The 144,179-nt window shown below is 40.1% G+C and overlaps 1 protein-coding gene and 1 long non-coding RNA gene across 3 annotated transcripts; one reads left to right on the plus strand and one right to left on the minus strand.

The window, feature by feature from the left end:
- Nucleotides 1-1,539: 1,539 nt before the first annotated feature.
- On the minus strand, nucleotides 1,540-34,727 carry LOC132657211 (uncharacterized). The gene is made up of 2 exons (XR_009595046.1): nucleotides 34,263-34,727; nucleotides 1,540-28,314 (listed from the first exon to the last, which is right to left on the minus strand). It is a non-coding gene; the product is annotated as an uncharacterized LOC132657211 (long non-coding RNA).
- A 388-nt stretch (nucleotides 34,728-35,115) lies between these two features.
- TMEM65 (transmembrane protein 65) lies at nucleotides 35,116-83,743 on the plus strand. Of its 2 annotated transcripts, XM_027972914.3 has the most exons (8): nucleotides 35,116-35,693; nucleotides 53,429-53,509; nucleotides 68,339-68,383; nucleotides 71,381-71,448; nucleotides 76,163-76,217; nucleotides 77,097-77,139; nucleotides 79,454-79,559; nucleotides 81,077-83,743. In XM_027972914.3, exons 1-8 carry the CDS (start codon nucleotides 35,393-35,395, stop codon nucleotides 81,176-81,178), a joined length of 801 nt encoding a protein of 266 aa, XP_027828715.1. In that variant the 5' UTR covers nucleotides 35,116-35,392; the 3' UTR covers nucleotides 81,179-83,743. The 2 variants fall into 2 exon arrangements, with proteins under 2 accessions (XP_027828715.1, XP_014953228.2); XM_015097742.4 differs by lacking the exon at nucleotides 53,429-53,509.
- Nucleotides 83,744-144,179: the final 60,436 nt, after the last annotated feature.

Genomic DNA, 144,179 nt, shown 5'->3' on the forward strand with positions numbered 1-144,179 from the left:
TCCACGGAAACCTTGGTGGAAAATGTACCTCTCTCCATACTGGTTCAATCAAATGGGCTTTTATTTTTCTCATAGCAAGAAGTCCCGAAGTAGGTATGGATTTTTTTGGTGGTCCAGTGGTTAAGAATTTGTCTACCAATGAAGGGGACACGGGTTCCATCTCTGGTCCAGGAAGATTCCACACGCTGCGGAGCAACTAAGCCCATATGCCACAACTACTGAGACTGCTCTAGAGCGCATGCTCCAGGACAAGAGAAGCCACCGCAACGAGAAGCCTGCGCACTGCAACAAAGAGCAGCCCCCACTCGCTACAACTAGAGAAAAGCCCAAGCAAATCAATGAAGACCCAGCGTAGCCAAAAATAAATAAATAATCTTTTTTTTTTTTAAAGAGAGATGGCTTGAAAATAAGACACACAGTTTCTATATAAAACTATGCTAAGAAAAAAAGAAACTTTTGTAAAGTAATTTGTTTGCAATTTGGGGTTTTCTTATCCTGCTTTAAAATTTTTGAAGACATCACTGAATGTAATACATACTAAATAATTTGTCCAAATTATCCAAAAATGTGAGGAAAGAAAACTACAAAATCCCTGTCCTCAAGGAACTAATAGAAAAGCAGGGATTTGATAAGTACTTATTGATTTCTAATGCACTGAACTTTGAAACTTGGATAATCTGGCTACTTATTCTGCCACGCCTTCCTGATATCAAATAGACAACCAAAGTCAAAGGATTTCAAAGGTGCCTATTTAACAAGGGACTGCTTCAAACACTGGCAGAATATGGAGTTCACTAAGTACAATTTAATCATTAAGACAGTAATGCTTCTTGCACATACTTTCTGGGAAAAATACCCAGTCACGTCCTTCTGTCTTAATTGCCATCTCAGTTATAAATTATATTTGAATTTACGTACCAAAAGTTACTGCAAAGGAAGGAAGCAACGGTATAATTAGAAACAATAAATTTTTTTGCCCAGAGCTATTCAGAAAATGCTAGTCAAAAGTGGAACTAGGCTTCTAAACACACTGTGAGTATTTGAATATTTCAAGGTCAAAGTCAAAGTAAGCAACTTGGTCCTAGATATTTTTAGCAGTAGCTACAATGAAGACTTAACAACACTGTTCGGGTCTGGAAAATGTCATAATGCCCTACACTGATTATTATCTTGAAATTTATTAAGAAATTCATAATCATTAGGGTTTGGGGGAACAAACAATGTAAAGAATGTTTTGCTGGGTTTCTACTACGAGCCTGGTGCTCTATGATTTTTACATAAATTGTCACATTTAATTCTCACAACAACCATGGCATGCAGATTTTTTTTTATTCCTTTGTTACAGGTGAGAAAACAGAGGGGAAATAATTTGCTCTGCATCACGACAGCTGGTAACTGGCAGAACTAAAACGTTTTAAATCCAAAAAATAAACTGCAGAGAAAATTACAAAGGAAGATAGCTGCAATGAATGATCACATTAATAAAATGTTGCATTGATTTCCTTTTGCTGTAAAAAAAATTATGACAAACCCGATGGCTTAAAACAACACATATTTATTCTCTCACAGGTCTGGAGGTCAGAGATCTAGAGCAGGTCTTGTGACACCAAAATCAAGGTGTTGACAGGCTCTAGGTAGGGGAAAATCTGTTTCTTTGCCTTTTGAGCTTCTAGATATTGCCCACATTCTCTGGCTCAGGACATCCAGCGAGCAGTTGTATCCCTTTGATTCCATGGTCACAGCCCCATTGTTCTGACTCTCCTCTCTTTTTTTTTCGCTGTTAAGGACCTTTGTGACTAGAAGGGGCCCAGCTGCATAGCCCATGATAATCTAACCATGTTAGGATCCTTCAGCACATTGGTAAAGTTCCTTTTGTCCTGTAGGGTGATGTATTCACATTCTGAAGGTTAGGGTGGGAACTAGTTTTTAAATTATTTACTTATTACTATTATTATTTTTTGTTGTTGTTGCACTGGGTCTTCATTGCTGCGTGTGAGCGTTCTCTAGATGTGGCGAGCAGAAGCTGCTCTTGGTTGCAGTGCCAAGGGCTTCTCATTGCAGTGGTTTCTCTTGTTGCAGAGGATAGGCATCTGCTAATCCCAAACTCTCAATCCAACCCTCTCCTACTCCTCTTCCCCTTGACAGTTCAGTTCGGTTCAGTCACTCAGTTGCGTCCGACTCTTTGCAACCCCATGGACTGCAGCATCACCAACTCCTGGATCCTGCTCAAACTCATGTCCATCAAGTCGGTGATGCCATCCAACCATCTCATCCTCTGTCGTCCCCTTCTCCTCCTGTTTTCAATCTTTCCCAGCATCAGGGTCTTTTCCAACAAGTCAGTTCTTCACATCAGGTGGCCAAAGTATTGACAAAGTATCCCCTTGACAACCACCAGTCTTTTCTCTATGTCCCTGACTCTGTTTGGGGAACCATTATTATGTCTATTGAAGAGTTATAAAAACAAATTTATGATACAGTAATACATGTGATTCTTTAAAAATATATTAAATAACATGATCCATGCTGGGCCCAATATCTACTGTAACATTTAAGTAATGTTTAGAATAAATAATACTTTGAGATAGTTGCAAAAATTATAATGAAAAATATAAAACATCTGTGATTACTACTGGGTGGTCAATGTGAATAATACTGTGGTTTGTTTTCTCTATCCATAATTGAAGATATTGCTGTATTTCAGTTGAAGGTTAGTGATAATGAAGATGTAATTTTTTCCCATTAAAGTTTATGGATTTCTTAAATTTTATCCATGGAGTCCAGGCAGTAGGGGGAAGGAAAATGGGAAGAAGGCCCTCTGCATTGAACCAATGAGCAAAATTCATGAAGGGTCAGTTTTGAGTCATGAAAATATGTGCCTAACTTATTTTATGGATAAATACCTTATTATATGGACTAAAACAAGGCTAGAACTTGAAGGTAAAAGTCTCATTTATTCAACAAATGTTTACTGCAAACCTTAAAGCAGTCCCTTGCCTGCAATGTGAGAGGACCATCAAAGTGGATTCTTCTGTCCCCTATTGGAACTTTGACTCTACCACTGTGTGACCTTGGATAAGTTATTTCGTCTCCTCATATCAGTTTTCTCTTTTATGTGAGACATAAAAGATTCAGCTTATGTGATCTTCATCTTCACACCCAGCTCCAACAATCCATTCATGTACCTATTAAATATTTATTGGTGGCTCAGATGGTAAATAATCCACCTGCAAAGCAGGAGATCCAGGTTTGATCCCTGGGTTGGAAAGATTCCCTGAAGAAGGGAATGACTACCCACCTCAGTATTCTTGACTAGAGAATTCCATGCACAGAGGAACCTGGCTGGCTACAGTCTACGGGGTTGCGAAAACACAACCGAGCTACTAACACTTTCCCTTTTTTCACTTTCACTGTTCATTTTAATGTTTCGTGAAAGTTCTGATTGCAATTTGTGAAGTCAGTTCTTCTCTCTGGGCTGAGATTTAGACGACTGCAATGTTGATGGGGATCCATCAGAGTATTTGGCAAAAATGTCATGAACTCCTTCACTGAAGCTGAATACAGATGATAAACTGTGAAGCACCCCAACTGAGTCATCCTCTTACTTTCCGCTGAATTTACAGAAGCCCTCTCCAGTTTATACTGCCTAATGTGGCAAGGAAGAGAAGGCAAGAACTAAAAAATTTAAAAAAACCAAAGCATGGAAGCCTGAGAGCATAGGGTAAGGTAAGGTAAGGGATGCTGCCAGAAGTAATTTTCTGGGAGTCTATAATCGATTTTTTTTTTATAGAAGCAGTGTGAATCATGGGGACCTGATATATTAGTACAGCACTAAATTTGGTCTTAAATTTAGTACTTTTTTTTTTTTTTTGCCTTGCTTGACATGTCACCACTGAGAAGAATAATTTTCTTGGACAAACATATCCCAGGTTGCAAACAAACAATTTATCAAGCTAGTTTTTAGGGTTCCAGCCATTGACAAATTACAGATTGCAAAAAAAGTGAATATTTATTGGAGAAGAATTTCAGCAGTTCAATATGAATTGATAGTATTCATATAAGCCCCTTATTGCTTATTGATAAAGGTTGTTATTTTAGATTACCAGTGATACCATCACTTTTAAAATGTTTAATTGGAGGATAACTGCTTTACAGTATAATTGGTTTCCCTGATAGTTCAGTTGGTAAAGAATCTGCCTGCACTGCAGGAGACCCTGATTTGATTCCTGGGTTGGGAAGATCCCCTGGAGAAGGAATAGGCTGCCCACTCCAGTATTCTTGGGCTTTTCTTGTAGCTCAGGTGGTAAAGAATTTGCCTGCAATGCAGGAGACCTGGGTTCAATCCCTGGGTTGGGAAGATCCCTTGGAGAAAGGAAAGGCTACCCACTCCAATATTCTGGCCTGGAGAATTCCATGGACTGTTTAGTCCATGGGGTCACAAAGAGTCAGACACTACTGAGTGGCTTTCACTTCACTATTGTGTTAGTTTCTGCCATACATCAACATGAATCAACCATCAGCATTCATATGGGGGAGCTCCCTGCATCACAGAGCAAATTGCCACTGGCTCTCTATTTTACATATAGTAATGCACATGTTTTGATGTTACTCTTTCAGTTACTCTTCTCTCTCCTTCCCCTACTGTGTCCACAAGTCTGCTCTCTATGTCTGCGTCTCCATTGCTGCCCTGCAGAGAGGTTCGTGGGTGCCGTCTTTCTAGATTCATGTATATGTATTAATATACAATCTTTGTTTTTCTCTTTCTGACTTACTTTACTCTGTATAATAGGCTCTAGGTTCATCCACCCCATTAGAACTGACTCAAATGCATTCCTTTTAACAGCTGATTAATATTCCACTTTATATATATACCACAACCTCTTTATCCATTCATCTGTCCATGGACATCTAGGTTGCTTCCATGCCCTGGCTATTGTAAACAGTGCTGCAAAGAACACTGGGGTACATGTGTCTTTTTCAGTTATGGTTCCCTCAGGGTATATGCCCAGTAGTGGGATTGTTGAGTCTCACCATAACTTTTCAGTGATGTAATTGCAAACCCCAATCCATTCACTTTAGTGATGTGTTCTTTTTTTTGGCCATGCCAAATGGCATGTGGGAACTAAGGTTCCCCGACCAGGGATCAAACCTGTGTCCCCTGCAGTGGAAGTTCAAAGTCTTAACCACTGGACCACCAGTGATGTGTTGTTAAAGCTAAAGTAATGTCTTCTGATTTTTCTTCTTTCTGAGCACATTTTCACATTTGGGTACATAGCTTGATTGTACAAAAATTATATTGCATATCTTAATTATGCAAAAAAGTCAACAGGGCAAATAAATAATGCTGGTGCAGAGAGAACAACTGGACTTGACCATGAGCCTGAAAATTAGTAAATATTTATTGAGAATCTAATTTGGTTGCAGGCACTGGGCTGGGCAGGTACTGGGACTGCAACGGGGCATTAGACAGGGTACTACTTACTGCTTTTGGACAGCAGCAGGGGCTGCCCGGAGAATCCCAGGGACAGGGGAGCCTGGTGGACTGCCATCTACAGGGTCACACAGAGTCGGACACAGCTGAAGCGACTTAGCAGCAGCAGCAGCAGAAGCAGCAGCAGGGGCTTACCTTGTTTTATTGTGCTTTGGTTTCTTGCATCACAGATGCTGCATTTTTGATAAATTAAAAGTTGGCAAACCTACCTCAAGCAAGTCTATCAGTGCTGCTTTTCCAACACTGTGTCTCTATCACATGATGGTAATTCTCTCAATATTTCAAACTTTTTCATTATTATATTTGTTATGATGGTCTGTGGTTAGTGATCTTTGATGCTATAACTGCAAAAAGATGACTTACTGAAGGCTAAGATGATGGTTAGCACTTTTTAGCAAAAAAGTATTTGTTAATTAAGGAATGTACATTGTTTTTTGAGACATAATGCTACTGCACACTTAATGGGCCACTGCAGAGTACACATATAACTTTACATGAACTGGGAAACCAAAAAAATGTGTGTGGCTCAGTTTATTGTGGTGAACTGAAGCTGAACCTGCAGTATCTCCAGGTATGCCTGCACCTACTAGTAGGGTGAATCAATTAGCAAAGAAACAAATAACTACACAAGATAATTCCAGATCAGGGTAAGTACAATGGAAGAAATAAGGTAAGGATGAAGCGACAGAGAAGGGCTTGAGATGTGGGGATGTCTTCCATGTTGCATATTCAGGAAAGGCCTCTCTCACAAGGTAGCATTTGAGCTGACTCTGAATGAGATCAGGGGCCAGCAAAGTAGAGAGTTAGGGGCAGAATATTCTAGCCTATACATGCTAGAAAAGTACATGCTCCATCTTGATGTAGCGACATGCCTGGCACAGCCAATGAAGTAGCAAGTGGTAAGAACTGAGACCAGGTGGAGAAGTAGGTAGGAGCCAGATCATACAGAGATTTTAGACCAGGATAAGGAACCTGGATTTTTTAAGTACAGTGGAAAGCACCAGGAATTTTAAAGCATGGGAACAACATGTGCATGTTTATAAGCTTTTACACTTTCTTAGAATCATGAGTCTTTAGAACCTGAAGGTACTTTAGAGATTACTTGGTAAAGTTTTACTTACATATTAAGAAAAATTAAATCTCACAGGAGGTAGATGATGTATTTAAAGCCATACAGTCAGTGCAGGTAGAGAATTAGGATTTGCCCCAATTCTGGCTCCAGACCACTGTTCTTTCTGTTCTAGTACTTGGCCTTACCATTGTAAGCCAGAACTGATGAGGAAGAATTTAGAACCTTCTTCTGAGTCTCTGAAAAACTGTTCTTAAGTTACAAGATGATCTATTAACAGGAATGCTGTAGTCATCGAGTTTTAAAACTAATTAATGCAAAGTCCTTGTTAATGTCCTAGGAAAAGTCAATACTAAATTGGGGTGTCAGTTGCACCATTGTCCCATGAACCCAATTATGTCATAGTAAGCTTGTCTACCTGTTCTCAAATCACCTAACATATAATCCTGGAATCCGAATTTTATAACTAAAGGGAACTCTGTGTTCATTTAGTCTAATCTTTTAAACAAAGAAATGGATTAACCTGTGTTCCTCTCTGAGCACACTAAGTGATTTTTTTTCTTTTTAATAAAATATCATCTACCTATATACATATCACTTACATTGCAAATTTGAGTTTGGGATATGTTGGTGGTGGTAGGAATGCTTCATTTGAACTGTCATGCAACCTGGCTGATTCATTCATCAGCTGACAATTTAATGAGCATGTATTATGTGCTTATAGTCTATATCTAAGGGATAATTCATTAGCAAACAATTTAATAAGCATGTAATATGTGCTTACAGTATACATCTAAGGAAAAGCAATGAATGAGACAGAGAATGTCTCTGCCATTATGAAGCGTGTGCTATCTTCCATTAATTTTATCAGCTGAAGAAAGCTATAAAATAAAGATAAAGGAAATGTAAGTGTCAGAAGTTTTTATAGCTATTTAGATTAGTATCAAATAGCCAGGAACCCAAATATGCCATAGCTATGGGCAGCATGATGACTGCATAAGCTCAAAGCTAGATTCCTCATGTTCTAATTATGTGACTGCAATAAAAAAGTGAAATTTGCTATTTTTAGAGTCCATCCACTTATAGTTTAAAAAACACTTAAATGTATTTGTCATTAATTGTCATTAAGGACAAATTATTTGTCTTATTTGTCATTAATTTGACAAGCATTTTTTTGTGCACCTATTATACACTGTTGGCACCAGAGACTCAAAGCTAAGCAAAATAGGCACAGTCTTCAGGGAGCATAGATTATAGCTGAGAATAAGATACTAATCAACTGAAAGAGTGATGAGGAGTGTGTGTGTGTGTGTGTGTGTGAGTGTGTGATGGAGGCACTTGATGGAGGACATACTGCGGTTTGAGGGAAGTGAGAGTGAGAGAAATCTTTGAGGATGTGATAATGTTTCAATTGAGACCTGAGGAATGGGCAGAAATAAACTGGGTACCAGGAACAGAAAGGTGGAGAGAGAAGGAGGGGGCTCCAGGCAGACTGAAGAGTATATGATAGTGTCTCAGCCAGGATGGAGCTTGAAGGGTTCTAGAAGGGACAAAATGCCAGTATGTCTGGAGCTCAGCACAAGAGGGGTCAAGGTAAAGCTGGAGAGGGATCTGGGTCATGGCAACCTTTATGTACTTTGTCCTGATACCAAAGAGAAGCCTTTGATAAATCTCAAGGAAGTGAGATGCTGAAATTTACATTTAGTAAATAACTATGGTTGCTGTGAAGAATGGATCCAGTGTTGGAAGACTCTTTTAGAAGACTGTTGTTATGTTCCAGGTGGAAGATGATTGTCTAGGACAGTGAAATGGGGAAAAAAAAAAAAAGTGAACCTGAATGATAGCTGTCTTGGCTTTGGAACAGCCGGAGAAATCCTAAAGAAGGAGAAATTCTAAAGAAGGTGTCCCAGGTTTCTGACTTGAACAGCTGGGTGAAGTGAGTGTTAGTTGCTCAGTCGTGTCCAACTCTTTGCAACCCAATGGACTGTAGCCTGCCAGGCTCCTCAGTCCATGCAACTCTCCAGGCAAGAATACTGGAGTGGGTTACCATTCCCTTCTCCAGGAGATCTTCCCAACCCAGGGATCAGACCCAGGTCTCCTACACTGCAGGCAGATTCTTTACTGTCTGAGCCACCAGGTAAATGCTAATAATGCTCAGACAGAATACATTGTAAAAGGGAGTGATGGAGAAATAGCGGTTAAAAGAGGGCTTTTCCTTATTTTTCATCTCAACAACACTGTCATGTACACATTACTTTGGAGATTCAAAAAGGGTGAAAGGAAGACTCAAGATCACACAAATAGTAAGTGGTAGGGCTGTGATCCGAACTTTTCTTTTGATACCGAGTCTCATGCTTTTTTCTTCTATATCACATCTTGGTTTAAACCTTGATATCAGTTGCCTGAATTCCTCTGTGGTAGAGAGACACAATTTCGGGGGAAAAGAGGGGCATCTTGGAGACCAGAGTTGGGGAAGGGAATTTCTCACTCCAGGATTGAGGGGATAGTCCTGTAGAGGACTGGGTCAACAGAGGACATTTCAAAATGCCACAAACGCCAAGAATGTTGAGCCAGAAGCAAGCACTGAACTCACAGTGTAGAGACTGAAATCTAGAAGGTGAGAAGGATAAGAATGAGAAATACATGCTGTAAAGAAACAGGAACTGGTCCTGGAATTTGGTCCAAAGGGGCCACAGGTCTCCGAACTTACTTTTGCATCTTAGCAGAGGTCATCAAAAGTCATGAGCACCTGTACAGCTCATGGACCTCACCACCCGCTTCAGTCACCCCAGCTGCCCAGTCAGTGCAGGCTTGGGAAAGAATGTGTTTCTCAGAGCTTCTTACTGTGGGATGGCCATCAGATTTGTTCCAGGGGAAGATAATTCTATTTACCTATTGGCAGTTTTCAAGTCTACACTGCTGTTCAATCTTTATTTTAAAATGTATTTATTTGGCTGTGCCGGGTCTTAGTTGTGGCATGCAAGATTTTTAGTCACGGCATGAAAACTCTTAGTTGTGACATGTGGGAATCTAGTTCTGTGACCAGGATCAAACCTGGGGCTCTTGCACTGGGAGTACATAGCCTTAGCCCCTGGACAACCAGGGAAGTCCCATGCTGTTGAGTCTTTCATGAGAGTACAAGTATGTCTTAGCTCTCTGATAGACTGTGAGCATCTCCAGGGCAAAATGCTGTGCAATATGATTTGTATCCTTCATTTATTCACATCTGCAATATTTATCGAGCATGCTTTGTCAGGCCCTGTGGCAGGAGCAGGGATTTAGCAACAAGTGAGACAGATAAAGTCCTTATTTTCATAGAACTTATCTTTAAAATAGAAATAGACTATAAAAAGTATCTAACTATATGAACAAGGTTATTTCAGATAAAAACTGTTAAATAACAAAACAAAGTGACATGAGTGAGAGTCAGTTGGGGAAACAGTGGAAACACTGGCTGACTTTATTTTTCTGGGCTCCAAAATCACCGCAGATGGTGATTGCAGCCATGAAATTAAAAGATGCTTACTCCTTGGAAGGAAAGTTATGACCAACGTAGACAGCGTATTAAAAAACAGAGACATTACTTTGTCAACAGAGGTCCATCTAGTCAAAGCTATGGTTTTTCCAGTGGTCATGTATGGATGTGAGAGTTGGACTATAAAGAAAGCTGAGCACAAAAGAATTGATGCTTTTGAACTGTGGTTTTGGAGAACACTCTTGAGAATCCCTTGGACCGCAAGGAGATCCAACCAGTCCATCCTAAAGGAAATCAGTCCTGGGTGTTCACTGGAGGGACTGATGTTGAAGCTGAAACTCCAATACTTTGGCCACCTGATGCAAAGAGCTGACTCATTTGAAAAGACCCTGATGCTGGGAAAGATTGAGGGCAGGATGAGAAGGGGACGACAGAGGATGAGATAGTTGGATAGCATCACTGACTCAATGGACATGGCTTTGGGTGGACTCTGGGAATTGGTGATGGACAGGGAGGCCTGGAGTGCTGCGGTTCATGGGGTGGCAAAGAGTCAGACACGACTGAGTGACTGAACTGAACTTTATACAGGGTGGTCACAATGGTTTTGACAAAAAGACAGTGGTGGGGCAACTGGGAAGCCAAGTGCAACATGTGGGAGAAATGGCAAGGGCAGGAGCCTTGAGGCAAAAACAAGATTTATCTGTCCTAGGGTTATATGGGGCTTCCCTCATAGCTCAATTGGTAAAGAATCTGCCTGCAATGCAGGTGATGCGGGTTTGATTCCTGGGTTGGGAAATCCCCTGGAGAAGGAAATGGCAACCCAGTCCAGTATTCTTGCCTGGAAAATCCCATGGACAGAGGAGCCTGGCAGGCTACAGTCCAGGGTGTCGCAAGAGTTGGACACAACTTGGTGACTAAACCACCAGGATCTTAAAGGGACATCTGTGCAAATAAAGTGTGGAGCAAAGGCCATATGTAAGGAGAAAAGCTAACAGATGCGGACAGAGGCCAAGTAGGTCATAGAAGGCCCACTGGGACTCAGTGGAGAGGTGTTTTGGGGTTTTTTTCCTTAATATTTACTTATTCGGTGGCTTCTAGTCTTAGTTGTGGCATACAGGATCTTTCGTTGCAGTCCATGGACTTTCTAGTTGTGGTGCACAACAGTAGTTGCACTGTGTAGGCATGTGGGATCTTAGTTTCCTGACCAGGGATTGAACCCATGTCCCCTGCATTGCAAGGAGGATTCCTAAACACCTGACTACCGGGGAAGTCCCTAGTGAAGACTTTTGATTCCATTCCAAGTACAAAGGAAAGCCATGGGGGATGGGTAGAGAGGGGTTAAGCAAGAGAGTGACATGGTTGGATTTACACTGTAAGAGAATCATTTTATCCGCTTTAAGGACTAGGGATTAACTGAGTGGAAACAGGGAAACAGGTTCTTGTGGTTATATTGTCCAGAGATGACAAGGCCAGAACTAAAATGTTGGCCATGGATATAAAGGGAAGTGGTTATATTTGAGACACATTTTGGAAGACAGCCCAAAGGTTTGCTGGTGGATTTAGATTTGAGCATAAAGAAATCTTTAGTTTTTAAATTTCAGAGTGAAAAAATTACTCTGAGACATTTTTTAGTTTTTTTTTTTAAATTTTTTGAGATATACTCCATATACCAAAAAATTCATCCATTTGGTGCCTTAATTCAATGGTTTTTTTAGTATATTCAGAGTTGTACAACCATTATTATAATTTTAGAACATTTTCATTCACTCCAAAAAGAAACCTCCCACCTATTGGCATTCATTCATCAATGCCGTCCACCTGGCAGTCCTGTGTATTACCAGGACTCGACAGTTGAAAACAAGAGAAACTTACTTCCTCACAGTTCTGGAAAGCAGAAGTCAACAGTCAGCTGTCAGCAGGACTGTGCTCCCTCCCAAGGCTCAAGTGGGGACGCTTCCTTGCCTCTCTGGCTTCTGGAAGCTTCAGGCATTCCTTGGCTTGTGGCTGCGTCACTCTCGTCTGTCTCCATCTTCACGTGGCCTTCTCTCTTCCATGTCTTCTCTTCTTGTCTTATAAAGACACTTATCATTGGACTTAGGGCCCACCTGGGGAATCTTGGATGCCTGCATCCCAAGATTCTCAATTACATCTGCAAAGACTCTTTCCCAACAACATCATATTCATAAGCTCCTGGGACTAGGACACAGCCGTATCGTTTTAGGGGCCATCATTCAATGCAGGGCACCTAGGAAATCACTACTTTATTTTCTGTCTCAGTAGATTTGAATATTATAGACATTTCACTTCAGGGTTTTCGGAAATGTGGGACCTCTGATCTTCCCTGCAGCATGCAGGATCTCTAGTTGTGGCATGTGAAATCTTTTTTTACTGCAGTATGCAGGATCTTTTACCTGCCGCATGTGGAATCTTTAGTTATGGTACGCAAACTTTTAGTTGTACCATATGGGATCTAGATCCCAGACCAAGCATTGAGAAAGCAGAGTCTTAGCCACTGAACCATCAGGGAAGTTTCCAACTTCTAGGATTTTGACCCAAGAATTTGGGTGGATAGTAGTGCTGCTTACCCAAGGCTAGACCAGGAGTAACTGGTGTAGAATCAAAGAGTTCTCTACCTATGTCACATTTGAGATGCAGATTGGACATCCAACTGGAGATGTCTAGGAAACAGCTAGATACAGGAGTCTGGACATGTTAGTCTAGAGATAGAGATTTGGAAATCACTGGCATATAGATGGCATTTATAGCGGTGGGACTGAATGAGACCACCTAGGATCAAGTGTAGGTAGACAGAGAAATAAGCTGAGGAACAATCCCTGGAATATGCCAGAATACTGCAGAGAAGCCTTTAAAGGACACTTAGAGGAAGGCACAGCCAATGCGATGGTAGGAAAACCAGAAGAGTGTTTTCCCAGATGTCAAAAAACAAATAAATATAGGGAATTCCCTGGTGGTCCACTGGTTAGGACTTCATGCTTCCACTACAGAGCACGGGTTTCAACCTTGGTTTGGGCAATAAGATCCCACATGACTTCTAGCACCATCAAAAAAATAAGAGCATTTCTAACATAAGGGGGCTAGTTCATCATCTCGCAAACCTTTGCAATTTGGAGGAAAATCAAAACAGAAAAGTGAACACTGAATCTGGCAACACTGCCCTTATTGTCAGATAAAAGCGGTTTCAGGGCAGTGGTGGGGATGGGGGTATAACTGAGCAGGTTAAAGAGTAAGTGCGAAACGTGGAAGCGGAGATGCTGAGCACGAACACCTCTGGTCTGAAGTAAAACAGACAAATGGGCAGAAGCGATAAATAAGTGTGCTCAAGAGATTTATTTTAAAGATGAAAGATAATGGGAGATGCCTTTATGCTTTATCCAGTGGGGAGAACTTAAAGATGCAAGAAACTGGGGATTAACACTAGCAGTGGTCTGCCTGGGCAAGCAAGATCCATAGACCACACCTCTAATGAGAGAAGCAACCCCTCCTCTGTTGTAAAGGGAGAGGGACTCCCCTGGCAGTCCAATAGTTAAGAGTCTGTGCTTCCGTATCAGGGGACAAGGGTTTGATCCCTGGTTGCAGAACTAAGATTCCATGAGCCACGTGGTGCAGTCAAAAAATTTAAAAACTCGGGAGCTGGTGTGGATGCCTGGCAAATATTTGAGTTTAGCCAGTTGACAACTTGCCAAACAAGGAGTATGGAGAGAGAGAAAGGCAAGCAAGTTAACAGTGTTTCAAAGGGAGTCATGATAAGGCTGTGTAATATAAGATGGGCTCAAAGAGAAGGGAAGACACAAGATGATTGATGGATAATAAAAAAGTAGTAGAGTCAATGGATTGAAGTTCCCCGTGGAGTCAAAAACTAGAGTGAGGAAGGGTAAGAATACAAATGTCTGAAAGAATAGAACATGATGATCAGAGAGAGGAGTGCATTAATTGAACGTTGAGGTTTTGACATTTAAAAAACATTTATTTATTTAACATTTGGCTGCACTGGGTCTTTGTTGCTGTGTGAGCTTTCTCTAGTTGCGGTGAGTGAGGGCTACTCTTCGTTGTGGTGCACAGGCTTAACTGCTCTGCGGCAGGTGGAATCTTCCTGGACCAGGGATCGAACCTGTGTCCCCTGCATTGGCAAACGGATTCTTAACCACTGGACCATCAGGGAAGTTCAGAGTATTGACATTATTTGTGATGGCCAGGCCACGTATGACCATGGGGATTAGTGGCTAAAGAGAGAAGGAGTAAAGAATCATTGCAGGGGGGGAATGAGGTCATGGATCTGAGAGGTCAGAATGTCAAGTACAATGCTAAGCATAGAGGAAGTTGCCAATAAATACCTGTAAGTGGAAAAGTGGAAATATATTAATCCTGTTTAACGTATTGTGCTATGGTTAGTCTCAATGGAGGCTAATGGAGACTAAGATAATACCCTAAACATATTTTGTATATTATCTTACACAACTTTTTCTCAAATGATATATTTTCCAATGCCTCAAGGACAACATTACATGGAGAAATCATTTGAGGTAGTTAAAACAGGTAATGATAAGGGGAAATTCAAACTGGAGATTAACAAAGTCATTAAATGTGAAGCTAGTCAGGCAACAGATGATTTATTGAAGGAAATTGCTGCTGGAGCTATCAAGAGGGAAAACAGACTTTTTGATTTTGAGGAACCTTGAGACTTACACAGAGATATGTCTGTGCCTAAACTTGGGCCAGGCTTTTGAGGGGTCTCTAGAATCATAGAGACCAGAGGTCTGAATCTGTCTCATTTATTAGCTGTATGACCTTGGGCAAGTTACTTAACCTGCCTGAACTTCTAGTTTCTCATCTAAAAAATGGGGATTAAAAATAGTTCTTACCACATAGTGTTATTAATAAAAATAAAGAGAAGCAATCTATATCAAAGGTTTAACATAGTGCCTGGGCCATGCCCAGCAGTCAAAAATGTTTCCACTATAAGGATTGTTATTACTGTTATCTACAAACCAAAGATAACAAAAGCTACTTTTGCAAGGCTAACAGGATTAAATGAGATGAACTATGTACTTAGCACAGTGTCTTCCATGTTGTGAATACTAAATAATGATTAGCTATTACTATGAAACTGATCAGCAGAACTAATTCTTTAACTTTATAGCAGCCGGAAAGAGTGGAGGAAGAATTAACTTGAGTTTTGCTTACATACATCAAACAAGCTACATTTGAGTTTTGCTTATGTGGCTTAAATGGTTTTGTCTGCCTGAAGGATTTTCAAGCAGTCTTCATTTTATTTTATTTTAGCAATATGCCACTTTTTAAAAATCCATTCATCTGTTGAAGGCCACTTTAGTTGTTTCCACATCTTGGTTATTGTGAATGATGCTGCAATGGACACGGGAGAGCAGATCTCTCTTCAAGATCCTGATTTCATTTCCTTTTGATATACCCAGATTGAGGAATCTTCATACTGTTTCCATAATTGTTGGACCAGATTACATTACCATCAACAGTGCAAGAGGGGTTCTCTTTTATCCAACCATTGCCAACTCTTGTCTTTTGGAACTAATCATGCTAACAGGTGTGAGGTGATATCTCATTGTGGTTTTGATTTGCATTTCCTTGATGATTAATGATATTAAATGCCTTTTCATATACCTATTGGCCATTTGAATGTCTTCATTGGAAAAATGTCTTTTCAGGTCCTTTACCCATTTTTACCTCTTATTTTTTTCCTATCGAGTTATAAGAGTTATTTATATATTTTTACTAACTCCTTATCAGATACATAGTATGCAAATACTTTCTCACATTCTACAAATTGCCTTTCCATTTGTTGATTATTTCCTACGCTGTACAGAAGCTTTCTAGGTTGCGGCATGTGGACTCTTAGTTGTGATGTGTGGGATGAGTTCCCTGACCAGGTATCTAACCTGGGCCCCTACATTCAGAGTGAGGAGTCTTAGACACTGGACCACCAGCGAAGTCCCAGCAAAGTCCCCTCCCTCATCACTTTTAATAAGAACTACCCAGATCTGTTTGATTAAAAACTAGTAAGCGTTCTTGACAACTGCCTAACAGCTCTCAACACTGATAATAAAAAAAGAATCTATCATTTCCAAGGTGTACATGATGTATTCCAGGCATTCTGCAAAACTCTTCATGTGTATTACAGGCATACCTTGGCGACATTATGAGTTCAGTTCCAGACCATCAAAATAAAGCAAATATCTCAGTAAAGCAAGTCACATGAATTTTTGGTTTCCCAGTGCATATAAAAGTTATACTTTCATTATACTGTAGTCTATACTAAGTGTGCAATAGCATTATATCTAAAAAACAGTGTACAGCCTTAATTGAAAAATACTTTGCTGCTAAAAAATGCTAACCATCATATGAATCTTCAGTGAGTGCAGTAGTAATATCAAAGATCAGAGACCACAGAACATTATAGTATATATAATAATAATGTAAAGCTTTGCGATATTGACAGAAATACCAAAATACAGAGACATGAAATGAGCAAATGCTGTTGGAAAAATGGTGTCAGAAGACTTGCTTAATGCAGGGTTGCCACAAACCTTCAATTTGTAAAACACAGTAACTGTGAAGTGCAATAAAGCAAAGTGCAATAAAATGACCTATGCCTATATCTCACTTAAAAATATGAATGACTTTGGGAGGTAGGTAACATTATTGTATAAATTTTTTCCAAGAAGGAAACCAAGGAAAGAAGGTTCAAAGAAGCTAACTGGTCTGAGAAAATGCAGCCCTTGGGGGCAGAGGCAAGATTTTTAACTAAGGTTAATCTAACTCTGATACCTTTGTACTCATACTTTATTTACATGGTGGCCACAATATCGGGTTTTGGCTTCTCAGTTTTAATAGAACCTTTCAGTTCCCCTACTCTCTATCTTTTCCTTAAGAACCATATAATATTTTCCTGTCTTCCTGGGACCTGGGGTTTGAAGTTAGCTGCTCTTATTATGACAGCAGTTCTTAAGATCACTGCTCTTTTTTTGCCTTTCAAATGACAGTATATCATTGTCGGGAGCCGTGGTAGGCATTACTGACAAAATGGAGGCACGGCCCCAGCCCCCTCTCCTAATTCTGCAGGCACGGACCCAGGATGAAGGAGTTAGCTCTTGTGATTCTGACTTGTTTCTTCCTTTCTTCGGTTGAGTTGGCTGGAAAGAATGTTAAGGTGCTTATCGTTCTTGAGAGAGGCGTGAGAAAGCACAAAGCTTTCTGCAGTTGTGCCCAGAAAATAATCTATAAAGTAACCATTGGTATTTGTTCAAGGATTTTTACAAAGAATGTCCCAGGATGAGCATGTAGGCTGCAGCCTGAGGCAATGGGAAGGATTGTTATCTGAGACCTGTTTGTGAGGGAAATGTTTATGGCAAAGGAAGTGTGCTGAGCTTAGGGTTTAGGAATAATTAAGAATAGCTAGAAGTCTTTTTAGGAGATAGTGAGCTTAAGATACTAGGGGCAAGCAGGATTTAGAAAGACAAGAAATAAACCAAGGAATGTGGTATGCAGCCCAGACATCAGTATGAGTTACAATGTGATCACAAGTCAACAGGATTCTGAGAGAATCGCTGAAGCAGGAACTCTGAAGGGCAACAATGAGACAATAATCTGGGTGAGGGGGAACTGAAAATGTCAGACCTAATGCTTTTGAAAAAGCATAAAAGAGAACCTGATGCTTGAAATAAACATGTAGTCCCGTACCTCGAGTCAGAGGCTAAATCATTTCCCACCGACACCGCTCATCCCTTCAGGCTGATCCCCTGGCTGCTGGAGCTGGACTCCAACATATCATAAAGTCAAATACTGACTGGCTGAGTGGTGGTTACCAAGGGACAGGGGGGCAGGAATAGGGGAATTGTGCAATGCACATAAGGTTACATTTATATGAGATGGGTAAGTTTCAGGGATCTTCCATACAACACAAGAAAGCCTATAGCTAACAATAAAGATGTCATGTGCTTAAAATTTGTTAAGAACATAGATTTCATGTTAGGTCATCTTACCAAAAGCCAACACTAAAACAAAGAGATATAAAAATTTTGGAGGGGATGGATATGTTTATTACCTTGATTTTGGTGATGGTTCTATAAGTGTATAAATTTGTCAAACTGACCAAATGATATGGGCTTCCCAGGTGGCACTAGTTACTACTAGAATCCGCCTGCCAATGCTGAAGACATAAGGGATGCAGGTCCAATCCTTAGGTTGGGAAGATCCCTTGGAAGAGGGAATGGCAACCCACTCCAGTATTCTTGCCTGGAGAATTCCCATGGGCAGAGGAGCCTGGTGGGCTATGGTCAGTAGGGTTGCAAAGAGTCAGACATTATTGATGCAACTGAGCACACATCAAAAGATATACATTAATTATGTGAAACTTTTGGCATACCAGTTATATTATCAATAAAGTAGGAAAAATACTGATTGGCTATTTCATTTAAAATTCAACAAATGTATTGAGTGTGTCATGACCCAGATAGTCATGATGATGTGATCACTAATCTAGAACCAGACATCTTGGAATGTGAAGTCAAGTGGGCCTTAGAAAGCATCACTACGAACAAAGCTAGTGGAGGTGATGGAATTCCAGTGGAGCTGTTTCAAATCCTGAAAGATGATGCTGTGAAAGTGCTGCACTCAATATGCCAGCAAATTTGGAAAACTCAGCAGTGGCCACAGGACTGGAAAAGGTCAGTTTTCATTCCAATCCCAAAGAAAGGCAATGCAAAAGAATGCTCAAACTACCACACAATTGCACTCATCTCACACGCTAGTAAAGTAATGCTCAAAATTCTCCAAGCCAGGCTTCAGCAATATGTGAACCGTGAACTCCCTAACGTTCAAGCTAGTTTTAGAAAAGGCAGAGGAACCAGAGATCAAATTGCCAACATCCGCTGGATCATTGAAAAAGCAAGAGAGTTCCAGAAAAACATCTATTTCTGCTTTATTGACTATGACAAAGCCTTTGACTGTGTGGATCACAATAAACTGTGGAAAATTCTGAGAGAGATGGGAATGCCAGACCACCTGACCTGCCTCTTGAGAAATCTGTATGCAGGTCAGGAAGCAATAGTTAGAACTGGACATGGAACAACAGACTGGTTCCAAATAGGAAAAGGAGTACATCAGGCCTGTATATTGTCACCCTGCTTATTTAACTTCTATGCAGAGTACATCATGAGAAATGCTGGGCTGGAAGAAGCATAAGCTGGAATCAAGATTGCCGGGAGAAATATCAATAACCTCAGATATGCAGATGACACCACCCTTATGACAGAAAGTGAAGAAGAACTAAAGAGCCTCTTGATGAAAGTGAAAGAGGAGAGTGAAAAAGTTGGCCTAAAGCTCAACACTCAGAAAACGAAGATCATGGCATCCGGTTCCATCACTTCATGGGAAATAGATGGGGAAACAGTGGAAACAGTGTCAGACTTTATTTTTTGGGGCTCCAAAATCACTGCAGATGGTGACTGCTGCCATGAAATTAAAAGACACTTACTCCTTGGAAGAAAAGTTACAACCAACCTAGATAGCATATTCAAAAGCAGAGACATTACTTTGCTGACTAAGGTCCATCTAGTCAAGGCTATGGCTTTTCCTGTGGTCATGTATGGATGTGAGAGTTGGACTGTGAAGAAGGCTGAGCGCCAAAGAATTGATGCTTTTGAATTGTGGTGTTGGAGAAGACTCTTGAGAGTCCCTTGGACTGCAAGGAGATCCAACCAGTCCATTCTGAAGGAGATCAACCCGGGGATTTCTTTGGAAGGAATGATGCTAAAGCTGAAACTCCAGTACTTTGGCCACCTCATGTGAAGAGTTGACTCATTGGAAAAGACTCTGATGCTGGGAGGGATTGGGGGTAGGAGGAGAAGGGGACGACAGAGGATGAGATGGCTGGATGGCATCACATACTCAATGGACATGAGTCTGAGTGAACTCTGAGAGATGGTGATAAACAGGGAGGCCTGGAGTGCTGCGATTCATGGGGTTGCAAAGAGTCGGACACGACTGAGCGACTGAACGGAACTGACGTACAGGATGCCATGCTATCTGCTCAAGGTAAACAAAGATGAATTAGGGAAGTTTTCTTCAAGTTGCTTTTAAGTGAAACACCCCAAGGATTAGAATACAAGGATTTCTTTCAGAGAAACTGATGGTGGGGGGGTGGGGGGGGGGGGGGGTGGTGGTTGGAAACAGAGCTCATGCCTTCCTGGAAAGCATTTCCAGAAGCCAATTCAAGACCTTAGAACTGGGTCCTGAAGACTGGGAACGATTTGGTACACAGATGAAATGACAGTGAAGGTGTGCTGCAAGCAGAAGGGGCAGTGTGAACACAGTCCTGGGGAGTGGAACTCTTGGTAAGCACCAAAGGAGTGTTTGGCTCGAGAAAGGGGAAGTAATAAGACCTGTGGCTGAAAGAATAGTTTTTAATAAGACCAGGAAAATTTATTTAACAAGGGGACCTATTGGAGATGGAATTTAGAGGCTTACAGAAGGAGTTAGTCTCATACTGACATCAACAAATCCACTCTGTCAGGGTTGGCCGGGGTGGAAAGAAGGAGCTGAAAATGTTTAACAGGTAGAATGTATAGCATTTGGCAAGGACATGTTAGAATTGAGAGAAGAGGTCAAAGAAGGTTCAAATTTTGACTTTTGAGTTGAGAAGGTGTACAAAAGTGTACAAAGAAAATAGAGCAGGAGGGATGGATGTCAAAGGCAAGGTATTATTTCAGGGACAGGTTAAGAAATAACAGCCAGAAATCATTTTAATAATTAAAAGCACAAAACAAAATTTGAATCCTAAAACTTCACATGAATATACTAGACACATGAATTACATAATGTGGGCCCAATATGCAGAGCTCATTAAAACATAAATCCATGCACCACACCTTTGACCTAGCTAAATGAAAAGACTAGCTATTAAAGACATTATTTAAACATTTGATTAATAACATTTGGCTGCATTTTAGAATTCAACTCCCACTAGTCTTAGCCTCTCTTCTTAACCCACTATATCTGACCTCAGCTCCCAGCGCATAACTGAAATTTCATGGCAAAATGTTATCAATGATTTTTTCATCCCAAATCCAAAGAGCAGTTAAAAATTATTTCTGTCAAATTTACATTTAGTTTGTAAAAGTCAAATTGTTCTACAAAGTTTATAATCAGTACCCAGTCATTGTGTAACACATAATGATACTTATTGTACAACAAAGCATGAGTTTTTACCAGCTCTAAACCCCTGGAGTTAGGTGTCTCCCTCCTAATCCATTCATCTATGGCCTTTTCTCTTCACATTCAGCAGATTCATAAGGTTATTTGCCTTTAGTGATTTCACTTTCCTACAGTATGAAATGATGAAGGTTGATAAAATAATAATAGGTTTAAAAAATAATAATAAAGAACAGGAAAGCAAAGCTAAAAGAAACAGCAGCTCAAATTTATTCCTCTGTGAGAGTCTCAGGTCTCCTTAAGTGTTTTCCTGTTTTGGCTCTTCAAATCCAGCCTAAGCTAAAATGAAGAGGTATGGTAGATGCTGTTACACATATGCACAGTTCCCAAAGACCCCAGTAGGGTAAAGACCAAAAGGAAGCAAAACTAGAAGATAAAACAGGAGAGCTGGGTTTAATCCCTGATTTGGGAAGATCCTCTGGAGAAGGGAACGGCAACCCACTACAGTATTCTTGCCTGGAGAATGCCATGGACAGAGAAACCTGGTGGGCTACAGTCCATGGGGTTGCAGAGTCGGACATGACCGAGCAACTTTCACTTACTCACTCATATATAAAGCAGTTCCCAACCCTGATCTCCTAATTTCTGATTTTTATTTCACAAAGGCAACTATTTTCAACTCTTTGAGAATTCTCTGCTGGGTACATAAGAGGATCATGCCTTTGATTTCTTTCTTTTTGTTTTTGGCTTTCCTATTGTGTTGGCTATCTCCCTTGTGTCCTCTGGATCTATTCTCTACCCTTCTCCTTGCTCTCCGTTCGGAGAAACTCATCTGTATGAACCACATCAGTGGGCTGATGAATGGGCCTTTTGGCTTCCAGATGAGTTTGTGTTTCTCCTATTGGGAGAACCTGAAGAGGAGATCAAAGAGAGAGAGAGAAGACTGTGAGATCAGAACGTTTATTCCCCTGACTCCCTCCTTGACCATCTAATCCAGCAGGCTGTGTCCTCAACAGGAGGCTTTCTAAACTCTTTCAGTCTAGATTCTCATTCTAGATTGTGATCCCCATGCACTTTTCCACTCATCCCTGTGAGCCCAAGGCTGGTAACAGTGCAACGGCTTCTAAGCCCTGGGTTACTGCACTCTCTCTTGTGACTTCTCTACATCCATTCCTTTGCAAATAAACCCTCAAGTGATCCTATTTAGAGGGGACAACCACCTGTGTTCTATTGTGATGCTACCTGCTATGCTGACTAGGAGAAAAATTTAGCTTTTTCACTCCCTCTTCCTTGTCCCACAACACATGTCCAGTATAAACACTTAAACACACTTTTTATTAGGAACTGAATGTGTCTCCCACAAAGTTATATGTTGAGGCTCTAAGTTCCAATGTGATATTATCTGGTGGTGGGGTTTGGGGGAGGTAATTAGGATTAGATAAGGTCATGAGGGTGGGGCCCTCATGATAGGAAGAGCACCCTTATAAGAAGAGACACCAGACAGCTTTTTTCTCACACACTTGCATAAGGAAGAGGGTTATGTGAGCACAAAGCTGGATGGTGGCTGCCTGAAAGCAAAGACAAGAGGTCTTAAAAGGAAATTGACCTTGCTGACACATTCATCTTGGACTTCCAGCTACCAAAACTGAGGGAAATAAATTCCTGTTGTGTAAGCCATGCAGTCTATGGCATTTATTATGGCAGTCGATTAAGATCCTTCTCCTTGCCCATCTGCCTTGCTGTTTTTGTTGTTCAGTCGTTAAGTCATGTCTGACTCTTTGCCATCTGCCTAGTTTAGATTTATCATATTTTTTGGTTAGATCAGTATTTGCTGTTATTATAATCCTGTATATACTATTTACCTGTGACTTTTAAATTATAATTTCTCCCTAATGTAACTTATTACTATAGTTAATAATGTTTGTTTACTTAATTTTGTATTGTTCATCCACTCCCAAACTCTCACCCAGAAGTGTAACTCCCCTTTAATATTTCAAATACATCAGAAAAATGTATTAACTCCATCTCTTTGTTAGAGACCCACCTCCCAAAACCTTCCATTGCCTTGTTCCCAGGCAGACCTGATGCTTTCTAGACACCCTGTGACTGCTCATTTCCTGTATCTCTTGGTTTGCCCCTTCAGTTTGATGGAGTGCATCTTCCAGTGTCTTCTGATAAGATGGATGGGACATAGACATTTTGAGATTTCAGTGTCTGAAACAACCCTCACACTAGATTGCTGAATACAAAATACTAGATTGGAAATTACTTCCTTCAGGATTCTTAAGTTATTTCTCTGTTGACTTCCGGCTTTCAGCAATGCTGTTGAAAATCTGGATGCCATTCTAATGAGATTACTTTTTATTGAACTTCCCTTGACAACCTTTGAGTTTACTGCTGGGAACATTAGAATCTTTTCTTGGTTCCTAGTGATTAGAAATGTCATCATGACAGGATTTGGAGTGGGTCTTTTTCTCATCTAGTGTTCTGAGCCCTTAATGAACTCTTGATCTGGGAACAAATGACCTTAACTTTAGGAACTTTCCTTCAGATTTGACAATTTTCTCCCTTATGTTTTTAAAAAACTATTTTATCTTCTTTAGCTCCCATCTACCTCCTGACCTGATTCTGTAATGTTGTCACTTACCTTCTATTTTATCTGTTATATTCTCTATCATCTACTTTTAAAGTTTTTTCTGTTAATCTTCCAATTTTGCTACATTTTTCACTTTGTCATGTTTTAATTTTCAAGTCAGTTTTTTTTTGTTTTGTTTTTTGAATGTTCTTACTTTTAAAAATATTTATTTATTTGTATTTTATTTATTTGGCTGCGTTGAGTATTAGTTGCAGTACACAGGAACTTTAGTTGTGACAGGCGAATTCTTAGCTGCGGCATGTGAGATCTAGTTCCTGATTAAGGATCAAACTGGTGCCCCATACATTGGCAGCACAGAGTCTTAGCCACTGGGCCACCAGGGAATTTCCTGGATGTTCTTACTTTTACATACTCCTGTTTTCCCACAGATGAGGTATCTCTTTCCTTATTTTGCAAACATGTTAATGTTATGCATTTTCAAAAGTTTTATTTTGCTCCCCATGTGTTCAGAGGTCCTTTTTTTTAAAATTCAGTTCTGTTTTTCCATCTTGAAGGCTTTCTTCAGCTGACTAGTGAATTTAGGTTGTTAGCTCATATTTTGTATTTAAGAGTAAGACAATAAAAAGCTGGAAACTGGTTAACTGGTGGCCTGGTTAACTGAAGGTGGCCTGGTTGTACTCTCTTATTGGATTCTCAGAGTAGAATAATGAAACAGAACAGGACCTATGATACGTCCCTTCATGTCCTCTGCCTGCCCTTTGTCTATGGAAAACTTTAGTCAAAGAATAAGTATTATCAGAGAAATGAGAAAATGCAGAAACAAAGGAAAACAGTCAAAGGAGACCAAATAATAATAACGCAGTCATTAAGCAAAGTCAAGGACCTTTAATTCCTTCTCAAGGGCTATAGATAATATTCTGAGCCATATCCTACGAACTGTTTTATAGATACTGAACTCCACACTGCCCCCCGCCGCAAACAGGTGAAGTTAACTACATGATGACCAGACTGTAGCCATGACATAAGCTGCCACAATTCTGAAAACTGGCCTCAAGGAAATGGAAACAAACTGACCCTGGAACTGAAGATTAACTGTACCTAAAACAATCCAGATGACACTGGTTAGAACACTGCATGACCAGTTTCAAGATGATTGTCAGAGCTGACTGTGCTGTTTCTGCATGTAACACCCTTCCTCTGTCTATAGCTCTTACACCCCGCTTGTCAGTGCAGAAGTAGGCCTCTGGACAGACGTCTGTTACTCCCCTCTAGTTGCTGGTATCTGAAATAAAGCAAACTTTCCTTTCCACAAGCCTAGCCTATTTACTGGCTTTTAAGTGGCAAGCAGCCAGATCCCACACATTTTTGTAACAACAGTATGGCTAACGGTGTTGCTGAAGCAGAGCAGGAGAGAGATAAGTGATTCATAAGTCAATCTGTGGCATTCACTTAACCTCCTTGTTTGTGGGTGGCTTCCCTTACCCTCAGGTGTTCCTAGAGCCCCCAAGCTAGTGTTTCTCCACTAGCAAACATCTAGATTTCTCCTGGGGTGAAGGAATGGCAATCCCAGCTGCACGGAATCTAAGTTTATAACTGCTCCATTAAAAGTTTTCACCCAGATCTTCTAATTTTAGTTCAATTATATTTCTACCTTCAGAGATACCTGATGCCTCCAATTTCTATACTTTTTTGAGACTGCTACTAGAATGAACCAGTGCTGGAGAAGACTCTTGAGAGTCCCTTGGACTGCAAGATCAAATCAGTCAATCCTGAAGGAAATCAACCATAAATGTTCACTGGAAGGACTGCTTCACTGCTTCCCTGGTGGCTCAGAGGAGCATCTGCCTGGAATGCGGGAAACCCAGGTTCAATCCTGGGCTGGGAAGATCCCCTGGAAAAGGAAAATGGCAACCCACTCCAGTACTCTTGCCTGGAGAATCCCATGGAGCTAGGAGCCTGGTAAGCTACAGTCCATGGGGTCACAAAGAGTCAGACATGACTGAGCAACTATACTTTCACTGGTGGAGGAAGTGGCAATCTACGCTAGTATGTTTGCCTGGATAATCCCATAGAGGAACCGGGTGAGCAACAGTCCATAGGATTGCAGAGTCCAACACAACTGAGTGACTAAGCACTAAGCACGGAAGGACTGAAGCTGAAGCTGAAATTCCAATACTTTGGCCAGAAACTCTTCACATGGTCCAACTCTCACATCCATACATGACCACAGGAAAAACCATAGCTTTGACTAGACAGACCTTTGTTGGCAAAGTAATGCCTCTGCTTTTTAATATGCTGTCTAGGTTGGTCATAGCTTTTCTTCCAAGGAGCAAGCATCTTTTAATTTCATGGCTGCAGTCACCATCTGCAGTGATTTTGGAGCCCTCCAAAATAAAATCTTTCAAAGTTTCCATTGTTTCCCCATCTATTTGTCATGAAGTGATGGGACTGGATGCCATGATCTTAGTTTTCTGAATGTTGAGTTTTAAGTCAGCTTCTACACTCCCTTCTTTCACTTTCATCAAGAGGCTCTTTAGTTCTTCTTTGCTTTCTGCCATAAGTGTGGTATCATCTGCATCTCTGAAGTTATTGGTATTTTTCCTGCCAATCTTGATTCCAGCTTGTGCTTCATTCAGCCCAGCATTTTGCATGATGAACTCCGCATATAACTTAAATAAGCAGAGTGACAATGTACAGCCTTGATGTACTCATTTCCCTATTTGGAATCAGTTTCTCAGTCATGTCCTACATTTTCTTAATGCTGCTGCTGCTGCTACGTCACTTCAGTTGTGTCCGACTCTGTGCGATCCCATAGATGGCAGCTCACCAGGCTCCCCCGTCCTTGAGATTGTCCAGGCAAGAACACTGGAGTGGGTTGCCATTTCCTTCCCCAATGCATGAAAGCAAAAAGTGAAAGTGAAGTCACTGAGTCGTATCTGACTCTTAGTGACCCCATGGACTGAAGCCCACCAGGATCCTCTGTCCATGGGAGTTTCCAGGCAAGAGTACTGGCGTGGGGTGCCATTGCCCCTTAATGTTATAGACTCCCAAATATTTATCTGTGACCCCAGGCCCACATAAATCACAGAAACAAGACAAAGGGAAAGAGGGTCCTGTTTCCCTGTATCTTAAGCCTGAGGAAAATCAAACACCTGGGAGCCAAAATATCCTTTTAAAGAAAATAGAAGGAATGAAGGAAGGCATTCAAGGTAAGAAACAAAGGAGGAGCTGTACTAGTCATAACAATATGGAAGTTTTTGTCTAAATCACACTGACTCAACACAAAAAAAGTTCATTTATCTGTCATGTAAAATCTGCTGTGAACTGGGCAACTCTCTAGGGCAGCTGTCCTCCTATATTGTCTCACTACTCCTTCAGTTCAGTTCAGTTCAGTCGCTCAGTCGTGTCCAACTCTTTGCAACACCATGAATCGCAGCACGCCAGGCCTCCCTGTCCATCACCATCTCCCAGAGTTCACTCAGACTCGCATCCATTGAGTCTGTGATGCCATCCAGCCATCTCATCCTCTGTCGTCCCCTTCTCCTCCTACCCCCAATCCCTCCCAGCATCAGAGTCTTTTCCAATGAGTCAACTCTTCTCATGAGGTGGCCAAAGTACTGGAGCTTCAGCTTCAGCATCATTCCTTCCTAAGATTTCCCAGGGCTGATCTCCTTCAGAATGGACTGGTTGGATCTCCTTGCACTCCAAGGGACTCTCAAGAATCTTCTCCAACACCACAGTTCAAAAGCATCAATTCTTTGGCGCTCAGCCTTCTTCACAGTCCAACTCTCACATCCATACATGACCACTGGAAAAACCATAGCCTTGACTAGATGGACCTTATTCGGCAAAGTAATGTGTCTGCTTTTGAATATACTATCTAGGTTGGTTGTAACTTTTCTTCCAAGGAGTAAGTGTCTTTTAATTTCATGGCTGCAGTCACCATCTGCAGTGATTTTGAAGCCCCCAAAAATAAAGTCTGACACTGTTTCTACTGTTTCCCCATCTATTTCCCATGAAGTGATGGGACCAGATGCCATGATCTTCGTTTTCTGAATGTTGAGCTTTAAGCCAACTTTTTCACTCTCCTCTTTCACTTTCATCAAGAGGCTCTTTAGAATACTCCTCTCGTGCCCTGAGAATCAATTCTGTTGAGCAGTAGTGACTAATAACAGTGAAAATATTTGTTCTGAAATGGAAAATCTGGCCTTAAACAAAATATTTTTTATTTTTATACTTCCAGTCCTAGCTTGGTGGCTGGTACAGAGAAGGGAAGGGTCAATATTATTTGAATATCAGATAACACAGGTATATGTTAGAAGGGGCTTCCGTAGTGTCTCAGTGGTAAAGAACCTGCCAGCCAATGCAGGAGATGCAGGTTTGATCCCTTGGTTGGGAAGATTCCCTGGAGAAGGAAATGGCAATCCACTCCAGTATTCTTGCCTGGGAAATCCCATGTACAGAGGAGTCTGGTGGGCTACAGTCTGTTAGGTTGAAAAAGAGGCAGACATGACTTAGTCACTGAACAACAACAATGTGTTAGAAGATAATTTAATAAAATGTCTATTTAAAAGTTATTCAATAAAGTCTGAGTTGATGCCTTATTTTCCTTCAAAACCAAACAACAAAAGGGACTTCCTTTGAGGTCCAGTGGTTAAGACTCCATGCTTTCAATGCAGGGACCACAGATTTAATTCTTGGTCAAGGAACTAAGATCCCACATGCCTCACAGCCAAAAACAAAAACAAAAACAAAAACACAAACACAAAAACCATAAAACAGAACTAATATGTAACAGTCAAGACTTTTAAAATGGTCCACATTAAAAAAATTCTTAAAAACATAAAATAAAGTGGACAGCAATAGCTGGGTATATAACATATCATAAGATGTAGACAGAACATGGCCTTGTGCCATACCATGAACAGGGATGCCAGGAGTTCTGGAGAGCACCTGCATGATGTAACCTATTGTGGACTGCTGATTCAGCAACAATTTTTCATGAGGAGGAGACAGTGATTGTTAACTGAGGCACAATGTTTTCATCTTTGTCATCTTGAAAAGTGAAGAGCAGCTTCTGCTGAGCCCAGGCCAAGACTGCCTTCTGGGCCCTCCTTCTCTCCATCTTTCACTTCTGTAACCTTCTCCAATCTGCTGAAGCTACCTGCTCAGCACCCTCCCATTTCCTCACAGCCTTCCTCTTGCTGCCCGTAGCTAGACCTGCTTTATCCTACCCTTCTCCATAGCTCTATACATGAACCCTGCCCCATCTCCTTCATTTATTTATATTTAGGGTATTCAAGTGTTCAGAGAAACAGTGGATAGGGGATCCAGGTAGTACACATGATATATGTATCAAATTATGATAGCTAGGTAAGTATTTCCCAAATTAGGGTCCAAAGACCTAACCCTAGAGGTCTGAGGGGTCCACAGGAATTAAGGTAATAATCATGTATTGTGCACTTACATGTTTCAAGTGCTGTTTGAAATGTTTTACAGATATTTACTTTCACTGTAACTTTCTAAAGCAGATACTCTTACCTCCATTTAACACATAAGCAAACTTAGCAACATGTTCTTATTACCATCAAAGACATGAACAGTTATACAGCTAGGTTATACAAGGTTATACATTTACAGCTAGTAAGTAGTAGAGTGGGGACTCAAAACCTAGTCTGCCTCCAGAGAGAATGATCTCAACCACTTCGCAATGTTGTCATCTGGGGCTTGACAGGGACTGAATGGTCCAAGATGGCCTCATGCATGTGTCTGGTAGTTAGCTGGGGCTATTGGCTGTCACTGCAAAGAAATACAGGAAAACAACAGAATGGGAAAGACTAGAGATCTCTTCAAGAAAATTAGAGATAGCAAGGGAATATTTCATGCAAAGATGGGCTCGATAAAGGACAGAAATGGTATGGACCTAACAAGCAGAAGATATTAAGAAGAGGTGGCAAGAATACACAGAAGTGTACAAAAAAGAGCTTCACGACCCAGATAATCACAATGGTGTGATCATTCACCTAGAGCCAGATATCCTGGAATGTGAAGTCAAGTGGGCCTTAGAAAGCATCACTACGAACAAAGCTAGTGGAGGTGATGGAATTCCAGTTAAACTATTTAAAATCCTGAAAGATGATGCTGCGAAAGTCCTGCACTCAATATGCCAGCAAATTCGGAAAACTCAGCAGTGGCCACAAGACTGGAAAAGGTCAGTTTTCATTCCAATTCCAAAGAAAGGCAATGCCAAAGAATGTTCAAACTACCACACAATTGCACTCATCTCACATGCTAGTAAAGTAATGCTCAAAATTCTCCAAGCCAGGCTTCAGCAATACATGAACCGTGAACTTCCAGATGTTCAGGCTGGTTCTAGAAAAGGCAGAGGAACCAGAGATCAAATTACCAGCATCCGCTGGATCATGGAAAAAGCAAGAGAGTTCCAGAAAAACATCTATTTCTGCTTTATTGATTATGACAAAGCCTTTGACTGTGTGGATCACAATAAACTGTGGAAAATTCTGAGAGAGATGGGAATACAGACCACCTGACCTGCCTCTTGAGAAATCTGTATGCAGGTCAGGAAGCAATAGTTAGAACTGGACATGGAACAACAGACTGGTTCCAAATAGGAAAAGGAGTATGCCAAGGCTGTATATTGTCACCCTGCTTATTTAACTTCTATGCAGAGTACATCATGAGAAACGCTGGACTGGAAGAAACACAAGCTGGAATCAAGATTGCTGGGAGAAATATCAATAACCTCAGATATGCAGATGATATCACCCTATGGCAGAAAGTGAAGAGGAACTAAAGAGCCTCTTGATGAAAGTGAAAGAGGAGAGTGAAAAAGTTGGCTTAAAGCTCAACATTCAGAAAACGAAGATCATGGCATCTGGTCCCATCACTTCCCATGGGAAATAGATGAGGAAACAGTGGAAACAGTGTCAGACTTTATTTTGGGGGCTCCAAAATCACTGCAGATGGTGATTGCAGCCATGAAATTAAAAGACACTTACTCCTTGGAAGAAAAGTTATGACCAACCTAGATAGCATATTCAAAAGCAGAGACATTACTTTGCCAACAAAGCTCCATCCTAGTCAAGGCTATGGTTTTTCCTGTGGTCATGTATGGATGTGAGAGTTGGACTGTGAAGAAGGCTGAGCGCTGAAGAATTGATGCTTTTGAACAGTGGTGTTGGAGAAGACTCTTGAGAGTCCCTTGGAGTGCAAGGAGATCCAACCAATCCATTCTGAAGGAGATCAGCCCTGGGATTTCTTTGGAAGGAATGATGCTAAAGCTGAAACTCCAGTACTTTGGCCACCTCATGAGAAGAGTTGACTAATTGGAAAAGGGGATGACCTAGGATGAGATGGCTGGATGGCAGCACTAACTCGATGGAGGTGAGTCTGAGTGAACTCCAGGAGTTGGTGATGGACAGGGAGGTCTGTCATGCTGCGATTCATGGGGTTGCAAAGAGTCGGACACGACTGAGCGACTGAACTGAACTGATTGGCTGTCACTTCCTCCTCCCAGTGGCTTTTCCAGCAGGATACTCCATACCTCTTTACATTGCAGCTGAATTCTGAGATTGTACCATTGGTCATGGAACAGATAGGCTTATAGATCAAATTAAGATGGGTGAATCAGATTGTTAGGTGGCAGCTTTAAAACATTTCCCCAAATTCTTTGACATTTCTTCCATTGAGAGGCGGAGGTCCATTGTTATTCAGTCTCTTGGTGGTGTCTGACCCCATGGACTGTAGCATGCCAGCCTCTCCTGTTCTTTACCATCTCCCTGTTACATGGGCTGGCCCTAGTGGCTTGCTGGTGGCTGGTAGAATAAGTGGAAGTGATACTGTATGATTCCTTAGGATAAATCATTAAAGGTCATGAACCTGTTTGTTTTTTTTTTTTAGACACTTGCTCTCAGGGAAGCCAGCTGCCATGTGAGACGTCTGACCTGTGGGAGGGGTATGTGAAGGTACTCTGGTTCACAGTCTTAGCTGAGCTTCCAGCCAGACAACAGTCAGCATCAACTGTCAGCCACATAACTGTGCCATCTTGGATATCCAACCTTGATGAGCCTTTAAATGACTGCTGTTGCAGTGGCATCTGATAAGAGACTCCAACAAAGAACTGCCCAAGCAAGTCCTCCTTGAATTCCTGTTACAATATCAGGAGCAGGATAAACTGCCTAGGTAAGCCACTAAGTTTGGTTTAACATGTTCACTCAAATAGCAACAAGAGTAACCCAGTTTATCAACCAATTCAGAACAGAGTGAGAAGCAAGGAGAAAGAGATGGAGTCGATAAACAAGCTTAGGATGAGACATAAGCAGGGTGGAAGGACCATTGTAAAAACCATTTTGTTTTATGCAACGTTCATATGTGTTAACACTCTCTGCCAGTCTTCTCTACAGATGGCATAGTTTTAAGGACCAGAGTGGAGAGGAAGTGAGGGGTTTCAGCAGATTGAAGGGGCCTGGAATCAACACAAGGCAAGTGTGTCTTGTCAAAACTATAGCTGTCCATCAGCTGGCTGAGTAGCTAGGGATTCATCTGCTAGAATAATTTATCTGCTAGATTTATCTGTGCAGAGACTATATAAGGCCGTAACATGGGCATAATGGATAACATGAGTTGGTGATAACATAGCTGTCAGTCTAGAGGTAGTATGATCCATGCCTTATTAATATTTAAAGTTCACTTGGTCTATCTCTTTCTATATAAAGTAGAACTTTATTTGACTGCATTGGGTCTTAGCTGTGGCATGCGGGATCTACACAGCTTCTCTCTAGTTGCCGTGCATGGGCTTAGTGGCCCCTCAGCATGTGGAATCTTAGTTTTCCAACTAGGGATCCAACCCATGTACCTTGCATTAGAAGGCAGATTCTTGACCACTGGACCACCAGGTAAGTCCCTAAAGTAGCGCTTTCGTTTGTTCCAGCCTTTTTATGTTTAACACAAACCCATTCAGTCTATGTGTAACATGTCATAAGCAAATTGTATCTATGTTTTTGTTTCTCTTATTCTCTGTAGCAGAGATGATTACTCCTAAAGCATGCAGCAAACACATTTCAGCAAGCCTCAAGGAACAAACACTTATTGGAACATGGTTGTGATATCCCACTTACTGCTGAAAGTATCACATGGCCATGCCCACAATCATATGGTACAAGTCTACACAAGGGGGTGTATACCACAAAGCATGATTTGTTGGGACCATAATGGAACAATCGAACACTAACACATAGCTAGGAAGCGATTGATTCAATTATTGAACTTTCAGCACTCTATGCTTTTGGAGCCTACACACAAAACTGGTGTCCTGGAGACTGCTAGGAATTCTTACTGAAGAGCTTTTTCAAATCTCTCTTCCCAGGCCCCACCCCAAACCCAATGAATCAGAATCTCTTCGGGGTAAAAGGTATATATGGGAGGAGGTGGTAGAAATTCCAAGAATTTGAGACTTAAATAACTCTGTAGAAGATTCCAACACACCATGGGGCATGTAGGGGGTTTCAAAGACAAGAGAGTCTCTTCACTCTTAAGGGCTTGTGTTTTCCAAAGAGAACATTCTTAATTATCATTACAACAGGAACATTGCCCTGAAATTTAAAAAAAATTTTAATGCTTTCCCTGTTTAAGTTAGAGCAGTGGTTCTCAAACTTCTGTCTGTGCGTGTGTGTGATGTGTTAGTCACTCAGTCGTGTCTGACTTTTTGCAACCCTATGGACTGTAGCCCCATCCAGGCTCCTCTGTCCATGGAATTCTCCAGGCAATACAGAAGTGGGTTGTCATTCCCTTCTCCAGGGGAATCTTTCCAACCCAAGGATCAAACCTGGGTCTCCCGCATTGCAGGCAGATTCTTTACCATCTGAGCCACCAGGGAAGGAATCAGTATTAACAGGAGGGTCTGTTAAAACGCAGATGACTGGGTTCAAAACCCAGTTTCAGATTCAGGATGTCTCTGGTGGAGCACCCGAATTTGCATGTCTAACAAGTTCTGTTGTCTAGGGACCATACTCTGAGAACCACTGAGTCAGAGCAGTAGAAGGATTTGGTGATAAAGTTCCTCCAATGACTCACATTTTTTGTACTTACATTTTTACAGCACATCTACTGCATATATGGTCTTGGGCTGGGCGCAGCAGCGGATATAAGGATAGGATTTAGGTCTTGATTACACTTGAGCAGATTTATTCTCTAAGTGGATCTATTCTCTAAGAAGCCAGGAAGCCTAAGTGTCATCAGAGAGTTCAGACAGAGCAGAGATCTCCTCCCTTGGGAAAAGATAAATGAAAGCTTGTAAAAGGAGACCCTATGACTCCTCCGAAAATGCCTAGGACACGTGGAAATGGAAAATCGTAGAATTCTTTCCGTTTCAGCATAGGTGAAAAAAATCAACCCAACAGACCGGAACAAATACCTGGAAAAGGTCTGCGACTTTCTTGCCTCGGGCTCCAGCATTAACAATCTGCAAAGTGCTTGCATCAAAACGGGGAAAAGTGTTCTCAGTGTCAAGGTCTCAAAGACTTCTGGGGAAGGGGTAGACATGGCTTCGCCTTCCCTTTACAGTTTCCAGAGATTGGGCTCCGGCGGAAGCCGGGGTGTGCGGTGACTTGGCAAACCGCGCGGCGTGAGCGCTTCAATAACCCAAAGCAGGGCGCTGTGGTGAGGCCTGTGCCAAGCGAAGGGGGCCACACGCTGGACCATCATTCAGAACCAGCCTCAGATTCAGGTATGACGGTGGGACGGGTGGCAGTCGCACTACCCAGCCCAGCGAGGGGCTCAAGGATCTTCCATACCCCTCAGTCTGGACTCAAACGTGGCGGAGGTCAGGGCCGGCAGCCACGGCCCTCTTCCTACACCTTCAAGCAACGGAGGGCGGGAGGACCCGCGTGCACTCCCCTCACGCGGGAGCGCGCGCGCGCCCCGCGAGCCTGCGCACTGCGCCTGCGCAGCTCCGCCCTTTGCCCGCCCCTTTCCTTCGCCCCGCCCTGTTACCCTCTACCCTGCCGCTAGGGGTAGTGGCGGCGGCTGGGGCCCGAGAACGCGGCTCCTTTGAGGCAGACTTGAGGCGTGAGGACGAGCGCCGGCCAGAGGCTGGGAAAACCGGCGATAAGGGAGGGCGGTGCCGGAGAAGGGCGGCGCGTGGCTGACTCATCCCTCTGGAAGGTAAGACTGACAGACGCAAACCCTTGCCGAACCCGCCCGCCCGCCCGCGCTGCTCCGGGTCGGCTGGGAGGCGCCCGCCCGCGCCGCCAGCCCGCCCGCCAGCCAGTCTTCTCCTGGAGCGCTCTCCCGGCCCGGCCGCCTCAGAGAAAGTTTTCGTCGTCGGGAGGGACCGGAGGCGCCGCGGGCCTTCGGGGAAGGGAAGGAGGACGCAAGAGGAGGCTCCAGCCGCGCGGGCCGGGGAGTGCATGGTGCCCGGCGCCTCGGTCGCCTGTCAGGAGGACATTGGGGCGGGGTCGGGCTGAGGCCAGCTCCTTCTTTCCCGCGGCCTCGTCAGAAATCGCCCTCCCGGACTGCCGCGGGGTCCCCGCTCCTCAGCCCGCCATGTCCCGGCTGCTGCCGCTGCTGAGGAGCTGGACCGCGCGCAGCCTGAGGCCGGGCCCGGCCGCCGCCGCCGCCGCCGCCGCGCCCCGTCCGCCCTCCTGGTGCTGCTGCGGGCGGGGGCTGCTCGCGCTCGCGGCCCCGGGAGGCCCCCGGGCGCTGGGCACCCACCCCAAGAAGGAGCCCATGGAGGCGCTGAACACGGCTCAGGGCGCGCGCGACTTCATCTACAGCCTGCACTCCAGCGAGAGGAGCTGCCTGCTCAAGGAGCTGCACCGCTTCGAGTCGATCGCCATCGCCCAAGGTAAGGGGGACCCCAGGGGGGCGATCCGGGGGGGCCCGGCGCCCTCCTTTCCCCAGCCCGCCCCTCGGCCTGGGCCCCTGGCCGCCGCTCCCTTCGCCTTCCTGGCCTCGCGCCTGGGACGTCAGAGGAGGGGAACTTTCCGCCTCCTGAGTGTCCCCGGGGCAGGTAGGACAGGCGCGGATCGTGCCAGGCAGCCGGGGCCAACGCTTGGCTGGTTCCTCCCCAGCCTCAGAATCGGAGCTTCAGCCCCAGTTACCAACCGACGAGAATCTGATTTTGTTTAGATTTGCCGTGTTCACTCTCCCCCGCCCCCCACACCCCCCAGTCGTCCTGTCCCCTAGCTCGTGCTGCTTCTGGGAACGTGCAGCCGTGCAGGTGGCTAAGCCGACAGGCAGGAGGAAACTTTGTTGAATGGTTATCAAAAGATGTGTGGGTCCGAAAGAAGGGATGTTGCTTCTTAAGGCAGAGATACTCTCAGATGCCTGTTTGTACACGCCTCCAGTTGGATTCATTTGAACAGCCGAAGGAAACATTTTCCTGGGAAATGGAAAGAGTGGAGTAGACCAGCAATAGCACATACAGACTGGCAAGTCAGTCCATCATAGGTTTGGTGCTACCCAAGTTAAACTCCCCTTTCTGTTGTTTCCTCAGAGGATGAAAGAATGCAGTAGATAGGAAGGTATTTTTTTTTTTTCTGGAAATCTGTGACTCTACAATAAAAAGCAGACTTCTGCTCAAAAATAATCTGGAATGGTGAAAACCAAGCTATTTTTAAGCTAACATGTTAAAAAAGGATATTTTTAAAACTAGTGCAGAATGCTGGTAGGTCAGAATTTGAGTCCAAGTGAAAAGCTAAAAAGTCAGAAAACCAGAAGAGGTGAAAGGGACCAGTGATCAATCATTCATTCTTAAAATACCTTTGCCAATTAAATACCCTGATACAAACAAAATACATTGCTGCTGTTTTATATTACATTCTGGTGTGTTTGAAAGTTGTGTTTTTTTCCCCTTAGTTTACGCCTCTCCTTCTTCAGGGTTGGTAGGTAAATAAACATTTCATAGATTCCTTACATTAAGAGCCCATTTATTTGGAAAAAGACGTTTCATTTGCCAGAGGCACTTGGAAGTGCTTCATTGATCTGTGGATAGGAATGGAGGAAAGCATGATTTTTCTATACTACTTTTTCAGAAACTTTTTATTAGTTGGGCCTTTTAACTGCTTTCTTTTCCTCAGTTCAGGGAATTGTGGAACAATTTATGGTACTGGATCATTCCAGACATTGTCTACTCACAGTGCTTCCATAGGAAAAATGTAACATCCCAATCAATTTGATTACTCAATATTTAATCATGATATTATATGAAGTCATAATCAGATATTAGCATATTTGTAAGCTATATGTGCACTCAGTGTGTAGTTTTTAAAATAATAATTTCCAACAATGTGACCATTGGAAAAAACTATAAAGACATCCATGCCAGAGCATTAGTTTTGGGAATCTTTCTCCGTGGATAAGACTGTTTGAACTCACATTTGGCCTTTTCTAAGTAATTTCTTAGAAATTCTGCATTAACATTGTTTCAAGATTGGAGGGCCTTCTTAATATGATTTTATAACAGTTCATAAAAAGCATGTTCTGTGATACACATGGATAAATTTTACCTTGTATCTTATTGTTTTAGCACATGCCAATAGTATTGTGGTAGGAATGCTACATTTTCCAGTGAAGGTAATGCTTTAAAATTTAACATGGTTTTAAATACTGGAAGGGACCTATAAATTTCAGTCAATGGAGATCAGTTAGTGCCAAACTTAATAATATATAAGTTACATGAGAGAGAAGTTGGTAATTTAAATTGTGTTTGTTCAAGAAAAACAAGCAAGGATATAGGAAACAATGTAGTAGCCAATGCTTATTTGACTTATAAGCTAAACAATTGTAAAGTTTAAGTCAACGAATTTCACCAATGTTGATGACTAAATTAGTGCCCTTTGACTCATGTGACATTTATTGATGATGATGCTTTAATTTTTAGTATAGAATTAATTCTAATACAGTTTTTGATACCAGTCAGTGCATATAGTTTTGAGGGAGATAACTGGAATCAAAACTAGTAAATTACCCTATTCATTTACCATGTAAGGTAAAGAGATTTCTTATGTCAAGAATGCATACAGCTCAGTCTATTGCTGAAATAAAATGTTTCCCCAGACAAATGAAAAATTGTTGTTTTTCTTTTATTGTTGCTTTTTGAGTGTTTTTAAATACTCAGCCTGTGTATTAAATGTGTGTGTACTAAGTGCACTTTCTAATGAAATAAATCATTAAAAGAGCTGTTTCTTATAATAGGAAATCTTATATGTTTTTGGAAAGCGTGTGCTTGGATGATCTAATGTAATGTTTTGGATGTGGTGTGGAAACATTACAGGAAAACATCTATGCTTTGAAATGAAAGTGGGTCTACTGCTGAAATATGTCACATTGGCCCTTATCTTTCTAATGTGTTTATCAGTAGGCATCTGATATAGTCTGTGGCAAGATAAAGCCTTATAATCAATTTGTATAGATAAAGCAAACTTTGTGGGATGTCTTATTATTGTTAAGTAAGATATTGTGATTTTTAAATTACAAATTGATTTCCTCCCAAGTTTTTTTAAAGTAGATGTTCAACCCACTGTCTTTCTTCCAGAAAGAGTCCATATTCTCATGACAGTACATTGTTGTGCTGATATTATTATTATTGCCTTTTAATTTTAGCTGAGCTTTTTAAAACAAATTTGTTTTCAAATTTCTGCAATTACTATTTCTATTTGTAATTATTTTTAAAGACATTTAAAATATCAATTTGGTTTTTCAATGAGCAGATTCATTGTATTAGTTATACATTCAGTTCAGTTCAGTTCAGTTCAGTCGCTCGCTCAGTCGTGTCCGACTCTTTGTGACCCCATGAATTGCAGCACACCAGGCCTCCCTGTCCATCACCAACTCCCTGAGTTCACTCAAACTCATGTCCATCGAGTCAGTGATGCCATCCAGCCATCTCATCCTCTGTCGTCCCCTTCTCCTCCTGCCCCCAATCCCTCCCAGCATCAGAGTCTTTTCCAGTGAGTCAGCTCTTCGCATGAGGTGGCCAGAGTATTGGAGTTTACGCTTTAGCATCATTCCTTCCAAAGAACACCCAGGGTTGATCTCCTTCAGAATGGACTGGTTGGATCTCCTTGTAGTCCAAGGGACTCTCAAGAGTCTTCTCTAACACCACAGTTCAAAAGCATCAATTCTTTGGTGCTCAGGTTTCTTCACAGTCCAACTCTCATATCTGTACATGATTACTGGAAAAACCATAGCCTTGGCTAGACGGACCTTTGTTGGCAAAGTAATGTCTCTGCTTTTGAATATGCTGTCCAGGTTGGTCATAACTGTCCTTCCAAGGAATAAGCATCTTTTAATTTCATGGCTGCAGTCACCTCTGCAGTGATTTTGGAGCCCAGAAAAATAAAGTCTGACACTGTTTCCACTGTTTCCCCATCTATTTTCCATGAAGTGATGGGACCAGATGCCATGATCTTCGTTTTCTGAATGTTGACTTTAAGCCAACTTTTTCACTCTCCCCTTTCACTTTCTTCAAGAGGCTTTTTAGTTCCTCTTCACTTTCTGCCATAAGGGTGGTGTCATCTGCATATCTGAGGTTATTGATATTTCTCCCAGCAATCTTGATTCCAGCTTGTGCTTCTTCCAGCCCAGTGTTTTTCAGGATGTATTTTACATATAAGTTAACTAAGCAAGGTGACAGTATACAGCCTTGACATACTCCTTTTCCTATTTGGAACCAGTCTGTTGTTCCATGTCCTGGAATGCAAAAGTAGGAAGTCAAAAAACACCTGGAGTAACAGGTAAATTTGGTCTTGGAATACGAAAAGAAGCAAGGCAAAGGCTAATAGAGTTTTGCCAAGAGAACGCACTGGTCATAGCAAACACTCTCTTCCAACAGCACAAGAGAAGACTCTGCACATGGACATCACCAGATGGTAAATACCAAAATCAGATTGATTATATTCTTTGCAGCCAAAGATGGAGAAGTTCTATACAGTCAGCAAAAACAAGACCAGGAGCTGACTGTGGGTCAGATCATGAACTCCTTAGACTTAAATTGAAGAAAATAGGGAAAACCACTAGATCATTCAGGCATGACCTAAATCAAATCCCTTATGATTATACAGTGGAAGTGAGAAGTAGATTTAAGGGACTAGATCTGATCAATAGAGTGCCTGATGAACTATGGAATGAGGTTCGTGACATTGTACAGGAGACAGGGATCAAGACCATCCCCATGGAAAAGAAATTCAAAAAAGCAAAATGGCTGTCTGGGGAGGCCTTACAAATAGCTGTGAAAAGAAGAGAAGTGAAAAACAAAGGAGAAAAGGAAAGATATAAGCATCTGAATGCAGAGTTCCAAAGAATAGCAAGAAGAGATAAGAAAGCCTTCTTCAGCAATCAATGCAAAGAAATAGAGGAAAATAACAGAATGGGAAAGACTAGAGATCCCTTCAAGAAAATTAGAGATACCAAGGGAACATTTCATGCAAAGATGGGCTCGATAAAGGACAGAAATGGTATGGACCTAACAGAAGCAGAAGATATTAAGAAGAGGTGGCAAGAATACACAGAAGAACTGTGCAAAAAAGAGCTTCACGACCAAGATAATCACGATGGTGTGATCACTCACCTAGAGCCAGACATCCTGGAATGTGAAGTCAATTGGGCCTTAGAAAGCATCACTATGAACAAAGCTAGTGGAGGTGATGGAATTCCAGTGGAGCTGTTTCAAATCCTGAAAGATGATGCTGTGAAAGTGCTGCACTCAATATGCCAGCAAATTCGGAAAACTCAGCAGTGGCCACAGGACTAGAAAAGGTCAGTTTTCATTCCAATTCCAAAGAAAGACAATGCCAAAGAATGCTCAAACTACCACACAATTGCACTCATCTCACACGCTAGTAAAGTAATGCTCAAAATTCTCCAAGCCAGGCTTCAGCAATACGTGAACCGTGAACTTCCTGATGTTCGGGCTGGTTTTAGAAAAAGCAGAGGAACCAGAGATCAAATTGCCAACATCTGCTGGATCATGGAAAAAGCAAGAGAGTTCCAAAAAAACATCTATTTCTGCTTTATTGAGTATGCCAAAGCCTTTGACTGTGTGGATCACAATAAACTGTGGAAAATTCTGAAAGAGATGGGAATACCAGACCACCTGACTTGCCTCTTGAGAAACCTATATTCAAGGTCAGGAAGCAACAGTTAGACTGGACATGGAACAATAGACTGGTTCCAAATAGGAAAAGGAGTACGTCAAGTTATACATAGCTATACAACAAATTACCTCAAAGCATAGTGACTTAAAACAAATATGTATTTTCTCATGGTTTCTGAGGATTAGGAGTCCTGAGGCAGCTTAGGGGGTTATTTCTGGCTCAAGATCTCTCATCAAGTGTTAATCAAGCTTTCAGCTGGGGCTGTATCATCTGAAGTTTGGACTGGGGCTGGAAGAACTAGTTCCAAGAACACTCACTCACATAGCTGTTGGCTAGAAGTCTCAATTCCTTGCCGTGTGGATCTCTCCACAGTGCTGTCTGATTGTTTCAAGACATGGCAGCTGGCTTCTTCCAGAATGAATGATTAGAGACCTAAGCTGGAAGCCACAGTATTTCATAACCCAGTCTTAGAAGAGCTAGTCCATCCTTTTTTTGCCCTAGTTGTACACTATGGGAGATACTATATAGGATGTGAATACCAGGAGGTGGAAATAATTGGGGTCATCTTGGAGGCTACCTTGAATGCTTATTAACTTGTAATTAATGATCATTGGAGAATTACACAGAAAAGTAAGAGCTGGCTTTTGGGGAGGCATAAAGAAAGACGATTTGAAAAAAGGAGCTTCTTAGAAAAATTTTTTTTTAAATGTGTACTTATGTTATTTTAAAAATGAGATTCTTTATATATATATATATATATATATATATATATGCAAATAAATGGCAACCCACTCCAGTACTCTTGCCTGGAGAATCCCATGGAGGGAGGAGCCTGGTAGGCTACTAGTCCATGGGGTTGCAAAGAGTTGGACACGACTGAGTGACTTCACTTTCAAAGGATGTTTTGAGGGGAACAGGGCAGTTTTTTTTTTATTCAATCTTAGATCCTAATCAGCTTGCATTTTTTTGTTTCTCTGTATAAGTGGTAATTGTATATGTTTTAAAAATTTTTTTAACCATTTATCTGCATTCATATAGATATCCCATATAATTCTAAAGTTAATCTTGTAGTTCCCCACGTTTGTGATTGTTCACTTAAGGTATAATAAGGAGTTTTGTTTTGAGAACTTGCCATATAGCATACTTAGAATACATAAAAACAAAAATGACTTTTTCCTGGAGTTCAAATCCACTAGGGATCTTGGACTCTTAACAAGAGTATTCTCATTTTTGTCAACCCTTTGTATAGGATTATATAAGAAAGTAGCAAAGCTGTTAAGCTGTTAGCGCCTCTGGGATAAATTGAAGATAATCTTGGCTTTTGCTCAGAGAGAATAGGAAAGAGGGCAAGAAAACATTTCATACTCCAGTTTAACATTTGCAAGTAAAGATATTTCAGTGCCTTAGTGAAACAGTAAAAGAAAATAATAACTGGACCTCCAGGAGGAGAACAGATGAGGATATGAAATGTGGACTGAATCAGGAGGAGTGAGTCATCTCTAATAAGCTGGGAACTTTTATATATTGGCCCTGGATAAGTAAATGAAGCTTTGTTATGATCAGTTATTTTTCCAATATGGAAAGAGCCTGATTATGGCAGTATATCCCAACAGCCTTAATTATGAATAGTTTTAAGAGTTAATGAGCATATTGGAGTAGCCCTATAACTAGGGATTCTGTCTAGAAAACAGATAACATAAATAGAATTTTTTTCCCTTCCATTATAAAATGGATATATTCTATTAACAATCTTTAATCATCATTTAACATGTAACTTGAGCTCTAGAGTTATTTGTGACATAAAACAGTGGCCATTGTGTTATAGCTCATGGTTTTATGGATCAGGAATATAGGCAGGGCTTAGCTGGGTGGTTTGTCCCTTTCACGTAGTATCTGTGGGGGTCATGTAGTAAACAGCTGGCAGATGAGCTAGTTACAGGATCCAAGATGGCTTCATTCACTTGTCTGGTACTTTGTTGGACATGACTGGGAGTTTGGGCTCAAATGGAACTACTGACCAGTGTAGATGCATTTGATTTCACCAGCATGACAGTCTTAAAATGAATCAGGACTCCCAGAGAAAATGTTCCAAGAGAGCTGAGTAGAAGTGGTAAGACTTTGTATCAGTTTCCTATTGCTGCTGTAACAAATTACCACAAATATAGTGGCTTCAGTTCAGTTCAGTCACTCAGTCCTGTCTGACTCTTTGCGACCCCATGAATTGCAGCAGCCAGGCCTCCCTGTCCATCACCAGCTCCTGGAGTTCACTCAGACTTGCATCCATCCAGTCAGTGATGCCATCCAGCCATCTCATCCTTAGTCGTCCCCTTCTCCTCCTGCCCCTAATCCCTCCCAGCATCAGAGTCTTTTCCAATGAGTCAACTCTTTGCATGAGGTGGCCAAAGTACTGGAGTTTCAGCTTTAGCTTCATTCCCTCCAAAGAAACCCCAGGGCTGATCTCCTTTAGAATGGACTGGTTGGATCTCCTTGCAGTCCAAGGGACTCTCAAGAGTCTGCTCCAACACCACAGTTCAAAAGCATCAATTCTTCAGCACTCAGCCTTCTTCACAGTCCAACTCTCACATCCTTACATGACCACAGGAAAAACCATAGCCTTGACTAGATGGACCTTAGTCGGCAAAGTAATGTCTCTGCTTTTGAATATGCTATCTAGGTTGGTCATAACTTTTCTTCCAAGGAGTAAGCATCTTTTAATTTCATGGCTGCAGTCACCATCTGCTTAAAACAACACAAATTCATTCGTTAGAGTTCCGGAAGTCTGAAGGCCAAAATTAGACTTAAGGGGCTAAAATAAAAGTGTTACCAAGGTTCTGTCCTTCTCCAGGCCCTAGTGGAGAACCTGGTCCTTGTTTCTTCCAGGTTTTGGCATGTGCTCGTTCCTGCTCACGTTAATCTCTGCTTCAGCTGTCACATCACTGACCTTTTTACCTTTCTCTTATAAGGGCCCTTGGGATTACATTTAGAACTGACCTGGATTATTCAGGATAATCTTTCTCTCTCAAAATCCTTAATTTAGTCACATCTGCAAACTCTGCTGTGAACACAGGTAGAAGGATTAGAATGTGGACATATGGTGTGTGTGTGTGGGGGGGGGGTAGTAGTATTCAGCCTACCACAGATTTATGACCTTGCCTTGGAAGTCCCCAAATGTCATTTCTGCTGCGTGCTATTGATGAAGCAAATTGCTAAGGCCAGTGTAGATTGAAGGGAAGGAAAATTAGAAGGAGATATTCTGTGTAGTAACCATAACTGATAACTGTAGTTTGTTCCTTTTTCTCAGTATGTGTAAAAATTAATCATTTCTGTTAGAAATTTTATATCGTATCATTCTTCATTAATGTACACCAGTAACATATTGAATTTTTGTTTAAGACTTTTCAACATTCTGAGTGCCAGTGTAGTGACAGTGATTCCTTTGTTATATATTAATATATTGATTTATACACACACACACACACACACACATATAGGTGTACAGGACCTTTCCTCTATATCAGGATTTCTCAACTTTGGCAATATTGACATTTTGGATTGAATAATTCTTTGTTGTGGGGGTTGTCCTTCACATAGGATATTTAGCAGCATCCCTGTCTTCTAGGCACTAGATGCCAGTAGCCCCCTCCCACCCTCCTCACCCCAGGTTTTGTGAACCAAAAATGTCTCTAGATATTGCCAACTGTCCCTGGAGGAGACATTGAATGGGAGGAAGGGGAGGAATTTAGTAAAATAAAACCAGTCTGATCAACGGCCATTGCTTCATATGAAATGCTATATTTCATGTAGATATATAAATAGAAAAGACGATTTTTTCTTCACTCTTTGTCCCTGTCTCTCTCCTTTTCCTATCATCCATTGATACTTACTATTTTCAGTATATTCTCTGCTTCTAGCTCATTTCCTTCATTTTACATTTATTTTTCTCTGGATACGGACATAAGAGTAATTCCTCACCTCTCTATCAAACTCTTTGGGGCTTCCCAGGTGGATCAGTGGTAAAGAGTCTGCCTGCAAGGCAGGAGACTCAAGAGATGTGGGTTTGATCCCTAGGTTGGGAAGATCCCCTGGAATAGGGAAAGGCAACCCACTCCAGTGTTCTTGCCTGGAAATTCCTAGACAGAGGAGCCTGGTGGGCTACAGTACATGGAGTTACAAAGAGTCAGGCACAACTGAGTGACTGAGCACATGTTCACTATCAGACTCTTCACCTCATTATCATAAGTGAACTTTGCAATAACTGTTTTCCTTGATTGTGATGTCCTTTCACTTCTAAGTTCTTAACTAAATTCTAAAAGTTAGACACTTAGAAAATAGGACTTCAGATAAGTCAAACACTGCTATTGTTGAATTCACCAGTAATTTGGTGGTGGTCCTCTCAGTAGTGACTATTTGCTTCCTTTTTAATAGTAATTGTGACAAGTAAATTTTTATAAACAAATTTGTAGATAGGAAAATCGAAAGAATATAAAGTCCGCAGTGTTATAGGGTCATCCAAAGGGTCAGGCAGAACTAACGATAATGGATGACCTTGAAGGTTAGGGATGATCTGTTATTGAACCACTATTAACAATGACTGTTTTAGTTTTTCTAAAAATAATAATGAGTTTGCATAACTATACTCTTTTCTGGTTTTCTTTGGCATGTGAGAGTATAAAGCTAACTGGAACAAATAGGGGCTAAATTCCTGAGTGCAGAGTTTATTAGCATTTTGCTAGTCAGCTGAATTAATTTGTAAAACTCTAGCCTTGTCCTTGACTCATAGGTTTATGTCTGCTCTAAGTTAATGAAAAAAAACACATAAAAGCAAGTAGTTATTTGTTAAAATATAATAAAGTAGTTACCTGAAACTATCTGGTAAATGAGAGACTCTTCTACACAAAGGACTTTGCAGGTAGCAAAATGCCATTTCTCTTAACCTCTGAAATATTTACTTTGATTATTTTTGATGGCCACATATCTGAATATACTGCATTTTTCTCTGCCTTAGTAAAGTGTATTGAGCACAGTTTTGCTTCTACCAGATGTCATGGTTTTTGTTTACTGTATTTTAATACAGTGATTTTCTTTGGGGCTACTTACTTCTATTTGTAGATGTACTAGTCATCACATTCAGTGCCTCCAGAACACTGTGCTGTTTCAGTTGGCACGCTTTTCAGACTGTGTCATAGTGCTGGTGAAAGGTGTTGGATTTATTGTGCTGCTCCCCATCCTATCTCCAGTGCCCTCAGACTGTGCTACTCTATTCTCATTCATCCCTTGTGGTTGTGGTAAACTTTTCTGCTGTGTAAGGGGGACTGCTTCTTGGCATCTGTTACGGTTTCTAATGTCTGCTTTTTGTCTCTCTTCCATGGTGTTTTCTTCTTATTCTTATTTTTCTTTCATTTTCTCTCTCTCTCTTCACCCTTAGGTTTTTCAGTAGAGTTTAATCTTTATTATTTTTATTTTTTTTTAATTTTTTGCTTGAAGGAGAAATGCTTCACCAACCTGAATCAGCCACAGGTGTACCATATGTTCCCTCCCTCTTGAACCTCCCTCCAGCCTCCCTCCCCATCCCACCCCTCTAGCTCAGTTTGAGTTCCCTTAGTCATACAGCAAATTACCATTGGCTATTTACTTTACACATGGTAATGTAAGTTTCCATGTTACTCTCTCCATCCATCCTGCCCTCTCCTTCCCCACCCCTTATATCCACAGTCTGTTCTCTATGTCTGTGTTTCCATTGCTGCCCTGCAAATAATTTCATCAGTAGCATCTTTCTAAATTCCATATATATATGTTAATGTACATTATTTGTTTTTCTCCTTCTAACTTACCTCACTCTATAGAAATCTTGATAGACGTTTCAGTGACGCAGACCACTGCTTTCTCCTGTCTTTCCAGCTAGCCCATTGTGCCTATTACATTGATACTGATCTTTGACTCTTCAGATCTCACACTGAAGAGCTCATATTTGTGCTAACATTACGATTATGGCCGTTCAAAGGATCATTGTAAATATCTAAAAGGTACTTTAGTTGAAGTTAGAATGGTGTTCTTTACTTGGCTTAATTTAGATTTTCTGTCTTCTTTCTGAGTCTTAGTATAGAGTATTTAGGGCATTAGGTTATTAAAACATTTGTGGTTTTAAAAATAGCATGATATTTTTGTAACATAGCTTCGGAATTTCTGTTGTATAATGGTTATTATATTTTATAGTAGACATCCCACTGCTCCCCTATTGCTGCTGCTGACACTAGTTTCATTACATTACTTAGCAGTTACTGAATATTTGCTATAGATATACTGAGCTAATTAAGTAGGTGTTCATGTAATTATTCTGTTTACTTCTCTTGGAGAGAGAATGAATCATCTCCATTCTCTGGATTAAGATGCTGAGGCTAAGAGGAGCTTGCCCAAGATCCTTAAACCTGTGTGGCAGAGTAGAGTAAGTAGAGTAAGTTTTTAGCTTAGCTTTGTTTGACTCTGAAATCCCTGTTTTTATTATTGCATCGTTTTCGATATTCACAGGGCTTTCCTGGTGGGTAAAGAATCTTCCTGCAATGCAAGAGACCTGGTTTTGATCCCTTGGTTGGGAAGATCCCTTGGAGAAGGAAATGGCAACCCACTCCAGTATTTTTGCCTGGGAAATCCCACGGACAGAGGAACCTGGCAGACAACAGTCCATGGTGTCACAAAGGAGTTGGACATGACTTAAGGGCTAAATAACAATGACAACAGATATTCATATCTCGGATTTTTAACATGCTGGAAAAAAGGTAACAACTCAAATGCTCGATAAAAGTTACCTGTGCTGGTAACATAACTTAGTCTACCTTTTATATGTTCACATAATATATACATTCAATATGAAAGCGAATATGGCATTGTTAGTTTTAAAATAAGGGAAATCAAAGCAAAGTCAATGTGCAAAAAGTTTGTAAATTGTGGGAGAATTTTGAAAAAGTCTAAAAACTAGTATCTGGGACTTCCAACTGTCTTAATAGATCTCTTAACTTTCTAACTTTTACTGTAATTTTCCTTTAGATTTTTGAATGAGCTTTTAAAAAACATGCCTAGCATACTGTTCAAAGAAAACCTTCCTAAACTTTGAAAATTTATTTATGTAACAAATATTTGTTAATCTACCATATCATGAACATGGTACTGGATATTGTGGGTGCATCAGAGAATTAATTCAGGAAAATATTCTCATGAAACTTACATTTTTGAGAGCGGAAAGATATGAGAAATAAAGTAAATAATGAAATAATTACAGATAGTGTGTGGTATTAGAAGTATAAACAGAAGGGCCTTTACTTAAAGGTGATCTAGGAAGGCTTTTGTTTAAGTAATATTTAAGATGAAAATAAAGGATTGAGAAGAAGCCATTCATTCAGACATAAAGGAAGAGCATTCTCAGAAGGAAAAGCAAGTGTCAAGGAAGGGACTTGGCGTGTTATAGAAATTGAAAGAAGGCAAATATGAGTGGAACTTAATGAACAAAGGGTATGGGATAAGATGTTGGTAGGCAGAAGCCAGATTAGTCAGGACCTTTCTGGGTAAACCATATGAAGGCCATTTAAACAGGAATGGAGTAATGGTATTTAAAGAGCCCTCTGGCTGCTAGGGTAGCAGAGTCAGACACAACTGAGTGAGCACACTGGCTGCTACAAGTTGGAGAGTGCAGTACACAAGCTTGGAGACCACTTAGGAAGCTGTTACAGTGGTCTAGGCTAGCAATATTGGTGGCTGAGACTAGGAGGCCATGGAAATGAAGAGGAAGAGATAGGTTCCAAATAGACTTTTGAGAGTGATCTGATGGCACTTGCTGATGGGAAGGAAATTAAGGGAAAGGAAATAGTAAGTGATGACTTAGGTTTCTGACTATAGTGACTGAATAAAACATATTATTTACTGCAAGGGAGAAGACTGGGGAAAGAATAGATTTGAAGTTTTAGATACCTCTGTGAATATAAATGGAGATGTCAAGGGAGTAGGGGTGTGTGTGTGTGTGTATTTATATGCTTAAATCTAGAGCTCATTGAAGTTTAGGCTGAAGATGTAAGTGTAGGTGTCAACAGTTGTGTATAGATGGAGAAGATCCAGGATAGAACTCTGAAAAACAATGATGTTTATTGGAAGGGAAGACGAAGATCAAGAAACATACATACACCTGTGGCCAATTTATGTTGATATATGGCAGAAGCCAACACAATATTATAAAGCAGTTATCCTCTAATTAAAAATAAAGAAATTAAAAAGAATGAAAACTAGAGCAAGACTGAGAAATATCTACAAAGTTAGGAAAAATAACAAGAATAGTGTATTCCAGAAGCTAAGTGAAGAAGAGAGCATTTCAAGAAAGAGGGGATGATCTGATGCTTTAGATAGTTCAAGTAAGAGGAAGACTGGTGAGAGGGGTGGGTGCTGGGGGTATAGAAGGTTTATTGGATATAATAACTCGAAAGAGAGTGATGTATTTGTCAGTTTTGTAAGAATTATGTTAGGAGAAGCTGGATTTTAGTTGACTGCGGAGGCAGTACCAATAAAGAAGAATTCAGCTCTTTAAAGGGAACTTTGGACATGGAGGGCAGGGGGTGTTGGGCAGTATTATGAGTAGTACTGAGGTTATCTCTTTCGCCATCAGTCTGGAGTCTGAAAGTAATTTAAACATATGGTACTAGTTTGCTCATTTTTTACAGAGTCCTGTGTAAAATTCTAGTTTATCAGAGAAAAATGTAAGCATGCGTAAGCAAATTACACCTCTTTTTAGCAGCATGGTGTAGAAAATATGCAGACCATTTAGCAAGTAATGTCTTTTCATTTCCTTTGGTAGGAAGCTTAGAGAAATCAGGAAGATGATTTGAAACTCCACTTTCAAATTAAATTACCAAAGGACTAGGGGGAACATTTCTTTTCTTGAAATGTGGGACTTTGAGTGCCAGAACTGAATTAGTCTGAGGCAAAACCTACCCTAAGAGTGACAGTATTTTTGCCCTTTTCATAGATTAAGGCTTTGACGCATAGGAAAGATTGAAAAAGGGATTCAGGTAGTTTCCTGTCCCTTCTGCAGCTTTTCCTTTCCTCTAGATCTGAACCACTGGACACTTTCTTAGGGCTCCCTCTGTTATCATTTGTGTCTGGTGAGATTTCTAGTGAAAGAATCTGCAGGAAGGTGCAGACTCCCACAGAGTATTCGTACTGAATCCTTCACACTGACTCTGATCATCAGCTTGCCTTCACCTGTTCTCTTACTATTCTAGCCGTCTTTTTCTTATGGTGTCTGGTTGCATCTGTCTCAGATAAACATGTGCTGACATCTCCTTTGTCCTTGCAGGGGCCTCTTCTGTTTTGATTTAGGCCCAGCTATTTGTTTTTGTGACTTGAGTTCCCTTAAAGCTTAAAAATAAATCATAAATTTGAGTTTAGTTTGATGTTATTTCTCTGTAAGGGTGGGAGCAGTGCTCTTTGTAGCTCTCTGTATTCCACAGTGAAAACTAGAACCTGCTTCACGAAATTTAATGTACATATAAAATCACCTGGGAATCTTATTGAAATACAAATGCTGTTTCAATAGATATGGGTTTGAACCTGAGTTCTGTGTTTCTGACAATTCTGTGTTTCTATGTTTCCCAGTGGTTCAGTGCTACAGGTCCAGGGGGGCAATATTTTCTGTAACAGTATAGCAAGTGTTTGTTTTTAAGGTGAGAAAGAGTTGAGGTCATGTAGATAAACTCAGGCATACTTGCATTTTGAAAGGAAACAGGCAAACAGGTGTGAGAACAATAATGTAAGATGTGGCATATTTTGTGAGCTTGCAAAATTTTATGTTTGTGTGTGAGAAAGACCTTATGGTTTCAAAAACATTATAGCATTTTTAATACTCAAAAGGGTTTGTTAAGGACATTACAGAAAGTGTGCATTGTTAACACTGATTTATAGTCATGCAGTGATCACTGAGTGATAAATGATGTATAATAGATTTATTCCTTGTTGCTCATCTCTTTTTCTTTTGCATTATTACCTTGAATATGCTGTTCATTGGTTAGTCTCATTTCTTTGGTAAACCATGCCCTCTGTCATACGTTTTTCTTCTGCTTTTCATCAGCCTGTTCTTTCTATATTTTCCCCACTCAATTTTATATTGCTTTTTTTCTTTTCTTTTTCAATTTTATATTACTTTTATTAAAACAACCTCAAGTTTCTAGAAAAGTTTCACATATTGTACAGTATAAGCTTTTTTTTTTTTTTAATTCTTTCCCCCGAATCATTTGGGATAAATTGCTGACATGATACCCTGTCATCCCAGGCACAGGGTAGATTACTTGGGAAGCAGTCTCTGAGACAAAGCTTAACACGCAAGGAGTTTATTGGGAGTGCTGTCTAAAATCCTCACCAGGAGGATACTTCAGTACTTTAATATCATGAGCTATTTCATGGTATTAAAAATATGAAAGATAAAATGTAAGCTCTTTCAGACTTAGAAAAGAGTATGACAATTCCCCGAGGCATAGGAAAGATAACTTGTTCCATACTGTAAGTTACAGGATGAGACAGAGGGCTAGACTATTGAAGCAACTTTTGATCGTTTAACTTTTTTTTTTTTTTACAAAGAATAAAGCACTTTTTTTTTTAAAGGTCCTCGTTAGTTATTCATGAAGAAAGAGACAAAACCAAATTGAAGTACTGCTACAACATAACTGGTCGATAATCCTCAAAGTATAATCCTCACCAGAGCCTAGAGTGAGGCAACTTTCTTCAGCTGAGGCAGTCCCCTCACAAGACTGTCACTGAGGAGTGTCTCTCGGAAAGACTTCAGGCAGCTAGGGATTGACTGCATCACAGTGCCTACTACAGCTGGCTTATATTTCCTACAAACAAGAACATTGTCCTATATAAGCCATAATATAACATGGATAGATTCCTTCCCTCTTATACTCTGGTGTCATTCCAGTTTTCACCAGTTGCCCCATTGATATTCCCTTACATCAAAAAGATCCAGTCCAGAACCATGCATTGCACTTAGATTTCCCTCTATTTGAAACAGTTTCTCAGTCTTTCTCTTGGCTTTCATTACGTTGATACTTTTGGGGATTATAGTCTAGTTATGTTGTAGCAGTACTTCAATTTGGTTTTATGTCTTTCCTCATGAATACCTTCCAGTTAAGCATCTTAGGCAAGAATATCACAGAAGTAATTTTATGTTCTTTTTTCCATCCTGTCAGTTGCTCATGATTTTTATTTATTCCTGATGATATTAACCACTTCTTGGTTAACCATGTCCTTTGAACACTGGACTAAGTAGTATCAGTCTGATTTATCCAGTGTAGAGTTTCTATTTCCCTTTTGTGATTAGTATTTTGTGGGGAGGTACTTTGAGTCTATGAAATACCCCATTCCTCATCAACTATTAAAGTTATGAATTCATATCAATATATGTTCATAAATTCTTATTCTGTTTAATGGGTTACAGTTCATTACTTTCATTTTTGACCTTCCAACTGTCCCATGCTTCACATTAAAAAAAAAAGATAATCAAAAGAGAATTGACCAAAAAAAGGGTGAAAAGTGGTAATGCTGATGTGATATTTTAATCAAATGTAAATGAGGTTATAGAAGAAATAGCTGACATTGGGAATATTCATACTGCTGTTGAACTCCTGCCATTTGAGAGACTCCAGATACTCAGCCAGAAGAGTTAAGAGAAGGCAAACTTACGAACATAAATGAGGAAAGTGAGAAGGTTGTGGTGAAAGGATGAAGACTTAGGGAGGAAGTGATTCTGGTAAAATTTTCACATTCAAGAAACTCTCTGAGCTATTTCATAATGTTAAAAATATGAAAGGTAAATTGTAAGCAATTTCAGACTTAAAAAGGAATGTGGCAGTTCACCAAGGCATAGGAAAGTTGCTTGTTCCATATTGTAAGTTATACAATGAGAAAGTGCTAGCACTATTGAAGCAACTTTTGATAATTTAATTATTTTACAAAGAATAAAGCACTTTTTTATAAGGTCTTTGTTAGTTGTTCATTTTATATATAGCAGTGTGTACCTGTCACTTCCAAACCGTAACTGTCCCTTCCTACCACCCTTCCTTGCTGGTTCCCATAAGTTCTTTCTCTAATTCTGTGAGTACCAAGAATAAGACCCTGTACTGTAATTCCAGTGTGTCTGATATTTTCAGTTACAAATATTTTAGTCAATCATTTTACTGTTTAAAACCTTTCCCTTTATAACTACCAGTAAGAGAATTTTTTAATGTTTTGAAAAGAAATTTAAAAATCACAGAACAATGGTAATTTTCCTCATCAGTTACTAAGATTGCTCTGCCACTTACATTGTCATTTTTATGTCCCCACAATATTGTATGAAGTGAAGACTGCCCATATACTACTAGCATGTTTCACTTCAAAATTTCATATACATTTAAAGTTTTATACATATTTATGTTATTGCTTGAATACATTGATTTAAAAATATTTTTAGCATGCAGGTATCCCAAACCTGAGATTGCCATTGTGAAGCGAGCGAAGGAGTTATCATCAGCAGAGACCTCTGATAGTTTTGGTACAGTACAGTATTGCAGTATTGATTGTTTGTCAGACGTTTATTGCAAGTGGAAGAGCATCTATTTGACAGGACTTCTTGCTTGTTTGAAATAGAATGCTTTGATTATAGTGATGGTCCTTTTTTGTTTGTTTACATCAGTGTTTCAGTTTTCCATTGTCTTTGGAACCTCTGTTTTTATTATCTAACCCTAGACCTGTGGACATGATTGACTAATAATTGCATGTTTAATTGACTGAAAGATTGCATTTATGATCTTAAAAGGCAGAATCACTAATATTTAAATAACATATTTTAAATGTTGAAATAACCACAGCAAAGTGAGACATCAGAAGCAACAAAGATTATGAATTTCTTTAGGATGAATAAGACAGAGGGACCACACACAGAGAAACCTTCAGAATATTCTAAGAGAAACTATGTTTCAGTAACTGAACTTCAGTAAAATACATTTTAAGAGTATATTCTTGAATAGTTTGAAAGTGTTATGTACGTTCATTGTAAGGCCATTCATCAACATTTTTATAGATTAAATCTCCGTACAGTTTGATATCTGACTTACATTGTATGCTGTGGTGGTGGTGGAGGAGGAGGAGGAATTGTGTTGAGTGTGTGTGTGCGTGGGATGGAGGGAGAAATAAAAATAAATATCTCTGTCCATATTTTATTTTTTGATTACTATTTAATATAGATGAATTGCCTCAGAAGTATAACACAATGTATGGAAAGGAATAAGAACTATTTTATGCACCAATTGAAATTTTGTAAGAGAAAGTTTCTTAGACTGTATATATAGTGTCAAGAGCAAAAGATAAACTGAAAGATCCTGATTTCTCAGTGGGGAGGCATGTAGTGTGTATGTATGTATAAGCATACACGCTTGTGTATATTTTAATGTATCAGTACAGTACAAAAATCCTCCAATTTGCTCTACTTTGCCAGTTCTAATGTTATTCTAAAATTAAAAAATTTTATCTTAGTGTGTATGCAGAAATTAAACATTTAATGAAAATGTCTTTTGGAGAAGAAAGTTTCAATTTTGGATTATTCTGAAGGTTGTTTTTAAATAACCCTCATTTTTAAGACAATGTAGGGAAAAGGAATGATACTTATTCTATACATAATGGCAAATGATATCACTAGGAGGAAAAGTGCTACTGAACAATAACTAATAGAATTTAACCTGTCAGTGATTACCTTTTGAGACCCAGTCTTTAATTATGTCCCTACTCACTGTGTAGTGTGCTTCTTCATAAATGTTTATGTGGTACACCTCTATTTTTTAACTCCTACTAGTTATACAATAAGGAAGCAATATAGAGTCAGAATATTAGAGCTAGAAGGGATGCAGAGACCTAAAATCTTCATTTTATATAACATGAAACAGAGATATAGAGGGTTTATGATGTAGTCAAGGTTTGGTGACTGATTTTATAGGTATATATATGTATATCAGAGCAGGGATTCATGTCAAGGCCTTTGAGTTTATTATTATTATTGATTTGTTTATTTGGCTGCCCTGGGACTTCCTTGCTTTATGCAGGCTCTTAGTTGTAGTTTGTGGGATCTTGGCTACCCGATCAGGGATTGAACCTGGGTCCCCCGAATTGGGAGCATAGAGTTCCAACGACTGAACCCCCAGGGATGTCCTGGCCTTTGGGTTTTTAGTTCAGTGCTCTTTTCATGGTAATAAATTACTTTAGGGTTAGCAGGGGAGATTAGTGCTAGACTAGAGGGTATCCGATTTTGATGTTCTTGCAGGAGAAGATGCATGCACATCCTTCTACTCTGCCATCTTGACTTCTGTGCTGTGGCATGGCATCTAGTCACATCACATCTTGGCAAGTAGAAGGGAAAAAAATGAGAACAGTGGCAGATTTTATTTTCTTGGGTTCCAAAATCGCTGAGGACTGTGACTGCAGCCATAAAGTTAAATGACGCTTGCTCCTTGGAAGGAAGGCTATGACAAACCTAGACAGTATTTTTAAAAGCAGAGACATCACTTTGCCAACAAAAGGTACATATAGTCAAAGCTGTGGTTTTTCCAGTAGTCATATACGAATGTGAGAGTTGGACCATAAACGGGGCTGAGTGCTGAAGAATTGATGCTTTTGAACTGTGGTCCTAGAAGAGACTCTTGAGCCACTAGGACAGCAAGGACATCAAGCCAGTCAATCCCAAAGGAGATCAACCCTGAATATACATTGGCAAAACTGATGCTGAAGCTGCAGTACTTTGGACACCTGTTGCAAAGAGCCGACTCATTGGAAAAGACTCTGATGCTGGGAAAGATTGAGGCAGGAACAGAAGGGGGCGACAGAATGAGATGGTTGGATGGCATCACCAACTCAATGGACATGAGTATGAGCAAACTCCAGGAGATAGTGAATGACAGGGGAGCCTGACATGCTGCAGACCATGGGGTCACAAAGAGTCAGACACAACTAACTGAACAACAGCAACAACAAAGAGTATCCAGTTCTGAAACCAGCAGAAACCATGTAATTTTCCCATTTAGAAAATGTTTTATTTGGTAACTATAATAGATGAGTTAATTTCTTCCCCTCTCTTTCAACTTTGATGGATTTTTTTAAATGATTTGTATGAAAAAGAATGATTTCTTAGAAGAGAAAAAAAGCAATTGGAAAAGGTAATAGTATTTTAGATAATTGCAGTTTTACTTCAGTTTCAAATATTAATGCCTGACCAATGTTTTGACAGTGTTTTACATATTCATTGTACAATGAAAAAAATATATATATATATAATGCTGTGTTTTCCTATTAAGAATTTACTCACTGAAGAGAAATAAGACAAGAGGAAGAGACTCTGGGTTCTAGACACAGTTGTGTGTCCTTGAGTAAGCACTTATTAATAACGTCTCTGGACCTAACTGGCTAAATCTTTGAAATGGAGAAATAAGTCAGTACACTACTATGTGGGCATAGTACGCATACGGGCTGGATAATTCTTCATTAGGAATGACTCTTTCTTGCATTGTAGGATGTGTAGAATCCCTAATACCAATAGCATTTCTCAGTCATTGGTGGTGGTTTAGTGGCTAAGTTATGTCCAACTCTTTGTGACCCCACGGACGTTAACCCACCAAGCTACTCTGTCCATGGGAGTTCCCAAGCAAGATTACTGGAGTGGGCTGCCTTTTCCTCTCTAGGGGATCTTCCCCACCCAGGGATCAAACCTGTGTCTCCTGCAGGCAGATTCTTTACCATTTGACCCATCCTCTCAGTCATTATCATATCCAAAAGCAACCCCGCATTTCCCAGCATCTTCTAAGTGAGGCACCATATTGAGAACCACTGGCAAACTGTTTCTAAGGATCCTTTCAGCTCTAACATTCTGCTAAACAATTCTTATTTCGGGAATGATTAAAAGGGGAAAAATGTAATACTGACTGAAAAACTCTTCTCCCTCCTAATATTAAGCAGTTTTATTTTTTAAATGAGTGTTTTCTAGTAATTTATGTCACCATACCCACACACATGTCAACCACTTATGATGTGCCAAGATGATTTTTTTTAATTTACTTTAAGCTTTCCATCTACAATATAATATACCCATGTTATATATGCTCAGGTATATAATTTTAAAATTTAGAATTGTATAGTACTGTCTCTATACCTAAAACATAAAAGTAAGATCTGCTTTTTTTAAAAAATTTGTACTGTTAGTTTACTATCTTAGCCTTTTTAAAAAAGGAAAATCATTATATAGTAATTGTTTTCTTTATCTGTTTTCCTTTGGCATGAAAGAAGGAAAGGAATACAGTGTCTGAGTTAAGCATTGAGTATATAATTGTTCTAAGTACACAACTTAGATATGTGAAAGCAACCACAGAGCAATAGTATGTTTGATTATCCTAAAAAAAAAAAAACAACACTCCATGAAATGACAGATACAAGAGAAATAAATTACTATACATCTAGTATTTACTGTTTTTTAGATTTATTTTTATGTATTTAAGCTGTGCCAGGTCTTAGCTGCAGCAGGCAGGATCTAGTTCCCTGACCAGGGAGTGAACCCTGGTCCCCTGCATTGGGAGCAAGGAGTCTTAGCCATTGGACCACCAGAGAAGTCCCAGTATTTACTATTTCTTAAGCCAACATTAATGAAGTTAACAAAGGTGATGATCAATTAGGCACTACTGTCACCTTCCTGGGGCTTCCCTGGTGGCTCAGAGGGTAAAGAATCTGCCTGCAGTGTGGGAGAACTGGGTTCGATCCCTGGATTGGGAAGATCCCCTGGAGGAGGGCATGGTGACCTCATTCCAGTATTCTTGCCTGGAGAATCCCCATGGACAGAGGAGCCTGGTGGGCTACAGTCCATGGGGTCGAAAAGAGTCAGACAGGACTGAACAACTAAGCATGCGCATATCACCTTCCTCATCATTAGTACTGGCCAACTCCTGTCATCTGTTATACCACTGGACTGCCTCAGACCAGAAATTTGTTAGTCTCCCTTAAGTAAACTGCACTGAAGCCCTAGGTTGCATGCTGTGTTCCCCTGAAGTTTAGTGAGTGACAATATTACATGATCTAAGTAAACATTTCTTTGCATGTTGCAGTAAACTTTTAGATGCTAAATAACAAAATCACACTGAAATACTGTTTTTTGGTCTTAACTAAGGAATGTGTTTAAAAAACTATAATTAATAGCCATTATTTTAAAAGATAAGACCTGTTAATTGAAATTTACAAAATTAAAAAGTTAAGTTTTTATTAGTTTCTAAAGTGTTTCAATGTTCAGTTCAGAATGTCAGGTTTTGTAAGTATATTGCTCAACCATATTAATTTATTTCTTTTAAAAAATATTGTGTTGTAGCTTTATAAACCCTTTTGGATGCATGTTTGATTTTTTTGGCACCTGGTATGATTTGCTTTGCTTAAATCATTTTGAACAGCATGATTTGCATTTTAAGTTTGTCTTCTTTAATGCATTATATATTTATTGTAAATTTAACCTTACTTGTAGGAACTTTTGGTTCTGTTAAAAGTCTAAGCAGTTTATGTTTATATGTACATCTATTCTTTTTCAGATTCTTTTCCCTCCTAGATTATACAAAATATTGAGTTTTAATTAATAATGTAATATGTCACACTGTAGTCAAGGGGTATAGTTTTGTTTTATAGTGAAAGTGAAAGTTGCTCGATCATGTCTGATTCTTTGTTACCCCATGGACTGTAGCCTGCCAGGTCTTCTGTCTGTGGAATTCTCCAGACCATAATACTGGAGTGGGTAGCCTTTCCCTTCTCTAGATCTACTCAACTCAGGGATCAAACCCAGGTCTCCTGCATTGCAGGCAGATTCTTTCCCATCTGAGCCACCAGGGAAGCCCACCACTTTGTAAACACATTGTTTTATAGTGGAGACTAAAGAAACTATAAGTATTCCACTTACTTTCTTCTACCAAAGTAGTTTGATTTTCAGTTTAATATATATTTCTTACTAGGATGACTTACAATCCTAAAAGATATTATAGAATTGTTTGTTGATGTTGGACTAAAGCTTTTTAAAACTTATTTTTATGGGAAAATATAATTAAGGAAGACCTGGACACAGCATGACTTAGTGACTGATCAACAACAACTTAATTAAGGAGGGAGCCCACCAGGCTCCCCCGTCCCTGGGATTCTCCAGGCAAGAACGTGGGAGTTGGTTGCCATTTCCTTCTCCAATGCATGAAAGTGAAAAGTGAAAAGTGAAAGTGAAGTTGCTCAGTTGTGTCCTACTCTTAGCGACCCCATGGACTGCAGCCCACCAGGCCCCTCCGTCCATGGGATTTTCTAGGCAAGAGTACTGGAGTGGGATGCCATTGCCTTCTGGGGTTGCACAGAGTCGGACACGACGAAGCGACTTAGCAGTAGCAGCAGCAGCAGCATGCAGGTTAATTAAATTTCATAATAAACTCCTTGAACCTGTCCTATTTATTCGTTGTATTGGAATCTTTTGTCAGTTAAAGTAACTTGGCAGTTGACTGGGGCTTGAAGATTTCTTTCAAGGATTTTGTTTTAATGACATTTTACCTGTGTTCTGAGAGCGTAAGAATATTTTTAGTAAAAGTGTAACATTAAAAAAATTAAAATGTAGCAAGATGGGAGTAATTTGGCCCTACTTTTTCTAAGATAAATTTTGTAAAATTTAAAAAATCCTTAAATGTATGCCTTTTTTGGACTCAGTAATGCCACTTAAGAATAATCTATGTTAAAGAACTTTCAGGGAAACATAGGAAGATTTAGGTACAGGTTTATGTAAGTGTTATTTTTAAAGTGAAAAATAAGGAAGAATAAATATCTAGTTAAGGGGATTAAACTATTGTATATCATATAATGAAATAAAATACTATCAATGGAATTATTGCCTTAGGGAATTAAAAGGGGAAGTGTTCACCTTATAATGCTTTGTGAAAATGACAGAATACAATTTTATGTGCACTTCTGTATAGAAAAAGGGCTTCCCATGTGGCACTACTGGTAAAGAACATGCCTGCCAGTGCAGGAGATATAAGAGACCATGGGTTTGATACCTGATCGGGAAGATCCTCTGGTGGAGGAAATGGCAACCCACTCCAGTATTCTTGCCTGGAGAATTCTGTGCACCAAGGAGCCTGGCGGGCTACAGTTCATAGGGTCGCAAAGAGTCGAACATGACTGAGTGACTAACACACATACAATTATGAATAAAGAATGGCTACTTAATGAAGAAATACAGTGGAGAGACTGAAGAAAACCATGTCCCAGCAATTCCATTCGCCCAGATCTAGAATTTCCTTCTTGTGTGGCCTTCAGTGAGGCTCCTTTCAAAATTTTTCTCTCTTTTTAAAAAATCTCTACAATTGTTCCTCATCTGTTTTTGTTACCTTGCTCTGTTTCTCATTTCTTCCTTTGTCTTTCTCTTTCTAATCTGACTCCCCCCTCCACTTCCTTTTAAGTGAATATAGTATGAAGTAATTATTTATACTTATATAGCAAAATATAAAAAGTTGCTTGATTAAATACATATTTATTCTTGAGATATGAGAAAAAAACGCTTAATTTGTGTTTCCTTCTGACGCTCTTTTGACTTTTATATGGCAGTGACCCTCAGTTTTATATTTCCTAAATAGATAATAGTTGACCATTAAATGATGATTCTGTTGCACTATAATATTCCAATTCATCAAGGAAATATTTCTTTTAAAAATTCAGTATTACTTAGGTAGTAACAGTATTTTGTAAGCTACAACAGGTCTTTGGTTGCTTTTGTTAATTAGAAGACTGATTGGAATTCCTCATTTTCTGTACATTCTAAAATATCAGAATGTCATTTCGTAAAAGTAAAATTGCATGTTTTAAATTGTTTTCTCTATTCTTCCTGGGTTACTGAAGCAAAACAAAATGTTGAAAGTATTGAAATTTTTTGTATTTAAATATGCAAAGTGTTATAGTTTTCAGGATTTATAATTAATATCTAGGGAGCTTTTAATTAGGTAAAGATTTATTTATACATTAAAATACTTGAATATATTTCTGTTCTCAAGGATAGATTAGAAGGAGAGAAAGTCCTATTTAAAATAATTTTTATTTGGTTTGATGCAGTATAAATTAGTAATTTGTAAGAACTATCATGTCTTATTTACTTTCCTGCTAGTAAAGACTTAAATATGAAATCAAAAGGAAAAGAAATTTACATGTAAATATTATCTCATAGATACATACAGATAATTGTCCTAACCTCTGTATTTCTTTGTGTGTGTGTGTGTGTATGTGTGTGTGTGTGTGTGTGTCTTGTTTGCATTTTCATTTTTAGTAGATCAATTTGGTTATTTTTAGCGAAAGTTTATTTGCCTTTCAGCCTGCGTGCATAAGACTTTTAAGAACAAATTTCAAAAGCGCCTAACTTCTTTTACTCCTGTTTGTTAATTTTAATTAAGCTTTTTATTTTGACATAATTGCAGATGCACATGGAATTGCAAGAAATAATACAGACTATCCACTTTCGCCAAAGGTGACATCTTGTAAAAACTTCATATGGTGTGACATGCAAGATATTGTCATTGATAGAGTCAACATACAGAAGAGTTAACAACCCCACAAGGATCCCTGTTACTTTTTTTTTCTTTTAAATTAATTAATTTATTTTAATTGGAGGCTAATTACTTTACAATATTGTAGTGGTTTTTGCCATACATTGACATGAATCAGCCATGGGTGTACATGTGTCCCCCATCCTGAACCCCCTCCCACCTCCCTCCGAATCACATCCCTCAGGGTCATCCCAGTTTACTGGCCCTGGGCGCCCTGTCTTGTGCATCGAACCTGGATTGGTGATCTATTTCACATATGATAATATACATGTCTCAATGCTATTCTCTCAAATCATCCCACCCTCGCCTTCTCCCACAGAGTCCAAAAGTCTGTTCTTTACATCTGTGTCTCTTTTGCTGTCTCGCATATAGGGTCATCATTACCGTCTTTCTAAATTCCATATATATGCGTTAATATGCTAACCTATATATTTCAGACTTTATTTTTTGGGGCTCCAAAATCACTGCAGATGGTGACTGCAGCCATGAAGTTAAAAGATGCTTACTCCTTGGAAGAAAAGTTATGACCAACCTAGATAGCATATTGAAAAGCAGAGACATTACTTTGCCAACAAAGGTCTGTCTAGTCAAGGCTATGGTTTTTCCAGTAGTCATGTATGGATGTGAGAGTTGGACTGTGAAGAAAGCTGAGTGCCGAAGAATTGATGCTTTTCAACTGTGGTTTTGGAGAAGACTCTTGAGAGTCCCTTGGACAACAAGGAGATCCAACCAGTCCATCCTAAAGGAGATCAGTTCTGGGATTTCTTTGGAGGGAATGATGCTAAAGCTGAAACTCTAGTACTCTGGCCACCTCATGAGAAGAGTTGACTCATTGGAAAAGACTCTGATCCTGGGAGGAATTGGGGGCAGGAGGAAAAGGGGACGACTGAGGATGAGATGGCTAGATGGCATCACTGACTGGATGGATGCGAGTCTGAGTGAACTCCGGGAGTTGGTGATGGACAGGGAGGCCTGGCGAGCTGCGATTCATGGGGTTGCAAAGAGTCGGACACGACTGAACGACTGAACTGAACTGATATATTTCTAAACATGAAACCCTATTAAGTGCAGCTTCTTCAAACAATGAAAAATATCTGAGAAAAAGAAAAAAATAAGGAAGTCTGGATGTTAGTTATTTTTGCCAGTATTGTAAATAAACACACTTTGGAAAAGCAGTTTTCATTCCATTATCATCCCGTTAAATTGTTTTTCCACTAAGTTATCATTCTGTTAAGAATTTTTCTGTCTATGTTCATGAAGGGTATTGGTCTGTAGCTTTCTCTTTTTTCAGTAATTTTTTGGTTTGATTTTATTTTTAGTACTCTTCTGACCTTATAAAATGAGTTGGGAACTATTTCTTCATTTTTTATTTTTCTGAAGAAACTTGTAAGTTTGTCTAGGGTTGGCATTTGCTTTTCTTTAAGTGTTCAATAAAACTCATTAGTGAAACCATCTGGGTCTGGAGGTTTTTTGTTTTGTTTTGTTTTTAGTGTGAATGTTATGGAAAGGTGCTTGTTAACAAATTTGATTTTAGAGCTATTCAGATTTTTTGTTTCAGCTTATATCTTTTGGTAAGTTGTAGTTTTCAAGGAATTTGTTCATTTCATCTAAGTTGACTAGGTTGGCATAAAGTTATATGTAATATTCTCATTTTAATGTCTGTAGGATCTGTAGTGATGTTCCCTGTTTTATTCTTAACATTAATAATTTGTGTTCTCTTTCTAGGTTGGTGTACCTAAAGATTTTTTCATTTTGTTAATCTTTTCAAAGAATCAACTTTTGGTTTTGTCTATTTCCGTTATTGTTTACTTTTTATTTCATTGATTTCAGCTGTTTTTGTTGTGATAGCCTTCTTTTTACAGCTTACTTTTCATTACCTTGCTCTCTTTTTTTTCGTAGCTTTTTCAGATAGAACCATATGTCATTTATTTTAGGCCTTTCTCCTTAATATTAGTACTTAAAACTCCTCTAAGCTTTCGTTGAGCTGTCCTGACAAATTTCAGTGTACTGTATTTTCATTGTGATTCATTTGAAAAGTATTTTCTAATTTCCTCTTTGATTTCTTCTTTGGACCATGTATTTAGAAGATGTTACTTAATTTCCACTTTCTTATCTAGATATCTTATTATTATGAGTTGTATTTTGGTCAGAGAACATATTCTTTACAGTTGTAATCATTAACTTATTAACACTTGTTTTGTGGATCAGCATGGATCAGCATATGGTCTATTTTGATAAATGTACCATCTGCACTTGAAAAGAATATACATTCTGTAGTTGTTGAGTATGGATGTTTAAATATTAGTTGAATGGAGATGATTGGTAGTGTTGTTCAGATAATCTATTTCTTAGTGATAATTTCCTCTAGTGTTCTATCAGTTGCTGAGAGAGAAGCTTTTGTATCTTCAAGTATGATGGTAGAAATGTTTATTTTCCCTTTAATTCTGTCAGATTTTGCATCATGCATTTTGAAGCTCTGTTACTAGGAATAAGCAAATTGTTATTATGCCCTTTGATGAGTTGACTCTTAGCATTTTGAAATGTCCCTGGTTCTGGTAATACTCTTTGTCTTTTAAGTCTACTTTATCTGCTTTTAACATCACCTTTCCAGCTTTTGCTAACAAAGGTTCATATAGGCAAAGCTGTGGTTTTTCCAGTAGTCATGTACAGATGTGAGAGTTGGACCATAAAGGAGGCTGAGCACCAAAGAATTGATGCTTTAGAAATGTGGTGCTGGAGAAGACTCTTGAGAGTCCCTTGGACTGCAAGGAGATCCAACCAGTCAATCCTAAAGGAAATTAATCCTGAATATTCATTTGAAGGACTGATGCTGAAGTTCCAGTACTTCGGCCACCTGATGAGAAGAGCTGACTCACTGGAAAAGACCCTGATGCTGGGAAAGATAGAAGGCGGAAGGAGAAGCGGGTGACAGAGGATGAGACGGTTGGAAGGCATCAGTGACTCAGTTGACATGAGTTTGAGGAAACTCTGGGAGATAGTAAAGGACAGGGAAACCTGGTGTGCTGCAGTCCATGGGGTGCAAAGAGTTGGACACGGCTTAGCAACTGAGCAGCAACTCCAGCCTTAGGGGCTTCCCAGGTGGTAAAGAATCCACCTGCTAACGCAAGAGACGCAAGAGATGCAGGTTTGATCCCTAGGTCAGGAAGATCCCTTGGAGGAGGATGTGGCAACCACCCCAGTATTCTTGTCTGGGAAATCCCATAGACAGAGGAGCCTGGCAAGCCACGGTCCATGGGGTCACAAAGAGTCAGACGTGACTGAGCGACTAAGCACAGCACTGCAGCAGCTCCAGTCTTACAAGCTTACTGTTTGTATAATATGTCTTTTGCCATTTATTAACTTTTAATCTATTAAAATGTAATTCTTGCAGATATCATATAGTTGGGTCTTGCCTTTTTATCCGTTTTAACAACCTCTGCCTTTTAGTTGGATTGTTTAGTCCTTTAACATCGAAAGTAGTTACTGATATAGTTGTAAGTAGGTTTACTATTTTACTGTTTGGTTTCTGCTTGTGCCTCTTCTTTTCTTCTGTTCTCATTTCCTGTGTTCTTTTGACTTAATATTTTTTGCAATCCTCTTCACATTATTTATTTAGCTTTTTAACTGTATCCTTAATGCATTTTGTCTGTATGTATGATTGCTCTAGGAATTACAAATAGGCATCCTTGAACTCTACAGACTGCTTAGAGCTAATTCTGCTTAGAACCTTGTACCACATCACATACATTGTGGAAACATTGCAACCACATTTCCAAATTGGTCCATTTGTGACCTCCTTCATCCTTTATGCTTTAATGTCAAATGTATTATATCTACATACATTATAAACTCCACATGGCAGTGTTGCAGTTTTTGGACAATCAGGTTTATTTAATTTACTAGGGAGAAAGTAATCTTTGATATTTACTCAGTATTTACCATTCCTGATGCTCTTCATTCTTTTTGTTTTCTTTCTATTTTACCTTACGCTGGGATTTTTGTGGTTTTCCCTGCACAGGCGTGGTTCACACAGAAGCCATATGTTTGAACTGAATGTACATCAGAATTTAAGGCTCCTCCTTTCTGACTCTGCTCTTTTCTCTCACTTTGCAGTGGCTTTGGTTACCTTGTACCTTGCGCTCTGCTTCTTTAGGCCAGAAAGACTGCAGGTTTTTTTTTTTTTTTTTTTCTTTTTAAAGAGCTGGATTAGGCCAAAAGCTTTGTAAAATGGGTAACTCACTTAGTTCCATTCTTCCTTGTAATTGTTGATTCCTCTCCACAATCAACCTGCTTTTTGGTCATTTTCCAGGGCTCTCAAATATTTATTTATGGTTATAGTTGTTCTGTATAGGATTGGTCTGATAAAAGATAATTCAGCCTATACTGGAAGTAGAACCAGGACTTTTTAAGCTAAAAATGGTTGGAAAATATGGTGTGGTAATGTACAATCTTTGGAGAATGAAGTGGCAACCCACTCCAGTATTCTTGCCTGGAGAATCCCATGGACAGAGGAGCCTGGCAGGCTACAGTTCATGGGGTCACAAGAGTTGGATACGACTTAGTGACTAGATCAATGTACAATATTAATAGTCTTCTTATTTTAAAATATTTAGAAAAAGAGAAATTATGATGCATGTAATGCACATGCACACTGAAACAGAAAGAACTAATTTTTCTAACTCCAGTCTGCTTAATGAAACATTAGATTGGAGTACATTTCCATGTAAATGTACATAATTTACCATGTATCAGAAGAAAAAATTTAAGGTTAAGATATGTATGTAGGGATATAAAGCTTTGGGATTTATTATGATTATTTTCAAGGGGATTATATTAGCTCCCTTCACATTTTAAAATTGGTACAGACTGCTGAAACCTTGGGCTTATTTCAAAGATTGCGTTTTATTGTGTGTTATACACCTAATGTTTTTTCACTTCTGATATATAGTTGTCTTCTTTCCGTTAATGTAGTAAAGAAGATATAGTCTCAGAATCCTCAGAATGGTCAGTTAATGAGTCACAATTTTTGATGGATACTTTCCAATAAAATTTCCACTTTCTAGGAAATGTTCCTTTTCTGTTTCCTCTTATTACTCCTTGGGTTCTTTATAATGCAGGAGGCAAAACTCTATGCTTTGATTTTGCTTTAACCTCTGTGCCAGTGGTTTTCCTCCCTGCTGTGTCTCCTTTACTTTGTATTATTTTCTTTTTCTCTCTCTTTTAGAAAGAGTTATTTTTCATTACCTTCAATTTTTTAATCTTTGTAAGTACTTAGAAAGACAGATTAGAAATATTGCTTACATTATTTGATTTTTTTCCCCCTCATTACTTTTACACATTATGTGTTTGCCTAGCTCTTATCCTTTCATCCTGGGAGTTGTAAAATATTTTAAAATACTTTGCTCAGTATGTAGAGAATTTGAAGAAGTAAAAGCAAGGACTCTATATATTCTCATTACATTGGGAAGGTCCTGCTTGTTGAATTTTTAGGTATTTCAGGATGTTCCAGTCAACTGACAAGGACTTCTCCTCACAGTGTCAGAACTGTAGTGATGATGAGAGTAGTGCAACTAGGAAATAGTTCTGGTATGTAACCACTTTTGCATGTTTACTTCACCAGAAAACTCTGTGGAGTACAGTGGTATCTTATATTCCTTGTTAAAAATTTGGAAAACTATTTGCATGCTTTCAAAGTAGATTTTGAGGTAATAGTACTAGTTAAATAATAGAGATTATATTCTAAGCAGATATAAAATACTGCAAAGTTTTAGGGTATCTTCATTTCCTTACTGTCCTAGAAAAGGAAAAACAAAACGTAAACTTGCATTCATAGAACTTTCTTAATAATCCAATAATTGCCTAAACCCTAGGTTTTAGCACATTGCTTATTATAAAGTCATTATGATACTATATGCTTTTTCAGTAAAATAGCTTATTGATGGAGATTCATTGGCTTTTCACTTTCTAAAAACTAAACTCTTCAGTTCTTATATTGTCACAGATTATAAATAAATATTTTAGAAAATATATATCCAGTTTATAATGTATTTCTTTGGACATTTTGGTTATACTAGATCTTTATTGCAGAGCAACCCATGGTTTGGGTTCTTTTGTATAGTGTATCAGTTAATTCTGTTGGATTGAATGAGGATAAAAAAGGTGGAATTCTCTGCCATTTTACTGTAATTTACTCTTATACAAATGAGTTGGTTATTGTTATGAGATTACGTAGATAGCGTTTTTGTAATTGTTAATTTTTAGATTTAATGATGGCACTTGAATATACTTTGATATAATATACTTGAGAAAACTTTCTGTGTTTATTATGACATATAAGTAATGTTACTATTTGGTGAATCACACCCTACTCTCTGGGGTCATTTTGTTGTGTAAATGTTCTTTATTGTCCAGTAGTATAGCTTTCAAAACTTAAAATATTCAGTATGTTATCAAGGGATATTAATTAGTCTCATTGTCTTACAAAAACCCCCAAATAAGTGATTTGCCCAGGGATATAGGGTCATAGTAGGCCTGTAACTAAAGCTCAATTTGTTTTTCTAGCCTTGTAATTTAATCTATACCAAGAAATATTTCCTGTGTGGATAACTTTGGTTCATTCGCCTAAAGATAATTTATGAATAAACTCTGCTGTTCTCTCATTTTGTAATTCTGCTAGTGTTTTCTTCATTGTAATAAAAAATCATGCTATAGTAACTAATTCTTGACCACACCCTCTCTTTCCCCTTCAGAAAAGTTGGAAGCTCAACCACCAACCCCAGGACAGCTGAGATATGGTAATGGTTCTATAATTATTTGTGCATCTGTCTTTTGGACTTGAAATAACTATATTATTCATTAATAGTACAGAGAGTTAATAAATTAATTCATTCCAGATAGAATAGATTATCCTATTTATTATGCTAAAGCAAAAGGTTTGTAAACTTAGTTTAAAACATAATATTATGGAATTTCTAAGATTGTTAACCATGTCTGTTAGTGTTTAAATACTGTTACCATCTAGAGATAGAATTATAGTAGAGGTTTTCTTAGTTCCTGGGTAAAAGGATATGTTTACTTTAGTTTGGATTTAAGTTGGGTCATTTCAGAACTAGAATTTCTAAGCTATTTTCTTTGGTGGAGAAAATGCTCTGACTTGTTTCTGATAATGAAGAAAGTAAAGTTCATTTTAAGCCACCCCAGAAAAGAACCTTATAATGCTGCTGGTCTGCTTTCTTTACTGTATTATGATTGGAATAACTGTTCAAGGGCTAACACCAAAGTAATGTAAAACAGTTTAGGGTCTTATTATAAAGACAATGGAAGAAGAGAATTATTTAACAGTGCAGTGAATTTGAATTGGTTGTAAGTTAAAGCTAAATATTAGATACGGTTTACTAATAACTGCTGAGTTATAGAATAATATTTTCCAAAGGAAACTGAAGAAATCACAAATTGGTAGTCTGTCATTACATACTGGAGAGCGGACATATAATTAAAATTTAGTAGCTAGTTCCTTTTTTTTCTCTCAGAGGTAGAATTTAATTTATCTTAGAAATCAGTAGCTTTTCCCAGGTATCAAAACAATTTAAGAATTAAGATTTTTCTTTCCTTGGTAATCTTTTCTGATACTTCTAGGCTGGATTCATATACTCTATATCCATAGCACTATATAATGCTATCACCATTTAGGGGGTCATATTGAAGTTAACTATATGGCTCTGTTATCATTCCCAGACTTCTTGAGGGCTGGAATCAACTATCTCTGTATCTCAAGTGCCCAGCGGAGTGTCCAGTACATGTTATGTAATTTTTTGAAATTTATATTTTTCCTTTGGGTTGAAAATAAATTTTTATTTATGGGACACATTTATTTACATCTAAACATCAAAACATGATATATTTTACAGTTGCAGGTAATTATTATAGCAATGTAGCAATGCTTTGGTTTACTGACCAAGTTTCTACTAAGATAACTATTAGCTTAATCTTAGTTTTGTAATCTTGACACCTAATTTTAAGATGATTATAACTATCTAGTTTTAGAGATGTCATCAGATTAACCCCAAAATGCTTAGTAATTCCAAAAATTTCATATTTTACCATATTTACTTTTCAAAGATGATTGAGAAGGTGTTTGGGAGTCTTCTCTCCAAATATATATAAGTAGTAGCTCTCTCTTCACTGTAAATGTTTCATATAGTGAACTATTAGAATTTCATTATACTCCTTTGACTTACCAATTTGTAGTATTTTTTGAAATTCTGTATGTATTTTAGAAGCTGATCATTATAAAATTTTGAATGTCTGGTCGTTAAGCACCTGGACCTAGGCAAAAAGTTGAAGAATTAAGACAGCCCTTTACGAAGAAACCCTGTTTCATTAATGTCATTTGATTTTTTTATTATCTTTTAAAACAATATACTTTATAATTAAAAAGGTGCTGCTTTTTACCTGGGACATTCTTATGTGGTAGCAAGAACTCTGAAATGACCTAGAATATATACTATTTTCCCCCTTGCTTCTTAGTCTTTGATAGTGCTTGTGGGTAGAAATATTTCTTGTTTTACTCTTTATTAGCCTTCCCTTATTGGTGCAGAACTCACCATAGTAGTAGCAAATTTTCTTAACTTCTGGATTATATTTTAATTGTACTTTCTGCGGACTTAACTGCATTAAAAGAAAAAAGATGTAAAGTCACTGAACACTAAACACATAACTAACCAATGGTTTAAGGGACTATTTTTTGATGTGGTATAAAACTGAATGCTTTGATGCCTATTTTAAAAAAGTCCTCAGTTGAATGGATGTTGACTATACCTTGGCAGATTTATAGATTAATTAGAATAAAGTCTTAACTATCCTCAGCTTTTAATCTGTTTCTCAGTCTTTCCTCATTTGTCGTAGTTTGGAATTGTCTTCCTTTCTGAGGTAGATGTCCTCAACTTAATTAACTAATGTTTGTTGAGCATCTACTATGCACTAGGCATTCTGCAATGTGCTGAAGATGCTAATAGGAAAAAAAGATGAAGCTAAATATATTTTAAAAATAGACATTAGCCCTTTCTAGTTACATTTCTGTTTTCTCAGGTCATCCAGATTATGTACAGATTATGTAGATAAGGTATGATGTGCTTTTGGTAGGAAGAGGCCAAGTTACATGTTTATTTAAATCAAATACTGTTTTTTTTAGTTTGTGAAAGCAGTCAGAGATACTGATGTGTTGAGGAAGGAAAGAGGATTTTGAATCCAGATGTCTAATAAAAATGACATAATCACATTTCCCTAACAGTGTTTAAAAAATTGTTTGATAAGTAAATGTGACCAGATAACTTCCCTGAAACTTGATTCAGGGAAGTTTGATTTCTTATTATTTCTAATATGGAGATCAATTTTATGATATCAGTCTTTAGGTCTAAGAGAGAAAAAGATTGATGTCAATAGTTATTTAACAGGTAAAATACAGTACTCATAATATGTATTTATTTATTTGTTCTGTCATTAACTGTACATAATTTGTACATGTGTATGTGTGTTGCCAGTAAGAAAACACAAAAGCCTAACACAATTAATTTTGCATGTTATATGTTTTTTATTTTGTTTTTTCCCCATTATAGCTTCTACCAAGTATATAAACACAGCAGAAGCAGAATCTTTTGGCTGTGGGGAATGGAAAGCAAATTCCAAAATTTAAATCATATCAACTTATGAGACTTTAACCATATGATCTGTTTTTGTCATTTTAAAATTATAGAAATCTTAAAATATATTTTTCTGTTTTTGATGTTTTTCAGTATTCATCCACAATGCGATACCTTTCATAGGGTTTGGCTTTTTGGATAATGCAATTATGATTGTTGCAGTAAGTTCTTTCAACCCTTCTATTTTGAACTAATAAAGAAATGTGGTCTAAATTTTCCTAATAATTTATATATTACAGTTGTAAAGCTTTAATTAACATAATGAATAAGACTATTTTTAGCTGTATTTCATGTTAATTAGACTGTAGCTCAATTTTAAGGTATTATATCAATTAATCATCAAGACTTTTGGTAAAGCATTGACAATAATAAACAGATATTTATTGAGTCTATATTATTCTGTTCTAGTTTCAACATTCTTATTAAAGAAAAAAGTTTGTGAATTTTTCTGATGTTCTTTAATTTTATCAGCAGTTCTTATATGTGTATGTTATTAATTAGTTCCTTGTCCAGTTTTCTCATACAAAAATATTTACAAGAGTGTTTTGATATTTAGTCTATCCATTTAACTCAAAGATGATTTAAGTTTCAATTCAGGATACTGTAAATGATAAGGCCTTCAGTCTTTGTTCCATCTTAAAAATTCTCTTTTGCTGGAGTCATTTTCATCTAAGGTTGTTTCTTAAAGGTATTGTTTAATCGTAGGAATGGTCAATTGACCTTTCATACTCTTCTGTGACAGCTTTTGTCAATAGATACCAATTTTAAGTCTAGATTATAAAGTCATGATGAAAATACACGTCCATCATTAGTCCACGAGGAAAATGCAGGTCTTCTGAAGCTGCCTAGTGCTGTATCCAATTCTCCTCACTGACTCAAAGTTTTAAAAAGTCTAAAAATTCTAAATATTGTATAGGAAACTGCTCAAAAAATTAAAAAGGGGAGTGATTTTAGGATTATTGAATATGAGGAAAAAATAGTTGAGAGATGCCAGGGTTTGTTTTTTTTATTTGTCGTTGTTTGTTTTGTTTTTTGTTTCAGTGTTTTGACGGTCACATATACTATAGGTGGGTAGAAATAGAATATTTGGTTTTAAAATAGGGATGAAAGTATAGTTTACATTGTATGGATTATAAAATTTGCTTGAAGACTATCTAAAATTGGTTCACTCAAGAATGGTTTTCTTTGCTATATAGTCTTACTTTATGTCCAGATTGATGGGGATCAGATATCCAGAAATTCTAGCCATTCAGCTGGTTGAGGAAACACAAGGTTTACACATCAGGAAGGTATCTCGCTTGGTAAACAGTCATAGAAGATACTGTAGCATGCACATAACTTGAAAGTGATAAGCACCCATTGGATGGATAATTCTTGAGCAGAGTAGTCCGGTAAGAGCATCTAAAATATAATTTCAAAATGCTAGCTTTTTGGCTGATAATGATATTTTCCTAATGTGTATATAAGAATCAAGTTGATTAATTTATATATCTGTGAGTAAAAGAAACTTTCAACCATGCCATACTACCTTTTCTGAAATAAGTAAGCCTTTAGTAAGCCTTGAGTTAGATTATTTAAATTGTTAATGTAAATAAAATCTAATTTTATTTACTACTTATAGAAAAACCCGCTATGATTAAATTATAAACTGTTGTTTAAGTCTTGGTATGTTCCTGAATAGATTGGATTAAAGCTTCTTTGTGACAATTTTACACTCAGTATTTTAATTCTACCATCTTAATAATCTTTTTTTTTTTTTTTTTGGCCTCAGTTGAGCAAACCTTAGATATTCAAATGATGAAAGGCTATCGTAAAGGGAAGTGTTGAGATGATATATTTTGCTTAAAGAGGGAGGGCAGGGAGATTTTGAAGAGGGAGCAGAATAGGGAAACTGGGTAGTTTCTTAGATCCTGAATAAGACCTTTGCAGTATGGTCTTGGGGCTTCCCTGGTAGCTCAGCTGTTAAAGAAATCGCCTGCAGTGCAGGAGATCCCAGTTCGATTCCTGGGTCAGAAAGATCCCCTGGAGAAGGGAATGGCTACCCACTCCAATATTCTGGCTTGGAGAATTCCATGGACTGTATAGTCCATGGGGTCGCAAACAGTTGGACACCACTGAGTGACTTTCACTTTCACCAACTTTCAATATGGTCTTACTATTTCTTTGAAATAAATATCTCTAGTAACTGATGTGCTGTACTTCGTTGCTCATTTGTGCCCAACTCTGTAACCCAATGGACTGCAGCCCGCCAGGCTCCTCTGTTCATGAGGATTCTCCAGGCAAGAATACTGGAGTGGGTTGCCATGCCCTCCTCCAGGGGGTCTTCCCAACCCAGGGATTGAACCCTGGTCTCAATCAATGCAGGTAGATTCTTTACCATCTGGACCACCAGGGAAGCCCAAGAATACTGGAGTGGGTAGCCTATCCCTTCTCCACGGGGTCTTCCCAACCCAGGTATTGAACTGGAGTCTCCCACATTGCAGGCAGATTTTTTATCAGCTGAGCTACCAGGGAAGCCTCAAGAAACAGATTTCTGTGTTTAAATACAGATACCAATTAAGACAGAACAACCACACCCACATTCTAAAGTCAAATTATTGCAATGTTCCTATCTTGTGTTACTCAGGCCTGTGTCTCATTGTTAGTGTGACTGTTTTTCTAGGCCTGAGATGATTGACTCTAACTCAGTAAAATTTGTTTTTCTGGTTTATGTTGAAGTCCAGTTTCACAGACATCACCAGTTTTTTATTTACATAGTTCTGAAATAAGTGTTTAAACTACCGGCTTAAAATTGATTAAGAGTAAGAGGTGTGGCAAAATATCCTGTGATAATTGCAGAATAATTCAGAAACAGTTAAATTTTCCAGAGAGACTTTTTAAATAGACTGCTAAGACTAAAAATCTATAAATAATATAACTATAGAATCTATGAGAAGGCAAATAAGTGAACATTGTTATCTTAAGAATGTTTTTCACCTTTTTTTTGTTAAACACTAATTGCCGTTGTAGGATAGCTTTGACTGTTTGAAGATAGTAAGTTAAGAAAACATTTTTTGAATGTTTAATTTTTAACTGATTCTTTTTTTGTATCATGTCATTTGATATTTTTCCTGTTAGGTATACTCTCTTGCCTGCTACCCTAATTGCGATCATGTAAACAAATTCCTATATAACTTCTTGCAGTAGATTTGACCTTTATTATTGGCTGCTGTTCATACTAAGCATTTAATTTCATAGTTTTTTTATTTTTGTGTTGTTGGATTGCTTCTTATAACTTATATTTTAGTGAGTGGTGGGGGGGGGGTGGAATTCTTCTTACAATTTAATTAAGATAGACTGGATTAGAATTCTAGAATAGATGGATAAGATTGAGGTGATGAACCAAGTACAACTTTAAGACAACTAGTACTAGGTTTATTTATAATTTCTACACCACCTGTTAACATTAAATTTGATGTTATTATGGGGAAAAGGAAAAGAGTAGAGATTTTATTGCCTTCAAACCAACTTTGACTTTACATGAAGCTTTTCATGCTATTAGAAGCATCTTCAGTTTTCTTAAATTCAACCAAGTGATTAAGCATGTAAATGCTTTATAAATACATGTTTGCAGACAGATTCATTTTAGGTAATTTCCAATGATTCATTGCTGTTAAAGATGCTGTATTTATTTTTTATACATTGTAGCTGTCGGGAACTTCTCTCCTATATTAATACTCCAGGGTTTTTTTGCATCCATGTATAAAGATATTTTTTTGTGCCTGTTTTCTTTTCCTTCAGAAATCTGTTTCTTTGCGTTCCTTTACAACCTTGTAACTTTAATGCCTGGGAAACCTTTACATTAGGCTATTTGGTCCATACTCTATAGGAATTATATTTTAAAGGAGTGGAATCCAAAGGCCTATGGGAAGGAAAATTGAGGAAGTTAAATTTAACTTCTCTTCCGTTTCGTAAATAATTGGGTAATGCAATATAACTGTGTACTACATAAGGCATCTTTTTTGTTTTTCCTCAACAAATACTGAGATTTGCAGGGTGTTTTTTTTCTCCACAAGTATCATTGATATTAACAAAAATTTTTTAGAAATTTTCAGCCATCAATATTTAAGAGAACTTTTGAAAAGTCCATTTTTGGCAGCATTGCGTAAGGGTTAGAACTGAATTAGCACAATAGATTCTAGAATTTCTTTTTTCTATATAATAACCCGTCAGAATCGTTTAATCTTCAGTTCCTTATCTTTAAAAGTAGAGGTGAAAATATGAGCCCTTGTTTTCTTTAGAGAAAGTCTTAAACTCTCAGTAAATAAATTCAGTGGCGCTTCATTTTTGCTGTATCTCTATTGTATTAAATGCTATTGTTGCTTGTAAATGAATTATATAGTCTCATTATCTAGTGATTAAAGAGTTAAATGTTTTAAGGATAATTTTTGAAATCTGAGTTTTTGGGTCCTTAGAAACTGGTCTGGTCTTTTAAATCTTTTATAAGGTAAATACCAATAGTATATAATTATATCATTCAGAATTTAAAATTTAGGTGAGTTGGTTATCTTTGTGTTCAAAAGCATTAAAGCACCTTTCCATAGTAGGAAAATATAAATTCTAGATTATTAATGATGAATTGTATTGCTCTCTGTGTTGCTATTTTTTAATTTTATGAAGGCTTAATTGTAATGAATAAAATACTGATGTTATTTCTGCATGAATGCATATATGTAATAAATAAGTGATTTGCTATAGTATATGCATATTTATGTATATTATATATATAACTGCTGTAATAACATTGTTTTATCTGTTTTAATTAATGCTTTGCTATTCTTTTATACCACTTTGGTTTTAATTTTTAAGATTAATTTCTTTGTAATTGTTTTTCAGGGAACCCATATTGAATTGTCTATTGGAATTATTTTGGGAATTTCAACTATGGCAGGTATTTAATAATAGTGGTATTATTATTCCATTGTCTGTGTATTTATGAAACATTTTAGTAGGTTAAGTATAGACGAAGATACTTCATTTGAATGAATTTACTCACTGAGATGTCTGTCATTAATAGTTTATCTCCTTAATCCTATCCTTTAATTTTTAATTTTGTAAATGTAGTATGCATTTTTCTGAGAAGGTTTGGGTACTTTATGTTAGTTAATGAGTAAGAATAATCTGCTATATTGACTGTGTAAAAAAATTTTTTTCTCTTAATTCAGTGTTACCCTAAAACCTTCCTGCCCATTTTCTCTATCAAATTATTTATTTTCAAGTTGGGAAGAAAAATCAAGGAAGGAAACACAAGACCAAAAATCCGATTTGGTTCTGTCTCCTTCTTTCCCCACAAATACTACTCTACTCTTCATGATGGTGGAATTTGGGAACAATTCTGTGTTGTGTTACTATGGAACATGTGAAGTAGATGAGTAATGAAAGAGACATTTCTCTCCTTGATTTTCTTGAATGTCATAGCTGTACTTTACTCTTTAACTTTCAAGTATCCAAATTCCCTTAAATATTGTCTGAAAGTTGAACTACAGAATGTTATGCAAATTTTTTAATATTGAAACCAAAATGGAAACTGGCTGCCACATCAGGAAAAAAAATTACTAATTGATGGAGGTAGAAGACTATAATCTCAGATCTCTATTTTGAGATCTTGAAATTCAGAGCTATCAAATGAGTTACTTTGGATATAGTCATTGTAGCTTAGAAAGGTGGTAACTCTTCTAGACCAGTGCTTTATTGATTACACGGTGATCTACTATAGTGATTTTTCTGACTTTTATGTAGTAATTCACTTGTCCATTTTTCATTTTTTTAGCTGCTGCTTTGGGAAACCTTGTGTCAGATTTAGCTGGCCTCGGGTAGGTTCACTTGTGCATGTGTATACTTACTCTCTATTCTCCATTCTCCTTTAATTGGGAAGGATTTTGAAAAGGGACATTTATTTTTGCATGTGTGTTTTAGAACTAAATTTTTTAAATTAATGTTTAAATCAGCAGCACTAAATCTTTGGTGTGCATCAAATATAGATGCCTAGCTCTCATCTCAGTCTTGCAGGATTAGTGTCTCTAGGGATGGGGCCCTGACATTTGAGTTTCAGAATCTTCTCAAGCAATTCTGATATGTGTAAAAATTTTTTTTAAAACTACCGTAAGGTAAGCAGACAGAGTTGAATTTTTCATGTCCCGAAATGTTTATATGTATTTTATAAATATTTCTACAGGTGAAACAGGACTAAAAGTAAGAAACCCTGTCATTATTTCATAACCCCCGTCCTCCCACTAAGTCCAAAGATAAGAAATATGGCTCAAATGTGAGGATACTGACTGGGCATGTTTTCTAGAGAGAGGAATTTTCAAAGCGAATAATGGCCAAAGCATACATGGACTTGGCTAATTTTTGCTCTTTTTATTCCATGTGGCAAGAAGGAATGATGAGACAAACTGAGGGCGCCTACTCAGAAAAGGCCAGCTTTCTCTCTGTTTTTACATCTTCTCTTCTAAGCAGCAGATGGCCTGGGCTGCTTCCTGAGCTTGGGGAAGCCTAGGAAGTATGAATTAGACAGAGTTGGCATTAACTATTGTGATAAACATACTCTGTCTTGCTCAGTCTTTGGTTCTGTTTTTTCCTCTCTTTTTTTGGTTCATTTTGATGGTAAGTTTTGAGATTTGAATTTGGATCTAGGAGCAGTCTACTTAGCCCTATAATCTAGGGAAAGGCAGCTTTATACATGATCTAACTCTGTATATTAGACAAGTGCACTTGAGTATGCGGCCACAGGTACTGTTCAAAACACAATTTCTTTGTTCTGGGCCAAAGCAGAAATTTTGTAACCTGCAATTTCTGATGTAAACCTACAGTGATATTATCCCTTAAACATTCTATTTCCTAGTTTCCAACATTAAGGTTTATAATGATAATATTACAGATTTGTTGGGACTCTTCCATCTAAGAACTATTTCTCCTCTGCCTTAAAAAAATTATGTAATAAATACCACATTTTATCAATCTTAGTTGCATAGATTTTTAGAGCTTAACATATCTAATATTGGGATCCATCTTATAATTGATGGTATGCATAATTTTATTGGCAAATTTTTTTCTTTCTTCCAGTTCTAAAAGTAAGATCGATCCAATAAGCAATTGCCACTTAGAAGATACTTGAAATTGACCTGAAAATTATAGGCTGTTTTTCTTAGTATATCAATCTGATAAATTTTAAGAAAACTTTTTTTCTGGTGACAGTTATTAAATTATATGTTAAAGTGCTTTGCTTTGAATTTGGAGTAAATGTATTAATTGTAGTTGTAAAATTTTTATATACCTTGAATTATTCTTTTTAAAGTAATGATAGAGAGTAATTACTCTTAAGTCAGTTAATTTACCTGTGTATTAAGTATGTCAATCTGGAAAATTTTAAAGCAAATATATGTATATACAATAAAGATGAAAATTGTAAAAGAATGTTTACACCATTTCTGGAGTATACAGATATAAAATTATCTTTGTTGTAGTCATGAGTTTTTCATATGTGAGGACATAGTTTTTCATATGTGTCTCTTTAAAAACTTACATTCTGTCCTCTTGTATTTTTTTTTAATTTATTTATTTTACTTGGAGGCTAATTACTTTACAGAATTTTGGTGGTTTTTGCCATACATTGACATGAATCAGCCATGGGTGTGCATGTGTTCCCCATCCTGAACCCTCCTCCCACCTCCCTCACCATCCCATCCCTCAGGGTCATCCCAGTGCACCAGCCCTGAGCACCCTATCTCATGCATCGAACCTGGACTGGCGATCTGTTTCACATATGATAAGATACATGTTTCAATGCTATTCTCTCAAATCATCCCACCCTCGCCTTCTCCCACAGAGTCCAAAAGTCTGTTCTTTACATCTGTGTCTCTTTTGCTGACTCACATATAGGGTTGGATGGCATCACCGACTGAATGGGCATGGGTGTAGGTGGACTCTGGGAGTTGGTGATGGACAGGGAGGCCTGGCGTGCTGCAGTCCACGGGGTCGCAAAGAGTCAGACATGACTAAGCGACTGAACTGAATTGAACTGATATAGGGTCATCGTTACCATCTTTCTAAATTCCATATATGTGTGTTAATATACTGTATTGGTGTTTTTCTTTCTGACTTACTTGTCCTCTTGTATTTTTAAAGACTTGCGGGCTATGTTGAAGCTTTGGCTTCCAGGTTAGGCCTATCAATTCCTGATCTCTCACCAAAGCAAGTTGATATGTGGCAAACACGTGTTAGTTCACATTTGGTGAGTACTTTGTGTGGTTTATGATAATGAATTTGGGTAGCCAGAGCAAGACACTGTATATAATTCAGTCCCTTGAGAAATTTGAGATTAAAATTGATTTGAGTGGAGTTTTTAACAAAAACTGTCCAACCTTTGACTTTTTTTGTAGGCATACTTGAAAAAGATTTTTGAAAAAATCTTTAAATGATTCAGTTACTGTTGAGGAGTATCAGTTATGTGCTGAGACTGAAGGACATAAAATGAGTAATAAACTATAGTTCTTTTTGAGGATTGTATAGGTAAAGAATCAGACATATTAAACAAATTATAATTTAGTGTGACATATTCAGTAATAGAAATGTACACTGGATATAGCAGAAGCACCAGGAGAAGAAATAACTCTCTGTGGAAAGAAATTTCTTTTAGTGGGGAGATTTCTTGGTGCATATCAGATCTAAGGTTATTTTTAAATTATTGATGAGACATTTATTAGGTGGGAGAGAGAATTCCAAGTATATTGATTAGCAAGTAGAAACGTATGATGATAACTAACTGGAAGTTCTCCCTGGTACCTACCATAGAGTTTGGTACTTTGTAGATTCTCAATAAATGTCTATATGAAGATATAAAACTTAATTGGTAAGTATTTTAACCTTAATAGTCATCATAGGAATGCAACATTTAAAAATCATTCACAAAAATTAAATAAATTTTTCATAATATAGGAGAGATCACAGAAAAATTATGCGTATGTAGACATATAAATATATTGCAGTGGGTATATGCGTATATGCAATTTTTTCTAAAATAGACAGCAAAGCAGTATAATTATGCACAGATATTCATATTATTTGATTTTTAAATAAATCATTGAGGAAGAACTATACACCAAAATGTTTATTGTTCTATCACTGACAGTAGCGATGATTTTTTTTTTTTTACAGTTTCTTTTTTTTTTTTTAATTTTTTTAAATTTTCATTTATTATAGGCCCATCAATTCAGTGGAACTTAGAAGTTTTTGTATTAAGTTTATGAAACAGTTTGAAAAAGAGTTTATTCTAACGTGTGACTGGTGGGGGGCAGGAGGAAAGCAGTAAACAAAGTTATGTTTACATAATGATTAGACCTACATTCATAATTAGGTGTACATGGGGATAAATACTGAAAAGGAATATGTACAAAGGACAGCAAATCCAAATATGTTGAGAGTACTGGGTGAGATTTTTCATTCCTTTCTATCTTCTGACTTTAAAATGTATGTACATTTTTAAGGTATTTTCTTTCTGAATACTTCTCTAATGTTATGGCAATTTGAAAAAAATTTTAAATTTTTTTCCTGGTTGCCTTGAACTTTACATATTATTTGTTTTAGAACTTTTTTGAACATCATTTTTTAATTTAAGTTAGTATGATCAAAAGAAATATAGTAACAGTTGAATTATATAGTACATAGTAATTTTTATCATAGATACTTAAGCAGAGATTCCTCTTACAGGGATAAATAACTTTGAAAAAATGTTTTCTTTTGTTTCCGTAGGGTAAAGCTGTTGGGGTGACTATTGGCTGCATTCTAGGAATGTTCCCTTTGATCTTCTTTGGAGGAGGTGAAGATGATGAAAAACTGGAAAAGAAAAATTAACTCACATAGAATACCTTTAAAAAGATGTAAACTAATGTACCTCAGTTATCAAATATGCTGTCAACAGCATTTAGGAATTAAGACAGTAACAGTGTATAGATAATGGGATCAAATAATTCAGCATGTATTATGGAAAACACTAACTTATTGTGGCTTGGTTTTCTTAGGACATCTTTTTAAAAAAATTTTTTGTGTAAATTGGTAAAATGCTTTTTCATCAATGGCAGTCAACATTTTACCTTTTCTTTTTCTTTATATACCAAAATACCATTGAAGTATCAGTTGTTGATGTACTGTGCTAACTTGAGATTTGCCTGTTTGTTACTTACCATGGGTACACGCATGAAAGCATTTACTGTCGTCGTTGTCCCCTACAGTTACAATCCAACCTTAAAATTTTTTCCAAATTACTTAAGATGTTTAGTATCAGTTGAATATTTCTTTTTTACTCTCTTTTTGGCAACATCAATTTTGTACTGTTTCACAGTAAACATTTACAATCATATAGTTTCAGTCCTTTTTTAAAAACTCTCACATCTATTCAAAATGAACAGACTTTAAGTACTTATCACTTATTTCGATTTTCTGACCTCTTAGTCTCAAGAGCCAGAGATTAATTAGGATGAACAATTATTTTTAGTCTCCCTACTACATAAGAACATATATGTTAAGAAGTGCATTATTTTGAGTTGGTTTTTATACTTTTATTTTCTCAACTTTGAATGATTACGTAGTGATTTTTGACTCCTATGGGAAAGAAAGTCATTAGAGTGCTTTTATGGGGATTGTGGAATTTAGGTCAACTAAGAGGTTTCACGTGACACTTGGAAAGTTACGAGGCTAAAAAAAGTTTTTTCACAGAAGTATAAAACGGAAACTGTTAAGAAGGTCTATGGTATAACTGGTGAAGTTGAGGTGATGTTCGTAAGGTTAGTAAGTACAAATAATATTGTTTGGGAATGCTCCTCCCCTCCAAATGTTGTCCCCTTATCTAAGTTGAGTTAATTTGAATCCTAATGTTATATTTTCTTTAGCAGATTTTATTTCTGGATAACTTCTTTTGAGGTGAAAAATAAATATTTTGTATTTTACTTTTTGCTATATATATATAGCCTAGTAATCGAAAGATGTATGAGGAGAAATTCTTTCTCCCATTTTTCGTTCCCTTTCTTTTTTTGTGGCATTTCAATCATATTCTAGATTGAAGTTCCTTATGTCCGGTCTTGTGTATCTGACTTAAGTGTAGCTAGAATTCACATCTATACTTGTGAGTCATAAATTTTAATTTTATGAACCTGTAAAGTTTGTTAGCATGTGATCTGTTACACATGCTAAAAAATTACTCTTAATTGTAAGAGTACTTAAATATATCACAGAGGAGAAAAACAAATTAAAATGACTATTTGGGCCACTGAAACTATTTACTTTGCTAAATAGATGAAAAAGAAGGGAAACTTAAAGATGGCTGTATTTACAGCTACCTTATTTTAAAGTTTTATTTGCACATTTACTTTGAACTCTTATTTTCAGAGGAGCTGGTTTCTCTCACAAGACAGTTTGTGATAAATTCTTTTCTGTTTACTTCAAAATTATTTTAGAGCTATCCTGTAATCATAGATTTTTGAGGGAAAAATAGATCATATGCTATAAAAATAAATATATAACATTCTTCTTATGTACAAATAATGTGACAGTCTCGTTTGATCAAATTAAAATTATAAAACTTAACATCTTAAATAGAATTGTGGTTTGTATCTTCCACATAACATCACAGACACCAATTTTTTTTTTTTTCAGATAATAGGATTAGAGTGATTATTTAAAAAAATTTTTTTTGGTAAATGTTTAAGTGCTTTTGTGCCTAACTTATATTGCCAGCCCTTTCTGTTCTCTGAAAACATATGTTTTTGTGGTGCTTAAATTTTCTTTTTATTAAGTCTTATATCCAGAAACCTTACCTATGAGTTTAGAAAGGGCTTTTGATTTTACTTTCTTCTTTTTTTTTTTTTCTGCTCCAGAAAGTAACACAGTCCTACAGAATCTTTTAGTTTAACTGAGCATCTGTAGAATTATTTAAGATTTCATAATATGGAATATATAACCTTCATATTGAAAAGTACTTTAATTTATGGTCACAATACAATTTGCATAATTCAGGTAATTAGTTTAAAAGAATGGAGCCCTTTCATCCTTAACCTAAGGTACACATTTTTTTCTAGTATGGTGCTTTGCACAAAGTGGCTTCTGAAAAATGGTTCCCTTTAAGATAATGACTTCATATAATCATTGTTTCATGTTACTTGTCATGGAGAATGTTATTTCAGGTTGAAACTGGAATTCTTATTTCTCACATTAACTATTTCTTTATTGGGAGCAACTATAACTATGATTAAATGCAACATGAGCTGCATCAATACTGTTCATTTGATATCATGTTGTCCATGTATTATGATTTATTGACTTATTTATGCATGTAAATTGGGTGCATTTTGTTGCCACTGTATGTTAAATGGTGACCAATGTTTTTACAAAGGAATTGAACAAAGAAAAATACCTTTTAAGAAATTTTGGAATGTGGTTTTGATTTTGAAATTTGATTTTCTTTCTAATCTCAGAAAATCCTGGTTATTCTGTAGCGTAAAGGAAATCATATAAATAAATGCAGATTTGTTTCAGGGTTCTAGCAGTGTCACTGAGACAGTAAAATGGCACTATTTACCATTTCCCTGAAGTCCACACTTGAGATACAACATTATAGATTATGAGAGCAGGATGATCCCATATTGAGATAATTTGACCTTTAATAGGATGTCAAAAAAACTTTAGATAGATTGGCATAAATTACTCTGATGGCTGTTTATTTACAGCAGAGATATCCAGGCCTTCTATATAAGAATGCATCATTTACTTTACTCCTTTTCCTCAGAAAATGAATTTTGAAGGTAATAAAAATTTATCTTTTGTATCAAAAACTTGTGCAAACCATTTTGAAGTAAAATTTCCCAGTTTTAGAATTTTATAGTTTCTTGCCATTTTAAGAGTATATTAAATATAATATAATTATTCTACATTAATATTAAATATAATCTTTTTCTTGACCAGTTGGGATCTTACCTAGGATGTAGTAGTGGGTCAGTGTAAGGGGGTCAATCACTGTAATACACTGCGTTAACAGAACGAAGCAGAAAATACCACATGATCTTCTCAGTTCTTGCAGAAAAGTAATTTGACAAAATATAACATCTTTTTTGGTGGAAAAAATCAGAACATTAGGTATATATCTGGTTTTTATAGCTTTTTAATTTTCCCCCCATTTTTTGCTGCTCTCTCTTCTGGCAACTGCTCTCTCTCTCTAATTTGCTGTTTTTCGGCTGTGTGGACTTAGAAACTTGATAGTCAGTCTTACCATAAATTATTTGAGAAGTATTAGAAAATAGGCTATGGAGCCTGAGTGAGATGATGATGGCAGTGGTGATGATGATAAATATAATGTTAGTTCCCTTTCATTAAGCACTTACTGATTGCTTTGTACTATAGTATTTTACATACATTATCACACTTAATCTCTGTAATAGCAATGTTAAGTTGGTACTGTTATTATCCTTATTTCATGTTGAGCAAATGGAGACATGGAGAGGTTAGTTTGCACAGGGCATCACTATTAATAAGGGGACCAAAGTCTGACTTTGTCCAAGCATGCAGTCTGTGATTTTAACTACCTACTATGCAGTCGGGATAGCAGTTGCTTGGACTCTGTAATATCTGTTCTCTGCTCAGTCTTCTTTTTGCCTGTATATTTATGGAGTTATTTTCTCACTCTTAACTTAAGGGAATTGTACTAAAACTCTCCAAGTTCATTTAACAAATCTTTTGTTTTTGACTGTACATTATGTACTAGGAAGTGTTCAAGTCTCCGAATGAACAGCCAGAACATCCATATATCCTTAGGAAGCTTATTCTGTAGGGGAGCAGAAGTGAGGGAAAAAGCAGGAAAGCAGTTGTACCCTTAAATAAGTGGTGATAAGTTCTTTAGAAATAAATGAAACGAGAAGGATAGAAAGTACCGGTGATCATATGTAGGGGGTTATTTTTACAGAGTGGTCAGGGAGCACCTGAAAGAAGTAAGAAATAAACAATACATATATCAGGGAAGAGAAGGTATTATGCTAGGTTCCAGAAAGTTGATGTTTAGAGAATCTCTACTATATGAAATATTTTCATATTTCACTTTGGAATGCATCATACGATTTTTTTCTTTATGCTACTGCTGCTAAGTCGCTTCAGTCGTGTTCGACTCTGTGTGACCGCATAGACGGCAGCCCGCCAGGCTCCCCCATCCCTGGGATTCTCCAGGCAAGAACACTGGAGTGGGTTGCCATTTCCTTTCTCTTCTTTTTTCCATTTCCTTCTTTATATTTTTTTAAAATTGAAGTGTAGTTGTATATAAACTATATTAGTTTCAGATGTGTAGCACAGTGAGTTATATATACATATTTATATGTGTATATATATATGAGTTATATATACATATTTATATGAGTTATTATACATATTTATATGTATATACTTTTTCAGATTCTCTCCCCTTACAATTAATTATAAAATATTGAGTATAGTTCCCATGCTGTACAATAGGTCCTTGTTGGTTATTTATTTTATATATAGTGGTCTGTTTATGTTAATGTCAAATTCCTAATGTATCCCTTTCTGTTCTCTTTCTGCTTTGGTAACTGTAGTTTATTTTCTGTGTCTGTGGGTCTATTTAAGTTCAGTTGTGTCTTTTTCTTTAGATTACACATATCAGTAATATTATATGATATTTGTCTTTCTCTGTTTAATTCACTTAGTATGATAGTCTCTAGGTCCATCCATGTTACTGCGAATGGCATTATTTCACTCTTTTTATGACTGAATAATATTCCATTGTATATGTGTGGCACATCTTCTTCATCTGTTCACCTCTTGATGGACATTTAGGCTGCTTCCATGTCTTGGTATTGTAAATAGTGCTGCAGTGAACATTGGGGTGTGCATGTAAATTTTCATAATTGATTTTCTCCAGATACATGCCCAGGAGTTGGATTGCGTGTAAAAAATTTCCTTGTTTGTTTTGCAGTATTCATGTTTTCAGAATTAAGCCTGAATATTAATATTTAAGTATTAAGATTAATACTCCCTGCATATTTACTGACAACAGTAAAGGGAAATGACTTGGAAGCATGGGGAAGCTACCTTAGGATTCATAAAGCAAGGGGTGCCCAATCTATCAGCAAATGATTTAGGATTTATTATGTGCTCATAATGAAACCTTGTAATATTTTTTACCAAGGTAGTAAATGCTATTGGTGTATGAGTTTTAACACTGAAATAAGTTTTTTTCCTCCAACTTTTAGGATTGAAGTAGGAATTAAAGCAGGAACTTGTAACATTTTAACATTGAAGCTTTAGAACTTTCAGGATCTATTGATCTTATGCTGATAGCTGTATGAAGCACATGGTGTTTTGTATTGGTATTTGTATGAAATTTTACAACATCATACATAGGTTAATGGTGTTGATGAGTTTATGAATGAAAGAAATTTCAGCAAACTTTTTGTTGACTTCTGAAGATTAAAAAGATGGAATAGGCATAGGATAGATTATATAATTTCTCCACAACTACAAGTCAAGCCTTTTGTTTAGATCAGTAAATTGTAAGAATGACGACTAAGGAGTTAAACTCAAAAAAACTACTTTGCGGGGAGATGAGGGGAATGTTCAAAAACTGTAGGATAAAGAAATTTTCTGTGAGAACTGTAAAAGTCAGCAAAGATTTGATATCTGCTAATAATATGAGAGCTATACATTTATATAGTGCTTTACCATTTATAAAATATTTATGCATATGCAAGATATAAATGGAGTTTCAGAGAGATAGTTGAGTCAAAGAAAGCTGTTCAGCACATTTCTGTGGATTGGCTGTGCAACTAGTCTGCTGGTTTTGCCTGGGTTCAGTCATAAGACTAGTCCAACTGGTGAGTTGGCAGAAACTAGAGGGTTTAATATGGTTTTGACATAAACAGAGGGAGGACTAGGATCTCTCACCATGTGGTCTCTCATCATTTCATAGTCTATGACCAAATCTTAGCATGGCAGTTGGGTTCCAAGAGAGTAAAGGTAGAATCATGAGGTCTCACAATGCCTACACTCTGGACCTTCTACAGTGTATCATATACCATCTTCCCTTGGTCAGGACAAGTTACAAAACCAGCCCAAATTAAAAGGAGTGGCTAAACTAACTCCATCCTTCTGAGGGGAGGATCAACAATGGCCTATTACAAAGGGGCATGGACACAGGGGAGCGTTGTTCATTGGAGGCCATTGTGATAACATCTCTATCCTTCCAGATTATGCTTTATCATGGGCATATTTTTTGGTACCCATATCCCTTCTGTTATATTGTGAGTTCCTTGCAGCTCACATCTTTTATTCATCTTTTATTTCCCTTTGCCACCATCACAGACCTTGAACACTGTTTTGTAAGTGCTGAGTTTCTCATGGATGATGAGAGAAGTAAAAGGAAAGTGGGGAAAAAACAAAAATTTAAAATCTCTCTTTGTCATGGTAAGGTGAAAAAGATCCCAAAGTGTTTAAAATGATAATTTCCATAGCAAGCAAAAGCATTGATAAGCCATTTAGAATATCCTAATAATCACAGCATTTTGTAGCAAAATAGATAAGGGCAATGCAATCCTTAATTTTATAGATGAGAAGAGTTAAACTGTTTTTAAGTAATTAGATCTTACGTAAATACAACTCTTTTGATTCGAAATTCTTGGTGTTTTTTTTTTCTTCAGATTTTATAGAATTATATTCTTAGATAATTGCAGAGCAGGTGGATAACTTTGGGATTTTAAATTAACAGAAAAAACATTCTGGTGGCTAGTACCATGCTTTTTGTGTTTTATGTTTTTCTGTGTAGATGAAAGATTTTAGAACAATGCTTAAGGTGCCTAAAATAAACGTTCATTTATTCCAAGTCCTTTGTATTTCTAAGCGCTTAGATTTCAAGAGACAAAGTATGTTGCAGGGCAGCTCTGCCAAAAGCTTAGTCCAAGTTCTTTAGTCTTTTCTAGAAATTGCAGCCAATGTTTTGCCTATGTGCTATTAACACATTACCCTTTTCTTGCCATCTGATATGTGGCATGTTTTGTAAACAAGCTGAAAACTCTAGGCTGGATCCCGGCTACGTTTTAGGTTTTATAATTATATCTTCCCTCAATATTCTTCCCACTCAGACATCTAATAAATAGTTTAACTAATGCAAGATTCACCCTTTCTCCTTGTCTCTAAAATGCAGAAATTGAAAATGCAATTCAGAGAAAAACATCTTCTGTATTCACTTCTATTATGTGTTTGGAGTCCAATAAGGAACCAGGTTATGAGGGAGGTAGATGAACAGAATCATGAGACCTGATCCCTTCCCTGGAGGATCATTTGGTATTGGACAGATGGACAGTCTTTGGGTGTCTGCAAGCTCTGGAATTCTGTGATGGTCCACATGGTTCACAGTATTGCTGTTTAGTTCTTGCAATGCATTATATTATAGATTTTTTAAAAATTTATATTTATTTGGCTGCACCAGGTCTTAGTTGCAGCATGCGGGATCTTCAATCTTCATTGTGACATGTAGGATCTTACCCCCCACCACCACCTTTTTTTTTTTTAAGTTGCAGCGTGTGAGATCTAGTTCTCTGACCAGGGATCAATCCTGGGCACCCTGCATTGGGAGTGCACAGTCTTAGCCACTGGACCACCAGGGAAGTCACTATTAGAGGTTTTTTGTTTTTATATAATTCAACATATTGGGCAATAAAATCACTTTGACACTCTTCATATTCATCTTTACTCTGAAATAAGACTTAATATAACCTTTTAAATAAAAACACTGAATTATTCCAATTCAGGAAAAATATAAATGAAACACAGTGATCTTAGAGGGCAAGGCATCAATTTAGTTTGAATTATTGAGTTAAATTCTCCATGATCCCATGGCTCCCTGTGAATACCATTAATTCACATCCATTGTATGATGCCTCAGCACTGAGGCCAAGGGCATATATATAATTCATTCTTGTCTTTGATATTTACCATGATGGTATATTATAGGTTTTCCTTCTTTCTATATTTTTTATTAGTCTTGGTATCAAGTATGAACTTCTGAAGGCTTGGTAAAATAGTTGGAAATTCATTAAAAATACATAAATAGATTGAAATTCTGCACCCATCTCTGATGCTCATTTTAAGCCTCAGCCTCTAAGCCTCTGAGTAGAGTGGCTCCTGCTGATCCATCTGGCAGTCTTTGTAGAGGAAGATCTCCTTTCACAGCTGAAGTCCTTTGCTTTTCTGAAGCCATGTTAATAGCATTGATCATTTGGAATCTACAGCTCTAAGCTCATCAGTTCATAGCTCTGGGAACTTACATACCCATGAAGACTAATCCCTCTGAACTCTCATAGTGCCCCCATTATGAAACTGAGACAGTAATACCTCCTTACAGGATTGTGATTACATATGTACCATGCCTGATGGAATGCTTGGCATATAGAAAGTGCTCAGTTTATGGTCATAGTGAAGATAGCATTTTTTAGAACTCTTACTCCTGTCTTCAATTTAGTGGTTAAATCTTTGGGAAAAAATGGAACTCGTAGAATATCTTTGAGCTGAGAAATACTGGGAATGTGAAAACATTCCACTTTATCTTTGGTCATTTACAGTGTGACTGTAAGTATTGAACTCTCAGTCCATCAGACACATTTTTGATGAAAATTAAGCAACCAAAAGATAACCCAGATCAAACACGTGGATTTGAAGTTATTTTCCCATTGCTACCCCTAAAATAACTGCACTGAAGTGCAATGATTTGGAGCCTTTCAATATTTTTCTTGTGTTGTGGAAGGCTGCTAAGGGCCTATGAAACTCCTTTAGTTTTACTGAAATAATGTTTAGACCTAAGTTCTCAGGTCTTTTGTTTACTAGCTGTTTGGTCCTAAGCAAGTCATTCAGCTCATCTGCAGAATGAGTGCTAGCCACACTTTTTTATCTCACAGGTTTAAGATTGAATGAGACATTTCATGGGGAATGGCTCTGTCATTGGGATGGCTGTTAATCATTCTAAAGACCTATTGGGGTGAAATGAGATTCCACTTAATGGAGTACTTCAGAAACACCTCCTTTCTCATGTGAAACAAGACTGACTACGGTTCACTGGATTCTTACATTGATACTTAATCTCATAGCGCTAAATTCTCAGTGGGCCATCTACTTTAACAATTCTAGCCTTTCTCCATCACTAACCTGGCTCATTCTCTCCCCTAGGTTGTGTGTATCTACCATATTTGGCTTATGATGGTTGGACTTGGGGGGAACTTGTCACTTCCTGGGTCCCCTTTGGTATCTGCCTCTCTGTAGAGAAATTAGCCACTTGATAATTTTGTTAGAAAACATTTTGCTCCTGCCAAAAAAGTCCCAAGTTTACAAAAGACTCATGTGACTTGGTAGCTAGTCTGCCTAGTTCTAGAGTACAGAATTATGAAGCCCATTTTTTTCTGTACACCATATTTTCACCTTAGGCTTTATATCAGCAATAAGACTGCTATTTTTATCTTCAACTGTCCGGCTTATTTGTTTCTCAAAATGTTAAGAATTTAACTGGGAAGGAGAAGTATTCTTTATCACTCTACTGAAAAGTAAGGGCTGACTTACCCAAGGCTGGCTCCTCACACGGTGGCCTCGGAAAAACTCCATGCAAACTACCTATAGCTGAGAGTTTAAGACAAACCAACATAGGGCAGAAATCTGCGTGGCAGTTTAGTTGGACTGATGTTCCCACAGCCAGGGATGGACTTCTTAGGTAGCTCAGTGGTGAAGAATCTGACTGCCAGACTGGGCTTCAATCCCTGGGTCAGGAAGATACCCTGGGAAAGGAAATGGCAACCCACTCCAGTATTCTTGCCTGGATGATCCCATGGACAGAGGAGCCTGGCGAGCTATATAGTTCATGGAGTCACAAAGAGGCGGACAAGACTGAGTGCGCAACACCTACTCACGTATCTCAACCAGGGATACAAGGCAGACCTGGGCTGCATGTTGAGGTTCTGCCATGTTACACTGCTGTGAACCCCCAGATCTGACCAACCTCTTGGTTTTGATAACTGATGAGAGCTGATGTTATGGCATCAGGGTGGAGTCGAGGTTCTGCCCATCATATTGCTGGGGTCACAAGTTTTGGACCCCATATCAGTGTGTGTGTGTGCGCCTGTGTGTATGTGTGCATGCACTTACGCCTTGCTAGGTTATTCACCTTTGGTTGCTGTCCCCTCTAAACTTCAGCATTGTCTGCTCAAAAGCAATGATTATAACTTGTCTAGAGCTCTCCAGTTGACAACTTTCATACCGATTATCTCATTTGACCATCGCAATAACCTTGAAGACATAGATATCCCTTCAGTCAGTCAGTTCAGTCGCTCAGTTGTGTCTGACTCTTTGTGACCCCATGGACTGCAGTGTGCCAGCCTTCCCTATCCGTCACCAGCTCCCACACCTTGCTCAAACTTGTGACCATGGAGTCAGTGATGCCGTCCAACCATCTCATTCTCTGTCGTCTCCTTCTCCTGCCTTCAATCTTTCCCAACATCGGGGTCTTTTCCAGTGAGTTTCAGCTTCAACATCAGTCCTTCCAATGAACACCCAGGACTGATCTCCTTTAGGATAGACTGGTTGGATTTTCTTGCAGCCCAAGGGACTCTAAAGAGTCTTCTCCAACATCACAGTTCAAAAGCAGCAATTTTTCGGAGCTCAGGTTTCTTTATGATCCAACTCTCACATCCATACGTGACTACTGAAAAAACCATACCTTTGACTAGATGGACCTTTGTTGGCAAAGTAATGTCTCTGCTTCTTAATATGCCATCTAGGTTGGTCATAACTTTTCTTCCAAGGAGCAAGCATCTTTTGATTACATGGCTGCAGTCACCATCTGCAGTGACTTTTGGGGCCCAAGAAAATGAAGTCTGTCACTGTTTCCATTGTTTCCCCATCTATTTATCTTGAAGTGATGTGACTGGATGCCATGATCTTTGTTTTTTGAATGTTGAGTTTTAAGCTAGCTTTTTCACTCTCCTTCACTTTGATCAAGAGACTTTTTAGTTCCTCTTCACTTTCTGCCATAAGGGTGGTATCATCTACATATCTGAGATATCCCTTACCCCATTTCATAGGCAAGGAACTTGAATTCTGACAACTTCCAGGTCACATACAATGAATGACAGAGATGGTTCTCTGGTACCCAGGTCTTCGGCCTCTAAATCCTGTGCTCTTTGCTTTATAACCCTTTCTAGAAGTCGGTAGTTTTATAAACATCTACTGAGTCATGTTGAAAAGCCTGATTCCCTTGTTGCTATGGGAATAGTTGAATGCTTTGTTTTCCAAAAGCCTTTTTCTTTATCCCAAATAGCAGTTCCAGTAATGGATTTTGCTTTAAATAAAATTAAAAAATAGCCCATCTCTTTCTGTTCTCTAGAGATTATTTTTCAGCTAATTTTTCAAAATCGCACAAGAGCTAAAGAAAATAGAATAGATAGTGAAGTCTCTCACACCCAGATGCTACTGAGGTGGTACTGCAGCTGAAAAAGAATACCAGATTGGGATGCATATGTTCAGAGCCTGCAGGGAAGATTAGATGCTAGCCAAGGAAAGGTGGGAAACATCAGATGAAAGGAGGTGTTAGGAAAAAGAGAAGAATACACACACAACTTTTTAAATTGTGTCTCTGCACATTGGTAAATTACACTGTTACACCTATTGCTTCCTCCCAGCAAAAGTTCTGGATGTGCAGGGCAGTCAAGCCACTTTCAGCCCTGAAGGGACCAGGAGGGGTTACAGCCGTGATAATGCCTGATTGGTAGAAGTGGGGTCAAACGAGGAGGGTAATCCACTGGATGGAAGCTAAGTTAGGAGAAAAACTTAGAGCCTCAGAGGACTGTGAAGATGTAGGGGTGTTGTAGTGAGAACTTCAAAGAGAGTAAGACTTGATCTCTTCTAATGAGCTTGCAACCTAGATAGTATATTCAAAAGCAGAGACATTACTTTGCCGACTTAGGTCCGTCAAGGCTATGGTTTTTCCTGTGATCATGTATGGATGTGAGAGTTGGACTGTGAAGGAGGCTGAGCGCTGAAGAATTGATGCGTTTGAACTGTGGTGGTGGAGAAGACTCTTGAGAGTCCCTTGGACTGTAAGGAGATCCAACCAGTCCATTCTGAAGGAGATCAGCCCTGGGATTTCTTTGGAAGGAATGATGCTGAAGCTGAAGCTCCAGTGCTTTGGCCACCTCATGGGAAGAGTTGACTCATTGGAAAAAACTCTGATGCTGGGAGGGATTGGGGGCAGGAGGAGAAGGGGACGACCGAAGATGAGATGGCTGGATGGCATCACGGACTTGATGGCCGTGAGTCTGAACTCCTGGAGATGGTGATGGACAGGGAGGCCTGGCGTGCTGCGATACATGGGATCGCAAAGAGTCGGACACGATTGAGCGACTGAACTGAACTGAACTGAACTGAATGAGCTTGCAACCAAACATGGAACACAAGGCCTGACAAATACATTTTCTACTCAGAAGTGTCTAGAGACAGGATCATTTAGAAAACAGATGAGCAATGAAAATATAACTCTCAGGAATCAGAACTGTCCTGGAGCAGGGGGAAATTCACAATATAGGCCCAGAATATAGCAGTTCAGAATTGTTGTGGGCCAGCAATTACCATGTGCCTGCCATTCCTTTCTGTGTTGAATGGGAATATCTATTATGATTACCCTGTCTCTTTCTTACCAGTATGTGGGGAAAACCTGTTTGTCTCTTAAGTTCACAGGTTTTTCAGATCTAAAGGAAAATATACCTGAGGGAGTCTCACCTACACTTGAACCTGTATTAGATAAAAGACCTTAGAGCCTGAGATTGGTGCTGTCATAGGATGCGACTCCTAGAGGTCTTGGAATATGGGAGGATTGTGAGCCATCCAGGATCAGAGAGCAAAGTGTTGCAGTCTGTTTGATCAGTGGCCACGGGAAACAATGCCTCCTGGCATTCACAGTCTTGTGTGGTCTTCTTGCCATGAATCTGGGCTAGGCTTATGACCAGCTTTAACTAGTGGAATGCGGCAGAAGTGGCAGCATGTCAGGTGCCACCTTGTCAGGAAGTACGGCTTTGGTTCAGTGCTCATGAGGGTCTATGCTGCCTTATAAGGAGTCTGATGATTGCACCAGAGGGTATGTGAAGTGACCTGAGAGAAATTCTGCCATCCCAGAGTATCAACTCCGCCCAGCCCCCAGTTAACTCGCAGCTTAATACAGCTAGTGAGTGACCACCATCAAAATCAGCCGAGGGTTTGTCCAGCTAAGCCCAGTCTAGATTTCAGAATAGTAAGCAAATACAAAGTTAGTTGTTTTAAGCCACTCAACCTGGGGGAGGGTCTGTCTATAAGCAATAGGTATATGAAACAGGACCAACTTGAAAAGTGGATCCATGAGCATATGACTAAAACCATTATGTAATAACAATACCTTATAAGAATAAGAATGGAAAATATCTGGTTTGACTGAAGTTAATTGACTAAATTGACTCAATCGCAGACTGATGCTGCAGAGTAAATGGAGCAGGTTCAGAATGCTGACTATATTCAGCATCTTGGGATTTGGTGTAGGATGTGTGTGCATTTTAAAATCAGGAAAAGGGGGGAAAAAATCAAGTCCTAGTAGAGCCTAGAGATTTATGTATGCTTTTTAATGCCAGAAACTTGAGATGGTTTTCCTCTGAGGAAGGAAGGTCTAATTTGTAATCCTCCACAGCTGAGAAGGCATATTTCCATTTTCCCTCCTCAAGTCTCACTCCTCACCTTCCAGCCATGTGAAGAATCGTTGAGTGCTGAGTGCTTAGTCACTCAGTTGTGTCTGACTCTGTAACCCCATGGACTATAGCCCGCCAGGCTCCTCTGTCCATGGAATTTTCCAGGCAAGAAAACTGGAGCAGGTTGCCATTTCCACCTCCAAGGGATCTTACCGACCCAGGGATCGAACCAGTGTTTCTTGCGTCTTCTGCACTGGCAGGCAGATTCTTTACCACTGTGCCACCTGGGAAGCTCCTAAGAATCATTGCATTCAGATATACTAGGGGCTGTCACATCTCTCTGCCTTGTTCATGTTATTCTTCCTGCTTCTGTGCCCTGTCCCCAATTCATCCATCAACCTCTATGCTCCACTCACTTTTTAAACATATAAATTTGGCTTAGTACATACACAAGCAAGTGGGTAAATGAAGAGAGACATAAAGGCTTATATCTTCATCTTTCTTTTAAGCAAAGAGGATTTCATGATGTAGCGTCCTTGACAATTTGGATTTGTTCTTCACGCTATGCACTGACTGTGATTCCTGATCTTTTCTTCCAGACACAGACCGTCTGCTTCATGACCTGCCACTGACGCCCTCTTCAACAGTATCTCATGCTGCTCTTCCCCTCACTCTTGATGCTTCCGCCACATTGGCCTTCTTTCTGTGTCTCACACTCAGCAGACTTTTCACCTCAAAGTCTTTGTCATGCCGTTTCCTCTGGGGAAAACGCCTCTTCGATGTGCTTACAGGACTGGACACTTCTCAATATTCAGACCTCAGCCCCAAATTCTCAGAGAGGTCTTTCCTGAATTCTCAGTCTAATGTTTTCTCTTGTCCTGCCACAAATCCATCTATCATGGGAGGTTTTGGAGTTTTTTGTTTTGTTTTGCTTTTACCTTAATTAAAAATAGCTTATTGCTAAAATTCTAACCATCATCTGAGTCTTCAGCTGGTCAGAATCTTTTTGATGGTGGTACAGTCTACCCACTTTATCCCCCTGGAAAAAGTGCAGGCGAAGCTTCCACTGGGGAAAGAACTGCTTGACAACTGTCCTCTGTGTCCCCAACAGGCTGACCTCTCCCACCCCCATATTTTGTTTTTATCTCTATTATTTATGGTTTGTTTGCTTATGTTTTGCTCCTTCTAGACCGTGCATTTCTACTGGAGACATGGAGAAATCCTACTGAGATGACACATGAGTAATATGGGGCAATAATGGCATGGTTACACTTGGCCTGAGATCAGTGGTTTTCAAAGTTCTGGTTGCATCAAAAGTGCTAGTTAGAGAGGTGTGCTTTCAATCCCCAGTCCACATAGTCTCATTCATTTTGAGGCTGGGAGATCTGCATTTTAACAACCCTGGTGACCCTGATGCAATAGGTCAGGTGACTCCATTTTACAAAATACAATCTGGGTTCCTCCAGTCTCCTCTGTCCTCTTACTACTCTGGGTTGATTCCCTCCAGCAAAGGAAGAGCCTAGGATGGTATTTGGTGAAACTCAAATCAGGGGGACACATTTGGGTAAAGTATCCTGTCCTAAAAGTCAAAGGCACAGGCTAAAATAATAATTATTTGTTGATGTTATTTATACCCGCTTGCTCTGATTTGCTTTTCCACTAACAGTCAAGAACTGGCCATATTTAAAGGTGTGCTGGTTGACTTTTTTTTTTTCAAGGCACACTGTAAATAACTCTTCAAAGCTAGAAAAATTCATGCATTTGATAGTTGAATTGTGAGGAGCTTATCTGTCAGCTGCATGGTGTTTCCGCAGTCTTCCTGTTCTGGGCAATAAATCCATCGTTATTGAAGGCAAGAGCTATTCATTAGTTATGTTCATACAGTCCAGTGGAAGCCCCAGATTATCCAAACTGACAGCAATTACAATAGCCGGGTTGCATAGTGGTAAAGAATCCGCCTGCCAATGCATGAGATGCAGGAAACCCAGGAAATACTGGTTCAATCCCTGGGTGGGGAAGATACCCGGAGTAGGAAATGGCAACCCTCTCCGGTATTCTTGCCTGGAAAATTCCATGGCCAGAGGAGCCTGGTGGGCTACCATCCATGAGGTCACAAAGAGTTGGATGTGACTGAGCAATTAAGCACGCACCGTTTATCTACCTGTTGGTTTGTATCAAGGCTGTGCTCAGTGTTTTATATCCATTTTATTCTTTAATCTTCACTAATACTTTTGAAACGGGTTTTATAAATGAAGGAAGTGGGGCTCAGAGAAATTAAATAACTGGTCCAAGGGACAAAGCAGGAATTAATACAAGGTCTGCTTGACCCTAGGACCTAGGTTTCCATATTACACCACAGGCTCACTCCTTAGAGCAAACCTCTGTAGGTTACAGATAGGAGAATGGCCATTTAGTATCAGAGTAGAACTTAGGACCCAGGCCTCCTGACCCTCAGCATAATTTCCTATTCATGACTTACATATGGGGGAAATGAAAGAGGGAAACTGGGACTATTAATGATTAATTCTGGGGAAAAAAGAGGAAAAAATCCTCTGATTGTCCTTTACTTGCTTAGATAATTTGGGAAATTCTTGACTCCTCCAGAAAGCGTGGTTTTACAGAAATACTTACCAAAGTCTAAATTAGCTATTATACATGGAATTGGAACGGATGATCTGGGCCCTGGCCCAGTTTCCACAAACTGCTATTCCCCTAACTTTGTGGAAATAATAAAACCATCACATAATCTTCTCCATGCATTCTGAAGATTCTCAAAACCTCTGAAGGCCTTGTTAGAGCCATTCAACCATTACAGAGCTTTTCACGGAGAACTGGCAAAGGATAATAGCTAAGTCATGAGGTGGGTATTTTAGATGAGAGCAGGCTGGTTTTATGAAAACCCAGCAGCTTTTGTGAATATTAACAGAAGAAGCAGAAAGCAGCCACAGGCAGTGCCATGAGCAGCCAAGACTGTGGCTCGATAAGACCCCATGACATGGCCAAAGAGACCCCAGATCAGCCTCAAGCACCTGTATTTACTCTCAGCTCTGCCTGTGACTGGTGAGAGTGTTAGCTGTACAGTTGTGTCCGACTCTTTGTGACCCCATGGACTGTAGCCCACCAGGCTCCTCTGTCCATGGGATTCTCCAGGCAAGAATACTGGAGTGGGTTGTCATTCCCTTCTCCAGGGCATCTTCCTGACCCAGGGATCTAACCCGGGTCTTCCACATTGCAGGCAGATTCTTTACCAGCTGAGCCACCAGATGAGACAGGCAAACCTCTCAACTCAGGCAGGCTTTTTGTTTTAAATTACTATCTAAAGTACTATCTATACTGCCGGTGGAAGTGAGAATTGGGCAAAAATGTCAAAAAATTCAGTACAACTCGTTTCTCTGTGTTTATGTTTAGTTTAGGTTGTTCGCTTATTTATTGTTAATTAGTTTTGTAAATTCCACATATGAGTGAAACCAAACAGCACTTGCCTTTCCTCCTCTGTCGTAAGTCACTTAGCACGATCCACTCAAAGTCCATCCATGTTGTCGCAAAATTTCATTTTTTGTTGGCTGAGTAGTATTGTGTGTATATTATACACACAGTACATCTTCTTTATCTACTTATCTGTTGATGGACACTTAGGCTTTTCTAAAGTGGGGAGGGAGGGGGGCAAAATGGATAAAGGGGACCAGCTGTACAGTGACCAATGGGTACAAAATCTTTGGCGGTGAGCACATTATATGGTACACAGAAATAGAAATGTCATGTAATACATGAAACTTATATAATGTTATAAGTCAATATTGCCTTAATAGAATAAAATTTTTTTAAAAATTTTATTTTAAACAAAAAATGTAATCAGGACTTCCCTGGCAGCACAGCGGTTAAGAATCACATGCTAATGCAGGGAATATGGGTTTAATCTCCGATCCAGGAAAATCCTATGTGCGGTGGAGCAACTCAGCCCATGTGCCACACTACTGAGCCTGTGCTCTAGAGCCCATGCTCCACAGCAAGAGAAGCCACTGCAATGAGAAGCCTTGCACCGCAACGAAGGGTAACCCCGCTCACCGCAATTAGAGAAAGAAAGCCCGTGCAAAGCAACGAAGACCCAGCACAGTCCAAAAAAAATGGAAACAACCAAATACACACAAAAATAACTCATCCCATGTAAGCTATTGGGAAGTTAAGAGTCATCTGCCAGTTTTGCTGGCCATTCTGTGGTTTTTCAATATAACTTCACAGTTGATGTGATCAAAATTACTGCACACAGCAGGAGTACAGCCAGTACTTGGTGGAATCAAGCTGCTGGATATTTATGATAATTGAGAACTTCAAAGATGAGTTTGAACTCCACAGATTCACCCTTGTCCCTTGTCTTCCGGAAATTCAAGAGCTAATGGGTTGTGCTGGTTCAAGATCACCGTTGCCTAAAGCATGGGGTGTGTTCCGTCACTATAATACGCAGGATGTTTTGCAGGGTAGGCAAACATTTTAAATGTGTAGTTAGATATTTAATTTACTGTGTATGTTTTTAAATATTCATTTGAAAAATGAAGTTAAAAGTTATCACTTAAAAATATATAAACGAATAGTAAGGATATGACAAAAATCATGAAAGTGGCATGCATATGACTATAATTTAGGATCTCCTAGAATATTGCCTGAGTCTTTGCAACCCCATGGACTGTAGCCCGCTAGGCTCCTCTGTCCATGGGATTTCCCAGGCAAGATTACTGGAGTGGGTTGCCATTTCCTTCTCCAGGGGATCTTCCCAACCCAGGGATCGAACCCAGGTCTCCTGCATTTCAGGCAGATTCTTTACCATATGAGCCACCAGAGAAGCCCCAGAATATAATTCCTTAAGCCAAACTCTTGGAGCCAGATGTGTTCTAGAATTCAGACTATCTCATGCATTACTTGACACCCCCAGAGGTAGCTGGAACAGCACTCTCAAATCAAACACATTGTTAGTTCTGCAGTAAAACATCTGAATAGGATAAATAAAGTCTATAAATAGACTTACATTAATTCAAGGATTGCATCCAAATGAATTATGAAAAATACTGCTTTTCAGATATAAAAATGTAAAAGCATTTTGTAATTGAGAATTTGAGAGAGCTTGCTGTATTCAGAAAGTCACAGTGGGTGCATAAGATTGGAAGTAAAAGGAGGGTGGAGTTTGAGGAAGGGCTGGGGACAAAGGTTAAATCATAAAGAGCCTTGTTGTTCTCACTAAAGAGATTAGAGTTTGTTCTTTAAGCAATAGAGAGTCTCTGGTTTGGAGGAGGTGAACTACATGGTCATATTTCCATGTGTGATGTCTCATTTGACTTGAAAATCAGGGACTGTTTCCTTGAAGAGGTATCAGTTACCTTAGGACTGAATGGACCAGCAGAGGTGGCCTTTCATCCAGGGCAGAAGCTGCTGTGACAGCCAGATATCATCAGGGTTCACAATGGGCTGAACTAGGAACGATGATATGAATCAAAAGAAACCATTTCCATGTATTGAGCACCTACTGTGTGCACCAGCATACACACACGTCTCTTTAATCATGGCAGAAGCCCTGCAAGGAAAGCCATCGCTCCTAGGACACAGAGGTGGAATTCAGACCCATCCCTCTCAGACCCCAAAGATCATTCTCTTCCCATCCCACAAGCTGCCTCTCCTGTGGAGTTCAGTCTGGGCCCAGAGACAGAAGAAGGTAGAAGAACAGAGGCTCAGACAGAAATGAAAGTTGAAACTATATATATATACACACACACATATAATATATATGTCTATTTAAATATATATATGTAATATGTATAATAGTGTATTTAAAATTGTTATTGTTGTTGTTCAGTCACTCAGTGTCTAACTCTTTGTGACCCTATGAACTGCAGCATGCCAGGCTTCCCTGTCCTTCACTATCTCCCAGAGTTTGCTCAGATTCATGGCTATTTAGTCAGTGATGCCATCCAACTATCTCATCCTCTGTTGCCCTCTTCTCCTCTTGCCCTCAGTCTTTTCCAGCATCAGGGTCTTTTCTAATGAGTTGGCTCTTCACACCAGGTGGCAAAGTACTGGAGCTTCAGTTTCAGCATCAGTCCTTCCAATGAATATTCAGAGTTGATTTCCCTTAGGATTGACTGGTCTGATCTCCTTGGCATCCAAAGGACTCTCAAGAGTCTTTTCCAGCCCCACAGTTCAAAAGCTGGGGAAACTGGTCAACCACTTGTAAAAGAGTGAAACTAGATCACTTTCTAATACCATACACAAAAATAAACTCAAAATGGATTAAAGATCTACACGGAAGACCAGAAACTCCTAGAGGAAAACATAGGCAAGACTCTGACATAAACCACAGCAGGATCCTCTGACCCACCTCCCAGAATATTGGAAATAAAAGCAAAAATAAATGGGACCTAATTAAAATTAAAAGGTTCTGCACAACAAAGGAAACTATAAGCAAGGTGAAAAGACAGCCTTCAGAATGGGAGAAAATAATAGCAAACAAAGCAATAGACAAAGAATTAATCTCAAAAATATATAAGCAACTCCTGCAGCTCAATTCCAGAAAAATAAATGACCCAATCAAAAAGTGGGCCAAAGAACTAAACAGACATCTCTCCAAAAAAGACATACAGATGGCTAACAAACATATGAAAAGATGCTCAACATCACTCATTATCAGAAAAATGCAAATAAAAAACAAAATGAGGTACCATTTCATGCCAGTCAGAATGGCTGCTATCCAAAAGTCCACAAGCAATAAATGCTGGAGAGGGTGTGGAGAAAAGGGAACCCTCGTACACTGTTGGTAGGAATGCAAACTAGTACAGCCACTATGGAGAACAGTGTGGAGATTCCTTAAAAACTGGAAATAGAACTGCCATATGACCCAGCAATCCCACTTCTGGGCATACACACCAAGGAAGCCAGAATTGAAAGAGACATGTGTACCCCAATGTTCATTGCAGCACTGTTTATAATAACCAGGACATGGAAGCAACCTAGATGTCCATCAGCGGATGAATGGATAAGAAAGCTGTGGTAGATATACACAATGGAGTATTACTCAGCCATTAAAAAGAATACATTTGAATCAGTTCTAATGAGGTGGATGAAACTGGAGCCTATTATACAGAGTGAAGTAACCCAGAAAGAAAAACACCAATATACTAACGTATATATATGGAATTCAGAAAGATGGTAATGATAACCCTGTACGCGAGATAGCAAAAGAGACACAGATGTATAGAACAGTCTTTTGGACTCTGTGGGAGAGGGTGAGGGCGGGATGATATGGAAGAATGGCACTGAAACATATAAATTATCATATGTGAAACGAATTACCAGTCCAGGTTCAATGCATGATACAGGGTGCTCGGGGCTGGTACACTGGGATGACCCAGAGGGATGGGATGGGGAGGGAGGTGGGAGGTGGGTTCAGGATGGGGAACACATGTACACCCATGGTGGATTCATGTCGATGTATGGCAAAACCAATACAATATTGTAAAGTAAAAAAATAAATAAAACCGAGATTTAAAAAAAAGCATCAGTTCTTTGGCACTGACTGAGCCTTCTTTATGATCTGACTCTCACATCTATATATGACTACTGGAAAACCATATGTAAAGTTACAGTAAAATTATTCTGTCTAATGTCTTGCATTGTCTGTCGCCAATTTGATAAAAATGATTCCTTCCAATAAGAAATTCCACCATTACATGATTTGTGTTTAATTTCATATGTATAGCTTTTGTTTTGCTTGCCTATGTTTCTTTTCTCTCTCTTTTATGAACCAAACTCCTCTTTTGCTTTTTTATATTAAGAAACAATGTACAGAAGGAAATTCTTGCCCTTTGTGTAGATTCTTTAATAAATTTGAGCCAGAATACTTTCCACTGTCTTCTTAGCACTTTCGGGATTTCTTAATGCTGATATACGGATGGATTCTGTGAATGGAAATTTTGAAGCAAGTTCCTAAATCCTGTATCATTCTTGAAGGTCACATGTACCTATTGTGAAAATGTGAAGCTGTATTTCTGAACCTGAAATAAATGATACCATTTGAAGAACAAAATATATATACATATAAATATATTAAATATATGTTAAACATATGTATATATATTTTGTATATAATATATATATATGTATGTGTATATTTTTTTGGCCATGCCATGCAGCATGCAGGATCTTAGTTCTACTAGGGATGGAACTCATGCCCCTGCACTGGAAGCATGGAGTCTTAAAAACTGGACAGGCAGGAAGTCCCAAAAGTAGGGATCAAACTTTAAAGAACCTTAACAATTTAGCAACTGTTCCAAACTTGGTCTCTCCAGATACCATGCTGCTTTCAAATATACATGTGCCCCTAATAAGGCAGTGTTCATCAAAGTGAGATTATTATGTACGAGAGGAATGTTCCAAGGGAACTCGTTTTAATCCAGGATTCATTTCCCTAGCCTGTTCTTTTGTCTGTGTGCTTTTCTTTTTCTATTTTTCAGAGTCTGTATACTCTAGGTGAAAGCAGAAGTCATGAGAAAGCATTCAGGGAGCAGGCCACATTGCAGCTGACACTGTTCAGAAGGCGGTGTTGAGAATCAGAGAAATTGCAGAGTTGGCCAAGATGTGAATGCGTGTTGGATACTGGGCTAAGGCTATGGGGGATATAAGCATCTTTAGGGCAACCTTCCTGTTCCCCTCCACTCCATGAACATTAAGAAATTTACCGTAGGAGTCAAGGATGTACCTTTGAACCAATCAAAAATGATGGCATGCTTATGTGTTAGGTAATGACAGAGAGAGGGTTTGGTGATGGGACAAATGTGGGGTTATCGTGAATGGTGACAGGCAGGGAAGGAAAGGCCCTGGGTCTTGAAAGCGCTGGAGCCCAGATGCTGGCTATCTCTGACTAAGGGGTCCAGGTGGGGGGCAGCACGGAGATGAGTTAGTCTCTGGCATGAACACATTCCATGAAAGCTGACCCATTGATAGCACTGGGGCCTCCACACACCAGTAGCCCCAAAGATTAACCCCAGGGGTTAGTTGGTTACCACTACATATCCCAAAGGATAGATATATTATTAGCCACCAAACCTGCCTCCCCAAGCCCTCCGGGCTCATATGAATTAAAGTAAGACTGGGTGAGGAGGCAAGATGAGCACCCAAAGGACAAAGGTTACCTGAGTGTGGTTTCCTTTGGCCCTGCCTCCAACCAGGTATTTATAGGATAAAATCAACCTGAGGGGCCCTATATGCGAGACAGCAAAAGAGACACTGATGTATAGAACAGTCTTTTGGACTCTGTAGGAGAAGGAGAGGGTGGGATGATTTGAGAGAAAAGCACTGAAACATGTATATTACCATGTGAAATAGATGACTAGTCCAAGTTCAATGCATGAAACAGGGCACTCAAAGCCGGTGCACTGGGACAGCCCTGGCGGGTGGGATGTGGAGGGAGGTGGGAAGGGGCTTCAGGATGAGGGACACGTGTACACCCATGGCTAATTCATGTCAGTGTATGGCAAAAGCCACCACAATATTGTAATTAGCCTCCAATTAAAATAAATAAATTTTAACAAATCACAAAGAAAATATTTTCTCAATACAGAAGTTTTTAATTCTTGAAAAAAAAAAAAGCAACCTGAGGGGCTTTTTTAAAAATGGTATTGTCATAATCCACGAAACACTAGTTTTTCTGAAAAAGGATAATGACTCTTTGCATATGAGTCATGCCAAAGTCCATGAAATAGCCAGGGCCCCCAGTTATCAGTGTACTTTTGACCCTGTGTTCTTTACCTAAAGATTTCTTTATTTATGTCTTTGGGAGCCAGCCCAAGTCTGTCTTACCACAGAGCCCCTGGGATATAGCTTCTCCTGGCCTGACTCCTGGGAGCTCCCCCTTTCTGTCTTTCCAAAGGCTCTAGAATCTCACCCCTTTCCCCACTCTGTCCCCACTGATCACCAGAACTTTCTCTCATCCTTGCTGTCTCTAAGGACCAGCAGATGGGCTCCTCTTGTTTGAAAGTTGTTTATTCTCCACTAATCATAGTGGGCGCACAGATAGCAGAGAGACCAAAATCAAAATAACAAGCCCAGGGAGGTCATAAAGTTCAGGAAATCTTACAGAATTCATGCTGTCATGAAGTTTTTCTGGAGGTGCTGACAGTGTGGCCAAGCGGAAAGGGGTCCAAATCTTGGTCTAACCACTTACCAGCTGATGACCTCAATGAATCAATTACTTATCCCCACTGAACTTCAATCTTCCCTCTGGAAAATGGGGACAGAAGCACCTGCTCCTGGTGTTGATCTAGAGACAGAAGAGACCACGCAGACAGACGCAGCACCACAGCTAATGCCCTGTGTGTAATAGGTACTCCACAAAGAGCTGTTTTTCCTGCTAGTGTTTGGGAAGACCCCTGGGCTCCACCTCTCCGTCTTCATTTCTGGAAGGCCATGATGACGTCTTCTCAAGCTTATAGGCTGCAGATGGAATATCCAGAATCATGTGCATCAACCAGTCTCCCAGCTGCCTCCACCCTGTCTACGGGGAGTGACTTGAAGTTTGGAGAATGCAGGATGGGGCTGGTGCCCGCCTCCCCAGGCCCCTAAAATGTCCCCTGAGAGGAGTTCCTGGTACTTCTTTCTTACTAAAAAGGAAAAGCCAACTGTTCCATTTCCTTTTCACAATCTCTGCTCCATCTCAAAGCAGTGAACATCAGGCCTTATCTTGGCTCAAGAGGTCAGGAGGCTAAGGTATCCAGCCATGTTCACCATCTTGGTGTGTCTGTTAGTGGCTCAGTCATGTCCGACTCTCTGTAACCCCATGGACCGTAACCTGCCAGATTCCTCTGCCCATGCAACTCTCCAGGCAAGAATACTCCAGTGGGCTGCCATTCCCTTCTCTAGGGGATCTTCCCAATCCAGGGATTGAACTCTGATCTCCTGCATTGCAGGCAGATTCCTTACCATCTGAGCCACTAAGGAAGCTCACCATCAACATGCTTTACATCAGAGTTGAGTTTCTGTTGGGTTCTTGACCCTCTCTGTAGGTCTGCACTAGAGGTTTTCTTAGAGATCAACCTGGGCAAAACTTCATTGTCAGTTGGGAGAGTCAATCATTGTCCCCAGCAGGTTGGCTATCAGTCAGCCCAGCAAAGTTCCAGTGCTGCCCTTCACTGAGGACCCATATCCGTGGCTGGCCTGCCACTCCCACAGTCTCCCTCAAGGTGTTCCCACACCTTGAATCCCATTAAGGTTTGGGGTTGGGCTAGGATGTGGATTCCCACCATCACTGCGTGGAAGATCTCTGGGGCATGCACATCTGTCTCCTTGCCCTGTGATGGCATGATTGGATATGCAGAGCTACAAAACTCGTTTCACCACTTGGGGGAAAGGAGACCAATGCTTCCTGAGTGCTCCATGGTGCTGAGCACCAGCAATCAGAATGTCAAATGCATCATCTCGTTCTCTCTCATTCAACGGCCCTTTTGAAAGCAAGAAGGAGAGACTGGAAGGAGGCAATGAGCTTGATGTTTCCCTGGAAACTCAGATGAAAAGTTTCTGTTTAGGAGTCAAATCAGGAAAAACCATTCAGGAAGACTGGGAGTAAACCAGGCAAGAATCTGCTGATGAGAAACTAAGGACGCTGGGAAACTATAAGCAAAGTGACCTGATCCTAAGGAGATCAAGCAGGGGTCTTTGGAATCCACTCAGCAGAAGCTATTCACTTGTACTTTATGGTTTTGGTGAAGGACTAGGGGAAGCAAAGGTGCAAATGAGGTTGAGGAACAGAACAAAGAAAACCGTCAAAGAGCCAGGAGTGAGTGGAGCCTTTCAAACACTGTGCTGGAGAGTGTCTGCTGCCCCATGAGCATCAGTTCAGTTCAGTTCAGTTCAGTTCAGTCACTCAGTCGTGCCCGACTCTTTGCAACCCCATGGACTGCAGAACGCCAGGCCTCCCTGTCCATCAACAACTCCCGGAGCTTACTCAAGCTCACGTTCATTGAGTTGGTGATGCCATCCAACCATCTCATCCTCTGTTGTCCCCTTCTCCCCCTGCCTTCAATCTTTCCCTACATCAGGGTCTTTTCAAATGAGTCAGCCCTTCACATCAGGGGGCCAAAGTATTGGAGTTTCAGCTTCAGCATCAGTCCTTCCAATGAATATTCAGGACTGATCTCCTTTAGGATGGACTGGTTGGATCTCCTTGCTGTCCAAGGCCACCCATATTTTTGGGTAGATGTATCATACCATGCATCAGTCTACATACTCCCCAACTCGGCATCTCCACTCCTCAAGCAAAGCTTCTGATTGTAATTTTGATGTCCATATATTTGGTATATAGGGAAAGGCAGCTGATATTTATTTTTTTCTTTTTGGCTGTGCTGAGCAGCATGCAGGATCTTAGTTCCCTGACCAGAGATCAAACCCGTGCCCCTACAGTGGAAGTGTGGAATCCTAACCACAAGACCACCAAGGAATTCCCAGGAAAGGCAGTTGAGAGGTGCTGAAGTGGACAGCTGGGCTTGATTGACAGTTGTATTTTTCATCTTTGATTCACAGGCATTCTGACTTGTATCTCAGGCTCTAAGAAGAGACATGTACCTGGTAAGCCCCAAGATGGACGCTTCCCTCTGAGACCCCACAGGTTACAACCCTCTGTAGCACATTCTGACACTGGCTCATTTGCACAAACTCTAAGAACAAGACACTCATTGTTCTAAATCAGTGAACAAACAGAGATGCACTTAGTGGTTCCTAATGAAGAGAGCAGCCCGAGGAGAACACAGTCATGATTGAGTGTAAAAGCAGAAACGGTTAAGGCGGATGCTCAGACAGGTGAACGAGAGGAGGAGAATCAGAACCTCATAGCACCAGATCGCTTCCCTTCCCAGAGATGATTATATAAATGCAGTCATTTTTTTTCTCTGCAGGCTGTTTTCCAATGTCCAGAGTGGACACATCGAGATCCACATCGAGCCTTTTTCCTTCCTTGGTGATTTGTATTATTTTTCTTTTGGGAGGAAAATGCTTCACTTAGAAATGTCTGCAAATCAATAATGTTTATAAAGGGAATGTTAGTCACACAGCGTGAAGCTGGGAGGAAGATAATTGTCTATGACACGGTTTCTGCCTGGGCCGCTTTGTAGAGCCGTGCAGGTCCTACTAGGGTGTTAGCACTGTCATCTCTGCAGTTATCCCCTCTCCCCAGCTTATTCAATGCAATACGTGGTATATGGGGGCTCTGGCCCATCCAGGGAGTTCAGAGCATAGTCGGAATTTGAAGGTTACAGCTGCGTGGTGGAGCTCCCCACAGAATCTCAGATGCTGAAACATTTCGCAAAGTGTAGGAACTGGGACTGAAAACTGTGAATTCCTTTGGTGAGTGTTTTGGTACGTATTCACGCATTTGGTGCATTCCAGCGAAGTGACAAGAAATGGGAGAAGGCAATGGCACCCCACTCCAGTACTCTTGCCTGGAAAATCCCATAGACGGAGGAGCCTGGTGGGCTGCAGTCCATGGGGTCGCTTAGAGTCGGACATGACTGAGCAACTTCTCTTTCACTTTTCACTTTCATGCATTGGAGAAGGAAATGGCAACCCACTCCAGTGTTCTTGCCTGGAGAATCCCAGGGACGGGGGAGCTTGGTGGGCTGCCGTCTATGGGCTCGCACAGAGTCGGACACGACTGAAGCGACTTAGCAGCAGCAGCAGCAGCAGCAGCAGCAGCAGCAGCAGCAGCAGCAGCAGCAGCAGCAGCAGCAGCAGCAGCAGCAGCAGCAGCAGCAGCAGCAGCAGCAGCAGCAGCAGCAGCAGCAGCAGCAGCAGCAGCAGACATGAATGAACGTGCGGAAGGATCTGACGGATAAGATCCAGGCTGTGCGTAGAAGTAACCATCCGCTCTGGCCTCACCTTTGGGAACCACGGTGACTCTTCAGGAAGAACGACAGACCCGGAAGAAAGGCATCTGGGCTTAGGTGCATGGCTCTCCCTTCTCTGCCCCTGTCCAGGGACACCTTAAATAGAACTGGCTCTGGAAACAGAATTGCCCAAAGCCACCATAGAAATGAGTCAGTTTGGCTTATCTGAACGCGTGAGTTGATGTCAGAGAAGTGACTGGATAGTGGGGAATGCAAATAGACTGTGTTAGTCAGCCCCGGTGGCCATACCAAAGTGCCACAGACCGGCTCAAATAAGGGAAATGAATCTCCTCACAGTTTTAGAGGCTGGGATTCTGAGATCAGGGTGTCTGTAGGTTTGATGTCTTCTCAAGTCTCCCTCCTTGGCTTACAGGTGTCCATTTTCTCCTCCTATCTTCACATGGCCTTTTTACCATGTGTGTGCATCCCTGGAGTCTTTCTGTATCCAAGTTTCCTCCTCCAATGTGGACACCAGTCAGTTTGGATTAAGGCTCAATCTTTTGGCCTCATTTTAACTGCTCTTTAAAGGACCCATTTCCAAATATAATCACATTTTGAGGTCCTGAGGATTAGGGTTTCAACATACAAATTTTGGATGGGTGGGGGGACACAGTTCCAACTACCTTAAGATGGCCCATCTTAAGCATTGTAGGGGAAAGAAAGATCATACTTTCAGGGAGGTGTGAATGGCTGTCAGAAGGTGGACTGCAACACAGCTGGCAGAAATCTAACCAGAGATGGAGCAGAGGCTCACCAAACATAGGACACCCAAGCCTCCAGTGTGGGCCCTCGGATCTAAGTCAAACCTGTCTGGAGGAATTTGATGGGACAGGATTCTAAGGAATTTGGAATTATCACAGCAAAGCAGAAGAATGCCTCCACCTTGAGACCATCTAACCAAGGGAAATGAATGGCAAAGGGAACAGGCCTTCACTGAATAAGAGGTTCCATGTGGACTCCGAAGGGCTGCTGGCCCCAGAGGGCTGCCCTTCTCAGACTGCACCCACCACAAAGGACACACATCGCCATGTCTGAGCATAACTACACACCATCTCTAGTGGTGTGGACAGTTCAGTTGAGGTGGCACGTGTTCAACTGTGACATAGGTGATATATGGGTTTTTAAAAATAGTTTATTTGTTTATTTGACTGTGCCAGGTCTTGGTTCTGACATGCCGGATATTTCAGCTGCAGTATGCAAACTCTTTAGTTGTGGCATGTGGGATCTAGTTCCCTGATTAGAGATTGAACTTGGGCCCCCCGCATTGGGAATGCAGAGTCTTAAAACCAGTAATATGTATTTAAACTGAGATTGTTGTGTTAATCGTCCTTCCCTATGGTTCTTCTCATCTGTGTAAGAGCAATGCTAATAATGAATGATTTTAACACTATTTAATCTGTATAGCCCTTTGAGATGGATTTTGATTGAGAACCAGGACCCAAAGTTAAACCAAAAGTAGATGTCAGCTCTGGCATTTGGGCTCTAGCCTGGCCCACTCCATAGCCCTCTCATTTTACCACTGGGCTATGGTCTCATGCAGAAAATTCTGGAAAGCAGGGCCTGGAGGCTGGAATCTCAGCTTTGCTAGTAGCCAGACAGGCCATCCTTGTTTCTGCATGTTCCCTTCCATGTCAGAGAAGGGACTCTGGTGGAAATGACGGCCTGTGGACATTATCAAGCACCCTAGACTCAGTAAGCAAGGATTGCCCTTGAAACAGTTCAAGGGTATCTCTGCCTGCAGACAGCATCGTGGTGGTGGGTTGGAGGGTTCACTGATACTTCTTCTCTGATCCTATATTCAATTTGCTTGCTTAGGGAAATTGAATTACTCAAGAAGTTGAGAAAGGAATGTTGGTAATAAAGTTCAAAGGCAGATTGCACTCAGATTTCAGGCTTTTCAGTGCTAAGCAATTGAATCTTGCTTGTTTGACAGTGATGGATGGCTGAGGAACTAAGAATTTCATCCCCCTTTTCCAAAGGATGTCTTTTCTTGTGTCTAAATGAACTCAAGAATGATCGCTAATTGATCTTTTTCTAGGATCTCTGCTGAGAGGCCAGCTTTTGATATGTTTCTAGAGCCCAACAAGCATAATATGGAGATGCTAATGGTGGTTGTCCATGAGTATAGTTAGAAGGGTAGTTCCTGGCCCTGGGTGAAGATAGTATTTATGCATTTAAAGAAATAAGTGGGTAAACAAGCATGAACGGATTCTGCAATGTGTCCCAAGCCACACAGCATTGTAGTTGACCCCAGAGCAGCCCAGCCTGTAGACTTCCTACTTCACTCATTTCTATGGTCTTGTTAAATTCTTCCACCAGGATCAAATTGGGAGCATGTAGCTCTCCAAGTTGGCTTTCCTGGTGGTTCAGTGGTAAAGAATCCACTTGCCAATGCAGGAGACATGGGTTTGATCCCTGAGTCAGGAAGATCCCTTAGAGAAGGAGATGGCAACCCACTCCAGTATTCCTGTCTGGAAAATCCCATGGACAGAGGAGCCTGGCGGGCTACAGTCCATGAGCTCAAAAAGAATCAGACATGACTTAGTGAATAAACAATAGCACCCCAAATTAGAAGTTAGTTTCTGCAGATTACAAACTCCTAATTGGGTTGTTTGAGATAGCTCCCAGCACTTTTGAGAAGAGGCCACGGCACCTTCGAGTGTGAACTCAGCAAGCAGCCTTGGTCAAGCTTGGGAGGCTGGGACCACATCACTTTTCCTTGGAGTCCACCTCCAGTTCATTACCCACCAGGCAGTCACTGTCTGAATGGTGGGAAAAGCATTACTCTTAGTACAAGAACTCTTTTGAAGACCCCACAAGAGATTGTAAAAAGCTCTGAATGTTGTTTATGCAGTAAACAGATTAGGAAAAGAAAATTGAAGTTGGCCCAGTGCCAGAGAAGAGAGGTTTAATTAACGACAAAAGCAGGGAATCAACAGGGCAATGTTTTATTTTGGTAGAGTTTCTTTGTTCTCTTTAACTAAACGATTCTTTTGTGTCCATCTTTTGCTATAAATATAAGCGAATCTTCTTCTCCTGCCCTAAGCCCTGGACAGGCTTTTTTCCTGTGGCTCACTGTGTGAGAGAAAGGAAAGATATTTGTTATGTACTATGTGAAACAGCCAACTAGGGGTGGTGGATTCACCTGTTCAGATCATCTTCACACAGTCTAGTGAGGTAAGCTTCATGTTCAGACTCTCCTCTTGTCATCTGATCGCCTGCTATTTCCAGCCACTAGCTGAATTGAATTAGAACCCAGAGGAGCCAGGCTGACTCAACCCTTAAAGGTCAGCCTCCCTGAGCGTTGAGGAGGTGTTGAGGGTGGAGAGTGAATCTGGAGGGGCAAGCAGTCACTGACCATCACAGCACCCATGACGACTGTGTGGAGGTGGGCGTTGTGATCACAGTGGTCCAGCAAGAAATTTAACCTGGTTTTGAACTTGGCTCACTGATCTTGCAGATGACTAGAGCTCATAAGCAAGCCTGGGTTGTCTCATAGAGTGTCCTCAGGATCTTTCCAAGCCTGGAAAGCTGAATCTCCTGGCAAGAAGCCATTTGATAGAGTGGACAGAGGACTGACTAGGAGCAATGGGTCCAGCACAGTTTCTGCCATGTAGAGTGTGTAACCATGGACAGGTCTCCTTTTTCTAATTTTTTTTAATTAAAAAAAATTTTTTTTCTCCACCCGACCCCTGCTGCAGTTTTATTGAGAAACAATTGACATATACAAGTTTAAGGCATACAGCATGATGGTTTGATTTACAGCTATCATGAAATGATTATCACAAAATGTTCAGTTAACATCCATCTTTCATATAAATACAATAAAAAGAAAAGAAAGAAGAAAAAAGGGGAAAAACAATCTCCTTGTGATGAGAACACTTAGGATTTGCTCTCTTAATAAATTTCCTGTGCATCATACAGCAGTGTTAGCTGTGGTCATCATATTGTGCGTTATATTCTTAGTACTTACTTACAACTAGAAGTTTGTACCTTTTGATCACTTTCCTCCAATTCTGTCTCCCTCCACCATCTGCTTCTGGTAACCACAAGTCTGATCTCTTTCTCTATGAATTTGTTTGTTTTTTAGATTCCACATATTTATGAGATCTTATGGTCTTTTTATGTCTCTATCTTGACTTCACTCAACATACTACCTTTAGGGTCCATTCATGCTGTCTCAAATGATATGATTTGGTTGTTCTTTTAAATGGTTAACGTTCCCCTGCATGTATATATATATGTTAACTTCTTTACTCATTCATCCATTTATGGGCACTTGGACTGTTCCCATATCTTGCCTGTTGTAAATAATGCTGCTCAGGGGGTGCAGATATCTTTTTGAGTTAGTGTTTTTGTAACTTTTGGGTATATTCCCAGAAGTGGAATTGCTGGATCATATGGTAGTTCTATTTTTAATTTTTGAGGCTCCTCCATACTGCTTTCCATAGAGATTATACCAACTTACATTCCCACCATCAGCATATAAGGGTTCTCTTTTCTCCACATCTATGCCAGCATTTGTTATCTCTTGTCTTTTTGATAATAGCCATACCAATAGGCATGTGATATCTCATTGTGGTTTAAAGTTGTATTTCCCTAATGACTAGTGAGGGGCTTCCCTGGTGGCTTAGTGGTGAAGAATCCGTCTGCCAAGACAGGAGACCTGGGTTCGGTCCCTGGGTCAGGAAGATACCCTGCAGAAGGAAATGGCAACCCACTCTAGTATTTGTGCCTGGGAAATCCCATGGATAGAGGAACCTGGTAGGCCATAGCCCAAGGGGTCACAAAAGAGTCGAACACTACTTAGCAACTAACCGACAACAACGACAATGAGAGTGATGTTGAATATCTTTTCATGTATCAAATACCTGTTGGCCTTCCATGAATCTTCTTTGGACAGATGTCTATTCAGGCCCTTGGCCCATTAAAATTTTTTTTCTTTTTTTGCTTTTTATATGAGTTCTTTATATGTTTTGGATATTAACCACTTATCAGATACATGGTTAACCACTTATCAGATACATGGTTTCCAAATATTTTTTTTCTATTTCATAGGATATCTTGTCACTTTGTTGATAGATTCTTTTGCTGTGCAGAAGCTTTTTAACTTGATGAAGTCCCACTTGTTTTCTTTTGATTTTACTGCTTGTGCTTTGGGTGTCTGTATGTTCAGGTCACTCAAGATGGCCGTTCTCTTGCTCTGTGTACGTCATCCACTGGACCAGTCCCTACTTCACCTACACCCTCTCTCGTGAATGTGCTTGTCCCCTCCCCAGCTAGTGACGGTTCTAATCCTTAGTCCAGAATGGCTCCACCTGCTAGTGGTTGAAAGGAAAACTCTCACGATGGTCATTAACCTGAGGAGTTGTGCGGGACCTGCTCCAGCTGCTGGTTTCCCTGGTAACTGATGAGGTAACCTGATGTCAATTCCTGCTATAAATGGCAGTCTCTTTCTCCCCTGAGTGGTGAAGACTGCTGTCATGTCTGCTGCACACAATGGGTTGACGCTCCAGGAACTTTTGCTTCAGACGTAAGATTCTTCTGTCCAATAAACCATTGATGTCTCTGTCACCGTCTCCAGGCTCTTTCTTCTGCCTTGAGGCTGGGCAGCTACAGGGCTTGCAGACCTGTGGGTACAGTTCAACATGTCGCATCCAAAAATCATTATGAAGACCCATGTCAAGGAGCCTTATTCCTGAGTTTTCTAGGAGTTTCATGGTTTCAGGTCCTACATTTAACCCTTTAATGCATTTCAAGTTAATTTTTTGTGAGTAGTTTAAGATATGGGTTCTGTTTCATTCTTTTACAAGTGAATAATAAATTATTCCAGCACCATTTATTAAAGAGATTATCTTTTATTCAATGAGTATTCTTGGCTCCTTTGTCAAACTTTAGTTGATTGTGGAAAGTCTCCTTTCTAAGGCTGATTCCTCATCTATGAAATTAGTAGGTCTGACCTGATTTGGGGGCCTCAGAGTAATGCAGCAGAATCCCGCAGGAAACATTAAAACTATTTACCTGCCTGAGTCTTACTTTTAGAGCATTTGTTTCACTTGGCTTGGGTGGGGCCTGGGCATTGATATTTTACAAACATGATCTAGGTGATTTTCGTGTTCAGCCAGGATTGAGAAACGCTGCACTAGACCTCACCTCCAGTTCTGGAATTCCACTTTCATGGACCAAGATGTCTCTAATAGAAAACTTTGCTTTTCTATGGAAATAGCAAGAAGGAAATAAGCATTTTATTGAGGATCTGATAGCACATTTGTGATATTTATTCTGTATAACAGTCTCTAGGCTGTCAGTTATCATATCCATTTTCAGAGTTGAAGTAATTGAGGTCAGAAAGTTTTGACATTCATTCAGCAATGCTTGCTGAGCATCTATTCTGTCTGGTGCTGTTGTAGGTGCTGGGGACACGTGATGAACAAAACAGACCAAATCCCCACTCTCATGGAGCTCATGTCCTGGTCTGACAGATGGATAATTTGTTGCTGTTGTTCAGTCTCTCAGTCATGTCCAATTCTTTGCAACCCCATGGACTGCAGCATGCCAGGCTTCTCTGACACAAGCTTGCTCAAGCTCATGTCCATTGAGTCAATGATGCGATCCAACCATCTAATCCTCTGTTGTCCTCTTCTCCTCCTGCCCTCAATCTTTCCCAGCATCACGGTCTTTTCAAATGAGTGAGCTCTTCGCATCAGGTGGCCAAAATATTGGAGTTTCAGCCTCAACAGTCCTTTCAGTGAACACCCAGGACTGGTCTTCTTTATGATGGACTGGTTGGATTTCCTTGGAGTCCAAGGGACTCTCAAGAGTCTTCTCCAACACCGCAGTTCAAAAGCAACAATTCTTCTGTGCTCAGCTTTCTTTATAGCCCAACTCTCACATCCATACATGACCACTGGAAAAAACATAGCCTTGACTAGATAGACCTTTGTTGGCAAAGTAATGTCTCTGCTTTTTAATATGCTGTCTAGGTTGGTCATAACTTTCCTTCCAAGGAGTAAGCATCCCTGAGGAGGTGACATATGAGTTGAGGTGTGAATGGCAGAGACCTGGAGACCTGAGACCCCAGGCAATAGGAACAATAAATGTAAAAGCCCTGAGCTAGGAATAATTTTCTTATGCTGGGGACCAAATGCAAGGCCCCAGTAAGACAAGGTCAAATAAGTGGGCAGAGCAGCCTTGGGAACTTTGTTGGGGACAGTTTGGATTTTATCCTAAGTATGGTGGGAAGACTCCAGAAGGCTTTAAGCTGGGGAAAGCCAAGCTCTAATTCAATGATTCTCAACCAGGAAACATGCAAAAATGTCTGGAAAATTTTTGGTTGTCACATGTGATAGGTGAAGGTATTACTTATACCTACGGAGTAGAACAAAGCTAGTGGAGATGATGGAATTCCAGTGGAGCTATTTCAAATCCTGAAAGATGATGCTGTGAAAGTGCTGCACTCAATATGCCAGCAATGTTGGAAAATTCTGCAGTGGCCACAGGACTGGAAAAGGTCAGTTTTCATTCCAATCCCAAAGAAAGGCAATGCCAAAGAATGCTCAAACTACCGCACAATTGCACTCATCTCACACACTAGTAAAGTAATGCTCAAAATTCTCCAAGCCAGGCTTCAACAATATGTGAACCGTGAACTTCCAGATGTTCAAGCTGGTTTTAGAAAAGGCAGAGGATCCAGAGATCAAATTGCCAACATCCGCTGGATCATGGAAAAAGCAACAGAGTTCCAGGAAAACATCTATTTCTGCTTGATTGACCATGCCAAAGCCTTTGACTGTGTGGATCACAATAAACTGTGGAAAATTCTGAAAGAGTTGGGAATACCAGACCATCTGACCTGCCTCTTGAGAAATCTGTATACAGGTCAGGAAGCAACAGTTAGAACTGGACGTGGAACAACAGACTGGTTCCAAATAGGGAAAGGAGTACGTCAAGGCTGTATATTGTCACCCTGCTTATTTAACTTCTATGCAGAGTACATCATGAGAAATGCTGGACTGGAAGAAACACAAGCTGGAATCAAGATTGCCGGAAGAAATATCAATAACCTCAGATATGCAGATGATACCACCCTTATGACAGAAAGTGAAGAGGAACTAAAAAGCCTCTTGATGAAAGTGAAAGAGGAGAGTGAAAAAGTTGGCTTAAAGCTCAACATTCAGAAAACGAAGATCATGGCATCCAGTCCCATCACTTCATGGGAAATAGATGGGGAAACAGTGGAAACAGTGTCAGACTTAATTTTGGGGTGCTCCAAAATCACTGCAGATGGTGACTGCAGCCATGAAATTAAAAGACACTTACTCCTTGGAAGAAAAGTTATGACCAACCTAGATAGCATATTCAAAAGCGGAGACATTACTTTGCCGACTAAGGTCCGTCTAGTTAAGGCTATGGTTTTTCCAGTATTCATGTATGGATGTGAGAGTTGGACTGTGAAGAAGGCTGAGCGCCAAAGAATTGATGCTTTTGAACTGTGGTGTTGGAGAAGACTCTTGAGAGTCCCTTGGACTGCAAGGAGATCCAATCAGTCCATTCTGAAAGAGATCAGCCCTAGGATTTCTTTGGAAGGAATGATGCTGAAGCTGAAGCTCCAGTACTTTGGCCACGTCATGAGAAGAGTTGACTCATTGGAAAAGACTCTGATGCTGGGAGGGATTGGGGGCAGGAGGAGAAGGGGACGACCGAGGATGAGATGGCTGGATGGCATCATGGACTCGATGGACGTGAATCTGAGTGAACTGTGGGAGTTGGTGATGGACAGGGAGGCGTGGCGTGCTGCGATTCATGGGGTCGCAAAGAGTCGGACACGACTGAGCCACTGAACTGAACTGAACTGAACTGAGTGGATAGAGCCGGAGAAGGCAATGGCACCCCACTCCACTACTCTTGCTTGGAAAATCCCATGGATGGAGGAGCTTGGTAGGCTGCAGTCCATGGGGTCGCTAAGAGTCGGACATGACTGAGCAACTTCACTTTCACTTTTCACTTTCATGCATTGGAGAAGGAAATGGCAGCCCACTCCAGTGTTCTTGCCTGGAGAATCCCAGGAACAGGGGAGCCTGGTGGGCTGTCGTCTCTGGGGTCACACAGAGTCAGACACAACTGAAGCGACTTAGCAGAAGCAGCAGCACGGGGTAGAGTAGTGCAAAGAAACAGAGGAAAATAATACAATGGGAAAGACTAGAAATCTCTTCAAGAAAATCAGAGATTCCAAGGGAACATGTCATGAAAATATGGGCTCAATAAAGAACAGAGATGGTATGGACCTAACAGAAGCAGAAGATATTAAGAAGAGGTGGCAGGAATACACAGAAGAACTATACAAAAAGATCTTCACGACCCAGATAATTATGATGGAGTGACCACTCACCTAGAGCCAGACATCCTGGAATGTGAAGTCAAGAGGGCCTTAGAAAGCATCACTACAAACAAAGCTAGTGGAGGTGGTGGAATTCCAGTTGAGCTATTTCAGATCCTGAAAGATGATGCTGTGAAAGTGCTGCACTCATATGCCAGAAAAATTGGAAAACTCAGCAGTGGCCACAGGACTGGAAAAGGTCAGTTTTCATTCCAATACCAAAGAAAGGCAATGCCAAAGAATGCTCAAACTACCACACAACTGCACTCATCTCGCACGCTAGTAAAGTAATGGTCAAAATTCTCCAAGCCAGGCTTCAGCAATACATGAACTGTGAACTTCCAGATGTTCAAGCTGGTTTTAGAAAAGGCAGAGGAACCAGAGATCAAATTGCCAGCATCTGCTGCATCATTGAAAAAGCGAGAAGCTTCCAGAAAAACATCTATTTCTGCTTTATTGACTCTGCCAAAGCCTTTGGTTGTGTGGATCACAATAAACTGTGGAAAATTCTGAAAGAGATGGGAATACCAGACCACCCGACCTGCGTCTTGAGAAACCTATATGCAGGTCAGGAAGCAACAGTTAGAACTGGACATGGAACAACAGACTGTTTCCAAGTAGGAAAAGGAGTACTTCAGTGCTGTATATTGTCGCCCTGCTTATTTAACTTCTATGCAGAGTACATCATGAGAAACGCTGGGCGGGAAGAAGCACAAGCTTGAATTAAGATTGCTGGGAGAAAAAAAAAAAAGATTGCTAGGAGAAATATCAATAACCTCAGATATGCAGATGACACCACTCCTATGGCAGAAAGTGAAGAAGAACTAAAGAGCCTCTTGATGAAAGTGAAGGAGGAGTGTGAAGAAGTTAGCTTAAAGTTCAACATGCAGAAAACTAAGATCATGGCGTACAGTCTCATCACTTCATGGGAAATAGATGGGAAACAGTGGAAACAGTGGCTGACTTTATTTTGAGGGGCTCTAAAATCACTGCAGATGGTGACTGCAGCCATGAAATTAAAAGACACTTACTCCTTGGAAGGAAAGTTATGACCAACCTAGACAGCACATTAAAAAGTGGAGACATTACTTTGCCAACAAAGGTCCGTCTAGTCAAGGCTATGGTTTTTCCAGTAATCACGTATGGATGTGAGAGTTGGACTATAAAGAAAGCCGAGTGCCGAAGAATTGATGCTTTTGAACTGTGGTGTTGGAAAAGACTCTTGAGAGTCCCTTGAATTGCAAGGAGATCCAACCAGTCCATCCTAAAGGAGATCAGTCCTGAGTGTTCATTGGAAGGACTGATGCTGAAACTGAAGCTCCAATAATTTGGCCACCTGATGCGAAGAGCTGACTCATTTGAAAAGACTGTGATGCTGGGAAAGATTGAGGGCAGGAGGAGAAGGGGACAACAGAGGATGAGATAGTTGGATGGCATCAGCGACTCAATGTACAGAAGTTTGGGTAAACTCCGGGAGTTGGTGCTGGACAAGGAGGCCTGGCGTGCTGCAGTCCACAGGGTCGAAAAGAGTTGGACATGACTGACCGACTGAACTGAACTGAAGTGGGTAGAGGCCTAGGATGCTGCTAAACATCTATGTCACATGAGACAGGAACTAGCCCTCCCCCACTTCTACAAACACAACACACACGCACACAACCAACTACTTACCCAGCTTGAAATGTCAACAGTACTGAGGACTTCAAAGATCATTTTGCACTCCTGGTGGGAATGTAAAATAATGCAGTTATCATGGAGAACAGTGTGGCAGTTCCTCAAAAAGTTAAAAGTATTATTACCATATAGTTCAAAAGAAGTGTCTCGGAAATTCATATCCTCATGTTTGTAGCAACAATATTCATAACAGCCAGGAGGTGGAAGCAACCCAAGTGTCCATTGACAGATGAATGTGTGTGCTCAGTTGTTCCCTTGTGTCTGACTCTTTGTGACACCATGGACTATAGCCTACCAGGCTCCCCTGCCCATGGTTTTTCCAGGCATGAATCCTAGATTGGGTTGCCATTTCCTACTCCAGGGGATCTTCCAGACCCAGGGATCAACCTGCGTTCTTATGTCTCCTGAATCGGCAGATGAATTCTTTACCCACTGAGTCACCTGAGAAGCCCTGACAGATGAATAGATAAACTATATGTGTTCTTCTACATACAATGGAATATTATTCAGCCTTGAAAGGGAAGAATATAGTGACACGTACTACAGCATGAAGGGAGCCTTGAATAATTATGCTTAGTGAAATAAGCCAGTTACTAGAGGACAAAAACTGCGTGACTTCACTTATATGTGGTACTTAGACTAGTCAGACTCACAGAAACAGAAACTGGGATGGTGGTTGCTAGGGGTGGTTAGGAAATGAGGAATTGTTTAATGGGCCCAGAGTTATAGTTTTGCAAGATGGAAACATTCTAGAGATGTAGTTGCTCAACAGTGTGGACATACTTAACACTACTTAAAAGTGGTTTAGATGGAAAATTTTATTATGCATGTTTCATCACAATTTAAAAAAAAAGGTCAGCTCACTCTGGCTATTGAGTAGAGAATGAACTGTTAGGTGACAACTGTAGATGCAGGGAGACTAGTTAGCAGGTTATTGTAGTAATCCAGATAAGAGATGATGGTGGCTTGTGTGCAGTGGGTAGCGATAGTGATAGGGAAGTGACCAGACTTAGGACATCTTTTGGTGGTGGTTTGGATGTGGGGATCAGGCCTTATGTCCAAGGTCACTCTGCCGAGTGGCAGAGCTGGGACTTGAATGCAGGGCTGACTCCACTCTCACTTTCTCTCCCAGTATCACACTTTCCAACATCATCTGTTGACCAAAACCTCACTGGAGTAGCATTTCTTGCCCTTTTGATCCATTTCACGCTATTGGGTAGGTGGCAATTACTTCATATATTGTCTTCTAAAAAATGCCATGGCATATATTTCTCAAAGCCCTAAGCTTTCAAACACTGGTTTTATTTCAGCTCATTGCACACAAGCTGGTCTTTCTGCCAGCAGCTCCCAGCTTCACTGCCTCATTTGTGGTTATGCTTTTGTGTGGCATTAATTGTGAGGGGAACTACATTCGTCAGCCTGTGGTTTTCTGTTTAGCCTGTGGATTGAGATCACAGACCTTATTCACACTGGCAGTCAAAATGCTTCTAATTCCACAGATACCTCTGTAGATAACTAATTCAGTCAGAATGCTTCTAATTCGCTTCCAGTACCTGGTGGGGGAAGCCATCAAGGGATGATCTCCTAGAATTTTTTGTTTTCACCTCCGTTTCTTAATGTTTAGGTTGCTAGGAAACCAGACAAATATCAGAGAAAGGGCTTTCTGAGGTCACCTGAGGACCAGCTTGTGTTAATGGCCACAAATTGCAATCAAGCTTCAGTGGTTGCCAAGGTCTCCTGAAGAAGTTGAATAAGGGGACTTCCCTATGGTCCAGTGGTTAAGACTCTGTGCTTACATTGCAGGAGGCACAGGTTGGCTCCCTACTTGGGGAACAAAGATGCCACGTGCTGCGCAGCATGACCCAAAAAAATTTTAAGAAAAAAAGAAAAGAGTAAAGGTTGAGTAAGGGTGCTGTGGCTGCGTTATGGGGCCAGTTTATTTTCCCTTTCCTGGACTTTTCCTTACCTGATGAAAGACCCTTAGGGAATTAAGCCACCAAATCTGGGAGACCACTAAAGCCTTGGCTTTCCATTCTCAGCTGCTATGGAGGGTATGCTTGGATCTGGGCTAAGCAGAAACCTGCTGCTTCTGAGGAATACATCTGCTCAGCAAATAATGGTATTGCATGTATGTGGGTGGGTAGGGAAACCCAACAACCTACTCTAAAGTTATGCTTAAGGACTCCTCCTCCCCTGTTCTTTTTGACTGAGGTTTGTGTAATTGATACTATGGCCATAAAAGCAGGTGTTCTCAAACTGTGGTCCCTGGACCAGCAGCATCAGCATCACCTGGGAACTTGTTAGAAATGCAGACACTTTGGCCCTATCCCAGACCTCCTGGATTAGAAACTCAAGGGCTGAGGCCCCATGATCTCTTGACAAGGTTTCTAGGTCATATTGACATGTGCAGACTTGGGAAAAATCCAGTCCCAGGAATCCAGCATTTGCCAGTTGAGTTTATACCTTGGTTCTTTTCCATGAGCCTTAGTCTAAAGTGAAGTGAAGTCGCTCAGTCGTGTCCGACTCTTTGCGACCCCGTGGACTGTATAGCCCACCAGGCTCCTCCGTCCATGGGATTCTCCAGGCAAGAATACTGGAGTGGGAGGAGGTAATTCATGCCAAGCATCTGGCATGCTTCAGGGATGCAGATCCTCTTCCTGTAAAACCTGCTTTTCATGATTTATTAGGCAGCACCTGGAGTTAAAATATGTGTTCAAAAAGAAGGGACTTCTGTTACAACTTAAAGATTATTGTTTTAGTGTAACCTGTCCTATCACAGTATAAAATCTGAATCAGAGATTTTACTGTGGTTCAGAATCTATGCTTCTCAGAAAAGAGGAAGCTGGGGTCATGAGTACCTGTTTGAATTCTGCTGGTGGTGACTTCTGCACACATAAGGGCAGGAAGACAGAGAGACCCTCTCCTTCCTCACAGCCACTCAGGTTCAGAAAATCCACTGGGTTCAGTGTCTGATACTCTGCCCAGTGGAAACTGATAAGAGCTCCTAAAAAGTCCAGGACCCAGGGCATATCTCCCAGGGCAGCTGTCCTTCTCCACCACCCAGAGATGCTGCCCTCTGACCTCTGGGGCTGTCTGTAAAGGCCAATTTGCAGCTGTGGAAGATATATAAGCTTTTTATGTTCCACCTCAAATGCCAAGAGGAAGGTTATCAGAGGGAAGAGAGGAGAAAGATAAATGATAGTAAATTCCTCCTGGATCACCAGCCACTGTTCACCTTGTGTCTTCTTCTCCTCTTCACTCAGGGTGACATAGTGAGAGTTCAGAAGTCATGTATTCCAGGGCTCACTGTGTGCCACATAGTACACTCAGCGCCTTATATATATATATTATAGATAACATATATATATTACCTTTGTTAATTCTCATGATGATCCTCAAAGAAGATTTAATCCCCGTTTTACAGATGAGGGAAAGGCGGCATGGAAATATCATTGTTCTTTCATGCCTTTGGACCCACAACTAGAATTGTAGGGGAGGTGGGATTCGCAATGGCCTGGGGATGGACTGCAGAGGCTGGGACACCACTCGCCAGGCTATGGTGTGATGCTAACAGCTGTTGAACTTTGGCAGCCCAGCATCCTGGTACAAGCTGGGCTTCAGGGGGACAACTGACACAGCAGTGGTCTCTACTTGGCTTGTACACAGGGATTGCCTGTGGAGCTTTCAACAATGCTACTGCTAGGTCCCTTCCTAGAGATTCTGATATAACTGTGCTGAGGTGGTAAGTGAAAGTCACTCAGTCGTGTCCAACTCTTTGCGACCCCATGGACTGTACAGTCCATGGAATTCCCCAGGCCAGAATACTAGAGTGGGTAGCCTTTCCCTTCTCCAGGGGATCTTCCCAACCCAGGGATGGAACCCAAGTCTCCCCCATTGCAGCCTGATTCTTTAACAGCTGAGCCACTGAGAAACTCTATCACAGGCTCAGATGGAGCTTGGGAGGCAGTTAAGCACCAGGCATGTGCAACTCTGGCCTTGACTTATAGACCCTTCAGAATGCAGTCTTCTGAGGCTTCCCTGGTGGCTCAGTGGTAAAGAATCCGCCTGCCAGTGCAGGAGACATGGGTTCGATCCCTCGTGTGGGAAGATCCCACGTGCCTCGGAGCAACTAAGCCTGAGTACCACGACTACTGAGCCTGTGCTTGGGAGCCACAGCTACTGAAGCCTGCGTGCCCTAGAGCCCACGCTCCTCAGCTAGAGAAAAGCTGCTGCAGCCACGAAGGTCCAGCACAGCCAAAAATAAAACAAAAAAGAATGTAATCGTCTGTAATCAAACACACACGAAAACAAGCCTCAGCAAGTCCCCAGAGCTCTCCAGCAACATGAAAGCTGGCACTTCTATAAGCCAGAAGGGAATGGAAATCTTTGCCAAGTTTAGAAAAAATTCCCTGACTTTGAGCAATATTTGACCAGTGTCTTAACAGTCTCTTCCCCTCGCCCAAAATATAGAAATGATACATTCCAGACACATCAAGTCAGTTTTCTACGTAGCTTCTTCTGTATTTAAGTTAAAAATGACCCTAGTTCAGTAATAAAGTGGCATGATTTTCTTTTTTTAATTAAAAAACATGATTTGACTGTATAGGGTCTTAGCTGCATCATGCAGGGTCTTGTTGCGGTTCGTGGACTCTCTAGTTGTGGCTCACGGGCTCAGTAGTTGTGTCGCATGGACCCCAGAGCACACGGGCTTCAGTACTCGCAGCATGTGGACTTAGTTGCTCTGTGACATGTGGGATCTTAGTTCCCTAACCGGGAATCAAACGGCAACCCCTGCATTGCAAGGTAGATTCTTAATTATTGGACTACCAGGGAAGTCCCATGATTTCCTTTTTTTTTAAAAAAAAAAAAAACTAAACACTGCAGAGTTTATAAATCCAAGCAAGTATTTCCCTCTCCAATAAATCCATTTGAGAATGAAGTCCCATGTTTTAGCGATGCTGTCGTTGCTCAAGACTCCCTGAGAACTGTATTAATTAAAAAAAAAAAAAACTTTGCAGATTATTTAATCATTGCCTTGCTCTTTGGTCAAAATGGGATTTACTTCACTTCTTTAATGTCTTTGCTCCCCTGATTGGCTCTGAATAATGTCTAGCAATGTTTGATACTCTAATCTGTGGTCAGTCACGTTTCGTCAGCATGAGAACATGCAAATGAGTGTAGTCCAGGCGCTGAAGGCATTCCAGGGTTTGTGATGTGGCAAAATAATGAAATGCTATCTTTGTATTAGAGCAGTTTGTTCTAAGGTGTTATTTTTGTCTCTCCAACTCAGCTCTTTTGTACCACCCAAAGGTCTAAGGTGTCTTAGAAATATCTCCACAGTCCCTATGCTTGGCACATAGTGAAGTTTGATTGGTACTTGTTGGTTGATTAAATACTGGTCACAGGTTTTCGCTGCCATGTGGGTGAACTTTCTCAGCAGAGGATTCTACACAGAGGAAGATTGTAGGAGCAAGGGCTCGTGAAAGTCGCCCCAAGCACTTTTTAGTAACAGTGCTGAAAGGATAGTAAGCAGAAGGGCTGCTAAGGACATTAAAGGACGAGCAATGGCAGAGCTGGAAGGGGGCCAGTCATTGGAATCGAGGTAGAGATCAAGCTGCAGCCGCGTCAGTCAGTAGCTCCGTGTTGAGATACACAACTTCCTGTGTTTCAGTTTCATCATCTGTGAAATGGGGATAAGACCCTTGCATTGCAAGGTGCAGAAATGGATTACATCCGTAGCTGGGCACCAGTGACTCAACTGGAGATGAGCTCCTGGGAAAGCAGGTGCCTGGGAGGAGGCTCTGGCCTTCTGGGGTCAAGTCTCTAGTTCTCCCAGCATCACAAACTTCTTTGGAAATGTGGCAGTTATGATACTCTTTTTTATTGTCACAGCTCTCTGGTTACTATTCATAGCTGTCCTTTGCAGAAATGTTGCCGTCTCAGCTCTGCATTTGGAAAAGAAGAAAAGGACATGTTGGTCCAGCTTGGGCTAGAGTTTTAAAGGATAGGAGGATAGCTCTGGAATCTAGTATCAAGCTGACCCCAGAGCTCAGCAGGAGAAAGGTGAGACCCAGGGGACGTCAAAGGGAGATTCTTACCCGTGAGGTGCAGAGCACCCCGGCTTTGTACCTCTTCTTATCTGAGGTCGTGCATGTATTTACAAGCCTTCTGCTGTTGTGTGTGGGAGACTGGCAAGTGGAAGTTCCTCTGCTCTTCGGAAGGACCCACCAGCTTTGTAACACCTTGTTTCTCAGTGTCCAGGAAGCCTGATTCTGAGTCCTCAATCTGCCCTAAGAACCTGCCTAAACTTGAAAAAGGCACTACACTCTTTGGTCCTAGCCCTGTTTTGAGTTTGTTGGTTTTTTTTTTTTTTTAATTTAAAATTAATTTTTACTGGAGTATAATTGTTTACAATGTTGTGTTAGTGTCTGCTGCACAGCAAAGTGAATCAGCAATAGGGTACATATATGCCCTCTTTTTTGGATTTCCTTCCCATTCAGGTCACCACAGAGCATTGAGTAGAGTTCCCTGAGCTATACAGTAGGTTCTCATTAGTTATCTGTTTTATAGTGTCAATAGGCTTCCCAGGTTGCACAGTGGTAAGGAATCCATCTATCAATACAGGAGATGACAGAAACGTGGGTGTGATCCCTGGGTGAGGAAGATTCCCTGGAGTAGGAAGTGGCAACCCACTCCAGTATTCTTGCCTGGGAAATTCCATGGACAGAGGAGCCTGGCGGGCTACAGTCCATGGGGTCGCAAAAAGTCAGACACGGCTGATCGACTGAGCACGCACACATCAATGGTGCATATGCGTCGACCCCAGTCTCGCCGTTCACCCCACCCGCTTTTCCCTCAGGGTCCTAGCTGTTAAATGAGCATTATCACCCCTATCTTATCCCCCATTCTTGAGAATCCAATGAAACAATGGAAGATGAGTAATGACACAGTGCAGAAGACACTCAAAAATCAAAGCTTTCTCAGATGTCCTGAGTTTCATTCTATGAGCAAAGAGGAGCTTGGCTTTTTCACTCCTCAGTGACAGTGCCAGAATTGAAAATATTTGCTCTTGGAATTCAGATGAGTTTATTCTTCGCATCCAAGGCTGGCCTGGAGTGTTGAATGTGACTTTGGCCATATTTGCAACAGTAATAATCCTGTTCTCCCCATGCCTTCTCGGTGCCTGTCCCCGCCCAGAGTGTCTGTTACTGGTTTTAGCCTTTCAGAACAGTCACCCAGTGCTTCAAGGTGACCTGTGGGTGGGTAGCTCTCTTTTCTCCCTGATCATTTGCCTGCTGAGTTCTTCTAGGATGGACATTCATGATCTCTCCCTTTCTATCCCTCTTGCAAAGAGAAAAGCCTTAAGCTGGGTGTTCATTGTGATCCGACTTGACAATGAGCTTGTGTGTGTATGACTAATCTCAGAAATGACAAGTGGTTTCCTTTCCCCTTTTCTTAAAATAACTGATTTGGACAAGAAGAAAAAAAATCCAAGTCTGTAAGAGTTGAAAGAGCGCTTGCCCAGTCTTCACCCTGGAGGAGGGATGGGGAGAGGAGGAATTGCCACTCATCTCCTGGGTTTGATGACGACTGTAGCACGCTGCCATGTCCTAGGTGTGCCCCAGGACCGCTGACTGAGCCTTGTCGGGGCAGTGGCAGGACAGAGGGGCCCAGCACTGTGCCTGTGTCTGTAGCTTGGTAACAGTTCTAACTGGAGAGATGACTACGTTGAAACAATGCAATCTTATCTGTAAAATGGGGGCACTAAACTGGATGATTTCTGAGGTCCTTTCAGTTCGACTTAGTTCAATTGCTGAGCTTTAAGGTAACAAAATTCAGATGCTACCAAGGTATTCCTTTTTTTTTTTTAATTGAAGGATAATTGTTTCACAGAATTTTGGTGTTTTCTGCCAAACATCAACAAGAATCGGCCACAACTACCAAGGCATTTCTGATCTACTTGGTCTTGTATCTAATATTAGTAAAATAGGTTTGTGAACCCGGAAGAACTTCAAAAAAGCATGACTTTCTATATTATCTACTTGTTAATGATATCTGAGACAGTTTCAAAGCTTGATGTTCTGACAACCAAAGCCATAATTATTATAGAAATATTTACTGAGAAACTACATAACTAGCATTATCTAGTTTAACAGAGGGGCTCCTGCTGCTTTCCTCTTTACAATAAAGTTGGAGAGGGGAGGAAGAGATTCATATACATAAGAAACTAACACATGGAAAATCTATTAAATGCCAGATTGGAAAACTCAAGAGTTGTGGGACCTGGGGAGGAATGAGTGGCAGCCTGTGACTTGTAAGAATGGAGAAGCTGACTCAGGACGTCCCGCTTAGAGAATGAGAAGTGTCTACAAGAGTCTAACTCAGCAAAACAGAGCAGGAATGGTGGTCGCCAGGGGGTGGGGAAGGGGAAGTGGGAAGTTGTTCAGTGGGTACAATGTTTCAGTTATGCAAGATAAGAAAGGTTCTAGAGTTTGTCTTACTACATAAGGCCTGTAGTGAACAATACTGAATAGTGCCCTTAACCATGTCTTAGAAGGGCGGATCTCATGTTAATTGTTCTTGGGCTTCCCAGGTGGCACTAGTTTTAAAGAATCTGCCTGCCAATGCAGGAGACTCAGGTTCGATCCCCCGGTTGGGAAGATCCCCTGGAGGAGGGCATGGCAACCCACTCCAGTATTCTAGCCTGGAGAATCCCAGGGATAGAAGAGCCTGGTGGGCTACTGTCCATAGGGTCTCAAAGAGTTGGACACGACTAATGTGACTTAGTATGCAGCACAACAATAACAACCACCACAACACGGAGAGGCACAAAGACGTTTTCAGAGGTGCTGGTATGTCTATTACCTTGATTATGATGATTGTTTCATGAGTATATGCCTGTGTCCAAATTCGTCAAACTGTATACATTAAACACAGGCAGTTTTTTGTATATCCATTATTTCTCAATATAGCTGTTTAAAAAGAAATGAGCAGAAAAGGGGAGGGGGGGGAGAGAGAGAAGGAAGTAATTCTGGGCAGAGAGATCCTGTGAGCAAAGGCAGAGAGGCCGAAAACACTGGGTTTATTTAGGAAGCAGTAAATATCTTAGTGCATCAAAAGCAGAATGAGGGCAGTGGGTGGTAGAAATATTGGCAAAAAATTATATTTGAGACAGATTAAGGAGGACCTTGGAGATCATGTGGAGTCAGATACATAAAAAATAAGGGACTGATTAAACTAGGTTTGTATTTAGTAATAATCTACTGATTATTATCAAAAGGAATTGCTTTGGGTGAGACTGAAGGCAGAGCAGCCAGGCAGGGAGAATAGTTTCTACAAGCACAGCATCTCTACGAGGCAGATTTCCCAAGACAGCTCAGATCTCAAATAGACCTTTTATTTGTCTCCCTGTGTGCTTGTCACATGCCCTGATTTTGGCTTCAGAAAATAAAATCCTGAATCACAGATGATGTGATTGCTAATCTTGTAGATAGGTGCTGATGGATCTGTTGCCCAGGCAATTTGTGCCACTAATAAGGACCACCTGGAGAAGACGCCCTTGTGCAAAAGAGGGTGGAGTGTGAAGCGTGGTACAGGCTACTGGGGGAGGTAAATTCTGGCTTTTGGTGCCCTTCAAACTCACAGTGCTGATTGTCACGTATTTCAACACCAGTTAAGGCCACCTTTCTCTGTAGGAATCAGGTCGTTTTACTCTCAGCTAGCCCCGCCCTTCATGCTTCTGCTTATACCTCCCTCGGGCTCTTTATTTTCTGCCTCTTGCTTTAATTATGTCTGTATGAATCTCTTGATCTTTTCCACTAGATGAGAGAGCTCTTTGGGGGCTTGCTGAAATTGCATTTCATTTTGTATATCGTCATTTCTCATCCATCAATTTTTGTGGAATTATAGAATCTTGGACTGAAAAGGACAATAAAACAATCCATTCTAAGGATGCCCTTAGACATCACAGACCATGTCTGGATGATTTGGATGGGTAGATGAGTGGATAGACGGATGAACATTTAAGTAGAAAGGTAGGTATATGGATGAATGGATGGATGGACGGGTGGGTAGGCGGGCGTTAACCAGATAGGTGTGTGGCTCTATAAATGGTTAGACAGGTAGAAGGATGGATTGAAAACTGGAGGATGCATGAATGGTAGATGAATACTACAGATGGGAGGTGCTTTTTTATTGGAAGATGTTTACAGCAACTCTAAGCAGCACTTTGCTTTTTCAGATGTACAGTTAAAGTCAGTTTCCTTGTTCCGGGTGGGGTAGATGTTCTGGTTGTGGTCAGCCACCTCTGAGTGTTTGCATACTGAACCCTGTCCCAATGATGGGGACCAATGCTGAAGTTGATTCATTTCTTTCTATATCAGGAAGCAAAGGGCCACACAATTTATACATCTTGCCCACATAATTTTATTTTTCATGTAAGAAAGTCTTTGGGGATATTTAGATCACTGAGTCAGATGAGGAAGTGGTATAGAGGTATGGGTGACCAAGCGTGAAAACTGTTTCCACTGTTGTTCTTAAGCACACGGGCATTTGCTGTAACCCTGAGATCTTTGGGGATGATCATCTTCCTTTCTTCAAATGGATGACACACTATTTTATTTATTTATTTATTTTTAATTTTTACTGTATTTTACTTTACAATACTGTATTGGTTTTGCCATACATTGACATGAATCCACCACGGGTGTACATGCGTTCCCAAACATGAACCCCCCTCCCACCTCCCTCCCCATAAAATCTCTCTGGGTCATCCCCGTGCACCAGCCCCAAGCATGCTGTATCCTGCGTTGGACATAGACTGGTGATTCGATTCTTACATGATAGTATACATGTTTCAATGCCATTCTCCCGAATCATCCCACCCTCTCCCTCTCCCTCTGAGTCCAAAAGTCCGCTCTACACATCTGTGTCTTTTTTGCTGTCTTGCATACAGGGTCATCATTGCCATCTTTCTAAATTCCATATATATGTGTTAGTATACTGTATTGGTGTTTTTCTTTCTGGCTTACTTCACTCTGTATAATCGGCTCCAGTTTCATCCATCTCATCAGAACTGATTCAAATGTATTCTTTTTAATGGCTGAGTAATACTCCATTGTGTATATGTACCACAGCTTTCTTATCCATTCATCTGCTAATGGACATCTAGGTTGTTTCCATGTCCTGGCTATTATAAACAGTGCTGTGATGAACATTGGGGTACATGTGTCTCTTTCAATTCTGGTTTCCTTGGTGTGTATTTGCAATTTTTTAAGGAATCTCCACACTGTTCTCCAAAGTGGCTGTACTAGTTTGCATTCCCACCAACAGTGTAGGAGGGTTCCCTTTTCTCCACACCCTCTCCAGCATTTATTGCTTGCAGATTTTTGGATCGCAGCCATTCTGACTGGTGTGAAGTGGTACCTCATTGTGGTTTTGATTTGCATTTCTCTAATAATGAGTGATGTTGCGCATCTTTTCATGTGTTTGTTAGCCATCCGTATGTCTTCTTTGGAGAAATGTCTATTTACTTCTTTGGCCCATTTTTTGATTGGGTCATTTATTTTTCTGGAATTGAGCTGCATAAGTTGCTTGTATATTTTTGAGATTAGTTGTTTGTCAGTTGCTTCATTTGCTATTATTTTCTCCCATTCAGAAGGCTGTCTTTTCACCTTGCTTATATTTTCCTTTGTTGCGCAGAAGCTTTTAATTTTAATTAGATCCCATTTGTTTATTTTTGCTTTTATTTCCAGAATTCTGGGAGGTGGATCATAGAGGATCCTGCTGTGATTTATGTCTGAGAGTGTTTTGCCTATGTTCTCCTCTAGGAGTTTTATAGTTTCTGGTCTTACATTTAGATCTTTAATCCATTTTGAGTTTATTTTTGTGTGTGGTGTTAGAAAGTGATCTAGTTTCATTCTTTTACAAGTGGTTGACCAGTTTTCCCAGCACCACTTGTTAAAGAGATTGTCTTTACTCCATTGTATATTCTTGCCTCCTTTGTCAAAGATAAGGTGTCCGCATGGATGACACACTATTAAGTAATTGCGGGAACTGAGGCCCTCCAGTACCTCTAACCGGTAAGGTGCCTTTGAACTTGACCTTGAAGAAGCTGACTCTTCTTGGTAAATTACTCTTGATGATAATCATTATCTCTATCACCATAAATACTGAGTATTTATCACAAGTCATGCCATGTGCAAAATGCTTTGCATGCACTCCACCGTCTGATATACTATACATTTTACCCAGATATGTTACCTGTCCTTGCCCACTGGAAGGATGGAGACTTTTTTAAAATAATTTTTAAAAGTTGTGGGTTTTTTTTTTTTTTTTTTTTTTTGCTATGCCGCACATCATGTGGGATCTTACTTCCTTGATGAGGGATGGAATCCATGCTTCCTCTATTGGGAGCATGGAGTCTTAACCAATGGATCACCAGGGAAGTCCCAGGATGGAGATTAAAAAAAAACAAAACACTTTTGTTTACTGCTCTAATTCCAGCAGCTAGAACAATGCTGGCACAACATAGGCATTCAGTAATACTTATTGACTAGAGGGATGAGTTATCTCATCTATTTCTCATAGAGGCTCTAGGAGGTGGATATTTCCCTTTCCACTTCAGAGAAGGGAAAATTATGACATGGACCTTAGGTACCTTCAGAGATATTTTAGTTTTTTGCAGGAGGGCATACCATCTGAGGCTCATAAGAAGGGAAAGGATGCGTTTCGCCAGAAAAACATAAAGAAAATAAAATCCTGCTCAGCTTTGCTTACACAAGGCAGTTATGCAGGGTCTTCACCATGGACTTGTTTCCCTCAACTGTGTTACTTCATCTACTTACCACTAGCATCTGTGCTGATGGAGGAGATATGCTCAAGGGCTCCAAGGCAGACGTGGAAGGGAGTGAATAAGGATGAAGTCCCACAGCACAGCCAAGCCTTTATGTAAAATGTTACCTCACTTCCTGGTTGAAAGCAGAGACAGGATTTCCTCTAGTCACATGATCCGAACCAAGCGGCCCATCTCTTCCCCTCCCCATCTCTTTATGAGCCTACCCACCTGTTCAGCTCTTGGACAGAAAACCTTTTGTCATCATTACATCTCCCCTGCCCAACAGAGTAGCAGGTGTGCAGTAGGTGCCTCATAAATGCCGGTTGAGTTGATGGAATTTCTCCAGAGGAAATTCAGGGGCACAGCCTAGCTCCTGAGCACTCTCAGCCCCTTTCTTATGCCTTCCGGTTGAGACTTGATCACACAATCCAAGCTGGGAGGAGGTGAGAGAAAGACTGGGCTCTGTTGACAGAGATGGTGGCTATTGGCAGGTTTCTATTTTGACCTTATCCAGCATTTCCATTTTTCTCTGGCCTTTTGATTAATTGTGTGACTCCTGGTGCACGTGGGTCCATTTCATGCTTCATTGGAGAGTCCCACAAAATGCTGTTAAATCAATTAGGTTGGGGGGAAGGGATGAGAGAAGTGAGGGGGGGTGGGTGGGGGGAGAAGGGGGAGGCGGAAGCTCGGTGAATTTGCTGTTCAGACCTAGTTGTGGGACTGCAGTGGCAAGGGCTTCAGTCCACAATCTTCTGAGCTGGGTGCAGCGTGGATCCACATGGATCCTGCTTCCGATGTGAACTGCATCCAGTAGAGACAGAGACGGGACTTCCCTACACAAAGCTGAAATACCCAGGATGGGGTGTGAAGTGTCACAGCAATAGTGCCAAGAAAACGCTCTGAGAGTTTAGAGAAGGGAGGGTAGACTCCTGGTGGGGTGTGCATGGTGATGGCAGGCAGAAGGGATGAGGGAAAGTTTTCTGGAAGAGACAGTGTCTGGTCCTGGGTTTTGAAAGATTATGGGGTCGGCTGTGCAGAGAAGGTGGGAAAAGTATTCTGGGAAGCAGGTGTTTCCTAAGTCTCGGTAGAGTCTGGGAAGCCAGAGCATGTATGTTAAATAGTAACTCCTCTGGCTGAACCAGAAGGTGCACAGAAAGCAAAAACTGGGGTGTGAAGTGGAGTCTGTGGATTGGATCCTGGGAAGCCCAAATGCCAGTCTGGGATGCATTTAGGTGCAGTGGTGAAGAGTCCTGGATTTAGAGACTAACCCTCTGGGTTTGAAATTGGGCTTGCTAGCTGAGTGACTTTGCAAAGCTGCCCCGTTGGCATCAAAAGTCATTCAGTTTACCCTCTCCTTGACCTAGCAAAGCTGCAACAAGGATTCAGATAAACTGTGTAAAAAACTTCACACATGTACGTGCTAAGCATTCAGTAAGTGGTAACAGCTATATTTGGGGAAGGAAATGGCAACCCACTCCGGTATTTTTGCCTGGAAAATCCCATGGACAGAGGTGCCTGGCAGGCTATAGTCCATGGGATCACAAAGAGTCAGACATGGCTTAGCAACTAAACAACAGCAACAACAGCTGTATTATTGTTGTTTTTGTTTTTAATTGCTAGACAGTAAAACTGCAAGAAAGGTTATATTGAAACACATAAGAAAGAAGGACGGAATATACTTTGGAAATATCTGGGATCTTTTGAGCACTTTGGTGAGCATCATTTATTAATGAGTTGTTCATGAGAACAGATACTTTATTTTTGGTGTGTCAAGGGTATAACACCATTTATCCTGAGTCACAGTGAACCACTGTGTAGACAGGAATATTGAATTTTTTTTAAACAAATTAGATAGTTAAAGCAGGAAGAACAACTCAATTTAGAGCTCACTTAAAAAAAGATATATTGAGCATTATGCATCAAATACCAAATTAAGCAGTGACCATACAAAGATGGATGGTCCATGGTCCCAGCTGAGTAGGGAACACTGACATGAAAATAAACACAGAACACAATAACTTCAGTAAGTGAAGTTTGCACAAGTTTCTAAATTTAAGAAGTTATTGAAATCACTCTAGATAAAGTACCTATTGCTACCTGGTGACAGCATACATAGGCCTATATTTTTTAAAGTAATGCCCATCCTTTACAGGGCTGCTGCTGCTGTTGCTAAGTCACTTCAGTTGTGTCCGACTCTGTGCAACCCCATAGACGGCTACCCACCAGGCTCCCCCATCCCTGGGATTCTCCAGGCAAGAACACTGGAGTGGCTTGCCATTTCCTTCTCCAATAAATGAAAGTGAAAAGTGAAAGGAAAGTCACTCAGTCATGTCCGACTCTTAGCAACCCCAAGAACTGCAGCCTACCAGGCTCCTCCGTCCATGGGATTTTCCAGGCAAGAGTACTGGAGTGGGGTGCCATTGCCTTCTCCTCTCTTTTCAGGGCTAACTCAGTAAATTTGAAACAATGGCATTACAGCAATGAAAGCACTAGAACCGTAAACGTCATAAAGCAAAATACCCTGGACTTTTGTTATGTTCTGAGGGACTACAGTTCAGTGCTGGGAATTCTGGGGACACTTGAGATACCATGGCTACAGCTGACAAGCTATTGGATGCTCTATCTATGCACCCTTATACATAATGACTCACTTAGGGAGGGAAGAGGGCGATGTGTGGTCATTGGCAATGCTAGGCTTCCTCTGAGCCTAGCGTCGTCTGTGTACAGCACTTCATAGATGCCATCTCTTTTGACACTCAGCAGTAACCCTGTGGAGTGAAAGTATGATTCCCCACTTTATAGACAAGGTGGCAGAACCAGAGAAATGAAGCAACATTCCCAAGGTCACTGAGCAGAACAGGATTGTCAGACTCGAAAGCCCTGTCTGCATTTGCATTCTAGACTCTCGAATATTACACCTGTGAGGCTGACAGGGAACAACTTTTAATCAGCCTAACGCAGATGTATTGCATCCTTATAAAGAAACATTCCCTTTGTGGATGAGTCATTGATCATTCACTCTACACGGAGCGGGAAGGTAGAGGTGGCAATTGCTTCTCTCCTGCTGTGTGAGGTGGTGATAACTAGGTCAGAGTCTGTCTGCATCCCTCCCTGGTTTCTGACTGCCTGGCACCCCAACCAGGGCCCTTCTCTAAGCCTGCCTGCTTCTGGGGCAGCCTCCCTCCAAGTGGCTCTGAGATTTGAAGGCTTCATTTCAGCAGCCCTGCTCCTCATCCCAGGGCCATTGAGCATCCCACACTCTGCATGGGGGCATGTCTGACCCAACACAGTACAAATGCCGACTTGCTCAGTGCTCAACAGCCCAACAGTGCTCTGTCTCCTAAAACCCACCTAAAACCCACACAAGTAAGGACTGACTAAACACCAGACATGTCAGTAAGAGGAATGAAGGTGGTTACACTGTACATTCACATTGTGTTTTACGGTTTATGATGAGCTTTCTCGTGCCTTCCTAAGGATAGCTAGGTACTGTGTTGTCATCACAACAGCTCTAAAGCAAAGTGTTCTTCTTATCCTGCTGCTGCTGCTGCTAAGTCACTTCAGTCGTGTCCGACTCTGTGGGACCCCACAGATGGCAGCCAATGTTACCCAAAAGGGAACTGGCGCAGAGAGACTACGGTTCACTCAAGGTCACAAAAGTAGCAAGCGGCAAAGCTAGGGTGTGAGCTCAGGCAGTCCAGCTCCAGCAGCCACCTCACATAACCACTAAAGGGCCCTGCCGTCTGTTGTGTCAGGTGGCCGGTCCCTCGTGGACTCATCCAGCCTCACTCGCTTGTGACTTTATTGGTCTGTGTAGCGCTCTGGTGGGTGAGAGCACTGTGTAGACTTGTCTATATAAACTGGAAGCTTATACAGGAAGGGAGAGGGCGTGGTGAGAATGGGCATCCTTCTGTGCGGAGTGGGGGTGAGATGACATGAGGGGTTGGGGGAGCTCTTTTCTCTCTGGTGGAGAACCGAAGGGGATGTGAGCCTGTAACACTCAGCATTTTCAGTTGTCAAACTGGTCGATGTGGACACAGCAATATTTTCAACAAATGCAAAGGAGAAATATTTCAACAGAGGAGGAAGAAATTATTTCTTAGAGTCTCAAAGTCTGGTCTCTTGGGCTCGCTAATCACATGTGTCCGTTTAACTCAAAGGCTATTCTTCGTGTGGGTATCAGGAGGGTGAAAGGAAAAGTACAAGCCAGGCTTTTGTTCTCCACGTGTGAGTTGGGAATTTTTTTTACAAGCAATCCTTTATTGGAGGAAAATTTCTTTACAATATTGTGTTGGTTTCTGCAGTGAAATTCAGCCATAATTACACACATATCCTCTCCCTCTTGAGTCTCCCTCCCCTCCCCCATCCCACTCCTCTAGGTCATCACAAAGTGCCAGGCTGGGTTCCCCATGTTTGAGTTAGGATTCCTGAGAATAAATTCATTTTCTGTCTTCCTGAGTCATGAACTGAATGGCATGTACCCGGAACATTTGCTGGTAGTTATAAATAGTCTTGGTGAGGTGGGGGGCCCTCTGCTGAATCAGGGTCTCCCAACCTCTCAGCAAAGGACACTCCAACCCGGACTCTTTATCAGTCTTACACTAGCCTCTCCCAAACACATTCCTTTCAAATATTTGAAACTCTGCCTTATTATGTAATTTATGAACAACCCTGTGCTGAATGCTTTGAAACTGTTTTGTGAAGACACACAGAGCTGTAAAATTTGTTGCCCACCCCCAGAAGCATACTGTTTGGTGAAGACAAACACAAGGCACAGTCAGTGAGTGCTTCCTGCACCCATGACCTCCTGCTCCTCATCAGGGCCTGAGGCCTTATCTTAGCCTTCCTTTTATGATTATGTTTTTCTTTTTGATAATGCCGACTCCATGGCACTTTTCTTCTTTGTAAGATTGCATTCTGATTTTCCTTTTCTCTATCATTTTCTTCTATTTGGGATTGCATCTGCCCCTCAAATGGGTTACCAAGTCCCAGTTCTTACTTATCTTTCTATTTTCTTTTTCTTTTTAATTTTTTTTTTTTGATGAGGGCCATTTAAAAAATCTTTATTGAATTTGTTACAATGTTGCTTTTGTTGTTTATGTTTTGTTTTTTGGCTTCGAGGCATGTGGATTCTTAGCTCCCCAGCCAGGGATAAAACCCACACCCCCTGCGTTGGAAGGTGAAGTCTTAACCACTGGACTGCCAGAGAGTCCTGGCAAAGCTTTAACATACTGTATTTTCTATGATCCTTCTTTTGAAATTTCACACCAAAAATTTTTTCCCCCCCAAAAATACAAAATATTACTATAGTCAATAATTGCATTTGAAGTCTGTCAGCTTCTTATGTAGAATATTTAACACAAAAACCCATTTTGCAATTCATTTAGAAGTATATGTCTGTATATTTCATATGGAATGTATCATAAGCTACTCTATCTATAAATTGGGACAAACCATGAACGAGCTGTTAAAAATGGCATGGGACAACTGAGATACGAAATTGTATGAACAGAATAATCCCAATTTTAAGAGACTATCTATCTATATTCTGTAGTAAATCAAAATAATGACATCAGCCTGCAAAATTCATCTATGTTTTCGGTTTCTATCTTGATGAAAATATTTACATCGACCTAACCAAAGAAATAAAATTTATCTCTATTTCAAAACATCTTTTATTTAAAAATGGGATGTGACACCCATAATCAAAAAGAACTTGTCAACTAAAAAAAAATTCACAACGTGATAGTTGCAAGTTGAGTTTTATTTGGGGAAAATGGGGACTGAAGCCCAGGAGACAGCACTAAGATAGCTCTGAGAAGCTGATCCAAAAATGCAGGGGGAAAGGACAGCATGTGATTTGGGTAAAGGGGGAGTACATGCAATCAAGCACATATTTTTTGTAGGAAGTTTCTGCTGGTCTCGTGAAGCTTCTGCTAGTTATGAGGAACAATCATCACCATGAGAACTGGGCTCATAAAATCAGCTTCTAACTATCTGAAGACCTGTCCTGCAGTTTCCTGGAGCACTGCTGCTGCTGCTAAGTCGCTTCAATTGTGTCCGACTCTGTGCGACCCCATAGACGGCAGCCCACCAGGCTCCGCCATCCCTGGGATTCTCCAGGCAAGAACACTGGAGTGGCTTGCCATTTCCTTCTCCAATGCATGAAAGTGAAAAGTGAAAGTGAAGTCGCTCAGTCGTGTCTGACTCTTAGTGACCCTGAGAACTGCAGCCTACCAGGCTCCTCCGTCCATGGGATTTTCCAGGCAAGAGGACTGGAGTGGGGTGCCATGGCCTTCTCCAGCTCCTGGAGCAGAGTGCCTCTTTTCTGCTCTCCACCCTGAATTCCTTCAGTGGGTGTTTAAGATCAGTGGCTGCAGTGGTGCATGATTCAGTCCTTGTAGATGGCAAGCACTCATGGCAAGTGTCAATTTGTGGTTGACAAACTATATCCAAAGACTTCATAGATTAATAAGGACTGAGATCGACAATTAGTGAAGACTTGGATACTGGAGTACAAAATCTCTGCTGGCTCTTTTTTCTTTTTCTTCTTGTTTAAGTCTTGAGGAAGCACATCAATCTTTAGTCTTTAACCATGGCTTTTATGTAGATCATTCCTAAGTGCTCACTATTCCCAGATATTGAGGCCTGATTTTCCAGCTTCCTGATCCACACTTGTACCTATGTGCCCCACTGAGAACTTGAACTCAGTGCACTCTCCACTGAGCTGCTTATTATCACTTCCAGACTTGCTTGCTTTTCCTTTTGTTAAAGGCACCACCACCCTCCTTCAATCCCAGACCTAAAACTGTAATCGTATTTGGCTTCTTCTTCTTCCCCAGCTGCTGCTGCTGCTAAGTCACTTCAGTCGTGTCCGACTCTGTGCAACCCCATGGACTGCAGCCCACCAGACTCCTCTGTCCATGGGATTCTCCAGGCAAGAACACTGGAGTGGGTTGTCATTTCCTTCTCCAATGCATGAAAGTGAAAAGTGAAAGTGAAGTCGCTCAGTTGTGTCCAACTCTTCGAGACCCCATGGACTGCAGCCTACCAGGCTCCTCTACCCATGGGATTTTCCAGGCAAGAGTACTGGAGTGGGTTGCCATTGCCTTCTCCATCTTCCCCAGAATATCCTACAATTAACTTTTCTCTGAAATTCCTTGGTGGCCCAGTGGACTTGGAGTGTTCACTGTTCAGGGCCTGGGTTTCAATTCTTGGGCAGGGAAATAAGATTCTGCAAGCCACACCAAGATACCAAAAAAAAGGAAAAAAAAATTTTTTTTCTTCTCCGTATTGCCACAGCCACAATCTTAAGTAAGTCTTTGTGCCTGTTAGTAGGACCAACAACTGTCTTTTTATTTAAAGAAGAAGGATAAAATATAACCCACATATTATATTTAAAGGTTAAAATTTAGAGGTTTTAGTATAATATATTCATAAGATTTCAATTATCACTATCTAATCCTATATCTGAGCTCTAAAGGAAGGGTCAGATATGGGAAAAAGTAAAGTCACTGGGATAAGATGGAAATGAAGTGGGGATAATGTTGGAACCTCTTCACAATCAGCTCTCCAAGCAGGGAGGCCAAAGTACAGGAGCCCTGGAATCCAGTTATAATATCAAGCTGATGTCTCTGTGGCACATTTTATATCTTTTTTTATTGGTGCGTCATGGCACCCTATGAGGCAGACAAGTCAGCTATTATTACATCCACTCAAGAGAAGAAAAAACAGAGGCCTGCTGAGAGGTGCCAAGACTCCTCCAAGGTTATGTAATTGGTTCCTGCAGCTCTGGTCTGGACTCCAGCCCAAGCTCTTTCCAATGGGCCACATTTTTTTTTCCCCCGGAGTAAAGAGATGACGTTGGACCCTATCTTAGGAGATGTAGATACATGAATTAGAAACGTAACTGAGTAGAAGCAAGCACCTTTCTTTTGAAGTATTCCTCAAGCATAGAATAAACACTAAACTTGAACTTGGCCATTCAGTTCTAGTTCTGCTATGTATCCGTTTTATGATCTTGAGGATCTCATTGAACACTTCTCAGGCTCAGTTTTCTCACCCGTAAAACTGAAATGATAATAGTTATCTCACAGATTTGCTGTGAGGCTCAAATCAGGAAGCACATATGTAGTGCTATGACAACTGTAAGATATGAGACTAATAGAGGTTGTTAAGCTTTTCCTTTGACTAGCAATGGATTCTGTGGGTGGGGGTCCAGGGCTGTTCTCATGTACAGGCTGTCTCAAGCTGCTGAAGTATTTATTCACTCACTCAGAAATAAATTTCTGTCTGTAAGCCATCCAGTGTGTGGTACAGCCTGAATGGACTTAATACATGCTGATGTGATGGTGAGTGAAGGAGTGGATCCTTGCTAAGATCCTGATTTTTCTCCTGCATTTGCTCACCTGGACCAACTCCCGAAAAATGCTACAGAATGAATTGCTTCCAAGCTGGTGTCTCACACGGCATAATTGGAATAATCATAAAGATTGCCGTTCTCTTCTTTTCTTCCCTTGGCTCTCCAACTGGTGGTGGCACGCAATACTTTGGTCGGATGATCCCATAAAATCTATGGGGAGTGGCATAGTGGACCTTGGGCAGAATGAGGTGATTCAGTCTGTGACAAATTGATTTTCTTCCCCCTGTGCACTCACATCATCTCCTTTTGCACTCCAGTGCACACTGGATCTAATAAGCTGAGCCTGGTCCCTGAATCATCATTTTTTTCTGTCCCTCTGAGTTCTGTGAGAGTCTTTTTACCAGGCTTCTGGAATATAACCCTGGGCAGCCCTTCTGAGTATGGCAAACTGAGGGTGGAGGATGGGATTTTGGAAGGTTCTTTTAATTTTGAAATCATTTGATACATCAAAAATTCGTAACATAATGGAAGTACAGGGATACTTCCGTTCTTGGGGCTTTACCTGGCACACAGGTTTATTCCTTGCAGCTCTCAGCTTTAGCCAATGAGACCTCGGGGTCTCACTCACTGTTATCAGTACTGCCCACTAAGCTCTCTATGACAAAAGAATGCATACAACTCAGTACCAAAAAGCCAAACAATCTGATTGAAAAATGGACAGAGGACTAAAATAAGCATTTTTCCAAAAAAGATATACAGATGGCCAACAGCCACATGAAAACATGCTAAACATTGCTAATCTCCAGGGAAATGCAAATCAAATCACAGTAAGATATCACTTCATACCTGTCAGAGTGGCTATCATAAAAAGATAGGAAATAAGTATTGGTGAGGATGTGGTAAAAAGGGAACCTTTGTGCACTGTTGGTAGAAATGTAAATTGGTACAGTCATTACAGAAAATGCTATGGATGTTCCTCAAAAAATTAAAACTGAAACTATTACATGATCCAGTAATTCCACTCCTGGATATTTCTCTGAAGCAAATGAAAACATTAATTTGAAAAGACATATGTACCCCAACATTCACTGCCACACTATTTATAATAGCCAAGATATGGGAGCAATAAGTGAAGAAGACTTGGTATATACATACAGTGGAATAATACATACTTGGCATAAAAAAAGAATGAAATAATGTCATTTGCAGCAACATGGATGGACCTAGAGATTATCATACTAAGTCAAACAAATACAGCGTGTTTTTACTAATATGTGTAACTTTTAAAAAAAGGCAAATGAACAAATATTAAAAACCAGAAACAGAGAACAAACTAGTGGTTACAGGAGGGGAGGGACAAATAAGTGAAGGAGATTAAGAGATCCAAACTAAAAAAAAGATTTACAAAAAAGAGATACAAACTACTAATTGTAAAGTAAGTAAGTCACAAGGATATAATGTATAGCACAGGGAATGTAGTCAATAATAATATTAACCTTGTATGGGTGATAATCTATAAAAGTATCAAATTATTATGTTGGATACCTAAAACCAGTATAATATTGTAAGTCAACTATACTTCAGTTAAAAAGCTAAGTAAAGTGGTAAAAGTTATAAATTTTATGTTATACGTAGTTTCACTACAAATTTTTTAAAAAGCTGCACCTTGGCCAGCACCATCCCAAGTCTGCCTGTTAAGGGCAGTTTTCATGGCCTCACTTAGTACATGTTCTCAGTGACGCAGTGGGACCTGGCATGTGGCTGGAGCTCAGAGCCAAAGCACGCTTCAGGTTTTTGTCTTATTTCAGTCCAATCAATCATTAAAAAAAAAAAAAATCCCACATCCACCAGATGTCAGGGATGGTTCTAAACACTAAGGAGGGAAGTGAAATTTAAAGCTATTTCTCTGCTTCCATCTGGTGGAAGCCATCATCATTTCTCTCCTGTAGTTTACATCATATTTCTTTCCAACACACATCTCCCTGCTTCGCTCAGAGTAAAAGCGCCTGTTCTCTCCTTGGCCCGTCTATTCCTCAGTCCTCTCCCCTCCTACTCTCCCAGGTTTGCTGGGCTCCAGACTCTCTAGCCTCCCTACAGGCCCAGGTACACGCTCACCTCAGGGCCTTTGCACCGACTTGCTCTTCCAAGCACTTACTATAAGCTGTACTAGTCCATGTGATCATTTCCTTACCTCTTTCATGCCTTCATGCAAATAACACCTCACTAATGGATTTTTGTCTGTTTTGTTCACTGAAGTATATTAAAAAATAAAAGTATTTTGTATTGGGGTATAGCCTAGTGACAATGTTGTCATAATTTCAGGTGGACAGTGAAGGGACTCAGCCATACATATACATGTATCCATTCTCCCCCAAACTCCCCTCCCATCCAGGCTGCCACATAACATTGAAAAGAGTTCCCTGTGCTATGTAGCAGGTCCTTGTTGGTTATCCATTTTAAATAGAGCAGTGTGTAAGGCAACCATAAGTTTGTTCTCGAATTATGTGAGTCTCTCTGTTTTTTTTAAGTTCATTTGTATTATTTCATTTTAGATTCCACACATAGGGGATGTCATATGATAACCTAAATGTCTTTCAAGAGAGGGATGGATAAAGAAGATGTAGTACATATATACAATGGACTATTACTCAGTCATTAAAAAGAATGAAATAATGCCGTTTGCAGCAGCATGGATGAGCCTAGAGAGTATCATACTGAGTGAAGTAGTCAGACAGAGGAGAAATATCATTTCACTGAAGGATCTTAATCAGCTGCAACGGTGCACTCAGGAAATAGGTCTTCAATGAGCAAGTAAAGGAAGGAAGAAAGCACTTTGCCAGCTAGTGTGGGAAAACAGGACACATGGTTGAGTGTGAAATCTTTTCTTTTCCCACAGTCCTGTTCTTTTTCATTTGCGTCTCTTTGAGCTCCCGCCCAAACCTACTTGGTGCTGTGTGG

The sequence above is a fragment of the Ovis aries genome, chromosome 9 (genome assembly GCF_016772045.2).
Source record: "Ovis aries strain OAR_USU_Benz2616 breed Rambouillet chromosome 9, ARS-UI_Ramb_v3.0, whole genome shotgun sequence".
Classification (NCBI taxonomy): Eukaryota; Metazoa; Chordata; class Mammalia; order Artiodactyla; family Bovidae; genus Ovis; species Ovis aries.

Coding starts and splice junctions, on each gene's coding strand:
- TMEM65 (XM_027972914.3), top strand. CDS start 35,393: ATGTCCCGGCTGCTGCCGCTGCTGAGGAGCTGGACCGCGCGCAGCCTG. Junction 35,694..53,428: donor GTCGATCGCCATCGCCCAAG/GTAAGGGGGACC, acceptor AAATATTTTTAG/CATGCAGGTATCCCAAACCT. Junction 76,218..77,096: donor GGGAATTTCAACTATGGCAG/GTATTTAATAAT, acceptor TCATTTTTTTAG/CTGCTGCTTTGGGAAACCTT.